Genomic DNA, 144,179 nt, shown 5'->3' with positions numbered 1-144,179 from the left:
GGGAGCTACATTTGAGTGCAGTGGTATATGCCAGTGACAGAAGACGGCCTGATCTGGGGCCACAGCAGCTGCAAGGTTTCTGGTTTTTGGCCTGCTTCCCTGTGGCTGCAGTTTCCCCTGGGCCTGTGCAATGCCGTGGCAACCAGCGCAGAGGGCCATGCCAGAGGCATGCAAGTGCACAGCTGAGGGGGGGCTAGCCCAGAGTGTGCACATGACAGTGAGGGTTCTAGGTGGCTTCTTACCCTGGTGCAGCCACAGAGGTCTGAGCTGGCTGCCAGGGTGGTTTCTGGGGCTCCCAAGGGGGCAGGGAAGAGGAAGTGGGCAGGGACTTAGGCGGCTGGCACCAGTGAATGTGCATACCTGTGGAGCAGGGGCTGGGCAAATCTGCAGGGTGGCTTGGCATCTGTGTGGCCCATGGCTCGTTCTTCAGTGGTGAGGCTGCTGTGTTTGTGTGTAGACCAGGTCACGGTGAACCACACTCCCACTGCGTGGCTTCTATTAATAGGCCCTGCTTTTTTTCTTCCTTGTTTCTAGCTCGCTTTACAAGTTTCAGCTGTGTTTTTGGTGTTTATTTTTTTCTGGTCTTAAAAGTAACACATTGGTGTTATTCATTCAAAATCCCATATATATAGGAACAAGGCATCCAGTGGTGACCATGACAGAAAAAAACTATTAGTCTCATATAACTTAACTTCTAGTGGAGAGCAAATAATAAACAAATAACATTTTAAATATATAATGTCAGATAATGATAGGAAGAAAAATAAAGCAAGACAACGTGATAGAGCAAGGATGCTATTTTACATTAGGAAGATCATGAAAAGGGTTCTTTGATGGAGCGGAGAGGTTATTAATGAAGTAATGAAGTTTTTTCAGAAACAGGTGAATACATAAGAAAGATAAGTGAGCAGGAGAAATGTCCTTGATACAGCTTTTACTTTTGTAGCTTCTTAGGGCTGTTGTGGACAAGCATACAACAAATAACCCTCCACCCCGCAAAACATAGATAAATACGATAGATGTTACATTATTTTGTTTAACATTAAAAATTAGATTTTATAAGAATAGGTCTGTGAGCCAAGTGTAATTATTTATATAGCCTTTCAATAGTCTCTAGTTTGCAGCATTTAGCCTCAGAAATATAATGCCCTCTCTGGTTAGACATTACTGCATTTTAAGATTTTCCCTCTTACCACCACCACACACACACACACACACACACACACACACACACAAACAAAAAACACACACAAAAAAAAACCCCATATGATTTACTATGATCAGTTATAATTCTCATTAAAAAAGTCATTTCTATGTTCTAAAATGGCGGTATATATTTGAATGCTCGATTCACCAAAAGAGGTACTTATTCATTCACAGGCAGTAATTCTAACTTACTTTTTAGTTATTGTATTCGAACAGCGTGAGTATCCTAGGACAAAATAACAGAGAAATCAGCAAACCAGAAAATAAACTCTTTCTAATACAGAGGGGAAAATAATAGACATTGTTGGACTTTTTCATTTAAGGTAGATTATAATTTGACTTCAGAGAGCCTCATTAATAAAATATTTTTGCAGACAAGTTGAAAAGGTGACTTTCTGTAAATCATTGGAGAGGAAAAAAAAAAAAAGAATGCTGTAAGTATAGCTCCCATCCATGCATTACATCATCTATATGCCTGGAGAAGCAAGAACTGATTAGGGCGCCTCCAAACGGGTCATTAGTTAAACAGAAGGCATGTGGCTAGGAAAGTCATTTACTATTTTTTCCAGTAGAATGTTTTCCTAATGCATGGTACAACCTAGGCGACACAATGAGAGCAATTTAGACTTTCATTTTATTTTATTTTTTTAAAAAGGTAAAAAGCAAGGCTTTAAGAGCTATCATTTAAAAAAAAATAAGCCCACGGTTATTCAGAAAGAGTCTTTACCATAATTATTAAATAGAAAGAAGAAATCTATTGGGTAACAAAGAGATGGACTAAATCCAAACTGATTGCAACACAACCACAATGTACCTTAAATCTCAAACAAACAAAGGCAGTTTTGTTAGGTGAAGTGTTCTTTCTCTCAGGACTACTTTTTTAATTGCTTCTGGTTTGACAAATAAATAGGGTAAAAAAACACATTGCTGGTTTTGTTTGCTAGACCTTTTGATAATTGCAAAGGAGTGATAAATGTTTGAAACTGAATCATATTCGCTGTATTAAAGTTCAGTGTACACCACTTACAGAAAAGTGTGTAGTAGGTTATCAGGGTATATATGTTTTTCCTAACTTTTAGGTAAAAATACTTTTAGCATAGTTCTAGTCAATTCAGTTCAAGCCAGAGCAATGAGCCTACATTAAGTACTTACTCTTTATAAAGCAGGTGCTCCGTGAAAGGTGGGATATGAAGATACTAAGATTTGACAGCTGGCCTCTAAGGGTTCGGAATTTAGTGTGGGAGAAAGAGGTTTAAAGCAATTAACCATAAAGTAAGACATAGTGTATTAAGTGCTGTAATATAGATACTACGTGACAGGAGAGTAGAGAAAACGGAAGAATTAGTTCTGACGAGGGAAGGAAAAAGATTCCTGAAAGTGGCTTTTGAGCTAATTCTGTTGGAAAACTTCAGATTTGGATAGGTATTTGACTTCCTTCCCTGTGTCTCTGACTATTCTTTTCACATATTTGCCCAATGAGTCCAATCAGTAATGTGCCAGGAATTATGTAAGAAGTGGGGAATGAAAAAGTCTGAAACGTAACTATTGCTTATATTAAATGTCTGTGTAATGATCATATTTCATGTCTTTATGCTAATTCTTAAATTATGTCTCTAGTCCAGATATTGCCTACATTGCATCACTGCATCTCCCACTTGCTTTCTAGCTGTCTCATCCTGGATGTTGTGCTCCACCACAAACTCCAGATTTCTAAATTAAAATTTACTTTTCCTCGAAATATACATCTCTAATTTTTACAAATATGAAGTGAGCATCTAACATACGTCTTGTTCCTGCAAAATCATTCATTTACTCATTTAAATTTGACTTCCCGAGTTATGTTTGCCTGTGACCTCTGATGCGATTCTCACCTGGGCTCTCCATGGTCCCACGTGCAGCACACGATTGTTGCCAATTAACGTTTCCTCGGGTTCTTTCAAAGGTAGCAAGATCCTCAGTTCAGGACTGCTTTCATATTTTCATTTTTTCATTTCTCACTCCACCACACATACACAGACAGCTAACCTGGCAGGATTGTTCTCTAGTCTGTAGGGTAGTGTGTGTGTGTGTGTGTGTTGTGTGTGTGTGTGTGTGTGTGTGTGTGTGTGTGTGTGTGTGTTGGGGCGGGGGGTCCTTTTATATCCTAATAGTAGCTGTCATGGTTATCATGAAGATTAAATAAGAAAAATGAATAGACAGCACTTATTAACTATATTATTATTCTAATGGTCTACAATTTCACCTTTGACATCTACTTAACAGTTGGCAGTTTGTCACAAAAAGAATCAGGCAAGAAATATAAATATTTAGGGGTAAATATCATTTATGAGTAGAGTTGCAGGAGGGTCATCCCCAAAATGCATCTCCTGCAGTATTATAAATATGACTCTCTTTGGGGCTGAGGGGCAGGTGATTCAGGGCAACAAGATGTTCTCTAGCAGTCCTGGAAGGCTGGTCAGATGTCTTGATTAATTGCTGCTTTTGAGGCAGAAGTAAGGGCACACAAAACCGTGAACAAACACCAGACTTCCAAATAAGCTAGCATCCAACACAGCTCCAAGCCAGCTGAGGTACTCAGCTATAAACTGGAGGTACTTACTTGTCTTAAAGTCATCAAAGAGCTTAGCCAGCCAGCAAATGATAACAATAAACAGCTAACCACCCATGAAACAAGAAATCAGAATTTGCTACTTGTATGCATGCTTAAGCTAGGAGAGATGCCAGTCAATGAGCTTAAAACAAGAAAAAAAGAGGGCGGGGGGAGGCTGAGGCAACTGCATGATGGCATTTAGAATCTCCATTAAGACCCAGGGAAATGTGCCCAGTGTGTACACAGCGGAGGGGAGCATAGCTCTTGGGGGCTCTGGGAAATGAGCTTCCTGCAATGAAGCAGGGCAATTAACCTAAAGCAGATTCTGGCTGCTAAGTGGGGTAGAAGTGCCTTTTTTTTTTGGTCAGGCAGAGACTTCCCTGGTGTGCTCCTGCTGGCATTGTTCCAACAAATTTGAGTTGCCTGGGTTCCACAGTCCCCAGCCCCCCTCTGCCCAACCTCCACTCCACCAAAGGATTCTAAAGGCCTCCTTTATGTCCTTATGAGGGGGAGACTGCATTGAGAGGACCTGAGAACTTAGGGGAGTGGCTTGGAGAAGAGGCAACTCGATCACTTGAAGAGGGCGGGTGGGGGTGTGGTTCTTGGCCCCCCCCAGATTCTGTGTTTAGCTCACAGTTCGATTATTTACTGAAAATGAGAAAGAGAATCGTGTGTTTTAGCCCTTGATTAAAGAGAAGGTAATGTTTTGTTAGGAAAGTCAGCTGCCGAGATTCAGTCTGAATGTGTCTGGGCTGCCGCTGAAAGGTTTTGATTTGGCTAATCACAGAGGTCTTTCTTGAATACTAACTAAGGAGTCCAAGCAGAACAAATTCATTCCTGATGAAGTCTTGCAGCCGACAACGTGGGATAATTTGAATCACAACCTGTAAAATTTGATCAGGATGGAATTAAACGACTCTCTCAAAGTGATTTGGCAAGTCTATTTTCACCGTCATTACAGCAAAAGTGGGCAGCCCATGAAGGGCCATGCTCATCTGCCATCTCACTCAGTCCTGCTGCCAACAGGGATTCTGAGGGTCATGCCATGGGAATGTTTGCTAGCCTGGAATCTTTGTTGTAAAGATATGGTACAACACTCACACCTTGGCTTCATTACTACTAGTCTACATCATTTTCAGAGGTGTTCAGACTATTTAGGGTCCATTAATGCTAGGACCACCTCTTGAAGGTGATGTTACTTTTACATTTATTGTCATCTATATGAAATATAATTTCTTCCTATTTCTTCTATACTTTACACCTCATACAGTTTAAAGAGTACAGTGTACATGGAGAAAAAATTGGAAATTAGCATAAAAACATCAACTCCAACCTTGAAGTACCCTGACCCCAAGGTAGAAATTTTTTTAAGTGGCCTTGATAAAAAAAACAACAAAAAAAAACATTGAATAATTCACTTCTGTTCTCAAAGCTTTCTGGTCAAGCAACATCAGCTTGGCTTTCTGAAGTTAGGGCAGGGGTTAGGGGATGGAGCCAAACAGGGGACAAAGACTTCTCAAATTCCAGTCTAGTAGCTGTGATTTCTGCTATTGAAGCAATTTGTATCCTGGTAATAAAAGTGTTTCTTTAACATTTGCAAGAATATGTTAAAAATCAGTATTAGAACTGAAACATCTGAAAAGATTTATTTTAATGTTATGGTCTGCAACTTTGTCTCTTGGATACAAAGCTAGATGTGGGAAGTTCTGACAATGTTGTGTAGGGCATAGCTAATCCAATTTTAGAGGACAAGTGTGATGGTAATGGGAGGGCTCAGAATGCAGTTGTTTGCAAAGGAAAGGAAGATGGAAAAGAAAAAAAGGAGTATGCAAGATACATACCATAAGAAAAACTACTGAGACTCAGAGAAATGGAGTGAATAGGAGATTTAAGAAGACTAGAGAGGAGGTGATCAAAGAAAATCCACTATAAAAATTACTGCATTTTGGCAACAAACATAATCCTATATAATAAAGAGGTTATATGCAAATTGACCATCACCCCAACACACAAGATGGCCACCCTCATGTGGACAAAAGATGGCCAACACAAGATGGCTGGCAGGGGAGGGCAGTTGTGGGCGATCAGGCTAGCAGGGGAGGGCAGTTGGGGGTGACCAGGCCAGCAGGGGAGGGCAGTTAGGGGTGACCAGGCTGGCAGGGGAGGGCAGTTAGGGGAAATTGGGATGGCAGGGGAGCAGTTAGGCATTGATCAGGTTGTCAGGGGAGTGGTTAGGGGGTGATCAGGCTGGCAGGCAGAAGCAGTTAGGGGCAATCAGGCAGGCAGGCGAGTGGTTGAGGCCAGCAGTCCTGGATTATGAAAGGGCTATCTGACTGCCTGTTTAGGCCCGATCCAATCGGGGGGTCCCAGATAAGAGAGGGTGCAGGCTGGGCTGAGAGACACACAACCCAACCTCCCGCACAAATTTTGTGTACTGGGCCTCTAGTACACAAAATTTATATATATATATATATATATATATATATATATATATATATATACACACACACACACACACACATATATATATATACACATATACATATATACACACACACATATATATATGTGTGTGTATATATATATATATATATATATATATATATATTTCTTTATTGATTAAGGTATTACATATGTGCCCTATATTTTATTGATTCATCTTAAAATTTGCTAAGTACCTGGTAACAAAGGAAATATTGCAAGAGCCAGGATTTAAGCTCTTGACTTCTCATATCATGGAACAGCCTCTCAATTTGAGTTAGTTCTCCAGCGGAATTGTTTCTGTGGGTTCGCTGAGGCATGAAGGGCATGCTAAGGAGAGGCCAAGGGAACTGAAGGCTGAAAGTTATATTTACTTACAAGTGCATATGACAATGGCCATGCTTACCGTTTAAAACATTCTCTAAATTTGAAGAGAATTATTTTTAAATTGGTCTTTGCTGTTCTAAAATACTGCAAAAATTCCCAGGATAGAATTTTTCCCCCCATTGGCAACATTCATTCAGAGATAAGGATAGAGATGATGCAACGGCCTAGGTAATGAAGTTCAGGCTTTTTCCTACCACCTACCCATAACTTAAACTATTTTTTTAAACTCATGCTTGAATGTTATTTTATATACACATATACATATAAATGTTTTGTATATGTACATACTAGTATATAAACAAACTATGCATATATTACCACTTATATTTGTGAAATATAAGACTTACACAAGAGATTCTGCAAGAAGACATGTTTATTCTGAGTCATGTAGTACTAGAACACAAAAGAACTTTGTCTCCTCTGTAGAATCCTATGTCAGCATTGATTTAATAGAGAAAGGATGAGTTTAATAAGTTTGAAAGCATTTTTTACATGTTGTTACACTTAACAAATCACAGTACTTATTTGCTACAATTTACTAATAAATTGTAGAAAAATGCACTGAAAATGAAAATCTTTTAGGCAAATTGGAGGGAATTCTAAGTGCTAGTCAGATAAAATGATAGGGCCATTTTGTCTTTGATTTACTGAGACAAATGCCATGTCACTTGCTATCTCCTTGGCCTTAGAATATTCAGCTGGAAATGGTGCTACTAGTTTTGAAGTAATTCAGAGATTGGTAACATCTATAACTAATACCATATATGGTTATGACATTTTCATTTATACATTGTAATGGCAACATTAAAATGAGAATATTTTTCCCTGGCTCGTTTGGCTCAGTAGATAGAGCATTGGTCTGCGGATTTAAGCATCCCGGGTTCGATTCTGGTCAAGGGCACATGCCAGGGTTGCAGGCTTGATCCCCAGTAGGGGGCATGCAGGAGGCAGCCAATCAATGATTCTCTCTCATCATTGATGTTTCTAACTCTCTCTACCTCTCTAAAATCAATAAAAAATATTTTAAAAAAAATTAAAAAAGAGAATATTTTGTTTTTTTCTGATATCCTCATGTTGAGCCCAGAGATAAAGAAATATTGAGTATGAGAAAGATTTTGGATCCTTTGGAAAACAGTCAGCAAATATTTTGAGAAGTATCTGCACACTTTGCAAATCCCTGGCAAATTCCTGCCTTCAGTTATGATAAAATTGCCTTTTCCATGGGGTATATCTCTTCCCTGTAGTTTCTCTGTGGTGCTTGTAACAGTTCACAGGCCCTTTCTTAAGATTCTTCCTTCAGTTCCTGTGAAGTTGCATTTAGTTTGTCTCCCACTGACATGCCTTCTTCATTTCCTGTTTCAGCTCCCTGTCCCTCTATTGCTATCTAAATGGGCCCTCTGCCAAGTGTCTATTCTCTTTCTGCGCTTTGTCCCTCACACTTTTCATATATTCCTATGGCTTCAAATATTATTGCTAAGTTGAAAATCTTTTAATCTATTCCTTTAGAAGCAAACCACAAGCTCTGCTACTGGACTGAAGGGTTCCATTTGCCTGGACTCATCAAAGTCCAATAAGTCATGAACATACGTAAGTTTGCAGCCAAAAAAGTAAGAATTTATTAAGGAGATGGCACCATGCCCAGCAACACAGTTGAGCTCATACTCAAAGACCTGGCTCCCCAATGGGTTCCAGAGGATGGGTTATAGAGGGGGAAAAATCATTAGTCATGGTGAATAATGGAATTTGGGTCCTGGTTTCTACTGAGTGGTTGGTGCTAGGGTAGTGGGTAATTGACCACCGCACTGCTCATGACTTCAACCATGGAGTTGCTCTGTCCAATTTTGCAAGGATTTGTTCTGTGGGATTGTTCTGATTTCCTGGGTCCAGAGCTAAAACATAGCTGAAACCACGATATTAGGTTTAACTCTGTCTCAGTAGTCAATATACACGGTATCTTGTTCCCAAGACTACTGGTCATTGTCCTGAGGGCTTAATGATTAATCAAGAGAGGAGGTGGGTGAGTCAGGGCACTAGGTGAGGCCCATTTGAGTCAAAGGAAACAAATCAAAATGAAAGGCCAGATTAAAAAAAATAAAGTTTCTGTGTGGTTATAGCTCCATATATGTATCCTATGTAATTTTCCTGACTTCTAGTTCTTTCTGATCATCTGGGCTTGAGCAATATCTCTTCCTTGATGCATTTGCTTCTAGATTCCTCTCTTTAATATAAATCACCTCTCTAATCGAAACCTTTAGGCTCCAGAAAAATACATTCAATATATTCAACTGACTCCTTAATAGCTCTATGTTAAAAAAAAAACAACAAAAAAAAACTATAGCAATTTAATTTATCCTACACACATTTCTTGATTTACCACTCTCCCTATCTGATTCTTTTCTGATGTTCTTTGCCTCAATGAATTGTATCACTCTCCATCTTGTTTCACAAACCAAAAACACGGGAGTTATCTTTGATTTACCCTCATATGCAATAAGCCTAACCACCACTGTTGTTTTAATAAAAGTTGCCATTGTCTTTCCCCATACTTCCTTCCACAATAAGCTCCTTATTATTTTCTCCACATAAGCACATTTTCTTCTCTACCCTGTTTTCTTTATTGAAACTAGAATCAAGCCTCACTTCCATTCTCTTTATTTGAAATTTTAGTCATTCTTAAAATCTCAGCTTAAAAATTCTTTCATGATTCCTACCAACCCTCAAATTTTTAGTTTTGAAGTGGCCATGTCAGGGTGAGCTATGTGCTTTGATAACACCTATTTCACAGATGTGGAATCTAAGGCTTAAAAAGAGTCACTTAAATAGTCACTAACAAAATAAGATTTTGAAACCGGGTTTATGTGACTTAAAATTTATCTTTGTCTGCAACGCTGCATTCCTCAGTGTTCAGTCTTTTCCCTAGCACATTAGTTACTAATATGACATTACTCTTGTGCTTTCACTCTTTCATATTCACATCTGGAGTAGAAAGTCCTTGAGAGAGGAACCATTGTTTCATTAACATATGCTTTTATTGACAACATGAGGACCTAGGAATACAGTGCTGACATGTCAGATTTACAAATAAATACCTGTCTCCAGCATTAAACATACTGTTTCAGAAGATCTTAATAATTAACAAACTATGAATATGTTCTATTTTTATTTTAACACTGTTAAAATTTATAAGATATAGGAATTTATGAGTCAAGTTATTGAAATCTTGGAAGAATAACTTACAGTTATCCATGATATAATTCAGGTTTTGGAAGATATAAACAAATTCCTTCAAGAAAGATACCCAAAACAATACCCAAAGTTTCAATTTATATACACCTTTAAAATATTACGTAGAGTTCAAAATAGGTGATTTATTTAAAGGTAGGCATTATAGAAATTCACAGACTGAGTTCAAAGTAAAAATATATTAATATTTGTGAGATAATAGGTATACCTTTCACTTGATTAACAGAAGTCAGGTAGTGGGTTCAGGGGCTCAAATATTCAATAAAAACCACAATTGTTAAACTTGGGGAAAATATGAAGGTCTGGTTTGGCCCGGCAGATATTCTGAATGACCTAAACTCCTCTTTCTTAACTTATTGCCATGGGCAGCTGGGCAGAACATATAGGGCCCATCTAGTTACTAGGCTCAAGTAGGAGAGTCTAAATTAGTCCACAGTAGTTGATATCTCTGGAACTGTAAATCAGTCTAGGAAGTTCAGCATATCTGCTATGGCCAAACAATCCATGCTTCAAAATGAGCAGTTATGACTATGCTGTCACTCTGTCATTAATGGGTGACCTGTCTAGAGTAAGCTATCTGTCTGGGCCATGTGCATGGATAATTGATGCATTTATGTTAATCAGTGTCTTTGGGAGATGTGTTTGCCTGGAGTTGTTACTAATTCTAGTTTGGCCAAGTTTTATCTTAAAAATAGTAAGGTTGTAATAGGTTTGTTATTTAAACCTTACTAAAAGATAAAGAATAAGTGAATACCTAAGAAAATCTTCCTTGTTTTTCTTTTGTTTTTAATTTTGGGGTGCTAGAGTGGTGGTAGAAAAAAATAGAAAAATAATTAATTCAAAATTTATGGAAAATGAACTTGTGTGAGACAGAAATGACCAGGTAAATAGGTCCCTTAGCCCTGAAATAAAATGTTAATCATTACCTTTTAGGCTATCCATATTTTAAAGATATTGATAGCATTATCCTAAGAGCAAATATTTATTTACTTGGAATCCAGTGCTTCCTTGCACACTAATTTTAATCATAATTCATATTAACTATATATAAACATTCTTTAAAAATTTTAAAAACAAAATAATATTTAAATGCTGCCAGGTTTATATGCCACCCCAGGAAGTGTGTGGCCTATCGATTATCCCATCAGATCACACCCTTCCCAGCGGGTTGTGTCCTTTCTGACCTTGCTCTCTACAGCAGAAGACCTCCTTCACAAAGGAGTCTATCTGTGGAGGAGTGTTCTCAGAGATGCGTCACCTATTGAGGGTAGGTTTTCTCACTGAATCACCAATTCGGGATTCCAGACTCTTGGGTGCATTGGAGGTGCAGCCTTGAAAGGGTAGGTGACATTCTGCCGCTTATGCAGCCCTTGGGCACGTCCCTTCACAGGAAGACTCAGTTGCCTTTTGCTGTCTTCCCAGAAGTGAACTAAGAAGAGTCAGATCTTGAATTATCTAACTTGATTGAACAATATGTCACCTGGCTGCAAAGCTACCATATGCTACACACTTTCCAATTGCCTTTAGACTTGCTAAATGCATTTATAGACTGAGAACAGTGGGGGAAATGTGGTAGATGAAATGAAGTCTTTTCCGCACTGCCCCTTTTATTATTGTGATATAAAGAAAAGGCTGAGGTAGATGTATCTTTTAATGAGAATCGCCAGGAGGTTTGAAGTCAAATATTCTTCTCAGGTCTCCAGTGCAGGACTCCCTTACCGTGCTGACCCTGCAGTATGGTCCTAGAGGGAGCTTCAATAGTCTTATGGACTGACTTCCTTCAGATGGGACTTTTAAAAGTGACAATGAAGCCAGCATGCCTCCTTTCAGGCTCCATTGTCCAAGGTTGTACATGTCAGCTTTTCTGGAAAGCAAAAGGCAGAAAAGTTCAGTGGCATTGCAGGAAGCTGGTCCCAGCCACTCGAATCCGTCTGTGGAGCTTACAAGCTTCAACACTCACCTGACTGCAGGTTGGAGGTGAGGTGGTTTTATACTTCTGGGTCCTTTCATACATCCCCACTGACGGGCACTGCCCAGAGCAGCTATGGAGTGAGGAACTGCCCCGGCTCCTCCCCACTCGGCAATGCAAATGCCTCTTCCTGCTGTCATAGCAGCCTCATGACACCTGAAATGGGCTCTCAGAAACCTGTTTAGTGTGACAGTGACTTTACCAATTGTTCCTTACCTTAGTTTTTCATCTTACATAAACCAGTGGGGAAATAATTTTACCCTTTGTTTTATTTTTAGTTCCTTTCTGCATGAATTTCAAAATCCATAACACAGAAGACATTGGTGCTGGGGGGAATGAAGGCAGAGGAAAGAAGAAAAAATAGGCAGGGGAATGGCATTTAAAGAGAAATTGTTGTCAGTCAGCATTTCAACAAATATCTGTAAAAAGATCACACTGGAGAAATACAGTAATGAGAATTTAATGTCAAAATAATTGTAATTTTATGCCTAACTACACTCAACATGACAAAGAATTCTCTTAATCTTAATTAGAAATAGGTGGGGGCATTTTAATTTTATTCCACAAACTGCATAGCTCCTGGAACTAACCGCCTCCCAGAGCAATAGATAATAGAAAAACATGACTGAATCAGATGTACCAGAGAACATCAATAGCATCACACTGATTTCTTAACTCCCTGCACTAGAGCTGCATCTCAGTCTAGCTGGTAGTAATTATAATGCCATATATCTATCTATTCGATGGGAAGGTTTGACATTTCACGTATGTTACTGTACAATCATCTTACTGTGAATGAATTCCATGTACAAATGGCAAAGGAAGTTTGAAGAACTGATGTGGATACTTTTTAATCTGTTACTCCTGAATGAATATCTCAAATAAATTGTGCGCGGTTTAACATTTTAAGGATTTTTGTAAACTGGCGAAACAAATATACCTTTATATATATATATTTTTAAAATATATTTTATTGATTTTTTACAGAGAGGAAGGGAGAGGGACAGAGAGCTAGAAACATCGATGAGAGAGAAACATCGACCAGCTGCCTCCTGCACACCCCCTATCGGGGATGTGCCTGCAACCAATGTACATGCCCTTGACCAGAATTAAACCTGGGACCTTTCAGTCCGCAGGCCGACGCTCTATCCACTGAGCCAAACCGGTTTCGGCTATACCTTTATATTGATATGTTTGTCTGACATTTACTTATTGTAGTAAAGTATCACCCGACCCTACTCCTGCTCTCCTTTTTAATGATCCACAGAGCCACTTATCATTCAGCCAAGGATAGCTGAACAAGCTTGGTTAAATTTTAACCCTTTTCCACTCACCTGAAACTGGCAACGCCTAGCCTCCTCCCCTCAAAACCTACTGGAGCCTTCCTGAAACTAAGCATTGTCCAAAGAAAATCAGGTTTCTTGAAAAAGATAAAAAATTACTTTTCCTCCTCATACTTTGTTTTCCCCTATTCTAAGACACACTCTAACTTAAATTCAATGGTGCCTTGAAAATTATGTTCATAGCTGGTTCTAGTTGAAAAAATTTACTTTTATCCATATTACTTAAAAATATATGATCTTTTCATGATGGAGACTTAAAATCTAGAATAATAAAATTAAAACTAGAAAAGAAACACACCCAGAATTTCCAGGGTGGGCACAGGTTTTCATTCATGTGTAAGTTGGTGTGAGATGCAGCATCCTCTCCCAGGTCTGGGAAGCCTGCCTATCTTCCACCCTGTAGGAGAAGGCCTATTGAAAAAGTGAGAAGACCCCATGTCTTAGATAGACTTATAGAAACACTAGAGGCTCGATGCACGAAAATTTGTGCAAGAGTAGGCCTTCCTTCCCCCTGGCACTGGCTTCTGTCCGGCACCCAGGCTTCCCTCCTCTGGCTGACCACAGGCACCCGGGACCCGGGCTTCCCTCCTCTGGCTGACCGCAGGCACCCGGGACCCGGGCTGGTTTCCCTCCAGCCCCGGCTTCATCAGGAAGGACGTCTGGAAGATGTCCTGTCTAATTAGCATATTACCCTTTTATTATTATAGATACCTGACATTATGAATGAAGAAAACATAGGCACTGCTAAGGTAAACTAATACCTTATTGTCTTATTTGCATAATGAAGTTTTATAACTAAGATCAGAAAGTCTAGATTTACTGATTGTTTTGTTTTAAAAGGTGACCCATGATATGCCAAATTGAGGTTGTTTACAATGTTTGACACAGAGGAGGCATTTTATAACCCATTTAAAAAGTGTAAACAGTGAATGAATGATTCCTCTGAAATTAATTTATGATTATGGTATGATAAATATATGAAAATATGAAAGGTGAGCTCCATGGTTTTAAATTTACAACTTTAGATTTTTTAAATCAATACTCAATGTTACACTGAATTCCAGTGTACAAAATTGAATTAAATATATGCTATTTCCCACTTTAATCTTTTAATTGGCAATCAAAATTACAGACTTTGAATATCATGGTTACTCCTAGGCTTCATATATTTTGAATGTTTCTTTCCCTCCAAACTATTTTTTGAGGACTATGAGCCTGACAGCTTTAAATGTTGAGAATAGAGGATTGAATAATGGAAGCAAGACTGTCTGCCTCCTCAAATCTAACTTTCTGGTAAAGGGAAATAGACAATGACTAGTTAAATATGTAGATATCAGGTAGTGATGAGTATTTAGGAGAAAAACAAAGCTGGAAAGACCCACTGAGAATGTGATATTTGGAAATAGAACAGAAGATGAAAAGAAAATGAGGCATGAAAATATGCAGAGGTGGAGGGAGCACAAGGAAGAGGTACCGCAGAGCAAAGGCCCTGAGCCATGCATGAATGATTAGCAAGGAGGCTAGTGTGGCTGGAGTGAAATGAAGGATGGGAATCGTCCTCTGAGAGTGGTTCCGTGTTGCAGATCATGGAGGGCCACCGTTAGGACTGACTTTATGTTTGAGTGAGATGAGAAGGTTAGTAGTTTCACACCCAAATTTTTCACTACTTGAATACATAAATTTTATTTTAGCATCAAGATTTATATGACAGTTACTCTTTTCAGTTCAAAACAAGGCCAATACCCATGACTTCAGCTTTCTCCCTGAGTCAGGAAAGAGGGTTGTATTGTATTTTGTCACATAACTATTCATACTGTCAAAACCTATAGGAGTATTAACATTCATGCTGTCAAAAACCTATAGAAGTATGAGCATTTGATGAAGGACACTGGAATTAAAGCAATGTAAATGAGGCCTAAATTGTATCCAGAAAATCTAGATATATTTCTCATCCTGAAAATCTCTATCTAGATAGGCCCCTTGGGGGAGTAGGCTGATCACAAGGGTGGGGTAAAGAAGTGGGTGGGAGCCTATGTTTCTGTGTCCAGGCCTTCTTCCCAGAACTGGAATCAGGGCTGTCCATCTGGTGTCTGATCCTTCAGGAAAGCCTGGGGACCAAGGGGAGGGAGCACGTGCTTGGCAGTGACAATTTAGAACAAGGAGACCAGCTTCCTACCTGCTGATCCCTGAAGGTCTGGACTTTAGAACAAGGCTCTGCCACGGGCCCTTGTGTCTTGGCACAACTATGAGGTCGATATGGAATCACTATTCTCTTCCAAATGAGCCCAAAGCACCTCCTCTTCAGATGAAATGCTACCCATTCTGCATCATTGGCACATAGTTTCTATTATTTTTACTCATAATTGCAAATAAAGGAGCTTAGATTTAAACACATGATGAAATATTTTCTGTCTTTCCACACAGAAAGGACACAATGTTTGTGAGTGTGGCCAATGCTAGATTACTCAATAGGAAGACAGACAGCCTGATGGAGTCACAATTTTTGTGTGTGTGTTTTTTTTTAAAGAATGGATCTTGAGGATATTATGCTAAGTGAAATAAATTAGACAGAAAAAAATATATAAACTGACTTTGGAGACTTATTTTACTTCTTACAATTATTTTACTACATAATAGTTATTTTTATTTTTTTCTATATGGAAAGACACTAAATTTTTAGGGTTAAGTTCTATAAGGAATTTACTTCTTGACTCACTAGAGTTAAACTATGTCCCTCTTTCAAGCTAAATAGATGTTTGTTGTGGATAGCATAATGATATTATCATATAATGCTTATCAATAATATGTTTTGAGTATCCTGCTGATCAAATTTTGGGTTGTAGCAATTTGTGGTATAAGAACAAGCTAATGTTGCATGAAAGAAATAGTTCAGCAACTTCTCTTGAGACTACAAATGTGACAGAAAATACCTAGTCAACACTAATTGATGGCTAATAATTAATTCATGTTCATGGTGATAGCATACTTACTATTTATTAAATGTCAAATCCTACAGTATGGAGATAATTTGAAACTTCAAGCATTTTCATCATAAATTACCATGTTTTTATAAAATCAAATGCATCCTCAAGTTATAAGGCTCAATTATTTTTGGTGAAATTAAAACCAAACAATCTATAAGCACCACAAATTTTAAACAGCAGTCTGACTTTAGAGATGTTAGAATATTAAAATATGTGTGCCTTTGGATCAATGAGATACCATAAAATTAAATAATACATTCAACTAAAAGTATCACTGATCTACAAGGTACTAGGTACTGTAAGAGGCACTGTAGTCTTAACGGATAGAACTAATACATATTAACTCTGTCCCTAAACTTTAAACAGTTTTTCAAAGTAGATAAAAATTAGATAAAAAGTTGCTAAGTGGTTAGAGCATCGACCTGCAGACCAAAGGGTCTCGGGTTCGATTTCAAGTCAAGGGCTTGTACCTGGGTTGCAGGTTTGATCCCTGGTTGGGGAGATGTGTCTTTCTCACATTGATGTTTCAAGTACATGCCTTAATAAAGAAAGTTGGACAGTGCTTTGATATGGAAAATATAGATTGATGTTTAAGTTGAAACCCAATTGATAAATAGATGCTAGCCAGATAGCGTCAGGAAAGGTGTGCTAGCTAAAAGGATTAGACCAGAGGGAAAAGAAATAGAGTGTTTCTGAAAAACTTTAACATGGCCAGAACATACTGTTTGGCCTATAAAGTTTAAGTGCCAATAAATGCAATTAAGGAGACAAAAAGATACAAGTTGCTGATGAGGGTTGATAAGAAAAAGTAATGAAAAACTACATTTAGATCTATAATAGCTATCATTTAGTACAATCAGAGTCCTAGTCACTCAGAGTGCCTCTGATTCTTGAGATAACCTGTTTCTTTTGCAGTGAATGGAATTAAATGCTGTGGTAAGGAAAATGTTTACCTGAATGATCAATCTGTAATTAACAGAACTTTTTGACTTGAGATACAGGTATGCACATGGAGCACATCTTGACACATGCAGAGGGCCTTCGGCTTTGCGTCTGGAATGCTGGAGGCCGGATGTTGTCTGAAATCATTCTTTCATCTGAGTATTCACACAGACATTATTTAAAAAATTTACATTTATACTACAGAATCCTAAATTGTAGGGAAAACGAATCAAGTAGTGCTACATGCATCAACATCAATATAGGGCATACATATACTAAGAGAAAAATCCAGTGGTAAAATGATACATAGATTATGAGTCTGCTTTTATTGAGCTTAAACCATGCATAATAAACTATATAGTATTTAATGATATAAACTTATGATGAAATTACCATGGAAAATCAAGGATTCTATATTCTAGTTAGTTAGGAATATATGTTAAGTTTTCTATCATTTATTTGTAACGAGAAACTGGTTCTTTTGCAACTTTTGTAATATCCTCAGTCCACGGTACATTACAAATTCTTCTCACTATTAAAATTATTTTTTTATCAATGATCACATCTTAGCATATCTAAATGTCAGGCTCTAAGAGGGTGTGATTCACTTCAGTTAACAGATCATTTAAAAATCAGAAATTTCACAGCAAATAAGTGAGGGAGCCAGTTCTAGACCAAGCCTTTTTGTCTACAGCCCTGGGCTCCTTCCTGAACAGACGTAATCTGATTATTGACTGTGAATGTCTTCCCATAATCTATCAAAGGAGGAATGTCTTGAGCTGCATTGTCCAAGTCAATAGTCATTAGCTTTATGTTGCTATTGAACACTTTAAAAGTAGTTTAGGACAATCTAGGAATTCAATATTTTGGGAGCTGACAACCCATGTGTACCTGATTTTTTTTTCTTCCCAACCAAGGCCCTGATTTTGATAAATTAAACTTTCTTGGTTGAGAGTTTCACCTTCTTTGAAGCTGAGCTATTCAGATTATGTTTTGGGTTGGTCCTCAGCCTGCTCTGCCTTCCCATTTCAGAGGAAGAATGTGTCTGTGAGAGCTCCCAAGGAGTTGTTGTTGTTTTGTTTTTATTTATCTTCCATATTGCTTTTCTTTTTGTAATTTAATTTTTAAAAAAATTACAATTGGCATTCAATATTATATTAGCTTCAGGTGTACAGCATAATGTTAGACATTTATATTACTTATGAAGTGATCCACCTGTAATTCTGGTACTCACTTGAACCATACGTGGTTTTTACAGTATTATTGACTCTATTCCCTATCCTGTACTTTATATCCCGATGACTGTTTTGTAGCTGCCGATTTGTACTTCTTAATCTCTTCACCTTTTCACCCATCCCCATAGCCCCCTCCCATCTGACAACCATCAGTTTGTTCTCTGTATCATATTGCTTTCCAATTGCCTATTAGTTAGTAATAGATATTCATTATATTTTCCTAGGACATCATTTATGGTGCTTAACAATAGCATTCAAACCAATTGTCCTTAAAATTACTTCTTGTATACATGTTATATGGCACCAGTATACCATCTGAATTCACTGGGTGACACTGGGACTAAGTCATTCTGGGGTGCATACATAGGTTACACAAATACAAGGCCCAAATTCCATGCCAATGACTTCTATTGGGCCACTGCTTATCCCCCAGTTCCCATCTATGTCCTTGTAGTGGGTTCCATAGCACCAAGTGACAGAGTGGGATAATTCAGGTCTGGTTCTCGAATGGGTCTCAAATGGTTACATTAATAAGTTGATGTAAAGCTGAAAAATGTTTACCTGCTGTACTTCAGCCCCATCTAGGTGTGATCCTATAGGACCAGGTGAGAGGAAATCCTCCCAGTGAGCAGAGTTGGGAGTAGTCTCTTTGGTCATTCACTTTGTATCAAAGTGGCAAGTGATTTGACTAGTTGAATTGGGGCCTAGACAAGTAAAGATTGGGAACTAGAGAAAAGGAAGTCTGGAGTATGATATGCAAACTGATTAAGGAGAAGGCACAAAGTTTATGGACTATTGTGCCTCACACTAAGGTCTGACAGAGACAAAAAGCCTCTATAATAGAAGAGAATTTTAAACACTTAAGGGGACAAGATGGCCCTTCCTGCTGCTGCCAGTCAGCTCGTTTCTCAGCCAGCACTGTGTTTGTACAGCAGGCTCCAGAACAGGCTGTCCATGGAGGCCAAGATGGAACTATCTGTAGGCCCAAAAGTGTGGGTTCCCTCTCCCTAAGGCTGGATTAGGAATTGCCAAGGCTGAATGTACAAGCTGTCAATGACAGCAATCCATGTAGGCCCTCGGTATGGTATGGATTCAAGGTGAACAATTTGGAAGCACATTGAAATGACACAAGGTGAAATTCCTGGACCTTTTAGAATTACACCCTTTCAATCCTGGAGGAGGCAACAATTTAACCTTATCAGAACTGACATAGTTCTGGATATGGATTTGATTTCCTATACATAATACTTCTGCCAACCTTACCATCAGGCTCTTACTAAATCCCTAATTCACTGGAACCGGCTCTTGCAAATTTCCTCAGACTAACAAAGCAATTTTATGGCAAACAAGGAGAGGCAATGGATGCATTACCATTACCATGGAATGAATCTACTTGTCTCACTACACATCTGATCACCATACTGGCTGAGTTTGTTATAGATTGGCATTAACAGGGGGCACTAACCTATGCAAATGGTGCACTAGCATTACATATTAAACACCTTGTGCACTACCTCTTTTTTTCTCTGCTTCACCTCTAATTCCACTCACTGACTCAGCAAACAATACTGCACAGACAGTTCCTCACGTCAGGCTGCGTTGCATCTCTTGCATACTGCTGGTTGCGTCTCTGGCATATGATTTGGGATAGCTGCGTGAGCTAGCTTAGAGTTTACATGTGTAATGCAGAAGTGCTAACCTAATATGATAAAGAAGTGACTTCTTAACTAATCAGTAAAATTACAGCTCAGAGCCAAGGCACAATGCAGATTTGGTATTCTGTCCTTTAAGATGTGTACTATGCATTAAAATAATAGTCAATACATGATGCTGTGTTCCTAATATCTAGAATGCTAGTCTCATAACCAGTTAATAAAAGTACCATTGGCTTCTCTTCCAATTTTTCCTGTAAACCTTTTGGAAATTTGTTTCCTATACTTATAATTTAGACTCTGTTAGGTTATAAATCCTGATAGAGTGTTTTTTCAAGGGGGACACAATAAAGATCTCACTGAACTTGAAGCTAAGATTCCTACCTTATCAAATGGGGCTGCTCATGTCAGTGAGCCAATAAGCAAGGACAGGAGTTATCATACTGCGAGGGGTAATTGAGTTAGAGTTGGTGATATACGATGAAGAAAGGGAAGAGCAATTCTGAGACCCAGAACATTCATTGAGTATCCCTTGGTGCTTCAGTGCCCAGAAGTAAATCTGAGTGAGCAATTTCAGCAAACAAGGTCCACCATAGACAAGTCAACTAAGTGCTCAGACTCCTTGAGAATTTGGGTCACTCTTAAGCAAGAAATCCACACTAGCTGAAGTGAGGCGACTCTAAGAATGGAGATGATGAATAACAATTTATGACTCACAATGATTCACAGTTGAGGGGACTGCAGTTGCAAAATAACCCTCAAATACAAACTCTTCTGTAAAGTTTATAGCCATCTAATAATTTGGAGAGTTTGTTGTAGATTGGCATTAACAGGGGACACTAACCTATGCAAATGGTGCACTAGCATTACATATTAAACACCTTGTGCACTACCTCTTTTTTCTCTGCCTCACCTCTAATTCTACTCACTGACTCAGCAAACAATACTGCACAGACAGTTCCTCACGTCAAGCTGCGTTGCATCTCTTGCATACTGCTGGTTGCGTCTGTGGCATATGATTTGGGATAGCTGCGTGAGCTAGCTTAGAATTTACATGTGTAACGCAGAAGTTCTAGAAATTTATGACTCATAGGAAAACTCTCAGCGAAAGAGAGTGTCTGATGGGTAATTGCTTCCTCTTTATATCTCTTGAATCCTAAGAGCCTTGGTATACATTTCCTCAAATAGTCCAAGTGGGATTCAGCACCAAGTATCCATAGAAGCAGTCAATTTGAAAAACATATCTTTATATAAGCTTTCTCTCCTTTCCTGTTATACTTTCCCTGAGTCTTAGTCCATTCAATCTGCTATAACAAAACATAATAGACTAGGTGGCTGATAAATAACTTTTGGAGGCTGTGAAGTCCAAAATCAAAGCACCTGCAGATTTGGTGTCTGGTGAGAGCCTGATTCTTGTTCAACTTCAGCCATCTTCCTGCTGTGGACTCACATGGTGTAGTAGAGGGTGAAGCAGCAACCTAAGGTTCTTCTATAAATGCACTAATCCTAGTCAGGAGGGCTCCATTCTCAGGACCTAATCAGCTCCCAAAAGGCCCTACCTCCAAATACTATCACATTAGGGATCAGGTTTCAACATATGAATTTTGGAGGGACACAGACATTCAGTCTACGTTTTTCTGGTTCTTTCCTTCTGCTTCCTGCAACCATTTGCCCAATAGACCATTTGCATTTAAGGGAATCTAAACTATAAAAGTAATGGGAATGTGCATATTCTTCTATGAATAAAGTCCTTAATTTTATTATTATCTCTGCCTATCCATACCTCTGCCAGTTTACAAAGCATCAGAATAGATAAGATCTCTAGAATTGTGGAGATAAAAGACTAGAGAAAATCCCACAGAAACACATTGTAGTTGTCATAAAAGAAGAAGCTGGCAGAAGAGAGAGAAGCTGTAGACATTGAATGAGAATAATAGAAGGCTCATATTCTATATCTTAGAAAGTTTGGGCAGGTAGATTTTCAAATTCTGGGGTCATCCCAAAACCAGACTTAAAAGTTATGATAATTTAGGAACATGTATTGAAGTGACAGAAATAAATCAGTTTTTAAAGCCATCACTTGGAAACAAGTACAAGACGTTTTCTTTTATGGTGCTTTCACTCAGCTGGAAGCACAAAGTAAATATTAAAACAGATATTTGGAAGTGGAGAGTCTTGTACAACAGATCATTCAATAGGTTTGCAGTTATGTGGTCTTGGTGGTAAGTGTTTGGTTTAGGCTGGACTTCAGTTTTATTTAAACTTGTAATTCAACAGTGATTCAAGGTCAGGAGCAGGGGTAGAAAGTGGTTTTTAGGATAATGGTTTCTCAAACCCTGCTGATTAGATTACTAAAGAAATTGTTCTTTGGGTCTTCTGTCGTAATGGAATATTTACCACCTGACTGCAAACCCTGTTCAATGCAGCCTGTGCCCTCTGCAAGAACACTAACCATTGCAACAATTACCATAGAAAATCAGAGACTCTACTTATTTTTCTTTTACCTTGAAGAGCTCAGCAAAAAAAGTCTTATAACGGCTCATGTTTAAAAAAAGAAAAATTTTGACTTAGTAGGAAGGCCTTCAGAGCATTTCTACATATATGCACATTGTAATATCCAACAATGGAGCCTGCATCTACCCTGCTATTGTTCTGTACCTGAGAGACAAATGATATATTTGAACACAATGACCTTCTGCCCAATCATGGAGATCAACTAACATAGAATCCAAAGCGGAACAACTCCAGTGGTAGCAATCTCTCCTGGAAAACATCTGCTACCAGCTGAGTGTGTTTACACTGTGGCAGCACAGGCAGATGTGCTCATAGACAGCCCATCTGTGTGGTGATGGGAGGCTGGAGGAAGCTGGGCTGGACGGACAGCAGGGAGAGAGCTTACGGTAATATACTGAGTTGCTCTAGAAATGCAAATTAGCACCTCATTGCATTTTTTCCCCTTCCTGTGCTATTAGTGTCTTAATGCTAACTAATTTGTGTGCATTACTTATAATGAGCAATAAAGTTTACCTTTGGGACTGCTCTTAGGAATTTAGCCATGATATGATTAATAGTTTAGAGAGAGTAATGGTTAATGTAAAAATTAATATAAAAAGTTTAGAGAATAAATGCCAGTTTAAATTATTTTTATATTTGAAAATATTATTAAGACAATATTTTTGGTCTATGGGAAAAGATAACACTGAATAAAGTCAGCATCGGCCTTTTTAAAACTGCAGCTCTTACCTGTTATCTTGTATTGTTATTTGCAAGTGCTAACCCAAGTATGGTTTGTAGAACATAATTTCATACTCTACAGAAGTGATGTATAAAGATATCTATGACTTTTTAAATAATAAAAAATCTTTATTATAAAATTTCTCCTATCTTTTTTTATGTTAGTGCATTTTCTGAATCTCCAAGGGAGAGATATACAGAATTGTCATTCACTGAGGCATTTTTGTAGAGCATGTCCTGGACTAGTATTCTCTTGTGTTTAGTTGAGAGATTCTACTTTGGCGATTGAATTAGAAATCAGCAATCTAGAAGCAAAAAAAAAGAGAGAGAGATTTATATTGGCATTCAATTATTTCACATAATTTGTTTATTGAGATTTCAGAACTTAAGCAATGAAGTGACCAAAATCTTTTTTAAATGGGTGGAACAATAATTTTATTCCTATATCTGAAAAATATTTTTTTAAACTTTCATGGGCTTGTGCACAATGAAGGTCGTATTTAGGGGGAATCATTAAGCAATCCCCCTAATTTGGAGATGAAGTTACTTTCATTTGAAGCAAGAGAGGGAAACTAGTTTTTACTTTTAATTAATATAAAATGGATGAACTTAGCTATCTGCACAAGTTCAACCTTAAGATATTTCTGGAAATAGTTGCTAATGGAGTTGAATCAAACACTCAAATTCAATCAAAATGTTTATAGAGGAACCTCACAATTAGACCTTAAAATTGCTATCATAAATACATTTTGTAATACATAAAGTCAGATTCTAAATAGGTGTAATCTACCTTGTATGAAAAAAATATATAAAAAGTTGGAACAAAAGTTGGCATTGTTTATGCAGCACTATCCAGGGGGAAAACCTCTGAACTAGAAGGCACACATCTTGTCATTAGAGATCATTCTTCTATGTAGGGCAGGGGCCATTTATTACACTATCCTAAAGCCTATGTCAGATATCGCTCCTATGTACACACCTATACTTTTGAGCTGTGCTCATTACAAAATAACTTACTTGCAAACTTAAGTTTCCCAGGGAACTTCTTGCCAGTTGAAAAGAGGCAGCATGGCCTGTGGGATGAAGGGTCAGGGGGAGGGGTGGAGGGGGTCACTGGGGGGAAAAAGGGGATATCTGTAATACTTTCAACAAGAAAAAATGTGATGGTTAAGACAGTGGACACTGAAGTCAGACTGACCACTTGGGTTCTAATACTGATTCTCTCACTTCTGAACTGCGTGAACTTTAAAACTCACACAACCTCTCATTTAATCTAAATACTAGGATATTTGCAATATCCATCTCATAGGTTTATGGTAAGATCTGATTATATCCCCAGAATAGAGAGGAATGACCCCATACTATATGGATCTTTGAAATTAAAAGGTCATTATGCAGATATAAATAAGATCAATATTCATTAACCATTGTAAATGATTCATGATTCACTGTTGGTCTCTAGCAAATGTTTCAAAATTGCAGAATGCTAAAAGTGACCACATGTAATAATTTCTGGAGAAAATAGTGCAGAGTCTGAAAACAAAGACTAGAGGATTTAAACATTTGGTTTTCCAGAATTGTCTCCTGGAAGTGAACTGCAAACTAGCCAATTTGAAATCACAGATCATAGGGAAACCTTGAGAATGTGCAGTGTGTGAGAAACCATTGACCTCTCTTGCCATAAAGCTGTAGTGACCAGCTGACAGCAGTTAGCAGGACTATAAATTGAAGAGAAATGACTGTAACTTGTGTAACAGTCTCTTCTTTCAACTACAAACACAACGAACCACACATAAAATTGTTAAGGATTTCCTGATGTCCATGGGCTTTGGATTTTGATCAGTCTCATGCATACTCGTTAAATAAATGCCAAATTGTCATTGGCTGCGGCTGAGAGGCAGGGAAGACAAAGGCATTAACTAAACTATGCCTTTATATTGATGTACAAAGTAAAACCAAGGGCTTGGGTATAAGAAATAAGAGAAAATTGGAAAAAAGGGATTTAATTTATTTTACAATATTACAAATGATAAAATAATAACATCCAATTGCTCTACATAAACAATAGGAAAACAGTGTTGGACAGAATGAATTTGACAGAATAAACCTCATCTTTCATTTCCACAAATTATATAAGAAATATTCAGTAGCAATTATTCTGTGCAGCAATGCTATCTTTGTAAACTTTTTTTTTCCAGCTATATACATTTGAACCACTTGTGCTTTTGCCTACTCAAAGAAACCATGTCTATTCAAAGGTGCTACTTAAATGGGAGACACAGAGCCTGAAACCACAATCTGAAAACTGCAATTCAAATACATTGCCAGCTTGAAGACTTTTTTTTTTTAAATTTTAAAGTTTTTTTTTTTTATTTAAGATTCAGACAGACTAGACCCTTATTGTAACTCTAGGTATGAGCAACAAAGAATTCATAAAGTAGATACCTCTTAAAGCAGGTTAGTAACTGAAGTCTCAAAAGGACTTCTTTATTCTACAGGGGTCTTATCTCCAGGGTGCTTCACAGTGAGGCCCCTGAAGATGTTAGCATAACACAAGTCTAGTGTGTGTATAGTCCAGACTCAGTGTGTATACACACAAACACACATATATAGCATTGTATATATGCATCACACATGTCTATTTGTACTATATAGATATATCTATAGCACATATATAATAAAATATCTATTTCTAGGTGGTCTTTATTTGGATTTTCTTTCATTAAATACAACCAATAACCTTCTCTCACTTAATCTTTAAAACACTGGTATATTGATAATGTCTGATGGGGAAATTTCACACCTGTAGAGGTAACAACTAATTCTATTTAACGCTTCCTACACCCCTTCCACAATTATAGCTACTTCCAACAATAACCACGTGAAAACAACTCTTTTATGAACCAAATACCACATTGTGTGCATTGTGACTGACTCGCTCAATCAGAAATAAATTATTTTGTTCACCTTTTTCCTGTGTAGTAGCTTAATAACTAGTTGGTATGTACACTACCTATAACGTATAGAAGGCAGCTATGCTCACCACTATACCACCAATGCAAGCATAGCGTCATTGAAATAAATTGCTTCTATAAGCATATATGTAGAAATTCCCATTAGCAATTGATACACACTTCATATGATACACAATACATAAATACATTTGAATGCCCAGCACCTTCTTTTATATAGAAAAACTTCCACAATAATTTCAGCAGTCCTGTGGGCTGAATAATTAATTAGAGTTGCCCAGAAAATCTGTTACTGATTCTTTTTTTTTATTTTTTTATTCCAGCAACTTAATATTAATAATAGAACAGGCTGGGTGATAATGATGAACAGGTTTCCATGGCCTACTCATGTCAACAGCACAGTAACAACTATGTTCTCTGAAGGACAGGAACCTTTCAAAATCAGCTGCCTGAGCATTGCCAGGTACTGGGTTAAATCATAACAAAGATATAAAAAACTAAAGCTGTGAACATATAATAGTACAAAAGAAAAAAAGCAGGTATTTCAAGTATGCATTTATAATTTGATTTTATCATGATCCCTTTTGCCTCCTTATTGGTTAAATCTCAATTATTTTCTTATTCTTGCTGCAGCTTTCGGTGACCTCCTTGCCCCATTAAGGCCACAGTAGTTCTTGAAGCGGGAGGCATGGATGGAAAGGTTTATGATAGGAAATGAAATGATCGTGTACAGTTTGTATTCTTTGAACACTTGATGCCTTAATTGAATTCATTCTTGAGTAGTGAAAGCTCCCTGAGATGAACAAAAGTAGTCTCAGTTGATACTGAAGCCCTTTTTTATATGCCGAACATTTTCAGAACTGGGCAACGTATTTAGAAAACAGAAAGCACAGGGTAACAAAGCAATGTGAAGCTAAAAAGGCACTACCCAATGCATCTATGAGATAAACTTCAATGCACAGAACAGTGAATGGCTGGGATGCTTTAGCTGTGGCCTTAAAATTGTTTAAATAAATTTGTCTAAAATGCAGTAAAAATGGCAAGGTACCTTGCTGATGCTTTTTAGGACATACTTTAAATAAGTTCTGAGATTAATTTTACATATAAGATTTACTTGTGACTTCAAAATTTCTATAGAATTCAATTAAAGGCTACTCAAACAGCTTATTCACAAATGGTCAAAATTAAGATTCTATAAATCACCTACCTATCTTTGATTTATTAAGTCCATCAGATTTTTCAACTTTACCTTCATAACATGTGCCTAATTCTTTTTAAATTTCCAAAAGATAAGAGATTAATGATAAAAGTACATATGTTCTATCCATTTGTAGCTAAGCATCTCCTTTATTCTATTTTGTTTTCTTAGAGACACATGCGTTCTCGGAAAATATAGTCTCCCATATCACACAGTTCTAACATATTTTTAAAAATAATACCATATATCATTAATATATTAAGAACTGTACTGAGAATATCCTTTTTCGTGATTTCATATACATTCTCCACTCTATTTATTCTTTTTTTTTTCCAGACTGTCTTCTCTAAAAAACAAAGCACACATACCCGGTGGGCTATTCCTCTTTCTCCAAACTGCCTTTGCCTGAAAAACAAGAAGTCAACTGAGTTGTTTCAGACCAAGAGTAGAAGTGGAAACAGCACTTCTGCTTTCAAAAGAGACAAGTGACCGTCAGAATCACCTACCAACGTAGCACGAGTTACCAGCAAACAGGCCTCCTGGTCAATTCTGTTGTACACTGCAACACCCCAACTCACTTTATTCGTAACTCCATGTGCTTCTTTGAAAACATATTAATATGATAACGTTGAATAAATTTAACCACAGGAAAAATTGTTGGTCAATTTAATTCATTCAAAGTGCAAAATACTGACATACAGTTTCATTGTTAAACCTATTAAAATGAATCATCTCTGTTATAGAAGCAAAACTCATTAGTTGTTTCTGCACTGAGAAAATGTATGCTATAAGGAGCATGCCAACCTTTCTATTTGAATAAGGGAGATATCAAATAACTGGAAGTCACATTTCAGCCCTATCAGGCAAACATTTACTCTTAAAGGGCAAAGTGCTTCCACAAAATTATTATGAAATGTAAACACCATGGAAGTCTTCCTTCAAATAAAAATAAAGTTTGAGTTTTGAAAATTTAAAATACCTAGAGAGAACTTTCACATTAATAGAATAACACATTAATATATTATTTTCATGAAAAGAAAATGGTTTGTTGTGTAGAAACATCAGTATAATCTTTGGTACCAAAAGTACATTTTTTTTTATGGTGGCTAATATTACCACCTCAGGTGACATAGAACATCTTTTCTTTAGAATGGTTCAAGATTATTTAATGGTACAGTTTTGCTGGTACCTTCTATATCACAGGAAAAAAATCTGGAGGTTTAGAGTTGTGCAAAATAAAACTGTTTTACAAAGTCATTGTGTGATTGCTCTTTAAAAATTTAAGAAGTTTAAAAATGATCACATGAAGGTTATTTATCTCATTCATATTTGTCTTAGAAATGATTTCTAAACACCCCAAACCAAAAGAGATTCCAGACAAATAACAACAGAAACATAAAACTCATGATCAGACTCAGAGTCCTGACTGAAGGCATTTCCTTGAGTTGTTTAATCGTGTGTATTTCGCTGCTCAGTTTCCATCTTCATATCTGCTGACAAGGATGGTTCATTTCCCCAAGGGCTGAGTTGTGTTCCCGCTGTTCCTCTTCTCATGTGCTTGGCATTGCAGAGGCAGCCCGACGGTGATGAACATCTCTGTTTCAGTAACTAATGACAAGTGCATTGTTGGATCTTGTAAACACTACTGATTATACATTCAAACTGTGTTCTTCGTGGAAGTGGCACTTACTAGGACCCTTGAAGTCAGCATATTTAAATTTTAGAGCACTTCGCAGGTATTTCATCAGCTGGTAGTGGATTTCTCATGAATGTCCTTGATCACCTTTCAGGTAATTGGTGGATGCTGAAACCCAGTCTTGTTTTGGATCCTATTTTCAGATCTTAGGAAGCATCTTCAGAAAAGAAGTGCATATTCAGTTTGTTTGTCTGTTTTCAAATGTGCTTTATTGCTTTACACACTTTCCTGTTGTCAGTTTCAGAGCGCCTCGATTGTGTAGCACATTTAATGTTTTGAATTCTAATGGCATTCTGTGAGGACTTGCATTAGAAAAGTACCTATATTTTAAGTCATCATAGTAATGATATTTGACGGCTTTTCCATTCAAATCCTTAGGGAAAGGCCAGAATCCATACAGGTGAATTTCATCACAGAATCTTGTGGCAAGTGTATACATGAGGAGACCTGTACTGGGTCTTTTGATAGGAACTTTGTTTGTCAGCCAGTAACTAGAAATAACAAGAGCACACACACAGAGAGAAAAGATAATTTAGAGAAACATACAACATAGCCTATATCAAATATACTATGAAGAATTGAAGTAAATGAAATTTGAAAAATATCTTTATAAATAATACACAAAAGATTACTGAAGAAATATATTTCTTAAGCATTTAGAATACTAATGCATTTATTTTATTATATTGCTAATTTTTGAGGTCATATAATTAGCCAGGGTACCTGAAATGTAGGTAAATATTGTTGTGTAATCTTGTATTAAAAGTAAATTAGTAGCAAACATTTATATACAGAATACATTTATATTCTCAGAAAGTGTCAAATATGTTGGGAAAGGCATAGTAAGTGGGCAGTGACTAAGTAATCTCCTGGGTAAAGAGAATTTGAAACTATGCTTATTGTTTTTCAAAACTTCATATTTAACTTAAAAACCCCAAACAAATAAATGCTTTACCTGCATTATACTAACTTATTTCTTCAACTTCAATTGTCCAAGTCATACTTTATTAAGGCTAATTAAAAACATTACCTCAACCCATAGAGGAACAACATAAGACATATATTTGCAACGAATTCACCACTTATGCAGTTTAACATTTTGTAAAATTGGTAAAATATATGTCAGTGCTAGTAAGTATTTTATACGATTCATTTTAAAAGGCATTAAAGTACCCCAAAATGTTATAACCCATCATTGTTGCCACACTTTGTTCATTTGAAAAGCATGCAAACTCAGAAGTTAATCAGCACCTCTGGTATGAAAGGGGGTTCCCAATAGTTCTTGATATATTTATTATCTTGTGTGGAACCTGCTGAAAGAATAAGGGTATAGATGTTCACCTATTTTAAAGTTGTCCAATAATAAATTGTCTGGTATTTTTAAAATTTTGTTTTAATTAAAAAAATGTTTTAATTAATATCTCCTATTTGAGGAAATATATTTCTGCCATCCAAATGTAAGGGGAAAGTTATTAGATTTTGGTCATAGTTGTATTTAAACACTTGGCTTAGATTTTATATATTATTATTTCAATTTTTAAAAAATAATTCATGATGCTTTTCAGCGGAGAGCAAATATATCTAGACTATTGAATATGAAAAAAAAAACACCAAAATTTCATTTTACTTTATTTGATAGAGAAATATTGGACTTTCAAACCTCACTCCAACATCTCAAATAGGAAAAAAATCACTTTGCCATTATCATTCCTTTTTTTTTTTTCCTTTGTATCCCTCTTTAAACCAGAAGTGACCTTTTACATTTTTATTTTTCTTGCGGTGAAGGCCACATGCTGACTGTGTTAAGCAATGTGAAATGCATCATTGACCTTTTGTTATTACAGGTGTTTTAAGAAAGCTTATCCTTCAGTAAAGAAGGTTCATAAGGAATTTTCAGAGAAGAACATCTAAACATTGTCTCACAGCCCAAAGGTAGCTGAATGAACAAAAACTATACAATGCATATTGGTAACATCATGAGGGAACCCAGATGTTGATTCCATGCCTACAGTTTGAATACATTGAAGAAGCTGGTTCAGCCTGCAGTTGGTGGTTGTACATATCTTTGAATACATTAAAAAATGTTGAACTGTACACTTAAAAAAATTATTTCCATCAGGGAGTGCCAATGATTTGGAATAGTTTGGCAGTATGAAGGTCATGCTAAATTATGTGTTTTAATCTTATTCTAAGATGAGAAAAAAATAACTACCAAGCAATAATATAATGTTATCTTATTTGTACTAGAGGCCCGATGCAGGAATTCGTGCTTGGGTGGGGTACGGTTGGCCCAGGCCCCAATCAGCAGATTGGGGCCAGGCCTGTTGGGAGGAAGAGACGGCGGGAGGTTGACCAGCCGGCCCACCCCGGCTGGGGGCAGGGGCTAAGGGCAATTGGCCGGCAGGCCCTACCTCCGATTGGGGTGGGGGGCCTACTGAGGGTGGGGCTGGCCATGGGGAGGGGCTATGGGCAGTGGGCCAGCTGTCCCTGTCCCCAAATGGAGTAAGGGCCCATTGGGGGCCAGCGGCCTATGGGAGGGGCCATGGGTGGTTGGCTGGCTGGCCCTGCCCCTGATCAAAGTCAGAGGGCCAATCAGGGGTGGAGCTGGCTGGGAGGAGGGGCCATGGGCCAATCGGGGTGGTGGAAGCCCATCAGGGGCAGGGCAGGCCAGGGAGAGGGGCTGCAGGAGGTTGGCCGGCTGGCCCCACCCCCTATTGGGGTAGGGGGGGGCAATCAGGGGTGGGGCCGGCTGGGGGGAGAGTCTGCGGGCCTATGGGGGTGGTAGGGGCACATCAGGGGTGGGGCTGTCTGGGGTAGGGGCTGCAGGAGCTTGGCCACCCGGCCCGACCTCCTGATTGGGCCAGTTTGCTGGCCGCAGTGGGTATCATAGCAACCAGTCTTTCCAGTGTTCCGATCGTTGGCTTTATAGATGATAGATAGATAGATAGATAGATAGATAGATAGATAGATAGATAGATAGATAGATGATAGATAGGAATGAAAGATCACATTAAATGTGACTCCATAGGCACATTATAAATAGATGCTTTTCATTTCTTAATTCTGGTGAGATATGCTGGAATCCACTTAAATATGGTTGGTCATAGACAAAATACCAAAGCAACTCCTATATATAATACAAATAAGCAACTCTAATGTTAGAAATGCTGAAGGCAAAATTATTGGCCTATTTAAAAATAATGTCAGAGGTGAACAATCACTCAACATTTTTAGATCCAGGCACCTTATAAGATAGCACAGAGTTAGTGAGGTTGTCCTCTTATCCTCATGTACCTGACATCTAAATGCAGAGCAGGCAAATGAGCATCATGGGAAGGTCAGCACATCCAGAGAAACATAATCCATATAATAAAAGCCTAAGTGACTGTTACAGTGGAACAACCAGAATGACCAGTCACTATGATGTGCACTGACCACCAGGGAGCAGATGCTCAATGCAGGAGCTGCCCCCTGGTGGTCAGTGTGCTCCCACAGGGGGAGCACCACTCAGCCAGAAGCCAGGTTCACAGCTGGTGAGCGCAGCAGTGGTGGCAGGAGCCTCTCCCACCTCCATGGCAGTGCCAAAGAGCAGCAAGCTGAGCAGTAAGGAGTGAGCAGGTGGGTGGTAAGGAGTGAGGGATCCTGGATTGTGAGGGATGTCCGCCGGGTGGTCCCAGACTGCAAGAGGGCACAGGCCGGGCTGAGGGACCGCCCCCCCCCCCTCGCCTCTTCAGTGCCTGAATTTGGTGCACTGGGCCTCTAGTCTATATATATAAAAGCCTAAGTGACTGGCCGACCAGCCAACCGTTCGACCAGCTGACCGGTAGCTATGACGCATACTGTCCACCAGAAGGTAAATGCTCAACACAGGGATTCTGTCCTACATATTTGTCAATATGTTGGTTCATTCTTTGGAGTAATCTATGTGTAGGGGTTATATAAAGTAAAACTTAAAGCAGTCATCCTGGGCCTGCTGAACTAGAACATCTCTGGTATTTTGCTTTCAACTGTTCAAATAGTCCTTTCATGCATTCCCAGTCTGCAGTATGCAACATAACATGAATTCATTTTTTTTAAAGTGCATAAAACTTAAATTTGTTTTAAAACTTTTGGTAAAGTTAGTGATACTTATTTGTAAAGATTATGAGATGATTTGTCTTGCCATAAAAGAAAGGTTGGTGATAATTTCTTTAAAAAAAATAGAACTTTCAGTACTGTACATCCTGAGAATAATTCAGTCCACCATGAATTAATTAATTCTTATATTATTCCAGAGAAGCAAAAAATGATCTTATATCTTCTTCTTGTGTGAGGAAACAAAAAGACAGAGAGGCATATTTTATGTGATTTGGCAAGCTAGGAGTACACCCAGGAGTAAAAAACACAAGCAATCTATTGAAAAGTAGCAAAGATAATAATTTACTGAGTATCCACAATGGGTCAGAGATAGTGTTAAGAGCTTTAGGTATGCTGTTGTTTTTTTCTTCACTTAATACTCACCACAAACCTATGAATAGATATTATTTCACATATGAGGAAACCAGGCTTGGGAAGATTATATAACCAGTTTAAGATCACGGAAATTGTAGGTAATAGAACCAAGATTTAAGCCCACATCTATCTGCCTATAATATTTTCAATTTTAACTAAAAAGGAATTGATTTCCTTAGTTTTCAAGATCATTCAGCTTGAAATAGCAAGTCCCAGGGTCTAGTTTCCACATTAAGTTCACATGGGGAAAAATGAAAGATCTGTCTCATGTTTTGGTGATTAACAGTCAGCTGTTGGTAATGCTTTTCACACAAAAGTTTTTGGGTTTTTTGTTTTATTCAAAGGTAAGAGCTGACCAATATACAGGAGCCACTTTTTCCAAGTACCCTCTCACAAGTATTTAAATCAGAAGAGGATTTTATAGTTTCAATATATAACTTACTTAACCACACTGCAAATGCCAAAGGCAGTGACACTGTATCAAAGGGTAGGGATTTCCATGCAGATTTAAAAAGTATTTTGAAGTGTCATGAAAATGAAAGCAGGAATGTGTAACCTCAAGAGGTCAATCTGTCAATATTTTTATCTGGGCGCCCTTTGTATACAGAGGTCTGTATTAAGTAGGTGATAAAAAGAAAACAGAAAATTCTTTCTGCAGAAGCCTTTGTAATCTACATACAGAAAATATTTATCCACCTTCCTAAGCCTAATTCATCAGAGGCACAGAGGAATTATGGCATGTGGAAAAAGAGTAGGAATAATACCTTAGTCCCAATAATCTCTATATTCTGTTTGGTACCTGTTTATGTTATTTGATGTCCACTATAGAAATCCAGACTTTGACCTTAGCTCTGAATTTCATTCTTTTTCTTTTTATCTGGCCAGTTCCCTAGTCAGTTTATGTGTAGATGCAGTGTTAAGAAATTCTCGATCTACCTAAACTATATTGGTTTTGCCAAGTGTCGCATATTTTATTAGTGAACATATAAGTCTAATGACTGAGATAGTCATTCTACTTGAAACTCAATTTCAAAGTACTTTCACATGAACCTTATAAAATTCTGTTATATATGATACTAGGAGTCCAGTGCACGAATTTGTGCACCTTGAAAGGAACTGTGGGCTGTGAGGCTGTGGAAGGCACAGGGGTGGGTCTTGGCCCATCCCGTCTGGACCCTCCTGCCACGCCCCTGGTCCCCCGTCTGCCGGCAGCCCCGCTCCCACTGCTGCAGCTCCCACGCGCTGACGGCACCGGCCCCGTTCGCACCCGCTGATGGCGCTGAGAGATCAGGACCGGCGCCGGGCCCCGGCAGCGGGTGCGAGTGCCAGGCTGGACTGTGGCTCGCGGGAGCAAAGAATTTTCAGTAACCACCAGAGGTTTGCTACAATGACAGCGACTGGTGCCCTGCCCTGGTCTGGCACCCCTGCTCACCTGCTCCACCATCCCACTGCAGACAATGCCCACCACGGTCCACACAATGCCCGCCATGGTGCCCCCTGGTGGTCAGCGCACGTCATAGCAACTGGTTGTTCAGTTGTTCTGGTTGTTCCACTGTTCCTTCTATTTGCATATTAGCCTTTTATTATATAGGATAGTATATATGAGCATTCCTACTTCACAGAAGGAGCAGTTAATAGCTTAAGAAGTAAAATAACGTGCCCAATTTTGCTCAACCAGTGCATTGTACATTGGTATGTTGGTAAATGTTTAATAGCAGACACTGATTAGGGGAGACCATTACAGATCTGCATTTGTCAATTTCCGTGGTGTAAATATTCCCATCACAGCTAATTTCAGGCTTCTAACCTGACATCAGTGAACACTGAGATGGGAAGAGATGACATAATCAGCTCTTGCAAGACAGCTCCAGTATACCACTGACTGCAGAAAAGACATAGAAAATATTCCTCCTGACCTGCAGTTCCATAAGATTTGTACAAGAAAATTCAAAGTTAGAGAAATGTGCCTCCGAGAAATTTCCAGGTAGTTGTTTATTTTTGCCCTGTTTGTAAAGAGAGAAGATAGGGGAATGACTTGCATATCTGTAAAGACAGCTTCACCACATATTAACACAGAAGTTTAACATTATTTATCTATTTAATAAAAGCCTAAGCACCCATTATGGTGGAATGACCAGAACAATTGGTCGCTATGATGCACACTGACCACCAGGGGGCAGACGCTCAATGCAGGAGCTACCCTGGTGGTCAGTGCGCTCCCACAGGGGGAGCGCCGCTCCCAGAAGCTGAGCTCACGGCTGGCAAGGGCAGTGGCAGTGGCGGAAGCCTCTCCTGCCTCCACGGCAGCGCTAAGGAGCAGGGAGCAGGGAGCAGGCGGGCGGTAAGGAGTGAGGGGTCCCGGACTGCAAGAGGGCACAGGCCAGGCTGAGGGACCTCCCCCTCCCCCAGTGCATGAATTTCATGCACCGGGCCTCTAGTTATGTAATAAAATAGAAAGATAAATCTATTTCATCTCATGGTATTTTAGCACAGTGCTGGATACAAAGTAAGTACTAATGATTGTTTAATTTCTTCTTGCTGGCATTTTGGAGATTTGTAGTGTTAAAAAAGTGGAGAACACACATGGCTTGGCAATCCCTGAGTGACAATATTTAATAGTGGGAAAGCACTGAAAAAGCGGCAGTCTTGGCTTGGCTGTGCCTTTAGCGAATTATGTGATCTTGGGCAAACCCCTTAAACTTATTCAGTGGCACATTATCAACCAATAAAATGAGATCCTTAATATGGTTTCTACCACATATAAAACTGTCATTTATAAAAGGTCATAGTAATCTGAATTTGGATTGAGGAACATGAAAGTTCATCCAGTTGTATTGGTAGTCACACTTCACGTTTTGCTTGTAGTTGTTCACTACTAATAATTTTATGATATGTGATCTGAAATAACATGCAGCATTTCCCTTCAATAACATTATAGAGCTGTTTGATAAAATCACCCCTGCTGAAAAGTTTAACATCATTTCCAATTCTCTATAATACCTTTAACTAGAGGTCATAAAATTGACTTACACATTCATAATAAATTGATTTTTAATTCTCTAAAAATTATAAAACTATTCACTATAATTTCAAAGATAAAACTAATGGGAGAGAATGATATCACATAGGAAAATGGAATTTTGTTGAGATGTGAGAAAATTAAAAAAAATAAATAAACAGAGGAATCCTTTAGACTTTATTTATCATATCAGAAACCTGAATCAATTTAAAAGGACTACACCAAAAGTACATCATAAGTTAGTTAGATTTTGGTGAAGGAGAATTTAAAGATAATTATAATGCATAAATGAATTCTAACTATTTTGAGACTTCTTAAAGATAATGCTTAAAAACTTGAACTGGATCATGGAGGTTATGGCAAAAATAAAGTGGATGTAAAGCCACAGGTTTTAATAAGCTTCTCTTTTAACCAAATTGAACTCTGAAAGATAACTGTAATTGATAATGTAAAATGTCAGAATGAGGAAGTGGTGACATCCAAAAGGTGAAATATAAGCAACAGCGAAGGGGTATGGTTTTGAAGCATGATGAAGGAGTGAAATGAGGTTAGTCCTTTTGTATTATCTTTCTTATGAGATTAGATTGCTTTTTGAAAATCAACAATTACGAAAAACCTTACATTTTTCTTATTAAAATTAAGAGGAAGCAGTAAAATCATTTATCACAAGACATGGAGTCCTATAGAAAAAGAAAGAATTAAAATCAACTGGGGTAGATAATCCCAAGACCTAGCAAAAAAATGAGTCATATATTGTAAGATGAAAACGATAGTGGTATTTTACCCATGCAAATGTTTCCTTTACATAAACATTTAGTCCAAGGAAGCACTTAGAGATTACATTTCCACATTCCCCAGCCAACATAAGAACAGTTTCCCAATAAAAGTCCATTTTACTATAATAACAAAATGTAAACAACTCTTCTAATGGTCTGATGATCTTATTTATGCTTTATTTGAGTTATTTTCATATAAATGTATATGTTTAGTTTACATTAACCTTCCTGATAGGAATTGTACTAAAATCTATTTCAGAAGGAATAAGGACCAAAAATGTGATCTCTAATCCATTCAGTAATTTAGAATGCTTGCTAGCAAAGTGTACAAGTACCAGCCAAAGATCAGAGTTCTTCTCAAAACCCAGTGAAGTAATAAAATAAAAAATAGCCATATGCAAGTTCAAAGTGTTTTTTAAAGCTTTCCCAGCAAGTATCAAAATAACAGCGTGTGGGGAGGTTAGTTAAATTTAGGTCATTATTCTCTCTTTTTATTCCTGCCATAGAGGATGTGATGCTGAAGCGACTTGATATTCAGACATTTGCCTTGTCTCTGGCATAATTTATCCCTCAGTAAAGGACATTCGGTAAGCATATAATGGGGATTCTAGCTTAAAAACAAACAAACAAACAACAAAAATGGGGGTATTGCTAAGGCAATGCCAGGGATGCAGGCTGTGGGATCTGCGTTATACTCCAAAGCTACCTATCACTAGAAATATAACTGCTCCACATGATTAATTAAGGGGTTAATTTAAATTTTTATATAAAGTTTGAAGGGCTATAAGGTTGATATATAATATTTTTCAGCAAGTCAAATGTCAATAAATACTTATTTTTCCCCTCCAGATGTCAATCTTTATTTGATCCAAGTCCAATCTCATGGAATCAATGCAATTTTCCTCCCCTTTCTCTGTTTTTAGCATAACTAATGCTGATCCCTTCAACATATTTTTAAGCAGAATCACTTAATATATAAAGCACATTTATAAAGTAGTTGCTGAATGGAAGACCATTAGTATTTATTTTTTAAAAGAATGCTCTTATACTTCTGAAGAAATAAAACAATCAGAAATATAGCTGTAAATACAATTACATTATGTAATATAATATTCTTTACAAAGGAAAAATATGGAAGTGAAAACAGTACTACACAACCAGACTATTGTTTAAAAACAAACAAGCTGCCCCTTGCAGTTATTTTAATATTCAGATAAAATTCAATGTTGAAAGAATGAAGTTGCACCCCTTCATCATACCCATTGCAAAAAATAACTCAAAGTGAATCAAAGACTATAGTTAAGAGCTAAAACTCTTAGAAGAAATAGAGGAATAATGTAATATGACCTTAGCCAAAGCCTCCTTAAATATGACACCAAAATCACAATTGATAAAAGAAAAATAAATTGGACTTCATCAAAATTAAAAATGTTTGTGTTTCAAAGAATACCATAAAAATGAAAGGGGGAAAAAAAAAACCCACCACAGAATAGGTGAAAATATTTGCAAATCACATAACTGATAAGAGGCTTGCATCTAAAATTCATAAATTTTATAGCTCAATAATAAATACACAAAAACACTTAATTTAAAAATGAGCAAAGGAATAGACATTTTTCCAAAGAAGATATAAATTGCCAATATGAACATGAAAAAAATGGTCAACATTAATAGCCATCAAGGAAATGTGAGTCAAATTCACAATGAGATGCTTTTTCATACCAATAAGAATGATTATAATAAAAAAAGATAAATAATATTAAGTGTTGGTGAGAATGTGATGCAACTGAAACCTTCATATATTGCTGGGCTTGTGATTGAGAGTAAAATGATGTAGCCCCTTTGGAACAAGGTCTGGAAGTTTCTCTAAAGGTTAAACCTACAGTTACCTTATGATGCAGCAATTGTACTCCTCGGTATAATATTCTCTCTTTACTTAGCTCCTTTGTACCCTCTTGTCAACTAGGCCACTCCTTTGGCCTTCTGTGTCTATCCTTGCTGAGTCGTTTTAGCAAGAATCCTGCCAAATTAATTTAGGAGGAATTACCCTACTTTTTATATCTGACCACCCTTGACATCTGATCAAACCCTCATCCCCTGCCTTTTTTTCCAGTTCATTGTGAATTTATATACATATGAAATTTAATATATTATGTTGATGCAGTCATATTAGGAATGGCCAGTCACATTACCTATGCACATGGCTACATAACAGTCAACTAGTGAATTCGAGTTTAGGTTAGTTTAGTTCTTGTTTTTGTTTAAAGAACTTGATGAAGTATTGCCTGCATTATAATACTAGGGCTTAAAAAATCACCTAGGAAAACAAAGCAAAACAAACAAACAAAAAAACCTATAGTTACTTATTTTAAACTTGTTACATTTTAATAGGCAGAGAGAAATAATCATTAGGTTTCCATCTAGAATGTGAACTATACAATTCAACTGAATACAGCAATAATGAAATTCACATAAATTTAGAGGCAGTTGGTCTAGGACAGCCATTTATTTCATACTATTTGTTTTCTTTTAGCTGTACTGGTATAACAGAAATTCAGGAATGAGAGTAACAACACTTTTTCCCCAGACACTTTGAATAAGAATGTAAGTTGATGGAGATAATTAGCTCAGACTTCATAACAAACTTAAGAAGAGGGTGAAACATAACTTTCTTTAAAATGAAAAGAAATTGAAATGGCTTTTTGTTGTTGTTGTTCAAGAAGAATATTTCCATAATAAAGCTTCTCAAATCACTGGTCTAATGATTGGTTCTACTTGGGGGGAAAAATATCTGAAAACAGGCAATCTGCGGGAGCTGGCTTACAAAGCATGTGTATGGTATTCTTGACCATCTGTTTTTCTTGTGTTAGTACACTCATGTACTATTGTTTTGTATGCTGACTCAAATTTCATTTGTAAACTTCTTGAATGCACAAAACATCCCTAGAGAGGAGAGAGCAAGAGATGAATCTGGGGAATATACAGGTTGAAAAAAGGAGTACACACTACTGAAGAATAAATTACATTTAAATTTTGGAATAAGAATATTTAGGTTAAAATATTAAGAAATTTCATACTGACTCTCAGATGGTCTTGCTTAACTAATAAGAACTACAATGTCTTATTCCTATAATGTCTCAGTTGCTATCTTAATATACATCCTTTCAAATAAAGAGAATAAGTGAAATGCAATACCAAAAAGGCTACAAATCATTACAATTCATGGGCACCCTGTAAGAACTGTCCAGAGGGTCCTTCATTTTGTATTGGCATGAAAACAAGACTTTTCGTCCATGGCCTAGCAATAGTGTATGAAAGCAAAAGCAGTAACTCAGGAACTGAGTTATATATCTGCAAAATGTTAACTTAGAGAATCTAAGAGACAAAAAGACACCAACGTAGGCCATTCTATAGCGCTCCGTAAGTAAATAAGAAAATATACCTATTAAGTTCCTCAAAGTGGCTGCCACATGACTTTGGTAAATCAGATCCTTAACCACCTTATTAGGACCAGTGATTATTCACTGAAGAAGGTAAAACAGGTGGCTTTCTGAAGTGGAGCACCAGTAGGAGCAACATAATAAATATTCTAATTGTTTTTGATGAGATTTAAGTCGTGCTATTTAATTTATTTTGACATTCCAAAGGAAGTATATGAAATTACGTGATTTTTCAAATAGAGCAGGTTTAAAAATTTCTGTGAGAATGGTCTATAAATTCTACCTATAATGTTTCATTTTACAATATTAACAGTAAACCCTCTTTGTCAATGGTGTTGAAAGGTAGTAATGAGCAGGGATAAGAAGTGCACTGAGGCTATCTTTGATAGTTCACATTTGGGTTATTAAATTCTGTCGTAGAATATAAAGTTCCCAAATTCTTAAGTGTTCAAGAATTCAGAGTTATCTAATCTAGACCAGTTGTCAATTAGTTTGGTCTTATAGGCCTTAATTTAAGGAAAACTAAAAATACTCACTATGATTATTCTTCCAACGGCAGAATTATCAGTTCAGAGACAGGATCTGGAAGTGCAGGGAGTGATTGAACTCTGGACATTAAGTGGCCTTTTAGGCCTGGCCACTGGTTATGATAAGGAAAATAAATTATATTGGATACAAATGGAATATCAATGCATCAGTAAATGTGCTTTTTATAACCATGGAATTAAATTTGTCTTAGGTAGACTTTAAAAATAATTTCTTTAAAAGAAAAGAGTATTTAATTTATAGTTGGAGAGAGCTTTCCCTGAAACTGAATTGCCAGTAAGGCTCAAGTTAAGTTGACTATATTAAGGTAAAAAAATAGAACTATAACTTACATAAAATTAACTTGGCAGAATAAACAAATCCTTGCCAGAAGAATAGGTGATTTCCTTCTCTCTTAACAGTTCATCAGCACTTTCTGCATTTCTAGAACTCTAGTTCTTCAAAGGGTATTCTGACCAGAGAGAAAGAAACATGGGCAATGTGATATATATACCAGTAAAAAACCCTCCTTTCAAAATGTGATTGAGGTCTGGTTGCTTTGACCTACAACAATTTCTGTATGTGGTTCTATATAGACTAAAGAAATTGGGAACTACATTGCAATGCTAAGTAATGATCTTCCTGTTTTTATTCTCACACATTCTGGCCAGTTGCCCTGTTCCCTGTCTCTTACCACATTTCAGAGCTGATTACATACACGTATTCCAATGTGGGAAAACACTGCTCCTTTTCAAACACAAGTTCTACATAAGTTTCCACTTCCAGTTGATTCATCAAAACAAAGCTGGTTCAGAAAGGGGAAAAATTACAAATTGCTTACATCTGTTCAACCTAAAACATTATTCACACTCTGCCAGTGATGACTGCTAAGCCATCTGGGGAATATGATAGGTGTTTGGGGAAAAATATTTGTCACAGTACAGTGAAGAAATGACATGTGTGAAAGCCTCAAGGTTATTTCAAAGTTCAGTGGTGGCTTTCAGGTATTTTGGGATAGACAAGTTCTGAATTAATATGCACACAAACTGGAAACACATATGTACTAAACAATTTACATAGTAAGCATGAACATAATTGCCAAATTAATGAATTATTGGAATCAAGAGATAAACAAGTGAAACAAATTATTATGTTCTAAGAAAGAGAACATTTCATTCTAATTAATAAAGTGAATATATAAGTATACTATTAAGTATGACTATATAATATACATAGTTATATGTCACATATTATGTTTACATATGCAATTATACATATGTAAATATATACCTCTAGTTTGCTATGAGAATATATATATATGCAAACAAATATCTCATAGGTATATAATAATTATCTAAATCTCAGAATATACAGTTGACAATATTGCTTTAAAATAAAAAATATTGGGGATAGCAAGACTTTTTAAAACTCTAATGTTAGCTGAATCAAAGTCTCCCTCATTTCCTTTATGCTATTAAAAGGAAGTCAGTTGGTTGACAATGCAGATTGGTATAATTCCTGACAAAACTCTACCTATGATGAGGCATTTTGTTATGAGACATATTTCCGCCAGTTGTATCAAGAATGTACCAAATTCAAACATGTTTCCTATTTTTCAGAAACTTTTAATAGTAACTTAAAAAAATAAATTTACTCTAAAATTGATTTACTGCCACCTATGTGAATACAGCTGAGAGGTCATACATGTTAATTCGCCATTAGGAAAATGCTTATATAATCACTAATCTTATTCACCAATGTTCTCTTGACATTCATGTCACAAGTTAGAAATTTTCAAATTCTAGTATAAATTTTGGCGTTAGTGCCATAGATAAAAATGTTGTCTAGAATAAGTTCAGTGTCAAGGAATAAAAATGAAATCCATCCTTTAAATCTGGATTGTGGAGCTGTCTGGTTTCCAAACTTTTCACTGAAATACCTTTGGGGATCTATTGCAATTTTGTTTCTATTGAAGAAACAGAAGGGGGAAAAATGCATCCAAATATTCTATGCCCCTCTCAACTACAGATCAAGAGAAATATTGAACCAGTTTGCTGCCAGAAAATGCTCAGCAAAGATGAGAAGAGGTATGGGATCACTCCCATTAATGTGCCTATTTAGTGTAGACCATCCTGCTGAAAAGCAATCACATTCAAATGTGACTGGAGCTGTGTATTTGTATTCACCCTACCATGGAAACAGTTTGAATGCCTTCCTCTGGAGGCTGATGGATCTCAATGACAGCTGCATTGCCACAATATGCTGAAGTGGCTCATCTTGACAGGTCATATCCTGGATTTCACATTCTGAATGGCAGCTGGGATGCCAGAGAGCTTTCTCACAGTGGGTGGGCTGAATTTAATCAGACCCTCCTTGGCTTCAGAGACAAGCTGCACGTGTGGCTGCAGGCCGCTCTAAGAAGTCCAAGATGTACCCTACATAGCAGTGACATGCACCGGCAGCAGTTTCTGTGGTTTGATTAGGACGCTGCAAAGTGCCTTGTAAGGGCACAGATTTCCTGGGCCCCTTGTGGCACTTTCCCCAGGTGCCACATGCAGCATCAGCACCGTGTGCACTTGGTGGACACTGGTTAAGTGATTCAAGGTTCGAACTGAAATCTCTATCTACATCCATGCACCTAAGAAGATACAGATGTACAGACTAAAGTAAAAATAAAACATTGAATTTGCAGTTCTGGGACATCTCACCAATTAGAGCGAATGTGTGACTTTAACAACAAAACATGAGTCCACTTCCATTCACTGGAAAGTGGATTACTTCTCCTAGGGGAGTCCTTGCTTCCTCCAGGGGTGAGTTTTTACTTCTCAAGTTCATTACCAACTGTGGCCTGCACAAACCAACCCCTGTGCAAAACCCGAATGAGCCGATGGATGGTATGTTCACAGGGGCTGGCGGGAGGAGTATTTCCCTCAGCCGTTCAGAGCTCCTTGCTTGGGCCAGGCAAGCAGCTTTCCAGGGCATTCACCAGAGCCCCCGAGAGAACAACTCCCTGCGACACCTTTTGCAAGCGGAAAGTGACATGCACCGGCAGCACCAGCATACACCTTTTGCACTTTTCACCCCCCCAACCCAGACCTCAAAAAGCAACCAATGCCTTTCTGAAAATGTAACTGAAAGCTGCTTGTAATGGAATAAAAAAAATTGTGTTAGATGAACACATCTTAGCCAAAAACAAACAAAGAAAAACCACAATAACTTCTTTCAGGCCAAAAGCCTAGATTGTGCCCTAGATTTTCTCACTTGTGGGACACCAGAGACATCTAGGGCCGTGTTTCATGATTAAACCCGCAGTTTGCCTGTTGAAAATCTAAGTGGAAAGCTCCAGAATTCTAAGGGGAGGATCAGCAGTTTGGATGGGGTGTGGGAGATCCTTAGTCCACAGGTGTCCATTCAAGTCAAAGAGCTAAAGGCCTTCCTCAGTTAATACTACTCCCTAATTGAGCAAGGGAAGAGCTCCGTTTTCTCCAAGGCCCAAATTTCTATGAAATGGTCCTCGCAAGCCTGAGACGGAGAGGGATTTTCATTAGCTAAATGATTCCAGTCAGGAAAAGAACAAAGCAGTGCCAGGTGACTTACTATGAAATGCCAATGAATTCTGATGCCGAGTCTGTGCCCCAAACACAAATCTTTACCTATGAACTGTGACTATCCTGCAGGTAGGAAGAGCAGTGTATGGCTCACACTCGCCCTACAGTCCTGCTCTGCCTTCTCATCCCAGGAAACAAGGGAGCCCGCGAGGTCTGGGAGCTGTGAACCTGGGACTCTCCCAGCACTGTCTCTCTCCCCCTCAGAGCACAGTCATCTTTAGGCCTGATGTCCACCCCCTTGTCCTTTTTCCCACTCACAGATTAGAAATTTAACCCTTTTCAAACATAGGTGTACATTCCTCTTTGATCCACTTCCTTTGACTCCTCCCAATTACTGCCCCGATGCTTCGATACATCTTTTCATTTACTTAAAGTTTTTTGGTTTTTGCCTGAATTCCACTTTAGAGTAATAAAGAAAAGGTTGAAATATAAAGGGTATGGACAGTGGTAGATCTATAATAGGGAAAGGGAGGACATAAGGTGAACACAAAATGGACATAATAAATGACTTGTGTCCTTAAGCTCTGAAATGCTTCAACAAATCCTTTAGAATTACCACAATGTTTCTAGCTAGTGACATAGGCTTCTTTGAGTAAAACTCATTTTTCTGAAGTACAATTGAAGAAGATAAAGAGACACAAAGTCTTATACAACTCTTCTCCAGTAAATCGTCTCTTCCCCATTCTGCTTTATCATATTCATCTTTCCTTCGTTCTTCACTACTTCTGCTCCACTACTTAACCTTCCCTTGGAGTTCAAGTCCAGTTCTTTGCCACATGACATATTCCTAAATAGTTTGACCTGATTATCTCTGAAGGAGCCCCAAACAAATAATTTTGTTTTTTTAAATTTTCCTCATCTGACTCTTGATCTAACGTTTTACAGTGTGTGTGTGGTTTTTTTTTTGTGTGTGTGTGTTGTTTTTTTTTAAGGTTGGATAGATGGGTGACATGTGAATTGAGACATGATAGGAATCTATATATGCCAGTGAATTGTATTTGAGTATGGTCTCAGAATCTAGAATCATAACTTTGTTTAAAATATTGATTTTGGAAAAGACTGAGAATTCATATCTGAATTCTCAACAGAATCTAGTATTATTTGAAAATCACACTATTTAACTTTGTCTAAATAGATACTGAATATCAATAACAAAGACTTCATAACTTGAGAAATTAAATACGTTCTATTCATTTATACTTAAAGAAAGGACTTTAATAAAATCAGTCCACAGTTTTATCCTTTAACACACACACACACACACACACACACACACACACACACACACACAAAATAACTCCACATGGATTAGTTTTTTCTCTGGGGACTATGTCTGGGCACCACAGTTTTTGCAATTAGACCTAAAATGTAATACTGTATATCTGGGACATACAACTGAGGGAAGGCTTCCCAGTTCTTAAAACATTGAGGATATTTCAGTATCACAGATGTTTAATTATTGAAGATATTTCGGTATCATAGATATTTCCTTTTCAAGCATGCTTTGGACCACAGCAACTATAATAGTAAGAATAAAGATTTGCTATTTCCATCAATGAAGTGAAGGAATTGTCCTTATTTTCAAAGTATGCCTCTCTCAGTTAGTGTAGGCTAGAGCATTAAAACCTATTGCAGCATTCTATAAATTCAATATACGCTTAGCTAACGTCCACATCTTTCTGTTTCCTTATCTTCTTGCTTTTATTGGTCTGCTTCAGACCATTGTTAATTTGAGCACACTTTAACAAATTAGCCTCTAAAACATTATTACAGGCTCCAGTTACCCAATACAAGGCTAATTTTATGAAAGTGTAGCTCTGATCGTGCCACTTCTTGCTCAAAAAACCTCTAAGAATTCTCTACTTTTGAAAGAATAAGGTTCCTTGTGCATCCTTCCAGGCTTTTTGGAATCTTATACTAGTCAAACTCTTTAGTATCACTTTATGTCCTTACTCAGTTATTTATTTATCTAATGTAATGCTTTTGTTCATCCTTTATATATTAAGCAAGATTCATTTATCCTGCTACTCTATGATCTTCCATTAGGGAAATCCAATTCACTCTTCAGGGCTCCAAAATACCTATTTTAATGAAATATCTCATGATTTACATTGATGAAAGCAATTTTTCCCTTTATAGTACATTGTTACATTCATTCATTTATTTCATACATAATGTGTTAGACATTGTGCTCTGAAATCAAAGGCAAATAAGGAAAACTCGCCCTTATATCAGGCAGGTGTCTGCTCAATTTGTCATAAGTTGTTTATCCTCTTATTGGTTGGTACATCAGTTCACAGACAAAATTGAGAACCTCAGAGCTTAAACTAATTGTTGTTTATGTCCCTGGGTCCTGGCAGGAAACTTTGCATGAAGAGAGAGAGAGAGACAATAAATCTTTGTTGAAGTGAAGTGAGTTCCTAGTCTATTGTGGACTATGATTCATTATAAATGGCACTCTGGCTTTTTGATGATTTATATGATTTGAGCTACTGTGAGCTGGTCTCCAAAATAAGTTTACTGGTTTTATTGGGCTCCAAAATGAATGCCTAGTGTAACTAAATTTTTACTTTGATACATTTCCATGGTGAAAGGCACTATGGAAGAGTACAGACTCAAGCTGCTTGTCTGGACTTGGGCTTCGCTTTTCACTGGTTGTATAAACTTGGCAAGTTCCTTCACTAGTTCCTTTGTCAGTTTCCTCATGTGAAAAATGAAAGTCACAGCAGAACTAGCTTACAGGGTTGTTTACATAGCATGAAAACAACTTGTAAAAAAGGCTGGCACATAGTAAGTTATATGAGTGTTAGCTGGAATTAAACAGTGAAACGATTGCAAAAAGTCACCTGTCTTGACACATGTCATTTTCTTTGCCTTAAACAGTCCCCCTTCTCCTAAATTAACTAGAATATCAATTTCTCCAGCAGGTCTTTTTCTTTTCATCAATCTCCCATTTTTATTTCTTTTAGAAGTGACTATCCCACAATGTCCTTTCCTCCCCAATCACAGCACTTGTTATACTGATATAATCATCCAAGTGAAGGTGAGAACTAAGTCTATTTAATCCAAATTTGCACCCCAGATCTACAAAGTACATGGCACACAGCTGATGTTTGATTTAAGGTGAATGCTAGATGAAGTTATTGAAGAAAATTGAAGTTTAGGAAATTCTCTTAATCAAATGAGTATAAGCATAATAATAAATAAGATTACTATAAAATGCAATTAAATATATGCATATATAATATTGAGGTCTATTTTTAATAGAAATAGAAGTAAAAATGAGAGAAAAATCAAATAAAATAAAACACGAAATTATATAATGACAAAAGGAGCAATTGTTAGTTTGTGGGGAATGAAAAGAGAGTAGGATTTAGCATTTCTTAAAACCTCACGTAGATATTAAATACAGAGACCTTATGGTTATCTATCTCACACACAGAAAAAAAAAATGTCCTTATTTGTTAAAATGCCTGTGATTTGACATCTACTGGCGACATTAAAACATAATTGCTGCAAGGAATTATTGCATAATATATTTTAATTTGATAGTTTTGAATTTCTAAATGCTTAAAAAGTATTTGTTTTACATTTAATATTTTTTCCTCATTCTCAAGTTGTCACTCTTGATGAAATTGACCCATCCTGGTTGGATTAATTTTTTAAAAGCTATAAAACAAGGAAGAAATGGAAATCTTCCAGTATATATTCTTACATGTATAGCTATTGAACTTTGCATCCCAGACATACTAACGTTACAACTTGCACACAAAGTTCTCAATCACAAATTCTAAAGAAACTCACAGGTTCAGATCTATTAACAAATGGTCCTTTTGGTCGTTGTCACTACTTCCTGGCACAGAGACCGTAAGACCCTGAGTGATGGCAGTGTCTTTGTTATTCATCAAAGGTCACTTTCCATTACCCTGGAGTTTATACTGAGTAGGTGACACAGGTGGAGACCCTAGATACCTCAGGCCTGGGGCTGGTGATAAGAAAGGCAAACCAGTAAGTGGGTGAGAACTTTCGGCCCCACCCCAGACCCCCAGAAAGGGGAGGGGACTGGGAACTTGGTTATAAAAACTCTTGAACAAGGAGATCCACAGAGCTTCCCAGTTAGTATACACACCAAGGTGCTGAAAACTCCTAGCCATCTCCCTTATCCCTCTGCCCCCAACACATCTTTGCCATATGTATCTCTTCCCTTTGGCATTTTCTGAGATTACAATCCTTATAATAAGCCAGTAATCCTCCTATCTAATAAAGGGGTAATATGCAAATTAACTGTCATTCCGTCACAAAGATGGCAGCACCCATAGCCACAAGATGGCGGTACCCAGTTCTCTCAGCCTCGCCAGAGTCCCCCAGTCCCAGGGAGGCAGCCACTGAGAGTGGGCAATGTGTGCGGCCTGGCGGAATGCTTGCTTCATTGCCATGCCCGGCTCGGGCCGGCCCCCTGGAGCCAGAGCAGACATGGACAGGGACAGGGGGGCTGGCCTGCAGCCTCCGCGGCCGAGCGCAGCCCTGGAGAGGAGACAGCGGGCCCCTCCCCTGCAGAAGCAGCACGGGTCCCTCCCTCCTCCTACGGAATCTGCATGAGCCCTGCCTGGCTCACGCAGAAACAGCGCAGCTCTTGGCGGTGCGCTGAGGTTTCCGCCGGCTCCTGCAGAAGTGGTGGGTGGCCTACTGCGCCCAATATCACGCGATGGGCTACTAGTAGTAAATAAATTGCTGTCCTGAGTTATGTGACTTGTTCTAGCAAATCACCGAACTCGAGAAAGAGGTTGTGCAAACCCTTGATTTACAGTCAGTCTGTCAGAAATACAGGTGGCCAGGGACTTGCATTCCATTTGTGAAGGAAAGGCATTTAGCATTAAGCTCTTTCACTTAAAATGTACCAGGCACTGTTCTATGCTTTACATACAACTCAAATGATTCTCTCAGCAGCCCTGTGAAGTAGATACTCTTAATAACATTATTTTACAATTCAGAACACTCAAGCATGATGAGAATAAAGAACTGGACCAAAGTCCTAAAGTTGATAATCTGTGAAACGTGGAATTAAAAAAAAAAAATCTCTCTCCAAGGTAAATGTCCTAAACATTAAGTGGAATCTTAGTAGTGCAATTAATTTGGCCATGTCATTTTAGTTGGCAGTACATTAATTTCAGAATCAACAATTAAATTACCAAAATGTAAAATATGACTAAGGGCCCAATACTTTATTTTATAACTTTCTTGGGTATAATTCTAGTCATTGGGTGTGTTGTATTAACTGCTAAAAGAAAACACAGAGAAGGAGAAACGCTTCTAAAATCTACTGTACAAAAGAAGGTTAACATTCTTTCCCCCCCCCCCCCCCCAGTCAACTATATGGCCCTCCTTACTAAGTGTAACCTGGAATTTAAAACCTTTTATTTTTCTACGGCAAATGTTAAATCCCATGTTGACTTCTTCAACCTGTCAAATCAAAGTTATTCCATTTCACTGAGGGAGACAATTATATTTTCAAACTGAAAAATAATTTAAAACAATCAACTTGAACTATATATAATTAGGAAAGTATTTTATCATCTCCAGATTCTGTTTTTACTTAAAGTTGGTAGAAATAATGCTGTTACTTGGAAAATAATAAAATCTATCAGAAAAAAATTGCTACTATTCCGTGCTGACATTAAAATGGAATACTTTGGAGACATGCTATCAAATTTCCGAGTAGTAATATTCCCATGTCAGTTATGATCACTATTGACTTTATTCATACGAGCTCTAAAGGAAGTCTAGGGAGTTTTCTCATTAGTGCTAAAACACACACACACACACACACACACACACACACACACACACACACACACCTCACAATACCTGAGGGAAATAAGAGACCATTCAGATTATTAGCTCTACTTTCCACTTGTAAAATCTGAGTCATCATAAGTGTAAGAGGTGCTTGGGGAATGAGTGTTGAATTGGTTTACAAAAAAAAAAGAAAGAAAGAAAGAAAGAAAAAGATAGATAGATGATAGGTAGGTAGGTAGGTAGGTAGGTAGGTAGGTAGATGATAGATAGATAGATGGATAGATAGATAGATTCCTACAGTCTTATTTTCCATACCACACTCTTTCTCAAAATATGGGGAAAACACATCAAGCAAAATAATAAGCCAATTTATACCTTAGAATTATGCACCCTTTTCTACCCCCAAATTCTGTCTACAGAGTAATTCTTGAATCCTAGAGGATAGCCTATTTTACTTTTCTTTTATATACTACTTACCCCAAATTCAAAGTACTGTCTCCAAACGAATGAGTGACAGAAATAATTTCCTTTATGAGTGAAGAACTATAAATAATAGAGGAAAGAATTCAACAACTATTCCAAGTGCTTCTCCCAGCACAACTCTCTCTCTCTCTCTCTCCCCGCCCCCCATTTTGCCACAGACAAAATAAAACAAATGGGGCATATAAGTCCTGTGAGCACCAGCAGCTACCTTTTACTAGTTTTTAAATATTCATATTCATCTAGATATCTTATCTTTCTTTGCTCTTTTAAATCAAATGTTAGATTTGCCTATTTTCTTATTGTTTCTTTTGGCCCCACAAAAAATAATGAAAACAAATGGTGAAGATTCACCATTTATAACATTTAATAATCCTATGGCACTGGGCAAGTCATTTTCCTGGAAGAGGGGTGAAATATTTTAGATGCAGTGGTTAGGATGGAACTGTATTCAACCTTGAGGATGAATATAAGAGGTTTTAGATGACAAAATCATTCTCTTCAGATAGAAGATTAAAACTGCTAGAAAATAGAGTAATGATGAACTATGATTGATCTCAAGTACTATTGTAAATGATTTGGTTCTAACACCTTTTACTGATGAGATGCCTTTCATTATAGAACGAAGAAGAAAAAATATTTCAGTTTCTTAGTCTAAAACACCTATCCTAGCCCTGACCAGTTTGGCTCACTGGATAGAGCGTCGGCCTGTGGACTCAAGGGTCCCGGGTTCGATTCTGGTCAAGGGCATGTACTTGGTTGTGGGCACATCCCCAGTGGGGGGTGTGCAGGAGGCAGCTGATTGATATTTCTCTCTCATCGATGTTTCTAACTCTCTCCCTCTCCCTTCCTCTCTGTAAAAAAAAATCAATCCTATCTAATAAAAGAGTAATATGCAAATTGACTGAACAGTGAAACGACCAGTCGCTATGACACACACTGACCACCAGGGGGCAGACACTAAATGCAGTAGCTGCCTCCTGGTGGTCAGTGTGCTCCCATAAGGGGAGTGCCGCTCAGCCACAAGCCGGGCTGACAGCTAGCGAACACAGTGGTGGCGATGGCAAGAGCCTCTCCTGCATCTGCAGCAGCTCTAAGGATGTCCGACTGCAGCTCCCCATGGGGAGCAGGCCTAAGCCATCAGTCAGACATCCCCCGACAGTTCCCAGACTGCTAAAGGGCACAGGCCAGACTGAGGGACCCCTGCCGTCCAGTGCACAAATGCTGTGCACCGGGCCTCTAGTAAAATATATTTGAAAATAAATAAATAAATAAATAAAACACCTACCCTATCTAATAAAAGAGTAATATGCAAATTGACTGTCATAACAAGACACAAGATGGATGCCCCCATGTAGTCAAAGATGGATGCCCCCATGTGGACACAAGATGGCCGCCACAAGATGGCCTACAGAGGAGGGCAGTTGTGGGAAGTTAAGGGTGACCAGGCCAGCAGAGGAGGGCAGTTGGGGGTGACCAGGCCAGCAGAGGAGGGCATTTGGGAGAGACCAGGCCAGCAAGGGAGGGCAGTTTGGGGGGACCCACACCTGTAGTGGAGGGCAGTTGGGGGGGACCAGGCCTGCAGGGGAGGGCAGTTGTGGGCAATCAGGCAAGCAGGGAGGGCAGTTAGGGGTGACTGGGCCGGCAGAGGAGGGCAGTTGGAGGAGACCAGGCCAGCAGAGGAGGGCAGTTGGTGGGGACCAGGCCTGCAGGGGAGGGCAGTTGGGAGCCAGTAGTCCTGGATTGTTAGAGGGATGTCCAACCACCCATTTAGGCCCGATCCCGGGATCGGGCCTAAATAAGCAGTCGGACATCCCTCAAGGGGTCCCAGATTGGAGAGGGTGCAGGCTGGGCTGAGGGACAACCCCCCCCCTCCCCCGTGCATGAATTTTGTGCACTGGGCCTCTAGTAAAATAGATAACTGGGTTAACATAAAACATTGCAGATGAAATAATTTTTTTTCTGAAAATCTGAACTACTTTATATATATACATCATTTTTTCTATTTGGAAATAAATCTTACTATGTATTAACAATAAAATCAATTAGTTCACTAAAATAATGCATTAAGAGTTCTGGAATGAGATACAGAATTGGGTGTACATTAAATGGAATGCACACATATGCACATATATAAAACATGTATATATATGTATATATATATTTGTTATAATATTTTAATCATGTATTATCAAGTATTAAAATTTACTTCTGTTTTCTGTATAAAATTTTATCAAAATTATTTTTATTTTTAAATATTTAGTTATGACTAAAGGAAATGACAATATTATTTTCTCAGATAAGTTATCATTTTACTAATATCATCTTAGTTTTTAGGTTAAGTAGTTAAAGAAATCATATTTTTCCAATTATGTAAGTGTGAGAATCAATGTCAAAATTACCAAGTTTCTAGATTAAAATAGAACATTTTTACTCATGTAAAAAGCTTTCAAGCATTTATAATAGAGAAATTGAGTCTTTTGATTAGATGATGTGCAGTCTTCTCCATTTCTCAGACTGTCTAAATCAATTACCATATGTTTATACCTCATTCTCCTTCTAAAAGGTAGAATAATAAAACTAATGGTTAAAATCTAGTGGTCAGAAATAAACGTATCAGGCTGAATGTCATGATGGAAAAGACAAAGGAAGTATGTGGATTGTGACAAACTGAATAACAATTCTTATACTATAGAAAAAAAAATCAGGTCTAGCTCACAGTTATCAAGAAGAGATAAAGTTCCAGCATCGCCAGATCTCCTGATTTTCTAAAGAATCAACAAAAATTGAGATATAATTTGAAAATTCATGATTTGTATATCTTGGGCACAAATTTTATTTATAAATATCTGTGTGGTTAAACAGGTCCGTAAACTGGCATCAAATTGTTACTCATGAGTTTGCTACCCCTATGCTACAACCAGAAAGAGGAACAGAAAAGGCAATAGGGTGTTTCTACAGGAGAAATGAAAGAAGTCAGGGATTTTAATGAAGACCAACATGATATTACTTATACTGCTATCAGATATGTGCCAAATAGATTATGAAAACAACATATTTTATAAGTCTCTCTTGAGTAAAAATAATATCTAAATTACATGTTTTTCTCATTCTAATCCAAATATTAGTAAATTATTATGTTTGAAACACTACAGGGAACACTAGAGGAGAAAACAACTTGTTAAATTAAATATTAAAAGTCACTCTACTACAGTCATTTACTTATCTATATATATAAAAGCCTAAGCGACCGTTACGACCAAGTGACCAGTACAACCAGAATGACCGGTTGACCAGTCGCTATGACACGCACTGACCACCAGGGGAAAGAAGCTCAAACAGAAGCTTCCCCCTGGTGGTCAGTGTGCTCCCAACCTCCCGCAGCCAGCCAACCTCCTGCAGTCCCTCTCCCTTCCCAACCCTCACCAGCCCCGATCGCAGGCCAGGTTGAGGGACCCCACCTGTGCAAGAATTCGTGCACCAGGCCTCTAGTTTATCTATAAGAGTGCAATTACCATTTTAATTCAAATTTAAAATAAAGACCTGAGTGAAGCAACTCAAGTGCAAGTCATAAATATTGTAGTTATTTAGAATAGAGTCCCTGGCACCTTTCTCAGGTATACCCTCAAGGATATTTGCTTTCTATAGAATAATAAAATGTGTACAATAGAAAACAAAATTGTCACTAGGTAATTTCTGAAAATTGTAAAACTGACATTCTGATTCTATTACTTGTCATCCACATTAAACTTCTCAGCAAACTTATTTGAATCATGTTGACAAAGCTTGAACTAAAAATATATTATTTTTTTTATTTCTATAACCTTTCATCAACTTAGAATGTGTAAGAATTGGTATTTTATTATGATATAAATTGCATGTCTTCTCTAGCTAAATATATACCTTGAAGTTCTGTATTATGTTTCAAATTTCATTTAAAATAAAATATTTCAAATTTACATGGCTTGAGCTTTACAAATAATATGGCACACAATCAATTCTCTAGAAGGGATCCTGCTTTTGCTCTACAGATATTGGCTGAAAGCCTGAGTAGCTCTAGGACTTGTGTTCTCTCTTTTAGAGTTGAATGAAAAAAAAAATGAGGAAGGAATTCTATTGTAGAATTATTTAACAACTAACTGTGTCTGAAGTTTGGAGTATAGTCCTTAACTATATAGACAGTTTGTTTAGTTGTTTCCTCTTCTTGTCTCTGGAAAATAATCTTCTTTTTCTCTCTGGGTAAGAAACATAAGTCAGAAAGAATTCAAGATCTGTGATGACATATAAACAGGAATGCATTCACTTTCTAAATATCATTTCAGAAAAGAGTGAAAAGCTATATAAATTAATAGGTTTTATTATATTGAAAAATAAACATCAAAAGGGAATGATGAAAAACACAAATATTGTCATACTAATATAAAACTACATCTTCTATAGAGATATTGGTGGAAACTTCCTGGAATCAGCAAGTTTGGCTCTGCCACTAAGTGTCCAGTCTTAGATGAAACTCTGGGCCTCAATCTCCTGCTCTGCAAAATGAGGGGTTCAACTAGATATGTCAAAGGGTCACTAAAGTCTCTGTGATATAAGCACATTAGCTATGCATAATATATTTATGATAATTATATCATTTTAACATTTTCACTATACCTAAAATTTTTAACTATTCTTCATCCTAAAGTCTTGTGATATATAAATCTTGTGTTTATCAGTGAGACAAAGCAAAATTATTTGATGTATGAAATAAGAATCTTCATTGTTTTTCAAATGAGTTTGGATTTTTCTAATCAATTATGAATTTCCACACTTTTTCCAAATTTTTTCACATATTTCAGGGAGGATTATAGTGATATTTTTAAAGAAATTCAAAGCAGAGAATGCAGTTGTTTAACGAACGTATAGAATACATTAGAGTTTCCTTTAAGGTGAAAGATTGGGGATTTTCAGAAACTATACAACCTATTTTCAGTGCATTACTATCATGAAATAAAGAGCACGCTATGAAAATGTTCCCTAATATTGTCAACCATCAGCTTGCTTAGAAAGTCCCCAATCAAACTTATGTGTTAAAAGGTCCAGAAGATTGAGGAGGGGGATGGCAAATTCCCCAAAGGGTTCATTTCACCATGAGTCACAATTCTTGTGCAATGGAGTCATTTCTTAATATACTAACTTCCAGAAAGAAAGTCACATGTCTCTGTCAGCGCCTGGCCAGTAGGGGCAGCACCCCATTTGAACAGTGCTCAGTTTGCCTTCATTCTTTTTCCCAGTTAGCCTACATATGCTCTTGTCACATGCCTGTCGCAGATTCCTTAAGGATATAAGAAAATCAATCTCCAAAAACCATTTATATAGATGCAAAAGAACAAAGAAAATGCAGATAGTAGTGTGTCCTTTTTCTTTTCTCCAATAAGTACCTGCCCTCCTTCTAATCTACTGAAGTCAGAGTGTGCCTCCTTATTCTCATATTCCGTGTCCCACAGACAGTGAGTAAGCCAAGGACTTAGTTCCTGTACACACTAAGTTAAATGAGAAAACCAGAATAAGGGAAATGTCAAATTCACCACATATCATGGTGGAAAAAGAAGAGAGATTCCTAAACCTGTTTGAATATAATTTGTTCTGTCACCTTGTGTTAGTTCTAAATGGGTAACTCATTTCAGCAGTTATATAAATGCTCCCTCTTATCACCTACCATACCTTTCTAGAATAAATTTTAGCTTTGTCAAGTCATCGTTTGGATCTCGAAGCTTTTTGTAAATTGGGAATCTGATTAATATTATTTTCTTTCTTTTTTAAATCAAATAATAAAGATTTGGAGCTATTACATTTGGTTCTCTGAAAAGAGGGCTATTATGCAGTATATAGCTATGAATAGGCACTACTGTAAATTTTGGTCTATACATTTAGCTGACCTTTAATCCTGCTTGGAAATTCTTCTGTTCATGTCTATGCAGTGACCCAGTTTATACATCCCACCAGAGGGATTCCAAACATTTGCCAAATCCCCTGGGCCTGCATTCTGAAATTACTTTGTCCCTTTTCTATGCAAATATCTGGTGGGGATTCCAGGACTTGAGGAAGCCAATCCTTTTGTTATGTGCTTTGCAACTTCATACCTAGCCTAATTCCTGGCACAGAATGCACACTATAAAGGTTGTTGAAGGGATGAATGTGAAGAAATTCTTCTATTCATATTTTCCAACTGTGTAATTACGTGATTTAAAGTATTTTGCTGCTTTAAAATAAACTTTTTAAATGAAAAATTCACTATTTTATTATTTACCCAGTCTGAGAAAAATGCCATCCTTTGTGCATTACTAAAATATGTGTATGAGCATATACTGTTTTAATTATTTTCCATAAAATAATCAGCTTACTGATTTTGAAACTAACAGCAATTCTGTTGTAGGCATCTGTTCTAGGGGGAAAAAAGAAAGAGAACATATTTGCCAGCTGAATAAACTACAAAATGCGCTTAGCAGCACTGATTCTTCCTGCTGATGGATTATTTGACCTTAACACATATGGATTCTACAAAGTATCAAGTTCTTTTTTTTTTTTTTAATAATGCCTAGTAACATGCAAAACACAGATGAGAGTTTTGGGAAAGTGCTCAGATCCTATCCAAACACTGCTTCTTTAATTCTGATTATTTTAAAATAGCTACTGTCAAACATTTATGATGACTATCTACTTTTCTACAGCAATACTGAGAAACAGGTATTTTAATGTAAGGTCAGTCAGTAATATTGTGAAAATTTCATATATGGCTATAAAATAATTTCTGTAGAAAGTTTACAGAATTCATATTTGACAAAGGAGGCAAGAGCATACAATGGAGTCAAGACCGTTTCTTCAATAAATGATGTTGGGAAAAGTGAACAGATACCTGCAAAAAAATGAAACTAGACCACCAACTTACACATACACAAATAAACTAAAAGTAGATAAAGGACTTGAACATAAGAAGGGAACCATAAAAATCTTAGCAGAATCCATAGGCAGCAAAATATCAGACATACATTGTAGCAATATCTTCATGAATACAACTCCTAGGACAATGGAAACTAAGGAGAAAATAAACAAATGGGACTATATCAAAATAAAAAGCTTCTGCACAGCAAAAGAAACCATCAACAAAACAACAAGAAAGCCCACTGCATGGGAGAACATATTTGTCAATGTTATCTCCGATAAGCGTTTAATCTCCAAAATTTACAGGGAATTCATACAACTTAAAAAAAGGAAGATAAACAATCCAATCAAAAAATGGGCAAAGGACCTAAATAAACACTTTTCCAAAGAGGACATACAAAAGGCCCAAAGATATATGAAAACATGCTCAAAGTCACTAATCATCCTAGAGATGCAAATCAAAACAACAATGAGATACCATTTCACACTTGTCAGAATGGCTATCATCAACAAATCAACAAATGACAAGTGCTGGCGAGGATGCAGAAAAAAGGGAACACTCATGCACTGCTGGTGGGAATGCAGACTGGTGCAGCCACTGTGGAGAACAGTATGGAGTTTCCTCAAAAAATTAAAAATGGAACTCCCATTTGACTCAGTGTTCTACTTCTAGGACTATATCCCAAGAAAACAGAAACAAAAACCAGAAAGGACATATGCACCCCTATGTTCATAGCAGCACAATTTACAATAGGTAAGATTTGGAAACAGCCCAAGTGCCCATCAGCAGATGAGTGGATTAGAAAACTGTGGTACATCTACACAATGGAATACTACGCTGCTGTAAAAAAGAAGGACTCCTACCATTTGCAACAGCATGGATGGACCTGGAGAGCATTATGCTAAGCAAAATAAGCCAGTCAGAGAAAGATAAATATCACATGATCTCACTCATTTGTGGAGTATAATGAACAACATAAACTGATAAACAAAAATAGATCCAGAGATAGAAGCATAAAACAGACCATCCAACCTAAGAGAGAAGGCAGGATGTGTGTGTGTGTGTGTGTGTGTGTGTGTGTGTGTGTGTGTGTAAGAGATCAACCAAAGAACTTGTATGCATGCATATGAGCATAACCAATGGACACAGACAGTAGGGGGGTGAGAGCATGTACTGGGGGGTGGAAGCGATGGGGGAGAGATCAATGGGGGGAAAGGAGATTTATGAAATACTTTAAACAATAAAGAATTTAAATAAAAAACAACAACACCTGGGTTGGTAATACAAGTTGGATTAGTTTACACAGGTAAAACACCTAGCATATGTCAAAATAATTTATTGAGATATTAATTGCTATTTTGTTATTAACTGCATTTGAAGTATTAAAATAAATTGCTATTTTCATTCTACAAAAGACATAAAAATAAATATAAATAAAAAAGACAGTTTACAGAATTCTACTGAGAGAAGTAAGATCATCCATCAATGGAATATAATCCAAAATGATAACTTTAGCTGTAGGTGATAATTTTACTTTAAGTAAAATCCACTGGAGCAAAGAAAAAGAAAAAAAAAATGTTTGTTCTTATTAGACTAAATTATCAAAAATATTAATAGTATAATATAGAATTCTTTGCATTTTAGACGTTACATGATTGTTTTAGCTATTTAATTTCAACTAAAATTTGACTAGCATAAGTATTGTTGGATATCTGAAACAAGGAAGCTATAATTCTGAACTCGGTTGGTTGGTGCTACAGCTTAATTAAATTCAGATAATTTCTCTGAAATTGTTATAAAGGCTAAGGAAATGTAGTCCATATAATTCATCAATGGAATCTATACAAACTAAGTACCTAAGATTTCCCAATTACTGTATAAAACTGTGTTTATTTTTTACAGAAGGTTAAATGGATTTTTTCACTGATTTTTACCATCTCTAGAGATACATCAAATGGCAATATTTTCTTCAAGAGTGTGCTTTAAATGAGGAATTAGAGAATGAGACAAAGCACTATGGACCATACTTTTGTTTGAAAACAATTGGGTGCCAACAATGAAAACGTATAATGCCTGAAACAAAATTTATTCCTGATAAGAGACTAATAATAAAATAGCTAACTGCCACCCCAATCTTCCCTGCTACACATTCCATTTGACCACCAAACATGGTCATTGGGTGATGGTTTGGAAGATAAAAGTGGAACAGGGTAGAATTGAATGTGACTGAGTACTTAATACACTAGCATTACAGTCATATTTTCTTCAGGAAAATTTAATCAAGGAATATAACTAAATACAGTAATATCATTGCTTAGGTAATGAGGTCTGTTACACAGACCTTTGAATATGCCAAAGTCTCTATCAGTGACTTCTTTCCTACATGAAAAGTCTAGTGGGCAAACCCCAAGTTTTTTGCTTTACTCTCTTCTAATATGTTATCTTGAGTTGGCATTTAAAATACCTACAGCCATAATTTGGAAGTTGTAGCCTGAGGCTATGATAATCTGATCAACCATATTAGAAGTTAGAGTTAACTGATTGCTTATAATCAATCATTTGAAAACACCTAATCTAAACTATTGCCTTCAAGCTAAACCAGAGCTAAATTATTCCAAGGAGATAAGAAATTGTAAGTTTTTAAAGATTTATGGGACACTTGATTCAATAAGCTTCTCAATATCTAGAGATATTCACTTCTTAAAAATCCATTAGGTTTGCTTTTTACTTTAAATTCACAACTAATTATTTTAATGTTTATAAGAAATCTCTGAATGTAGTAATTGCCCAGTCACTTGGACTTCAGTTAGAATAGCTTTATGCAGATTAATTCAATACATATTTTGCATATTGATCAGTGTTCCTCTTTTTTCCTGAAAGGTCAGAGAAACAGGGGAATTGCTAAGATTATGCATGTATTTTCTACTACCAGTCATTACAAGATTGGGTAAGGCAAAAAAAAAACCAAAAAAAAAAAACCAACAACAACAAAAAAAAGCCTCAACAAAACACACAAAAAAACCCAACCCAAATGCATGTAACAAATATAACATATAAAATAAATGCATGAATTTTTCCTATAGCTCTTAAATATAGCAGTATAAACCTTTATTCTGAATATAGTCTTGGAACTTAAAAAATGATGAAAATACATTTCTTTCCCTGGCTAAAGTGGGAATTGTTTAAAATAACAATTTTTCTTCTCAAGAGCAGCATAGTAAATTCTTTATAAAATATTCATAGATTTCCCTACCCCCCCTCTCTCTTTCACTCTAACATATATATCAGAATTTGAAAGATAATATTTAAAAGATAAAATTAAGGTATTAAATTATGAACCTATGGTAACTTTCTCAGCTGGCCAGGATGGATGTTCCCAAGTTTCACACTTCATTATTATGATCCACTTATTTGTTAATCAGAAGTTAATCTTATATTTTCATTCTAACAACACCTTAGGCAGGTAAAATTTAGTAAGCATTGATTTCACAATTTTGTGATTTTTGTGGATACTGGGCACAAGTTGGTTCTTAATATGTACGAGTTAATTAATTAACAAATTGCTGGGAAGACAAGCTATCCAGGTTCTATTCTCATTATCTGAGATTCAAACCTTCCTTATTGGCATGGTTTCCCTCTGCTTCAAACATAAGCTAATATGATTTCTGGTGGTAGCCAGAATGATTAAAAATGTTTTTCTTCCATTCTACTTGCTACCCTGCTTCTTTGATTGCTCTAAAGAAGTAACCCTAAACCAAAGTTCAACACAACTTTGTTCTTTTTCATGACTCTATTCTCTACCCCTCTGCACCTGTGCCTCAGCCCTCACCATAAGGAGTATGAGGTTTTCACACTTCTAAGACAAAGAGATAAATAAATAAATCTTTGCTCTCATATAATTTACAATATAAACAGAGAACAAAATGAATAATAATCATACATTTTGATGAATGTTTTATTAGAGATATGCGTTACTTATGAAGAAAATACAGAGAAAAGACACAAGAGTGAGGAATTGTGCCCTATTGGAATTTACCTTTCAATGGAGACTTGAAGAAGTAGAAGTTATCCAAGTGGAGAAGAGAGAAAAATGCGTACCCAGGAGAAAAACCAGGATATGCCTATGTCACTGAGTGCCACGAAGGCTTCCCCACTCGTCAAAAGACATTCTAGGTATTTGCAGAGCCTTTTAGTCTCAATGAGAGAACAAGAATGGAAAGCATGCTGGCCAAGGGTGACCAGAGTGACCAGATTATTATGATCTCTGAACGCATAATAATCTGGCCACTAAGTGTATGTATGTGTGTGTGTGTGTGTGTGTATGTATTGTGTGTATATATAGCATATGTATATACCATTTTTATTTTTCATATATGTAACATATACTAGTGGAGACATAATTTTCCATAATTTCCATTTATAAACAGAGTTATGATTTTTTAAAGTTTAATAATTGCAGAAATCCAAAGAAAGAATAAATTCAATAGCTCTGTTTCTCACAGGTTCCTGGTTAAGCCATACACCTGTGAATGACTTCTCAGATATAAGCTATTCATAGTTTCACATTCCAGGATGAAATTGAATAATTGGAACAGCTAGGAAATAATATTGTGACACAAGAATAAAAAGTTTAAGATATCAGCAAATGGGGCAATGCCAGAAGGGTGGATATCAGAGTCCCCAGTAAGGGAAGAAATACTCCATTATGAAAATATTCTGAGGCTTACAATACCCAAAATGCAGCATCTAACTGCTCAAAGGCATTAAAGAAGGATACATGTTTTAGAAAGAAATACTACAGCTGTGTTGCTCATTGGTCAAAATAGAAACCATATGAAAATGTGTGTGGCATAAGATTAAATTTAGAACAAATAAGCCATTTCCAGAAGGCATGTGGAGTGAATGTATCCATTTTCAAAGTTGTTTTATTAAATTGCTTTTACTTATGTGACTGAGTAGATTCAGTATTCCAACACAATCCATTTGAACAACAGCGATAAACTTAACTTTCCTGAAGTCTGCTAATGGTCTATTTCAGTCTGCTCTTTTAGTGGGGGCTCTTTTTGGAGCCTGGTCTGATTCATATTATTGGGCAAGCATATGCCATTCACATGAATTTACTAGTAGTCTGCAGAGGACCACCCTAATTTTACATAGCCTTTTTTGTATACTCATTTAAAACTGACAAATTTTCACATCTCAAAAATAAGTGCAGTAACTAAAGTCTGAGAAATAGTATTTTTTATTTATTTATTTTTTTGTAATCTTAAAACTAGGGGGAAAAAAGTTAATGCTGGAAGATGTGTGAAAATACAATCTGTTTATTTGTTAAGAGCCACATAAAAAACATACTTTAGCAACTAATGTATGCTTCTTTTAATAGATATACTGGACTAAAGAAATATTTTACAACAGAGTGACAGCTACATAAATAAGAGGTGAGCTAGAAATGTCACTTGATTTGATTTCTCTAAGGCTTGTTATTTCTGCTTACATTTACACCAACAAGCTAGGAATTATGACCTTGATCATTAATTGTGAATCAGCCAGTGTACTGGCTGCATGCCACAAGAAAACATCAATAACCCAGCAAAACCCTGGGAAATTTAGGAGGGTATATTAAGTGATACCCCATTACTCAACATAATTTTATTTAATGGCAAAAATGAAATAAGTATACTATTTGTGAAATATGCAGATTGATTAGAATCTTATCTTACATTCTAAATAAAATGAAATAACTAAAAAATTATGTAGTCACAGTAATAGTGTAAAAAAAATGCTTACCCTCCCAACACAAAACTAAATTACTAGGAATAAATTCAAGATAGCACAACAAATACCAACAATATAAATATAAAGTATGAGACTTTTGCTACATATTAAGTACAACAAAATCAATTTTAGAAAATCTCAAGTGATAACCAGTTGAATATAAATCAACAATATATCATAATTATAAGGAAAGTCAATGTATTATTGATACTGTGTCTAATGTGCAAAAGGTCTAGCAAAACAACTTGTGTGGAATGTATACACACTATTCATATTTTATATTTTCTATAAATATATATAACATTATATTGTATTATGTACTTCCTGAGTATATATGAATATTAATAGTATATTAAATATTACATATACACTGAGTGGCCAGATTATTATGATCTCTGAATGCATAATAATCTGGCCACTCAGTGTATACCCTATATAATAAAAGGCTAATAAGCAAATTGTCCCCTCGACCAGGAGTTCGACCAGCAGGCAGGCCAGGCAACCGCCCATGTCCCCTCCTCCTGGCCAGGCTGGCCGGACCCCACCCATGCACGAATTCATGCACCGGGCCTCTAATATATATATTTATACACACACACACACACACACACACACACACATACATACACTTAGTGGCCAGATTATTATGCGTTCAGAGATCATAATAATCTGGTCACTCAGTGTACATTTTGTGTATATATAGCATATGTATATACCATTTTTATTTTTCATATATGTAACATATACTAGTCAAGAAATAATTTTCCATCATTTCCATTTATAAACAGAGTTATGATTTTTTAAAGTTTAATAATTGCAGAAATCCAAAGAAAGAATAAATTCAATAGACTATGTAGCATCATAACAAACATATGTGCCTATATTTTCTCTCTATCTATTTATATACATTTGGTTTTGTGTATATCTTTTACTATCAACAGTAAACATTCAGATGAGAGTGGGTTAGTTAACTTATGGTATTGAAGAATATTAAGAATATTTAAGTTCCAAGAGATATTACTGTACTTGAACGTAGGAATATTTTAGTGAGCTACCTCTATTACTGTGATGCTCAAAAGTTAAATGAACTTTCTTTAGGTTATAGAGAAGATATTTTTGAAGATGTTTATGAAAATCAAGTACAAATGTTTATTGTGGTGGTTTGAATACGCACTTTAGTAAGAACAAAGTACAGAACCAGTGAAACTTGAAGCCCAAAGGAATCCAAATGATTATTTATGTCAATATCCACATTTTGAAAGATACGAATTTGAGACTCAAGATTGAAAATAGCCTTGTCTACAGTCAGAATAAGAGACATATTTTTTGTTTTGTTTTGTTTTATTTACCATCCTTGGAAATCAACCTCCTAAAAGATTATTGACACATTCTCTAAGCAAATGTTCTCAGTTTGGATCAAAGTAAAAACATGTTTTAAAGAGAATAAGGACATTTCCTCACACTCTGCAATATATGTCTGCAAACTCTAATTTGAGAAACACTGCTGTAGGTCATGAGAGGCATATCAAGCATTTCAAATGAAATTTCTTAATTCCAAGAAAATTTAAAGAAGTTATGTGGTCAATTTATCTCACACTTGCATATTTATTATAGTTGTTAAATTATCTTTCAAATAAAAAACATCTGGAATATTTGTCAAATATTAAAAAAAGGATAGCATATGTATTCTCCACTAAAAGATAAATAACAAATGTCACAACTAGAACTTGTACCAAAATTTTAAAAATCTATATTCACTCAATTTATTTTTTCCTTAAAATTCATTTTGTTGAAGATATTAGCATGTAAAATTGTTGGATAACTTTAGAATGACTATAATAATGACATCCCAGAACATATCTACCTTTAACAAACTCAATAATCACCAGTGAATTTTCAATCATGTTTGTCTTGATTAATACAAAGTATAAGCTTATTAATTTAATGAGAGTAGAGTCAGTTATATTAAAACAAATTATTAGTTAGAATGTGATGAGAAAATAGGACATATACATTATTTTTGTTACAGTAGAATTAAAATATTAAAACTAATGGGTCATATACATTAAAAATAATTGATTTATTTTAAATATTTTAATAATAGTCATAATAATTGCTGGAGGGCAAAGGATCCAAATATAAATATTCGGATATTTTTTCCAGGACTGATTGTAAACAAATCTAAAGTTTAAATCAATTAAGCTCTTAAAAATAAATATCTGAATAGAGATAAGAGCAGTATAATAAGAAATACAGGAATGAAGATGAGAACGATAAGAGCAAACTCCCTAAAGTGCAAACTTCAAAAAATTTTGCATAAGTTAAATGATTCTAATATACAACTAAGAATTTACATATATTTAGTTATGTAAACATAACTTTAAAATATACTCATTTATTTATCTCATGGGAGAATTTTTAAAAATTTAAATATGCTTTTTATTTATCTCAGAGAGAGAAGGGAGAGGGAGAGAGACAAAAGCATCAATAATGAGAATCACCTGCCTTCTGCACACCCTCTACTGGGGATCAAGCACACAACCCAGGCATAGGCCCTGACCAAGAATCAAACCATTACCTTCTGGTTCATAGGTTGTCACTCAACCACTGAGCCACATTGGCCAGGCTATCTCCTGGGAGAATTCTTAATTATCTATAGCAGTTGATAGTGGAACTGAGGATCTACTTTTTAAAATATTTGTGTTTCTTTTGTTTTTGCTACCATGTTAAAAGACAGGAAATTAAATATAACCATCCCTAAAAAAAAACAACAGTACCTAGTTATTATGAATCAAATTATATTAATTATAAAAATAGATATTTTTTTGCTTAACATATTTTAAAAAATATTTTGAATGTTTTACATAATAATTTAAAATTGTATATTATGAGTTAGATAATTTTACATATTATAATAATATTTTTAAAGTTTCAATGAGTCATTTTATAGTTTCAAAATCCCTTCTTTACTCTTAAAATCTTATGAAAATTTTTCCATTCTTTGCAAGAAATATATTTTTGAAAATAATAAAATAAGTATACATGTAGGGCTTCTGAAGAATACCAGTGAGAAGCTTGCAATCCCAAACCAGTTGATACATTTAAATTTGTAATTATATCTTTTATTTGTCCCTATTAAATTACCCTTTCCTTATGTTGATTGTTTTAAAACTTAGAAAATAGCTATAATTTTTCCCTCCTGCTTCACTTAATATGGCTTGGGAAGAATGACCATATATTAATATATCATGTAAGAATCTCTTTGAGTTTTAAGGTTGATAGTTATATTTTAGAGCTTTTCAAAAAACCCTGCAAATGGATGAATGTTTAAAATTAGTAAGCCATCATAATTTTCAGAGAGGAAAATGTTTAAATAATGAAGCTTGACAAATTGTAAACTACTTAGATGATTCCCATTCTGTTCAAGAAACTTTGCTTTCCAAGTAGCTTAAACTTTCTACTTGTAGCTGCAGTACTTGGAAAGGCCTTCACATTTTAACATGGTGATTACATGCACCCTAAAATGTATGTACAGAGTACTCTAAACCTTTCATGAGAGACAACAAACTCCGGTAATCAGCAGAGGATATGAAACTCTCTAAACTATTTTACTGCATTGTATTCACCACGCTGTTTCAGAGAGATGTTAAACAGATACATAAAGAACAGATCTTTGGAAACTTTGCTCTTGTTTTGTTATTATGTGACCTCTTGTTTCATCACTTCCTTATTTTCTTTAAGCATTTTTGTAGCTGCACAGACTACAAACATTATGACAAAATGCAACATTACATGCACTAATGTATTATTAATTCTATATGTGAAATTACCTTTCACATACACCATGTGCATGAATTTCCAAAATATTTGAAATGTGAAAGGCATCTCTACAGCTACTTTTTATATCCTGGGCTACAGTTTAGAACTCAATCACTTGACATTTCAGGGGGAATGTGTAATTAGATATATGACCAGGAAAGTAGCAAGATAGTTGTTTCTGGAGAATTCAAGATAAGTCTTGTCAAAAACACCTAAAGCACAATAATAAAAAGAAAGCATACCATTAACATCACCATAAGTAGTCAGAAGTTTGGTCTTGCTCTTTGAAATAAAATGCTTAGAAATTAGTGATGTAGTTTATACTTATAAAGATAGGGAAGGAAAGTGTACAAAAAGTAAAAGGGGCGTTCTGTTGAACTAATTATTAAAAGTTGTGCACTTTGTATGTTTAATATATCTGTAAAAAACCCATATGAATTCATTGTTGTTAATAATACATAATTCTACCTGGACTCTAATTAATTGAAAATGCCCTATTTGAATCATGCTTCTTATTTTGTGTTTTGTTATGGGTGGTAAACTAAGAAATATAAACTAATATCTAAAGAACAAAGTTACTAATCCCAAAGATTACACAAAAAGGCAAAAGACCCATAATAGTCAACACAGTATTGATGAATAAGAAAAAGTCAGCAGACACTACCTGACTTCAAGAATTACTATGAAGCGACAGTGATCAGGATTACTAGGTGTTGGTGAAAAATAGACAAACAGATCAACAAAACAGGTAAAGAGGCCAGAAACAGACCCACACAAATATGGTCAATTCATGCTTGACAAAGAAGCGAAGATAATACAATGGAGTAAAAACACCATTTTCAACAAAATAGCACAGGAATTCCAGGATATCGGCATACAAAAAAAAAAAAAAAGAATCTACACACAAAATGATTCTAATATACAACTAAGAAAATTAACTGAAAATAGATCACAGATATAAATGTAAAATGCAAAATTATAAAACTCTTAGAAGATAACTCACAGGAGAAAATCTGCATAACTTTGTGTTTGGCAATGACTTTTTAGATATAAAACCAAAAGTCATGACCTATAAAAGAAAAAAAATGATAAGCTGGATTTCATTAAAAATAATAAATAATATCCTGCAAAAGGCAATGTCATGAGAATGAGAAGACAAGTCACAGACCGGGGGGAAATATGTCCAAAATATATATCTGATAAAGAACAGTTATCCAAAATATATACAACTCAACAGGAAAACTAACAACCTGACTAAGAAATGGGTCAAAGACCTTAAAAGACATCTCAATAAAGAAAAGATACAGATGGCAAATAAGCACATTAACAGATGCTGTACATCATATGTCATCAGAGAAATGCAAATTAAAATAACTATAAAATATCACTACATACCTATTAGAATAGCCAAAATCCAGAACACTGGGAACACAAAATACTGGTGAGGATGTGGAGCTACAGGAATTCACATTCATTATTGGTGGGAATGTAAAAATGGTACAGACACTTTGCAAGACAGTTTGGAAATTTCTTACAAAACTAAACATACTCTTATCATAAGATCTAGCAATCATACCTTGCCATTTATCCAAATGACCTGAAAACTATGTCTACCCAAAAATCTGCACACAGATGCTTATAGAAGCTTTATTCATGATGGCCAAAACTTGGAATCAACAGATAAGTAAATATATAAATTGGTACATCAACACAATGGAATATTAATCCCCACTAAAAGGAAATGAGCTATCAAGCCATGCAAAGACGAGGAGAAATCTTTAAAGCATATTTTAAGTAAAAGAAGACAATATAAAAGGGCAACATACTATCTGATTCCAATATATAACATTCTAGAAAAGAATAAACTCTGGAGACAACAAAAAGATCAGTGCTTGCCATGTATTAATGGGGAAGGAGGGGTGAGTAGGCTGAGCAGAGAGGATTTTTAGGGCAGTTAAACTACTGTTTTGTGATACTCTATTGATGGCTACATGTCATTATACATCTGCCAAAGCCCACAGAATGTGCAAACTAAGAATGAACTGTAGTGTTAACTACGGATTTTGGGTGATAATAACGTATCAATGAAAATTCATCAATTTTAACAAATGTATGACTCTGTGAAAGATGTTGATAATGAGGGAAGCTATGTGTGTTTGGGGAGGCATGGATATATGGGAAATCTTTGTAACTTTCTCTTGCTATTGCTGTGAACCTAAAATTGCTATTAAAATAGTCTATTTAAAAAGTACTAATTCAGAGTAATAGATTTTCTAATTAGTTTCCTATACTCAGGAAGTACTTCAAAACATTTTTTTTTTAATCTTAATGAGCCGGGACTGTATGTGTCAGAGCGTGTGCGCGTGTAAAACAGCATATTTTTAAGTTTTTCTCTGAATCAAATGATACTTGACATTGACATCTCAAAGAATAGTATATATTCTTAACACAATGCATTATTAAGTGACTCTGTGTTAAGAACACATTAAATAAAAAGAACATTGTTTTTTCAAATTGTAATTAACAGAAATCTTTGTAACAAAAAAATACTTTTCCTCCAAATGGGCATATTTTTATCTCATTTTGTTGAAACTTTGTGTCAAACATCAGAAGAATGAATGTTGAATAAACATGATCCTATCTAATAAAGAGGGAATATGCTAATTGACCATCACACCCTCACAAAAGAAGGTGGCACCCACAGCCAATAAGGAGGAAATATGCTAATTGACTGCCACACCCTCAAAGATGGCAGCGCCCACAGACACAAGATGGTGGCGCCCAGTCCCCTCAGCCCGACTGGGGCGGCAGGTGTGCGGCACGGCTAGGCCCACCCCCAGGTGGGTCCGGCCACTCCGCGCGCCTGCCTCCAGAGTCCCCCAGTCCCCTCAGCCCCTCAGCCACCCAGGGCTGGCCCGAGGTACAGACAAGCCTCAGATGTAGGCTTCCCAGTCGACGCTCGAGGTGCAGGCAAGCCTCGGATGGCAGCTGCCCAGACGCTCAGGGCTGGCCCAAGGTGTAGGCAAGCCTCCCAGTGCCGCCCAAAGCTCAGGTAACCAGGGCCAGCCGAGGCTTGCGCTGTCTGCAGTGGCAGCAGCAGAGGTGTGATGGGGGCGTTGCCTTCCCCTGATTGCTACGTCTCCTCCCACCCCTGAGGGCTCTTGGACTGTGACAGGGGGCAGGCCAGGCTGAGGGACCCCCACCCACTCGAGTGCATGAATTTTCATGCACTGGGCCTCTAATATAAGAATGCAATTGTGCACATAATAGTACAATCCAAGAAACTATCTTTAGACAGAACAAGGAAATGGTAAATCTTTGAGGAGAGTATCTCAGTAATAAAACAAAATGAAAATACTAGCCCAGACCCAATTATAGTAGATGAAGGAAACTATTTTTAACTCTGGGGTTGTTGACCACTTTCTTTTAGGACTTCTATCCACTGTACTCAATTGGTCCCCTGAACTTGCCCTTCCTTTCCATCTCCACTGATTCTGCCCTACATTTTTATCAATTTATGAGTCAATTAGTCAAAAGCCTAATTGGTTTTCATTCTTCTAGCACCTCTTCTTGCCAATGCAGAGTCTGCAGTTACAAGATTTACTCTCTTAAATGCACACAGCTAACTGTGCTTAATGCAGGATAAAATTGATTCTCTTCCCAACCAGAACACAAGTAATTTTTCCAACTTTGTAGTACAATGCTCCACAATACTCCACAAGTGTACTGTGTACTTAATCATTTCCTGCCTCAGTTTGCTCTAATGATGCCATAGAATTTCTTTGTTTGGTTGTCTCTTTCTCTCTTCCGACAATTGTTATTCTATTTTTAAGGTCTAGTTCAAATGTCTGACTTTTAAGACTTCTTTGTTAATCTGAGGGACAAATTCTACGCTCTTGACAACATACCTCCTTAACATTTGTTTATGTCCTAGCCAACTGTGCATGCCTCTGTTTCCACCATAAGCCTATGCATTCCTTTAAAGCAGTGATAAGTTCTGTTTTATTTTTGTATCTACAGCACCTGACACTCAGTAAGAGTTCAATAAATACACATTATTGCTTATCTTTGTGTTATGTATATCTATCACACAAACACACATATACAAGACTGAATTTGACCTTTTGGTTATTTGCCACTTTTAAACAAGAGTCTGTTTCTTAGGTTTTTCTTCTGCTTTTGAGTTAATAAATAAAAGGGAAATGTTAACTTAATTCATAAAAATAGAATTGTAAATTTTGTGGGGAAACATTAAGGAATATTATTTCAGCCAACTTCTCTATCTCCAGTCAGCCTCTTAGCTACAGATGGGTCTTAACTGCTCCTTAAATACATTTAACATGTATGCTTCAACAATATCACCACTTGCCACTTAGCACTTCCATTGTTTTATTAACCAAGTTTTATCAATTTTACCAAGAATTCTCACTACTCTTTAACACATAAAAGTATAAAAATCAGTAGTTTGTTCATGAGCAGACATGTGTGAGTGCCAAGTTCAAATATTTGCCTTTTCAAGAAAAAGAATAAACTGAAATATGATAGCACATAAATAAAACTCAAGCTTGGTGCATAGAGTAGCCATTATCAAAATATGGAAACCTATACCCACTGGGAGAGTATATGGAGGCTCCTCCCTGCCTAGGGAAAATGTTTAGTTATGTGTTCCATTGTGCCAAGGACAGACTGGTCCTTTCCAGACACTTACCCTCTGACAGCATGAATAAGTCTCAATGATGGATAGGCAGTTCGCACTCTCAGCTTATTCTTAAGGATTAATGCATTAACCCACTCCACGTGCTTCTCTCCTCCTTTGACCATGAAAGCAGGGATCCAAAGGACACTGTCATTCAGCATGGAAAGTCTGTGCACAAATTTTTCTCTGTCACTCTCATTCCGAAAGCCTCCAAATGCTCTTTGCACAACTGATGGATTCATGGTAATAAAATCTGATTTAGTTCCCACATCTGCAGCAAACTCCACCACAGGGGCTAGATTACACCTGAAGAGGAAAAAAATTAATGGAAAAGTAAGAAATAAATATGAAACATTTACTCCTAAAATAGTATGCACGAAGAGAAGAATGAGAAACGAGCATAGTTTTTATTTTAACCAGGTAAAAAAATAATAATCCGGTAAAATTACATTTTCAATAAATCACCACGCATCAGGAATTTTCTTCAATAAAGATGTGCACTCCTAGGGTAGGGCTCAAATTGTCACTTACATTAATTCAGCCTGCTGTCTAAGAATACCCTTTGCTGTAATTGTCATAAAATCATACAATATGAATTCCTAATAGATGAATTTATGACGTTAAGTTTGGCTGTCGCCATGCAGATCGGAAACCTAACCACATGGTGTTCTATAAGTAAAACCTGATATCCCAATCTGCACCACTTCTCAAGCTTAAGTCATTTCAACAACTTTATAAACATAAGTAAGTGACGATGGCTTTTCTGTATTCTGAGGTTAACGGAAAACTATATTCCTTATAGCATTTTTCATAAACATATCTATAATTGTCTTCTAGGGGCCTAAATGGGAAATAAAAGTAAGAAAAATGGAGTTCTAATATTTAATATGCATTTTTGAGATGTTAAATAATGCAGAAAAGCCCTGCTATAGAGACAAATATCTTTCTGTTTCTCTGAGGACATACTCAAAATGCTTGTTTTCCCTGTTAATAGGAGACTTTCCCTATGTGGGGGAGGACAGAATTGGCTGACCTGTTCTCACATCTGAAGTTCTAGGATATTGCAAAGTGTCTGGGCCTGGTTCTGTTCTTGGGTGTTGATTTCACTCTTGTATTACAAACTTAGGAAAGTACCTTGAACTTGGTCTTCAACCAATTTGTGATGTTATTTTGATTCTGTGACATAGATCTTTGACTACTTGAAAATAGTCTTTTATTTTAAAGTACTTTAACTTTCTAGGAAAGATAAATTTTAATTAGTTGATTAGTGAAAAATTAGATTTTTAGCAAAGAAGATTTTGCTAATTTGGAAAAAAAATAATTTGAATCTATTCAATGTACACCTTCATGAAAACACACACAAGCATACACACACACACACATAGACACAGACACACAGAATTCTCCTTATTTTCTTTTTCTCTCCTCATATCAGCCTTTCAAGGGAAGGAAAAATAGAATGATTTCCTCTTTCTGCATTTTACAGATTTGACTGCATTATGAAAATTTCTCACATTTCTCTTCCTTATGCATTTAGCCAAGTTCATTAAATTCTTAAGCCAGATAAATTTAATTGAAAAGTAAAGTGTGTGCTCTTCTATTAAAAATACTGGCGTATGTATCCTTTCTTATCTCTTTTAATTAATATGCATTATTACTTCTTAGATCTCTAAAAACATTTAGCTATCACAACAAATATCTTTCATCTTACACAATTAAGCAGAGTCTGTTATCAAAGATGAGCTACTGAGATAAAACAAATAAAAATTGATACATCATATTATTTAGAAACTAGAGGCCCGGTGCACGAAATTTGTGCATGGGGGTTGGGGTGGGGAGGTTCCCCTCAGCCCAGCCTGCACCTTCTCCAATCTGGGACTGCTGGCTCTTAACTGCTCCCCTGCCTGCCTGCCTGATTTTCCCCAACTGTGCACTCCTGCTGGCCTGGTCACCCCAAACTGCCCCCCTGACCTGGTCACCCATAACTGCCCCCCCGCTGGCCTGGTTGCCCCTTACTGCCCCCCCAGCCAGCCTGGTCGCCCCCAACTGCCCCCTTCTGCTGGCCTCGTTGCCCCTAACTGTCCCACCACCGTCCTGGTTGCTCCCAACTGCCCCCCCTGCTGGCCTGGTTGTCCCATGTAGGCTGCTGTTCAGTGGTTTGGTCATCCCTCACTAACCCCCCTGCCAGCCTTGTCGCCCCATGCAGCCTGTGTTTGGTAGTCCGTCCGGTTATTTCGGTTGTGATGGCCCCTGGCTCTTTATATATTAGGATAATATTTTCAAGTTATGCATATTTAAATACACCCACTATAATATGAGAGGGTATTTTTGTCTCTATCCATGATCCACGCACTATTTGATATTAGACACTATTCATTCCCACCACAGTCAGAATATTATGGATGGGATTGCCCTGGAAAAGAACAGCTACACATGAACAGAAACCAAAGTGAGCATATTACAATGGAACTCATGGAAGACTGAGGACATAGTGAATTTTGAGGTCCTAAAATGTACTCCAAACCAGCTTTAAGAATAATCTAAAATTCTAAGCAACCATATTTAAGATGAATTTAGATACTGTGGGGGAAAATGTGTTCTTATTATCTTTATTACAGATACTTCTACTTCCATATATAAAAAATAGGCAATGCTTGTTAATATTACAGTTAACATGTTCCTGTCAGGAGAGATAGCATCAAATATTCTTTCTGCTATAACAATTCCTCAGCAATTCTTTTCAGAGGATTACCACTATAGAAAAACAATAGCTACACTTCACTTTCTCTACACATATAAAAATTATCCAAGCCAACCCAGTTAAAGAGAACAAAAATAACATTCAACTGAATTATCTTCTCAGGGAAAAAAATCACTTAATTACTTTATGCTTTTCTTTACTTTTCCTTATCACATATTTAAAAGCTATTCCACCCCCAAGTTTCCTAACACCCACTTTTTAAGGATTGACTCAGCATGTTTCTAAAATATGATTATCTGGCCATGTATAATTTCAGAGCTAGAAAGACATTCATCCATAAAGTTGGATATTGAAAAAGAGGTACTTTCCACCTTGGAAGTAAAAGGATATTAACAGAAGAAGAACATTTCTGGAGAATAGGGTTGATCCAGTAGACAAAACAACATAGTTGATGCAATCAAGGAATGCTAAATGACTGTGGTGCTAACTAAAGGGAACAAAGAGATCAAAAAAGTAATTAATCCACATGAGTTTTATTGTAAAGTTTTTATGACTTAAGTACAGCCCAACCAGGCTTTGCGAGGGATGGAAATAGCATGACAGAAGGACACATAGTAAAATACTATCTATGCTGGCTCCAGGAGTTCAGCTGGTTCATTTTCCTTGGGGTGACTATGTCTAATTTTTCATTGGAATGAAAGATTAACATCATGCTCACATGTGGCCAGTAAATTAACTACTCTGTGGTTGAGTCAGATATTTAGTCATATATTTAGCTGAACGCTACATAATCAGGGCAAGCATTAAGCAAGCCAGAATAAGCAACCAGCTGTGTTGTACTCCAGCAATTCAGTAGACTTGTTGCAAACCACATAGCGATACTAGTAGCAATACTGCTGATTGAGCAAGATTATGAATAGATTTCCAATCACATGTACTTCATCTTCCTTTCTTTAAATTTTCTTAGGGATCACAATATTCAAAAGTACCCAGAATGTGTAGCAAGCATTTATGAAGTAACACATTATTTTAAATGTTATTCTTAATCTCATAAAATTGAAGAGTGGACAACTTATAAATGATGGATTTTGTGAGTCAAAATTACTAAGTGCATAAGAATATTTAATATATTTAAGCTCTATTTCTTTAGTCAAATTAAGTTTTAACTGTCCAACTAGTTTTGTGATATTAAAAACCTGAAGATATATACATATTATCCAAACTCCCTGTTTACTCTAAGCTGCCTAATTTTCTATTTATTTGGGTTTATTTACCATCATAGCTGAAAATGCTAAAGAAATGCAGCTAGGTCCTCTTGTTCTCTAGACCTCTGAAATTTCTTCTATAATCTCACACTAGATGTGATTGCCTTTTAACATTCCTTCTATGCAGAATTGAAGGTACTTGTGTTTATTTCAAGGCTATGTAATTTTTAATGTTCATTTTAATATTCATTTAATTTTTAAGGAAAGAAATGCTTATTTCATGTATAATACCTCAAGATCACAGAATTCCCTAGGAAGACATATCTCTTAGATTTGTTGATATTCCCTGCATTCTCCTTATGTTATAGTTCAACAGTCTAAGCAACTGAGAAGTTCTTCTCTCAATAGCTCAACAGTTCTCTTGAGAATTCATTCTGAAAATACTACACCATATGTTCAGAACTCTTCCAGCAATCTATTTAATAGTATTTTTTACAATGATATAACCTGCCCGAAATACAATATTTTTGGTTATTATTAGTAATAACAGTAAGATAATGCTCATTGAATTAGCCACATCTTTAATCATTCTATGGTGCATCTTATACATTTGTGCTACCTGCAGGACTAGTCATCCACAATACGGAGGTAAAACAGCATGCACTGTGATATAGAAGGGTGTTAGTTACTTCTTTACACATATAACATAGATTAAGTGAGAAGAAAACAAAACTGAGTGTATTGCAGAATAAATTCTATTCTTCCTCACTACTAGTTAATGTATAGACAAGTTCCAAACACATGATTAGCATCCTTTTTCTCCTTTGACCAACTCCACTGTGTGTGTCTCTGTACTAGCATTAAAATCCCTTAGCCCAAACCACTGTTACCAATGGAACCACATTTTGTCAACCAACCATGAAAAAGGAGCTAGCCTCTTCTCTTTTCTGCTCCCAGAGGAAGCTTATGGTTCCTATCTACTCTCATCTTACTTTGAGCTTGAAGAACCAAGAGAATAAATACTCTCTGCTACCTGGGTGTTTTAGGTTTTGTGGTTACCCTCTCAAAATTGCTAGAACATGCAATCTATCAGTCTTTCTGACTTTCTTAAGGTGAGGGTATTAGGCCCCCAATTGACTTGAAACCAATCCTTTTTGCAACACTTTGAGGTAAGTAGTATTAACTCCACTTTGAAGATAAGAAACTAAGGTCAAAGTGGTTAAGAAATATGTCCTAGCCAGTGGTCGGCAAACTCATTAGTCAACAGAGCCAAATATCAACAGTACAACGATTGAAATTTCTTTTGAGAGCCAAATTTTTTAAACTTAAACTTCTTCTAATGCCACTTCTTCAAAATAGACTCGCCCAGGCCGTGGTATTTTGTGGAAGAGCCACACTCAAGGGGCCAAAGAGCCACATGTGGCTCGCGAGCCGCAGTTGGCCGATCACGGTCCTAGGCCATAGTACATATAAAAGAAAAAGCACAACTAATTTAGAATCACTCCAGGACAGAAGTTCTAAATTACATAATTTACACATGTGATTTCTTCCAGAGTCAGAGGAAATGTTTATATGTTCATCATTCACCCCAATTTCCTGTAGGAGAAAGAGTACTTTACCATTTAGTTTCAGATTCCAGTCTCAGACTCCCAGGACTTAAGCATATTATATAAAGCAACTCAGCCATAAACACTCCCCAAATCCTGAGCAGTTATTAAACAAGGGGCTTTAAGTATATTAAATATGAAAATAATATTCATACTTCAGATCTCTTGAGGAAAAATTTTCAAAATGCTGATAAAAGGATTAACTATCTAATTTAGGTCATTTTGAAATAAGAAGGGAAACTGGAATGCTATTGGAGGAAAAAGTAAACAGTGTGTAAGAACTAGAGATGAAATATTATGTTGAAGATTTGCATTTTCAGTATGGTGGGGGAACACAAAAATGTGCACATCACACTTTATGTTTGATGGTAAAATATTAATAAAATCCTAAGTTTGACAGAAATAAATACTAATGACACATATCATGAAAACAACTGACTAAACAGAAAAGGAACTTTTTCACAAATCCAGATTTTTTTACATTACTGGCAAGGTTGGGAAGAACAGTGTCATATTATTTCTAGGGAAATCACAGAATGAAAAAAAAATCAAGCTTATTCTAAAATATAAAGATCTGAATACTCAGAAGTATGTTAGACTATGCCACTCCCACATTTCAGTGGGAACCAAAACCAAAATGGAATCACTGGGCAAATCTGCTACAACTGCACACATATTATTTAATAACAGTTTTTTGGAGGGCTGAAGGGGAAGGGATGCCAAGAAATGGGTATATTATGATATAGTATGCTTAATCAAATAAAATGTTAAATATGCATTTAAAAATATCCAACTTTGGCTTACTTTAAGGAATAAAAGGTATTTAGCTTAGTTTCTGCCCTCAGCCATCTTTTAATTAGTAGCTATATGGGCATTGGTCTTCACATTCTAATCTATGTGACCTCACATATATTATATAACCTCTCTGAGATCCAACTTTTTCTATAATTGAGCCTATTAACACTAATTGAAATGATAATGGGGGGGAAAGGAACAAAATATCTAAATATCCTCAGAATTGATTGCTTAGAGTTGGTAATAAATATTAGCTAATGTTTATCATCTTTACATGCTCTTTCCTCTTACAGCCTATTGTGAGAGTCAAAAGAAAAGCATACAAACAATTTAAATTGAGCATTTCAAATAGGAAGAACTTACTGAGCAACAGTGTGGAAAGAAAGATTTATTTACAGGTCATTTAATAAACCATTTTGTTTGGAATTTAGGCACCCCTGAAACTAATTGGGGTTAGAATGGTTGATTTTATGGTTGATTGCATACATCTTGAATATTAGACAGAATAAATCTGATATAATAGGCAATGTGAAAACTTTAGAAGCTTATAAATCTGGCCTATATACTTAAGAAGAATGACTTGGTGTGGTGCACACACAATACAGTGTACAGATGATGTGTTGTAGAATTGTGTACCTGTATAATTTTGTTAATCAGTATCACCCCAATAAAAGAAGACTATGACATAAGTGTGTTAGGGAATTAGGCTCTACAATTAGAACTTTGAAATAGTTTATATATAAGGTAGCAAAGATCTTTTATTATGATATTAAGAATAAAAACTAGGTTTTATTGAACACTTATTATGTGCCAGAAACTGTTTTATTTTCTTTGTATGTGATATTATATGCAACTCTCATAATGATCCCATGAGACAGAAACTGAGTTGTGGTATATTGCACAAATTGACATAGCTTGTAAGTAGTAGAGATAGGTTTTAAACTCTTAAATATTGTGCACCCGTTAATCCCTGTGAATGAAAAGTAAGAATTAGACCACAGAACAAATTTAGAGAATTCAGTCACAAATTCAGTTACATTTGAATGTGATACTAGTATAGCTATGGCTTTTACCATTCATGATTTCATTGATTCACAAGTCTGGCCTGAAAGTCTAGTTGGCTAAGATAGAGGTTCAATCCTTCCTCGTCTCTCCTGTAATCACTCATGAATTCAAATCAAAATTCTACAGCAAAATTACTAGACTATATTCTCTTCCCTAAAAGAAGGAAATTGTTTTAGGTGAGAATAAGAAGTAAAGTCTACTGGTTGAGCTTAACTTAGAAATAAAAACATTTTTATTTTTCTTATCTTTTCTCTGTTTTTGGAGATTTATTTCTTATAAAAAGTGCCCATTATGAAAAAATACATATGAACAAGTGGTATTGCTGAAAGGACAAATATTCTTTAGCATTGGAACTCAGATGTTAACATAATGAGAGGATACTGAAACTATCTCAAAATACTAAGAGAGTACTGGAGGGCTATTAGTGACTTCAATGAATTTAAATGTGATATAAAATACAAGCATCTCCTCTGATATAATGGATTAAAAATAAGGCCTAAAAGTGCAGAATTATTTCAAGACTTCAGCTAAAAATACAAATTTGACTCCATAGGCTTCTGCCTTAGACTCTCATGACTACCTCTAGTATATAAAAAGGCAAGAGTCAGGGAAATCAGGGAAGGTGGTTATAGTCAGTTTCCCACTATGAGTCCACTTTTGTTAATATTTACTCGAGGATATTTTTCCATTGATTTTTAGAGAGTGTGGAAGGGGGAGAGACAGAGAGAGAAACATCGATGGGAGAGAGACATATTGATTGATTGATTTGAGAGAGACACATCGGTTGCCTCCTGCATGAGCCCTTGACCTGTGCCAGGAATGGAGTCTGCAAGCGAGTTACATATCCTTGACCAGAATTGAACTCCAGACCTTTCAATCTGAGGGCTGACGTTCTATTCACCGAGCCAAACTAGCTAGGGTATGAGTCCACATTTTTAATCAAGCTCAAACTTAGCATTTATTATCCTTCACCTTTGATCCCAATTAATTTAAAGTGGTGTGACTACTTATAAGTCATCACCTATTTTTCAAGAAAATAAAAAATAGAGGAGGGGTAAAAGGAATAACAGGAGAAGCAAAAGAGGAAAAAGTAAGACATCAGAAGGATAACAATTTGAAAATATATTTTTCTCCATTAAAAATAAGGTCTTATAGCCTCTGAATATCAGTGTGTGGTTGTGGGCACTAAGTGATTTTTAAGGTAAAAGCTTTAACTGCTGTTCTCTATCTGGGACTTCACAATATATTTATAAAAGTTCATAAACTTCATGAGCATTGTGAAAAACATATCGTTATACTACATGGATTTTCAAAGTAATTTAAATATAAGCTATTCATTTTATCCTTTATTATAATTAAGAAGCTGCATGTGATTATTCTTCAAAAAAGTAAATTATGAATTATTATAAATGTCATGTTCCTTGAAATAGCATATTGAATGAATACTAAACATACCCTCTTAATCCTTTCTTTATAATTAAACTAGAGGCCCGACGCATGAAATTCGTGCACGGGTACGGTCCCTAGGCCTGGCCTGTGATCAGGGCCATCTTCCCCAGCTTCCCGCAGCCAGCCCTGCCCCCCACCGCCACCCACCCCCAGGTTCCCCGTTCACCATTGGGTGATCAGTGCCTGATGGCCAGGGGAAGGGACCGAGAAGTCAGCTGTTCCTGCCTGCTCGCCAGCCCTGCCCCTGCCACAGGTGACCATCAGGCCATCAGAGCCTGCCAGCTGGGGAAAGGAACCAAGAGGTGGTCAGTGAGCCTCACAGTAACTGGTCCAGCGATTGTTCTGGTTTTTCTGCCATTAGGGTCAATTTGCATATTACCCTTTCATTATATAGGACAGAGGCCGGGTGCACGGGAGGGGACCAGCTGGCCTGCCCTGAAGGGGACCCTGGATCGGGGTGGGGGTCCCCACTGGGGGGTGAGGCCAGCCTGGGTGAGGGGCTGCGGGCAGTTTGCAGACCGGCCACACCCCCGGCTTTGTCAGGAAGTACATCCGGAAGGACTTCCACAATGACATACGGAATACATCCAGTCTATCTAGCATATTACCCTTTTATTAGTATAGATAAGTAGGATAATTTTAATTTTTCTGAAGGGTGTGAAGCGTAATTTCTGACAATTGTTGAGGAATTTCTTATTGTCTTGGCAAAAATCCATGACTGGGATATTTAAGCCAAGATGGTAGGAAACCAAGCAAGAATTTTTAGAATGTATTTTTTAGGCTCTCTTATCATAATCAGGGAACTGGACTACTCCATTGATCAGTGGTTTCTGGGTAGTTACTGAGTAGTTAGTGGTTACTGTTTTATAGAGGGAAAAACTGAACCAGCATGGGTTCATGTTCTTAAAAATTGATGTGCATTAAAAAGAAGAAAACAAAATTCCTGAAATATTATGGCTGATACTTTAATCATCCATGCCAGAAGACCATGGCAGAGGAATCATAACTTTTTCTCTTTGCCAATTTATGGAGTTAATAAACTATGTACAACGGGGTCATTACACTGTTTGCAGGAAACATCTGAGTTTTCTAACTTTTAGTGATTACCCATAAAATAGGTCACAGTACCATTGCCTTGACATTTAATTTTCTTGTCAAATTATATTTCTTTTTACTTTTTTAAAAGTACTAAGGTAGAGAAATGACTTATAACTTAGTACATATGATTTATTTGACACTTGGTCCTGGAAAGACAGTAAGTTTAATGCCCAGAAGACTTAGGCATTCTGATACCAATCAAGCATTCAGAAAAGTATTGTGTCATGAGTTGATAAAATAAATGTTTTATTTTTTGTTATCATAAGGTAGGCCAAAGCAACTTCACATTCATTACATCATATTTATTCTAAGTGGATCTTTCTCATGCCATCTTTTAGTAGAAAGCCACATTTTGGACTTGGCTGAAAGGTCTTGATCTCTATAATTCTTTAATCTTCCATATCGGATTTATTACAAAGTGCTAAAAATTCCTCTTAGAATATTTACCCTGAATATATTCTTTATTTCTATTGATATTTTCTCAGTTTAGGCACCACCATATTTCTTTGAACTATCATTATAATAATTTCTTAATTGTTTTTCAAACTATTAGCTAAACCCATTGGTGGCATTAATTAAAGTTGGGGTCATTTATCAGCAATTTTTAACAAATGATAAAGAATAGAATGGATTATAATAGAAAATGAAAGATTTTCTTGCACATAATTTTCTTGCACATAATCTTACTATGCATCTTTATTATACATATTGGAAAATATTGCGTTAACCAGTTCTTTAATACAAGGACTCCAACATTTTCATTCTCTGTTTCAAAGATGGTATCATCTTATTAAAATGGACATTTGATCATGTTACCATCCAAAAAAAAAAAAACCTTCAGTGATATCAGTCCAGGGCTTCATAACTTGTCCCTACCCTTACTTTCCAGAATTTTCCCTAAACAACCCCCTTTGCTTATGTTACGTATGAATGACATCAGACTACCCCATGTACTTATCTGTGTCCCGTTATTTATGACTAGAGGCCCAGTGCACAAATTCATGCACCAGTGGGGTCCCTCTGCCTGGCCTGCAGGATTGGGCCAAAACCAACTCCATGACATCCCCTGAGGGGTCCCGGATTGTGAGAGGGCACAGGCCAAGGGACCCCACTGGTGCACAATCAAGGCCAGGGAGAGATACAGGACTTTGGCCAGCCAGGGGGGAACTGTGGGAGGGCTCCAGGGTGTGTCCGGCCCATCTTGCTCAGTCCTGATTGACCGAACCCCAGCAGCAAGCTAACCTACTGGTCGAAGTGTCTGCCCCCTGGTGATTAGTGCAGGTCATAGCAACTGGTCGACCGGTAGACTGTCTGCCCCCTGATGGTCAGTGCACGTCATAGTGAGTGGTTGAGCAACCTTAGTATATCATTAGCATACTACACTTTGATTGGTTGAACAGCCAACCAGTCGACAGGACACTTAGCATATTAAGCTTTTATTATATAGGACTAGAGGCCCAATGCATGAAATTTGTGCAAGAGTAGGCCTTTGCAGCCCAGCTGCCTCAGCCCTCGCAGCCCCGGCTTCGTCCCAAAGGTTATCCGGAAGGTCATCCGGAGTTGATTTGCATGTTACACTTTTATTATTATAGATGATATATTTGCCTGAAATGACCTCCCTCAAGACACTCTAGTCTCTTAACTGAAAAAAATGTCATAACTATTGTTAAAACTCCAAGGTTAATATCTATTGCAATGATTTCTTTGCTAATTGCTTCCATTGTAGTGTTCAAAATAGTTATTCTACTATTTATTAAATTCTGTTATATTTAGTTGCTTCTAGAGAGTTGATATAGTTAATGAAATTAATAGAGGTATCCATAATAATATCAACAAGAGTTTCTCTGTGTATGTGAAATGAGAACTATTTACAATGGAATTTGATCTCTCTAGTCTTCTCAGAGTACTGCTGATGCTCTAAAGCAGGTCTGAAAACATGCAGGCCCTTGGACCAGAGATTAATGTAACTCTGGAAAATGGGTAATTTAGCTTATATATTTCCCTATTTAAAGGGGGCAGCCTCTCATGGGACAGTGATGATAAATGCCAGACAACAACAACAACAAAATCTACTAAATGGATTGAGCCCCAGGCTGTCAGTTTGTGAGCTCTGCACTAAATCTTCTGATTCCTTGGACAGTCACGTCAATCTTTATTTTTAAATGTTAGTTCTATTCAATATGTTAAAGATGTTCCATTAGAAAGTTGATATAGTGTGTGTTTTGAGAGTTGAAACAAACATGATGTATTAAGCTGCATTTTAACCACAGGTGCTAACTAAAATAGACCAAAAATCATTTTTTAAATTACCCTTTCAAGTTGGAATTATTTAAAATTAAACAGGAAATACAAACTATTTTACTGATATACCTGTTTTAGGTGACTATTGTTTTTTGAAAGCAGAATCATCATCATTCAGAACAAATTAGGAAACTAGAGAAGTTCTAAAAGCTGATTTTTAAAAGCATCCTGATTTTTTAAAACACTCAAAAGTCAAAATTTACCCATTAGGAAAGATGGTAGATAAGGATAGCAAGTGGGTGGGAAAACCCTACAGTGTTTAGCATTCTTCAATTCTTCCTCCTTTTATTTTATTAAAGTATTACAGATTCAGTTTTTGGTTTGTAAAAATGAAACTTCCAGTTCTAGCTAAATCCAGATAATGTTCTGCTTTTTGTTGAACATCACATAAAATATTAAAATATGCCTAAAAGTATACTATACATTAGAAATTAAAGAATATCTTGGATAATTAAAGAATAGATAAAATATTTTAATATAAAATGCACAAAATTAAGCTTCTCAGATATTAATAGTTTCCTTAAATACATATAGAAGATCATGCCTGGAGAATTTGAAAAATTAAAATGAAGGGAAAGGCATGTTAAGAAATTGGGTAGGATTTTTATTAATGATCTCAATCATTGAGGCTAAAGAGCATCATGAAAAACACATCCACACAATACATTGCTAAGATGATAAGTACAAAGAATAAAGGCAAGAATGTGCATAAAAATATGACAGTTCTCAAAAGGAAATTATTTTTCCTCTCCCAAAAGGAACTGCCTTAAAACTTAAATTCTTTCATTTTATAATTAATTTCTTCTGTCTCCCTGGTGGCAATACTTTGTTCCTAGCTTTATTATTACTGCTATTGTACTATTTTCTTATTTCTTTCTACATGTCTGTCTGCTCCATCAGACTGAAAATTCCAAGAAAGATAGACCACATAATTTATCTTTGTATTCCTAAAACCTCCTGAGGTCCTTCAGAACTTGGCATCTAGTGGCTGCTTGCTCATTGTTTGTTTAAGAAAGAAATATCTGTTGAATAATGCAACAACCAGATTAATGAAACTACCGCTTCCATTATTAAACTTCAAATAAATATTTTTTTGATTTTTTTTAACAATCATATTTAGGTGCCATACACTTAATGTCAAAGGTCAAAGTAGTACTCAAAAATAATTATGGGATTCTAATTTTGAACATCTTTCCTAAACAGTTTATGAATCTTAGCAGAAATATTACTCCCAATTCTTCATAGGATCACCATGCTTTTGACTCAAGGCTGTGTTGTTCAGTCTAATATAATTTGCTAACCATTATGAGAGCTAACAGTTACTACCTATCTTATGCCAAATAGTACACATATTTAAGTTATTCAAACCTAAAGAATAGCCATACAATTGAGTATCAGTAATCATATTTTACAAATGAAGTGGGAAAATGCTTCAGATTACAAATCTTCAGAGCTGGGAGTTAAACCCAACTTTAAATTTGAAACATTAAAAATCCAAAATTTATTGTACAATATTTCAGAATCAAGTGATTTTGATTATCCAAAATACAAAGTCTCTCTTTCTCTCTCTCTCTCTCTCTCTCTCTCTCTCTCTCTCTCTCTCTCTCTCTCTCTTATACACACACACACACACACACACACACACACACACACATACACACACACACCACAAACAAGACACCTGACATTAAAGAGAGAATATTCAAAACTACAGGTTACAAAACTCTATAAGGTGAATTTTTATAAAAACATATATCATTCTTAAGATCACTCAGGTAGTGTCAGAATTGAAATATGAGTCCAATTCTCCTAACTCATAGTACAGCATCTTACTCATCCATACTCCGGATTTTAACATAATTTTTAAAATTACTTTCATTCCCAATTTAAAAGCATTATTTGTGTTCACTGCATGAGAAAATACACACACACATAAACATCGGTACCAAAAACAGAAATTAAACTAATTTTCAAACAGAAAGCACTTGCAAGTTTCCCTCTAAAAGACAATCACTGTTAATATTTGATAACATACTGACTGCTATTATTTTAAAAAAAAAAGTTTCCAATAATGGCATGAGTCAAACTATATACTGAAAATATTCTTTTCTGTGGTTCCAAGAATTTCAGTGATTGCCAGTGAAGTAGATATGGGAAGTGGGAGGTCTTATCTTCCAGAGAAATGTCAACAACATATTGAATGATGCTGATGTGAAATAACTTCTCTATCCTTGTGATAACACTTGTATTTACTGATTCTTTACATATTTTGAACGTACCGTGACTTTCCACGTTCCTGACCTTTCAATAATCTCTATGAATCATTAAAAATTACCCTTATTTTTCTTTGGCTAAGAAGTGATCCTTTCCTGATTTTAAGACTTACCATTTGTATGCATACATCATGAGAAAAGGCAATACTCCTGGACCCAAGGAAACAAACAGCCAGATCAGATGATGCAGTATGAAGTGGAAATATTATTTCTACAAGTTGACTGATGAGGAGGAAATATATTTATAAAGCATGGCAACCAGAAGGAAAAAAATCTAAACAACAATGCAAGCTGACAGGACTTATTCCAAAGGTATCTATTGAATCATAGGAAAATAGAGTCATGGAGTTTCAGATACCGAAAGGAATTTATGACTCCATCTAGTTCAACTGCCGCATTTGGCATATCTGGAAATTGAAACCCAAAATGGTTTACCTTCTTGTTCAAAGTCACATAGCTATATTTAGCAGCAATGCCAGCAGGGGATCCAGGTTTCTGAACTCTCAAATAAGTATCATTTTAATTATACTTCATGGGAGAATACGCACTGCTTAGTAACAACGGCCATTTAACTGCAAATATTTACATTTTCTGTGTACCCAGGTCACAGATACAATTTTCCTAGCATGAATATTAATCCTATGCCATCAGAAGAAGAAAACTTTACATTTCTTTAATAACTAATTTATACTTGGGTTTATAGGAGACTCTTTCACATGTATTATCTCATTTTATTTCTAAAATTAAAGGTAGAGATTATTTTCTTCATATTAAATATGAAGAATCTGGGGTTTAGAGAAGCAAACAAATCACTTAAGATTTAATATAATATAATATACATATATATAATGAAAAATCTGAAACTTGAAATCACATCTACCTGATTGGTTGAGGTGAATTTTTATAAAAACATATATCATTCTTAAGATCACTCAGGTAGTGTCAGAATTGAAATATGAGTCCAATTCTCCTAACTCATAGTACAGCATCTTACTCATCCATACTCCGGATTTTAACATAATTTTTAAAATTACTTTCATTCCCAATTTAAAAGCATTATTTGTGTTCACTGCATGAGAAAATACACACACACATAGGGTTAGCTCCCTAGAGAGAAAAGGTCTTGAGTCTCCTGCACACTTAGCTATCATTAGAATACTTTGACATTCTTTTGACACACAATAAGTACGTGATAAAAGAAAGAAGTTCTCACAGATGGGCCATAGACCACATCTGGAGAAACTGCTCAACACTAAAAAGTCAGCTTGCTTTTTTATTTTTTATTTCTTTGATTTTTTAAAATTGCTTTTTTCCCCCAGCTTTAGTGTGATATAGTGGACAAATAATATTGTGTAAGTTTAAAGTGTACAACATGATGTTTCGGTATACGAATATATACTGTGAAATGATTGCCAGAACAAGGTTAACACATTCATCACCTAAGATAGTTGTGATATTTTTGTGTGTGTGGTTTTATTTGTTGTTCAATTGGTTTTGTTAGCCTAGCCATTCTTTTTCTGTCTTTCGTGGTAAGTCCTCAAAATTTGAAATGTCCCCTAATTGAGACAATATCTCACTGGTCTTCATGTTTCAGAGCAAACATGCAACTAAAAATCTATAGATCTAGTATAACATTGACTGTTATTTCTAATTGAAAAAGATAAGTATTTTGAATCTTAATTTGAAAATAAAGTGTTGGACTTTGAGTGGGTGAGGAAAACAAAAAGCTCTGCTTCTTTCTCCAACTTATTGTGTACACTCAGGAAAGTCACTCAAAACTCTCTATGGAAAAATTGAGTTTGTTAGCCTAATCCTAAGTACATCAGGTGAAACCTTTGCATTTGGCTTTGGAGTACATATTTTAGGCCTATGTTCACTTACAGATGAGTTTGATAGATGAAAGATAACAAATACCTTAAACCCAAATAATGGAATATTATTTGGAGTCTTCATTTTCTGTCGTCCCCCAAAAAAGTTATATTTTAAAGTGAAGCATACTCATATTCATTATCATTTCCACTCTTCATTTGTTTTACTATTCATATATCATTTGTTGGTTTTCCTAATTTGCTTCCAAGTGACCCCCACTGTCACTGTCTTACTTTATCATTCATTATTTTTACTTTTAAACTCACTGTGTTTGTCTTCCACTAATTTATTTATCACCTAGATGTATTTCAAAATTTAAATGTGGTCAAGCCATTCCTCAACTGAGTGTCTTCACAGACCTTATGCAAAATTAAGCCCAACCCTCTTAGGAAGGAATGACCTATCTCCCAGCTTTCCTCTCTAACCCAGCCTGCTTCCATATGTCCACACAACCCTTTATTCCAGCATGCTGACACTACTTCTGGCCCTGGGAAAGCCACTTGTCCGCAGGCCCAGGTCCCTTTGCACACCACAGATCCAGTGTGGACTAGGTCGCACGCTCTTTCCTTTCCTTTATATACTTGCCTCCTCAGCCTTCATGACCCAACTCAAGTGCTGTCTCTCTCAGGAAATCATCCTTGGCCATCTCCTTATGTCTTCTCTGTGCCTTGTTACCAGTGCCTACTTCTCTGCATACCTCTAATAAAGCAATCGGCGCATTATTACTTCATTATTTTATCTCCTTCACTAGACTGTGATCATCTCAATGTACAGACTGTTCTCCATTTCTGTATCTCTACTTCCTAAAATAGGCAAATAAAAGAGTGAAGGAGTTCATCAATAAATTATAAGGAAAATCAAAGCAATGCTATCTATGACTTGAAACAATAGATACTGAAACCTTTGCATTTGGCTTTGGAGTACATACTTTGGGCCTATGCTCACTTACAGATGAGTTTGATAGATGAAAGATAACAAATACCTTAAACCCGAAACTGAAGCCACACTTTGAAATCTATAGAAGGACTGATCAATGCCCATTTACCAATGCTCATTTGATGTCGGAAAGGATGATCTCTACAATATTTTACATTAATACCAATCATACTATATAAGCTTGGTTTATCATCTTACTCTGTCCTATGACTTGGATTTTATCATATTTTGCCTCTTCTAGTAGTTTCCTTATTGATTGCTCTTTCTTATCTTTGATTATTTATTGCATGATCCTTCCATCTGCAAACATGCTCATGCTTCTGTACCTCTAAATCCGTTCCTCTCTGGCTTATAGCAACAGCAACAAAACCTCAACAAAAACAAGCCAAAAAACCTAAAAACTCTAAGGTTCTTTCTTGGACTACAGGATACCATGTAAATCCTTAACATGGTGCAATACAGCTTCATCATTTAAGCCCCAATCCCTCGCCATTTCCCCTTTCACACGGTTGCTCATTATGAATGTGATAACAGAATCGTCACAAACTCTGCTTTATCCAAAGACCACGGAAAGCATTTGTCTTTGTGCTTACTGGTCCCTGTGCCTTAGATTCCTCTTTTCCATGTGTTGAATGACTAATCATCCAGGTGTATGATGATTTACTTGTCCTTTCTTGTCAGGCACTATAAAATGCCTTTCCACTTAAACAGTTACACACATTTGCATAGGTTCTTGGAACTGGAAATACTGAGTAGAGAAACATACTATTTTTAAGACTTGTTAGAAATTATCAACTTGATTTTTAGAAAAGTTTTATCAATTTACATTTTTTAAAGTGTTTTACAGGGGTTCCAATATCACTGCAACTTTGTACTGAATATGCAGGACTTTAAAGTTCTTGCTGGATTGATAGATGAGTAACTGTATCTGTTTATAATACTCTAGTTTTAGAAAGAAGAATAAGCATTTTAAGAAAATGTTTCAAAACTTAAAATAGTTTATCAGTCATAGTCATTTCCATTTTAAAAATTATCTACTGTAAATAAAATCTCTTTATCCAAGGAGTGACATGGTTGGAAGAAAAAAGTTAGAGCCTTACCTCACATTGCAAGAAATAAGAAATTCCATATTTAGTTTGAAGATGACTTTTTAAATTTTATTTTGTTATATTTTTCCATAAGCTTTTATACCCTCTATGTTCTCTACCACCTCCATCCATCCCCTTCTACCCCCATAATCACCACACTGTTAAATTTTTAAAATCATAAATAAGAATAAAATAAAAATTCTGATTTCTACCTACATGTTATAATTAAAATTAATATATATCACAAAGATAATTAGCTTAAGAAATGTTAAAATGTCACTGATCAAAAATATCAATAATACATTAAGTAAAAATAAAGTAGAACATATATGCAACAATATCACATAACCAATGTTGTTATCCCTAAAATATAAATTATCTTTTCTAATCAATAAGAATTTTTAAAAATCTTTATAATTCCCTGGACCTGGATCCCTACCAGAAAATTAGCTGTTTTCATTTAAAACATTTGAGTTAAAAACAAACATATTCTGAGAGTGCCTGAAAAAGCCATTTTGTGAACACACAGAAAAGCAGACTTTTTTTTTTCTCTCCTAGAAAAGAGTCTATTTTGCTATAAGAGAGTAGGCATTCATAGAATATCAAGAGGATGATTTAAAGTTTGCTGCAAATTATCCACTAGTGGAGAATGAAATTTAATTGAAATATAAAACCACATTGTATCAGTCAAGGCAAGTCAATAGCTCCATCTTTTTCTTTAGTGAAACATATCATCCCTTCTCTTAGGAAGCTACATCATCATAAAGTAAAACCTGTTTATCTTATTTCTTTAGTTTCCTGAAGAAATACATACATTCACTACAACTTATTCCCAATTTTACGTATTCAGATTTTATAGATACTCCTATCTGTTTGAGCAGTGTTTCTGTGTCTGCATTTCATATTATTCAGCAGCAACTATACACATATCTGATAAATATGGGGAAAGTTTGTCCTTTGTTTATATCAGACAATGAGAATTTCTATTTCTAGTCCATGAACATTGCTATTAGGAAATGCAGTGACAAATTTAATTTTCAACAACAACATTTAATTCAAACAAGATGTGCTTTAGTATCAATCATTATTAACTTTACAGTTTATGCATTTCTTTACTATATTTTTCCATCTGAATCTTAGAAAAAACTCCTTGAAATAATAGGTCTATTGTTATTAATACCACCGGAGAGTGGAAGTAATGATGTTTAGCAACTTAAGATATTTGTCCAATATTATGTTTCTAGTAATTGTCAGGAACCCAATTTTCTGATCCTTAATATCTAGGACATTTCATTAAACTACTCTTCATATTCCTATATTTTCTTTTTCATTGTAAGGGTTTAAATGAACTTTACTTAGATGTTAAATTTGGAATTCTTTGTTGTCGAAATCTAAGACAACAATACATGAGCAAGAACCAAAATTTTCTCAAATCCTACATTAATTCTTTAATTTAATAAATAAATAATATATACCTCGTACCAATTATGGTACTAGATCATTAAGACACAGGGCTAATAAATCAGATATGTTGGAGATGTCAGCTAGAGCATTGTCCAGGCATATTGAGCTGTTCAGTACCTCCCAAACCTTAATGCACATAAAAATCACCTGAGCACTCTGCTCAATGCTCATTCAGACGCAGCAGCTCCAGCACAAGTTCAGAGATTCTGTGTTTCTAACAAGCTTCCAGGTGATGTAGATGCTGGTAGTTGAGAACTGTGATTTGAGCAGCAAAAATTTACTTATATGAATGTGGATATATTTAAATGGATATTTTAACTATCTCTCATTGCTGTTCTTACATTTTTAGGGGGGAAAAATGAACCAAGAGGAAATTAGGAGGGAATTGGTCAAGCATGGCAGGAACTGAGAAACAAAAGAAAAAGGGGGACACTTAGAAGAAAGTGGTCTCTAGGCTAAAGGGAGGGTGGGAACAACAGAGAATGGGAAAATGGGAGGCACAATAAAGGCATATTCAAGACTTCAGTTTATTTGTCAACATGGCAAGTCAGCATACTTTTTATCTATCATTATATTGCTCTGTTACACATTTCAGTATACATATTTCATTTATTCAGTGAATTTCCTAAAAAAATAAACATGCAAAAAATTTCTGTTCAGATATATAAACTGGGAATTATAAATTACTAATATTTATGATACCATCACAATCCCATGTCTTCAGTTGTGTTTTCTTCATTTAATTTCAAGTTAACCAAGCACATGATTCATCAAATATCTGTTTACCATCAATGACAAACCAACAGGTGTGTTTAATTGTGTGTGAAAACTCAAAAATTAAAATCTACTAACAAACACAAATACCATATAAAAGAATAATGAAGACAATTTGGCCTAATATATCAAATATAAACTTGTTAAATTATGTCCTTGAAATCTGCTAAATAATTATCAGTATAAAGTAAAATTAACTTACATCTATTACATCACTGCATATTAATATTCATGTTTGTAAATAAATAAAGTAATATAATGTAGTTCCTTTAAAGAGAATTATGAATATAACTAAGTGAATTAATTCATTCACACATATTATTAACTTTTCATACTCATGAATTATTTAATATTAAATTAATAAATATGAAGAATAAATATTAATAAAAAGTTTTCCTATATAGTATCAAATCTAATAAAATTGTCATTTGATGAAAAAAATGCTGTTATGAATCTTCTTTCAATGATATAATAATTTTATATTTCAGGGTAAATGTAAATTTGGATGCGACACAGAAAAAGATATCGTAGATAAATATTTGTTTGAGCTTTCAATAATCCTTAATATTAATGTTAGGTTTAAACATTTCTGCCAGTTTTGTACTTCTACATTAAACTTCTTTGAAGAAATTACAATCTTTAGGAAAAAAAGAAAGCTCACCTTATTACAAAATTGTGACTGTCAATCTCCTTTCCACATTCACTATCCAGCAGAATGCCCGAGTTTCCCACAACTGCACAGGTCTTAAACCTGCGGTTCTTCATCGGTGACACTTCAGGGAGCAGGCTATGCAGATCCTGAGAAATATTTAGTGTCCGGCGCCTGTCAAGCACATAGTGGATGACATCACCAGGCTTAAAACTGCTCTTGACCACAGAGACATCTCGTTCTGCATCTAGGAAACGAAGAATGTTCTTCCTATATTTGAAATACAAAGTTTTCTGTTAATGACAACATACCAAAGAACTGGTGATATAATTTACAAAGTGCCATATAATGAAATGTAAATTGGTAAATTACTAATCTTAAATTGTGAGTAGGTAATTATAGCAACCAATTAGTTAAACAGATTCTATAGGAAATAGAATATATGTTTTAAAAATCATTTGCCCATAGTTTCTCAATGATTTTCTAAATAAACACAGTATCTACACCCATTTGTGGAATGGCAAAAGCCCTTCATCTACATAAAATATACAGAAAAATTAGTTTAATAAATAAAATGCAATTGTCATGACTTGATTTTGCATAATTAACATTCTACTAGCGTTAATTAATGTTCTATAGTTACCTATTTTGTTTAATATTGTCTCAAGGTGAATAGAAATAACATGAAATTGTTTGAAATTACACCTTAATAAACTCTATTAAAATAATTGAACCCTCCAATGAACTTATATACATTTACCCAAATTATGTGAATATTATAATTATTTGAAGAAGAATTAAAACTATAGCACTATCATACTAATAAAAGGCCAAGAGGTTTCATGACCAAAACGACCAAAGGACCGGTCACCAGGAAGTGCATGGAGCAGCTCTTGGCCTGGTGCCCTGTGGGGCTCCTCCTCGCGCAATTTCGCATGCTGGGCCGCTGGTGTGTATATAAAAGCTTTCTTCTGAGTGCAATGATCCAGGAAGTAATATGGGTACATTTGATGAAAAGATAGATAAAACACTGGACTCATGCATGGCAACAATAGCTAATTGTTCCTTAGTGTTCTTTCTCCCCTGCTTCCTTTTAGTATTTGAATCCTCTAAGTTTTAATTGAGCACATGGATGGTCAACTAGAACATTTCCAAGTTTTCAAATCCAAGTGCAGCTGGGTTTGGTCATGTAGTCTGTTTTCTTAAATGGTATATGAGTGAATCATGAAAGTAACTATTGGAAAGAAAAATAAATTTTCAACTTGTTTAATCCACTATATTTTAAGGTCTTTTGAAAGAAAGTTTAGCCTATCTCATAACTAATGAAGAAATTGATAAAAGATGTGAGATGCCACATCAATATATATACATGTTAAGTTTGATGATGGAAAATGAAAAATATAGATACAGTAGGCTAGAAAGGTAGTGATCCTTGGCATGATACAGCAAAGCTCCTAATAAAAACTGTTATCCGCAATAATTTGGGAGTCATAGTCTGTACCTAAAACCCTGTCATTCTTGAAGGATTGGTTTTAAAGTGTAAGTTGCTTGTTCCTTTGAGCAAGGCACTAAAAGTTAGGCATGAAATAGCCAAATTGCAAGCTGAGATGGAAAGGATAATTTCTGGTAATGATCTATAATCTAAACCATGTGAAAATCTAGTAATTGGGACCTCCCCAATGCTTCTAATACCCCAGTGAGCAAGAGAGGCAACCATAAATCAGAGCCATCCTAGCAGCAAGAGGGATATCGCCTTCCCATCTAAGTGTAGTCATTCAAATGTTGTAAGAGTAGCTGCCATTCAATTGAGGGAGCAAAAACACTAAAGAGTCCTGTTCAGAAGATATTTTGGGGTGGATTTAATTATACCAGGCACTAACTACAAAGAAGTAGCCCAGGAGTGTAATAAATTTTTGAGGGAATTATATTGCCAAAGACACTATGCACTTTGGTCTACAAAGTCTGGGATTGCTTATCCTTAAACTACCAAACATATACCAGCTAGAAGCAATTTGAGAAAGCTCTTTTCTAGATTGAGAATTGGGTATTACTTACTAAAGTGTACTCTTGCAGCTGGTATACAATGCCATTATTACAGCATTCAAGTTATGACAGACATATTTTTTCCTCTAGTGCTGTTACTATTTAAGCTGCCTCACAATCTATATACTTTGTTACAAAATATGGCTGTCCTCCCATCAATCCACCAGAAAGGCAATTCATCAAATCATACAAAAGCCAGAATCATGACTAGCAAAGAGGGAAGAAAATAAGTCCCAATTTAATGTGTTGTATAATTAGAAAGCCAGTTGATTAAAAACTTAATTTCGCCAGATTTTTATAAGGGATATATATATATATATATATATATATATATATATATCATCTCTCTGAAAAATAAAATGATTTTTTGAAAAAATTTCTCAAACATTTGGAATATTAGGTTCATAAAGAGTGGAATTTGTATAGGAAAATCTGTATAAATGCACTACAGTGAAATTTTAAAATTAATAGAAGTATTATCAGACACTATACTAATTTATCTTAACAAAGTACAAATTATATGAGAAGAAAACAACCAATGAATTTAGCAACTATAGGGCATAAGAATTGCAGAAAATTGAGAAGTCTTTTATTTCATTAAGTATATATGATTCTTAACAAAAGTTAACAACTAGCACCAACAGCTGCAATCCATATAAACTTTTATACAGACTTATTAACTACAATTTATTTAAGAAAAAAAAGTAATGCTTGACACTTGTATTTTAACAAAAAAAAATGTTCATTTCCTGTGAAAACGACAAGGCTGGCTCTAAAATAAAGACTGCACGGATGTGGTCAGATCACCTCAGATCACCAAAGGAGATGATATTATCATTTTCCTTTGAACATAATTCGAAGGAGTTGCAGTAGATATCTGAAGATGTACTCACAAGTATGCAAGTAGAAGTGAATAGATTTCAGGTCCAGATTTGAAAGAAGAATCTTTAGAGCCTGGAAATCCCTTTCCTCATGAAAAAAAAATTAACACTTAAATGCTTGACAGCTGATTGCAAGAGGGTGCGAGAGGGACTTTCACATAACAGAACCTTTGTCATGTGATCAAAAGCAGTAAAAATATTTTCAAGCATTAAGTCTTATAAGTTCCTGAGTATCAATGGACATCTTTAATTTATTTATTCAGAGAAAAGTTCATATAATAAAGTGGATTATTAGAGTTCAGAAATGTCTTGAAAAACAACATAATGTCCTACTCTTGGAAGAAAAGAATGCTTAATGAGATACATAATTATTAAGTACAGATGATACAATTGTGTGTGTTCCTCCAATACTGTTATAGCCTCAACAGTTGTGTGTGTGTTTTTTATTGGCAGCAGTAAAAATAGTAAAAGTACTTTCCAAGACAGAATAAAAATACCAATTCACATAGGCTAATCAAAATATATAAAAATATGTTTGTAGGCAAAACTCAGAATGATTGTGTAGTATTTGTTTTTAAAACTGAAGGGGAAGGGAAAAAATCTTGAGGGTTTCTAGTTTGTTCTTGTTCTTATATTGAACCAAACTGTTAGTTAGACTTTTTATCTGAGCTAAGATTCCTGATGTAGGATGCAAGTAAGACTGAAAATAATTACTTAGCGAATAATATTTTGATTTTGATGTTTATTTTTGAAAACAAAGAGAAAATGTTAGTTCTTTCTTTTTCTCCTTAGCAGGTTATAGGCATTTTGTTGTTGTTGTTGTTGTTAATACTCACCCAAGGATATTTTTCCACTGATTTTCAGAGAGAGTAGAAGGGAGGGGGAGAGACAGAGAGAAACATTGATGTGAGAGAGACACATCGATTGGCTGCCTCCTGCAAGAGTCCTGACTGGGGCCAGAGCTTGACCCGGCAACCAAGGTACATGCCCTTGACTGGAACTGAACCCAGGACCCTTCAGTCCTTGGGCCGACCCTCTATCTACTGAGACGAACCAGCTAGGGCTATTTTTTAGATTCTAGATGTGACAGACTATATAATGTTCTGTGGATTTGCTAAGTCTAGTTGTTGTTTGGACTGTAGATAAAAAGAAAGAAGGAAACTAGAGCTTAAGTACAATTAACTAAATGTCCTTGGAAGCATGAAAAACTAGTGAACTTACTTGAAGCTGAAACAACCCTTTAAATATCATCAAGGATAACTGACATATTTTGCTCAGGAGATAATTGATATGAATGAAAAGATCAGGTTAAACAAACTTCAGAATGAGAGCGATGGAAAGAAAACTCAGTTTAACTTCTGGGCTCTAAAGAAGCATGAACCAACAAAAGCTATTTATTAATATGCAGGCTGAACCAGTACTGTAAGTCCTCATTTAACATAGTGGGTAGGTTCTTCGAAACAGTGACTTCAAGAGAAAGAAGACATATAACAAAACCAATTTTGCCATAGTCTAACTGATATATATGAGTGAAGCTCCTACGAGACATTTCTGGTCACAAAAGCATCATCATACTTCTAAGTAAAAACCCAAAACATTTCAAATATTAAAACACTGAAATAAATGTGAACTGTATACACATTTAAGGAAGATGAATTAAAACAAGAGAATTCTTTCCCATCACGCTTATTCCAGTTCAGGGTCACAGGCAGCTGGAGCCTATCCCAGCAGCTCAGAGTGCAAGGCGGGCACCCACCCTGGAGAGTCCACCCTTCCCGCTCAGGGCCACTCACATCCATACCCACACCCACTCAGACTGGGAAAGTGTAGACATGCCAGCTCACCTAACATGCATGTATCTGCGGTGGGAGGAAACCATAGGACCCAGAGAAAGCCCGCCCAGACGTGGGGAGAACATGCAAACGCCACACAAACAGTGGCCCCAACCAGGAAATGATTATTTTTCTCATCAATGTATAATGGAATGACGTTGAATGAAACCACGTTATTCAAGGACCTGCTGTACAAGTTTTCCTATAAGTAGTCAAGTTATTACCAGATATTTAAAGCAGGGGGTTGTGCTTTCTGTGTGTGACTTAACAGAACAACAACAAAAAAGACTTTTTATGTCTTTGCCATTTTGTGAACATAAAGTAACTTTTGAAACCCCATTAGATAAGTACACGCCTAAACTCAGCAACTGTTTTAATGATAACTGAAAAAACCCAAAAATACTTGTTTCACTTTCAGTGAGACTAAACTCTTAGTCAGAAAGGTCATTTTTTGTTAGGCAACGCTGGCTTAAACTGAAAAGTTGGGGTAGACAGTTAAACTGACAGAAATAGATTCTACACAGAAACTTTTCAACTGAATTTTCAACTAGAACTTCCCTTTCAACAACAGCCATCACTTGAAATAGCAGCTGCAGAGTCTCAGAGAATTAGTTTACTAAACATTGTTTTCACTTGTGAAATGTGAACTAGGGCTAACCTATCACCAGGTGCCACTCTTTCTTCTCTGCAGCTTACTTGTCAACAACAAACACATGTGCTATGGCAATGAAAATTTAATCCAAATGACACTGTTGACTCCATCAGCAAGTATTGTGAGACAGATCTTACAGTTGGAATGCATCACAAGTTGAGAAGCAAATTAGGTTATGACACATACAAACTTTTGACTCCAGACAAGAATTGCTAAATCAGTTTTTATGGTTTACGAAAAAGAAAATAATAATTTAAGAAGTGCCAAGTGTTTCATTATGCCTAGGTAAAGCAGAGAGAACACACAAACGTTTTTAACTCAAAAGGTTATTTCCATGAGCACGTTGCCTCAGAGTTCTGAATGAACATAACCTATAGGTTGTTCAGGCTTCTGAGCTTGGTTAGGGTCCTCTATGGTATAAAATAAAATCCTAAATCAAACAAATAAAAAGGCAGAGTTGTTTCTAACTGCTTAAAGAAAAGCATTTCTTGGTTTAATTTACCACTCAGATGGCCATTTCCTATTTGACCCAGCATTTGGTAATATTGGATTCATATTATCTTCTATGTATTTTATTATTTTGGTACATAAAAACTATTGTATACTTCATAAAGATACATGTAATAATATACATTTTAGTACTATAATATTGTTTTCCAATTAGACTGGTTTTAAAGCTTGACTCTGCCATTATGAAGCTGTGAGACTCAAGATGTGTTCTACTGGTAACTTACTGAACAAAATATATGGGGACCCTTTTCTAAAGTAAATTGGTGAAGGCAACAGAAAATTCGTTCTTTACAGATAAGCACATATAAATTTGCAGTTATGTTTGGTTGCTCTGCTAGCCTTTTCTGTTTGAGAACTTTGATATATGGTAATACTGAGAGTTGAAAGTATTTTTTCTGACTAATTATGACATGCTCAATCTGTCCTGAAGAGTAGCTGAGCTCATACATTTCTGTGCATCTATATTTGGCATTATAATTCTTTAGGTTTCTATTCAACATATGAAAAATAAGTAAAAAAAGAAAGACAAGAAACAACTTAAAGATGGAAAAAGCAAAGTCAAGTCACAAGTGTTGGACATGACCAAATGATATCTCAGTACAATGTTCACAGATTTACTCACATCTTAAGTGTGCCATTTCTTAGCTTACAATAATGAAGAACAAACCAGAACTAATAAAATCAAGCCTTAAACCAAGCAAATTATTTTAATTATAAAGTTAGCTGTAGGGTGAATAACTCCCCTAAACCATGATGAATCTTCAAAATACAATGAACCAATACAGGAAACCATCTCTCTTTTGTAACTCCCCAGAGGTACAGTTGTTTGATGAATATATACGAGTGCATTCTTGATATGTTTGTGAAAGTAGCAGAGTACAGATGGGGCTGAAAGAATTAGTAATAAAAAGAAAATCATGTCTATAAATGTAAGGAAAAATGTGTTTTCAGTGGCTGTTTTAATGTAAATAGATAATTTACTAGGAATGTCACAAGAGCATTTTAAGTTTAATGAGATTTTTTTAAATGAGAAAGGTTTGTAAGCATGGCTCAATCACATAAGATAAAAAATTATTAGTTGTAATTTCTTAGTAACTTGAAAGAAGAATTTTGAAAATACTTATGAAATATGCCCATACCCACTCACAGACACAAAGTAATATCTACATAAACGCTGTAGATATGGGAGAAAAATAGAAAACTTAATTCAAAACACTGTACAATTAGTTTCCAGTGAGACTTAAAAAAAAGGTAAGTGAACAACAATAAGGCATTTTTGTATTCTAAATTTTTTATTACAAGTTTCATACTGATTAATAATCACTAGTCACTACTGCTATAGGCAATTATAATTTTAATGAATTGTTTGCATGTTGTGCAATAATGGTTTTAGAAATTATTATTTCCTTGTAAAGAAATAATAGTATTCCACTGTATATGTGGAATAGTATTCCCTAATAATAGTATTCCATGGCATTCCACTGAGTAGTATTTCACTATATGTGACAACTTTGTATGCATTAGTTAATATTTGCTCATTGTATTATTGCTTATTTATTTATCTGTTAAGAAGAAACATATGAAAAGAATACTAATATTTTACATATATTATCAGATGTTATAATTAAAAATAAACTATTACCCTAAAAGATATGAATACAACCCTTATTAATTTGTAAAATTACTATAATGAACTGCTTGGGTCAGTTTATGTTTAATACATTTAGTTTAAATATCTTAATAATAGCAAAATATAACTCTGTAGCCTCACGCACAACTGTATTTTCATTTTTCTGCAGATGCTAGGAAGGCATGGCCAATTACATTAATTGAACTATTGCCAATTTGTTATTTTACTTTGCTTTCTTCCATTACCTTCCTTTCCCTGACCTTTCCCTTATCTAATTGTCTCCCTTCTTTTCAAATCCTTCCATTTTAAAGTTCTCTTTGGAGACATCCTTATAGATCAAATATATCCTTTTTATTTATGTATTTATTATTAAATGTGTTGGGGTGACACTGGTTAATAAAATTATATAGGTTTAAGTGTACAATTCTATTGCATTGCATGTTTACCACCCAAAGTCAAATTGCCTTCCATCAGCCACCATATATTTGACCCCCTTTACCCTTTACTACCTTCCCCACCCCTCTTCCTCTCTGGTAACCACCATACTGTTGTCTGTGTCTATCAGGTTTCATTGGTTTGTTTGTTTGTCTTATTTGTTCATTTGTTGCTTTCAGTTTTATATTCCACATGAGTGAAATCATATGGTTCTTGATTTTTATTGCCTGACTTAGTATTTCGCTAAGCATGAAAGATTGATCCATGTTTTTGCAAGTATTTCATCTTTTCTTATGGCTGAGTAGTATTCCACTGTTTACTAGTATATGTACCATGTCTTCTTTACCCAATCACCTATTGAGGGATACTTTAGTTTCCAAGTTTTGGCCACCATGAATAATGCTACAAATATTTCCTTTTATAATGACCCATATTTCTCTCTTTCCAATCTACCTCGAAGAAATATGAATCCTTATTCTGTTCTAAACTCAACCACATTTGAGTCCCACATCCGGTAGCTGTTTTTTCTCATAATTATCTCATCATGTATAGGGTTTCTAAATTCAAATGTGGGTATAAAGGTCTGGGATAATGAGGAAGATAGTAGGTAGGTGTCATGAGAAAAGGATGCTCCATGGGTAACACTGTCAAACTGGAGAGATTAAACAAATAACTTACATGCATATATTTGCCTAGTGTTGTCTCAGGCAAATAGTGCTTAGGTGGAACCCAGAGTTGTCAATGTTTATTTTCAAGAGTAATGAAAATCTTTACTTTTATAAGGAATCTCCTAATTTTTAATATTGGCTTTAAGTTTTTTTTTTCTATCTGGTTGAAATAAATCTTGTTTGCTGACAACATTTTACCCAAAAGACACCAATTTATAATCTGTCATCACACTATACTTATCTTCACTTTCCTGTACTCCACCTACAAATAGATAATGTTCTCACTAAACTAAAACCAACCAAACATAACACCACTTGACATTGCTGTGAGTTGATTCCAGTTTCCCTTTCCAGTCACTGCCAAAGCTTCAAAACAAAGTATTCTAACATTTCCTACATTTGCCTGACCCATCTCTTTAATTTACAGACACTCTGTCAAGTGTATTTCAATATGGAGTGAGTGCCTTTGCCGTCATTAATTCTATGAATTGCTATGCATACTCTAAAGATAAGTATAAAAATTATTTCTTTAATTTGCTTATAATCTACAATATACAGCATGTGGATATGATCCAAGAAGTGAGTACGTAGAAACCCAAACAAATCAGCAGCTTACCCTTTTAAGTGCACTAACTTGCACTTTAAAAATCTGCGTTAATATCCAATAAATGAATAATTAGCATTTTGTCAATACTAGAAATATTCAATGATTTTATTATGTAAAGGATGGTCATTCAGAATGGCAACCTACCATCAATAAATCAACAAACAACAAGTGCTGGTGGGAATGTGGAGAAAAAGGAACCCTAGCACACTGCTGGTGGGAATGTAGACTGGTACACCCACTATGGAAAACAGTGTGGAGTTTCCTCAAAATATTAAAAATGGGCCTGGTTAGGGCATAAGCCCGCAGACCAAAGGGTTTTGGGTTCCTCAGTCAAAGGCATGTACCTGGTTTGCAGGTTCAATCCCCTGCCCTGGTTAGCGTGCCTGTGGGAGGTGACCAATCAATGTGTCTCTTTCACACTGATGTTTCTTTCCCTCCCTCCCTCCCTCCCTCCCTCCCTCCCTCCCTCCCTCCCCCATTCTCTCTCTTCTTCCCTTCCACTCTAAAAATCAGTGAAAATATATCCTTAGGCAGTGATTAATAGCAAATAAATTAAAATGGAACTGTCATTTGACCCAGTGATCCTACTTCTAGGAATACATTCTAAGAATCCCAAAACACCAATCAGAAAGAATATTTGCACCCCTATGTTCATAGCAGCATTAGTTACAATTAGAGGCCCAATGCATGAAATTTGTGCAAGAGTAGGCCTTCCTTCCCCTGGCTGCTGGTACTGGCTTTCCTCTGGCACTCGGGACCTGGGCTTCCCTCTGGCCGCCAGCAGGCACCTGGGACCCAGGCTTCCCTCTCAGCCCTGGCTTCACTTGTTTGGAAGGACGTCTGACCTAATTAGCATATTACGCTTTTATTATTATAGATAGCCAAGATCTGGAAACAGCCCAAGTGCCAAGAGTAGAAGAATAGACAAAAAAATCACCTGTGGTATCTTTCCACAATGGAGTACTATCTATACTAATAAAAGGGTAGTATGCTAATTAGACTGGGAGACCTTCTGGATGTTCTTCCAGACAAACCCATGGAGGCAGAGGCAGTTAGAGGCAATCAGGCCAGAAGGGGAGGCCAGTTGGGGGCGATCAGGCTGGCGGGGGGGCCAGTTGGGGGCAAGCAGGCTGGCAGGGTGGGGGCCATTGGGGGCGATCAGGCCGGCGGGGGGGGGAAGTTGGGGGTGAGCAGTCTGACAGGGGGGGCAGTTGGGGGCAATCATGCCAGCATGGGAGCAGTTGGGGGAGAGCAGGCCAACAAGTGGGGGCAGTTGGGACCAAGAAGGCCGGCGGGGGGGGGGGGGGGTGAAGTTGGGGGCAAGCAGGCCAGCAGGCAGAGTGGTTAAGGGCAATCAGGCAGGCAGGCAAGTGAGTGGTTAGGAGCCAACAGTCCTGGATTGTGGGAGGGATGTCTGACTGCCGGTTTAGGCCTAATCCCTGCAGGATATCCGCCGAAGGATCCCAGACTGGGAGAGAGTGCAGGCCAGGTGGAGGGACACCCCATCCCCATGCATGAATTTTGTGCACTGGGCCACTAGTCTATACTAATAATAGAGGATTATGCAAATTGGCCAGGACACCATCACATAACAACCAATCAGGACAGGGGCGGGGGTGCGGTGGAGAGCTCTCAGTATGCCTGCACCAGGTGTCCAAAGGGCACAGAGAGGAAGGGAGAGCAGATAGGCAGCTAGGGGAATCAGGCCAGGAGGGGAGTGGAGATAGGCAGTTAGGGGGATCAGGCCAGGAGGGGAGAGCAGATAGGCAGTTAGGGGGATCAGGCCAGCAGGAGAGGGCAGTTAGGGGGATCAGGCCGGCAAAGGGAAGCAGTGAGACAGTTAGGGTGAGCAGACCAGGAGGGGAGAGCAGTTAGGGGGATCAGGCCAGGAGGGGAGAGGCTGGCAGGGGAGAGAAGTTAGGGCCATCAGGCCAGCAGGCAGGTGAGCAGTTAGGAGCCAGGGGTTCCAGATTGCGAGAGGGATCCTGGATTGGAGAGGGTGCAGGCCGGGCTGAGGGACCCCCAATTCATGCATGGGCCTCTAGTCTCTCTCTCTCTCTATGTATAAAAGCCTAATATGCAAATAGACCAAGCAGTAGAACAACCGAACAACCAGTTGCTATAACAGGCGCTGACCACCAGGGGGCACACGCAAAACATGGTGGGCATCGGCAGCAGGCGGCAGAGCCTGGAACATGGCGGGCGTCAGCCTCAGCGGGATGGTGGAGCAGGTGAGCGGGGGCGCCAGACCAAGGCGGGGTGCCGGTCGCTGTCATAGGGGCAAGCCTCTGGTGGTTACTGAAAATTCTTTGCTCCCATGCACCACAGTCCAGCTGGGCACTTGCACCTGCTGCCAGCGCCGGCCCTGCTTGCACCCACTGCTGGCACCGGCCCCAATCGCTCCATGCCAGCAGTGGGTATGAGCGGGGCTGGCACTGTCAGCACGTGGGAGTGGCAGCGGCGGGAGTGGGGCTGCTGGCAGACAGGGGACCGGGGGCCGCAGTGGAAGGGGCCGGGCAGGGGTGCAGAGGATGGGCCAAGACCCGCCCCTGTGCCTTCCACATCATCACGGCCCACGGTTCCTTTCAAGATGCATGAATTAGTGCACTGGGTCCCTAGTGCAGCTATAAAAAAAAAGGATCCATTAACCTTTGAGATAGCATGGAGGGACCTAGAGATGGTTATGATAAGTGAAATAAGCCAATCAGAGAAAGACAAATATCACACGATCTCACTTATATGTGGAATCTAATGAACACAATAAACTGATGAGTAAAATAGAACTAGAGGCATAGAGACATGGAACAGACTGATGAATCCCAGAGGGAAGAGGAGGTGGGAAGAGATTAAACAAAGAATTTATATTCATATATGCGTTGCCCATGAACACAGATAATAGGGTGGTGAAGGCCTGGGGTGGAGTGGGAACCAGGTGGTGGGAAGCAAGGGGGAAAAAAGCTAGGGAGGATCTGTATTACTCTCAACAATAAAGCTCAATCAATCAATCAATCAATACACTAGTTCTGATTTACTAAAATGCTCTTTTTAAAACCTGCTGACCAATACAGTAATGTAACTATAGAGAAAAAATATGTTTGCTTCCCTCATAATTAGGAAAGTCTGACCCTATCTTTCTTATTAGTAATCCTATATAATAAAAGGCTAATATGCAAATAAACTGAATGGCAAAATGACCGGTCGCTATAACATGCACTGACCACCAGGGGGCAGATGCTCAATGTAGGAGCTGCTCCCTGGTGGTCAGTACGCTCCCACAGGGGGAGCATCGCTCAGCCAGAAGCTGGGCTCAAAGCTGGTGAGCACAGTGGCAGTGGTGGGAGCCTCCCCCACCTCTGCAGCAGCGCTAAGATATGTCCTGCAGTTGGACATCCCTCAAGGGCTCCCAGACTGTGAGAGGGCGAAGGCTGGGCTGAGGACACGCCCCCCCCAAGTGCATGAATTTCGGGCACCGGGCCTCTAGTAGGATTATAATTAAAGAAAATAAGATATAGTGGATATATGTAGGCACCAAGTTTGTTTTCAAGAGCTTGTTTCACCTAAAATATTCCAAAGAATAAATCAGTATTCTAGAAGAATTATTTTCTGATTTTTGCCTATTTTAGGATATAATTGCTGAGACTTTTATTACAGAAGCTCATATAGAAATACCCAGTGATAGAATGTCAGTTTTATTTATAATTGTCAGCAAAATAGGAGTTGAATAAGTTCTATTTTCATCTAGTGTGAGAAAACTCTCAAAATCAGTATGAAGACTTAACAGGGAAGTTAAAGATAATTCACAAAAATATGGCTATCCTGAGTAATTGAGTGAAGAAAAGTATGTTAAACATTAGTACTCACTTAAATATCTTATTCCATTACTATAAAGACAGTATATTCAAACTCACATATTCATCCTTAAATTTCTGACTGTATAATGATTTCAGTTTTATGGCCTCATATTCTTCAGTGAGTAACATTTAGTAGAACTGGTTCAGTTCACTCTTATATTAAAGTATTCATACTTAAACCATAAATTAAATATTCAATATAAGTTTGCCAAGCCCAACATATCCAAGAACATGATGTGAAATGTATTATGCCTAATTAAAGAAACTCACCTTATCTCCAGGACCAAAGAGGAATTGATTTTCCAGCCTTCTACAGAGTGCTGGAAGATTGAAGAGCCAGCCTTTCGAATGATTTTATCAGAACTATTGACAAGGGATCGACTCAAATACAGTTCACCATCTCTGAAACAAAATAAAAATGCCAACTTGGTGAAAATCAGAAGCATTTGTCTAAGTAGCATAATACATAATTTGATTTAGATAACTAGTGACAAATTGTAGATAGAACTTTTTCTACAAGTTAGAAGAGTTAAATAACCATGATAAAAAGTATTATAAAAATTAAGTGAATATGATTTTATTAGGACAATCATTTACACTTATTCTTTTTGAAATAGAGCCTATTTCATAAAGAAAAAGCCTTTGACAATAAAGGAAACCATTAACAAAACGAAAAGGCAACTTACTGAATGGGAAAACATTTTCAAATTATACAAATGTTAATATCCAAAATATATAAAGAACTCATTCAATCCAACAACAAAAAAACAAGCAACCCAATAAAAAGTGGGCAGAGCATCTGAATAGACATTTTCCAAAGAAGATATTCAGATGGTCAACAACATATCAAAAAACATTGAACATTACTAATTTTTAGGGAAACGAAAATCATGGCTACAGTAAGATATCATCTCACACCTGTAAAAATGGCTATTGTAAAAAATGCAAAAAATAAGTGTTGGAAAAGATGCTGTGAAAAGGGACCCCTTGTATAGTGTTTGTGGGACTGTAAATTAGCGTAGCCACTATGAAAAAACAGTATGAAGACGTCTCAAAAATTAAAAATAGAAATAGCATATGATCCAGCTATTCCACTTATAGTTATTTATCCAAAGAATATAAAAATATGAATTAAAAAGATATGTGCACCCCTATGTTCATAGTAGCATTATTTAAAATACAGAAGATATGAAAACAGCCTAAGTGTCTATCCACAGGTGAATAGATAAAGAAAATGTGATTGAGACACACACACACACACACACACACACACACACACACACACACTGGAATACTACTTAGCCATTAAAAAGATGAAATCTTGACATTCAAGACAACATGGATGGATCCTGAAAGTATAATGCTAAGTGAAATAAGTCAGATTGAGAAAGAAAAATAGCATGTGATTTTACTCATATGTGGAAAGAAGAAAATTAAAACAAAACAAAGTAAAAACAAACTCATTGGTGGTTAGTAGAATGGAAGGGGTGATGGGAGAGTGAAATGTGTAAAAGTGGTCAATTGTATGGTGACAAATGGAAATTAGACCTTTGGTAGTGAGCATGCTGTAGTGTACACATATGTTAAATTATAATGTTGAACACCTGAAACTAACATGATATTATATACCAACATAAACCTTGTTAACCAATAAAAACCAATGTTATCTAGATTTTAAAAAAAAAGAATACTGAAAAAAAATGTAAAGGTCTTTCTGATATTTAAAGAAAAAAATAAATTCTCATCAAAGCCCTGTTCCAGTTTAGCCCATCCTTCCCCACTGTTTTAGACAATAGAGACAGGATGTTTTGCCAATTCTTCTGCATCTTTATTCTTGTGACTCCCAAGACTGTAATTTTATTTTCACAGAAGGCATATACGCATAATGGAAAGAGCTTTTATTTTGTAGTAAGAAGACCTTGGGATATCAGGTGATCTGGATATGTTGGTGATTCTATCACTTGCTAGCCTGTACGACCTTGGACAATATTTTCTTTCTAGGCCACTAAATCCTTATCTTAACTTGTGAAACTGCAACAAAATTATCTAATTTGCAATGACTTTGTGAGGATTGTATGGGACTCTGAATGTGAAAGTAATTTATAAAGCACTATTAACGTGCTACTTGCTAAGATTACTTTGAGTCATCTCAACAAGAGACACTTTCCTGATAGTTGATGGTGGTAAGGAGACAGAGACTGTAGTGGGGAGAAAACTCAATGAGTAGTCATTATTACTGGTATTTTCTTGTACATTAAAGAAATTAACTGTGCTACTCCCTTCAATCGGTAGTGTCAATCAAGTATCCCATGTGTCAAGGTAGTAGCAGGGGTGCTGGAAATAATGATGACAGTGACAGATATCTCTGATTACATTTATGCCATTGGAACATTAATAGCTGACTAGATCATTGTTTAAACAATGTTCTTGGTACTTTATAGATGTAAAGCCAGACTCAGAGAATCTGAAAGCCACCTGTTTATGGCATAGCCTTTTCAACATCTGCATTTATTTCTTTATATATTACCTTTTAATTTTTAGACTCTCAAAAGTATAATTTAAAAATAGCATAACTATTTGCTCAATCAGAAAGCCTAAATCTGTTTATTACGTAGGCAATCCTCTCCTACTATCAGTGGGAACACTGCTTGTGTAACAGCTGTTGGACGAATTCTGTAATTGGAGGTTTATAGTTTGGTATTTTGGTCTGCATTCATTTTCAAACATGTACTTCCAACTTGAAGCAACTCAAGGCATCACATGCAACTACTCACTGTAAAATTTAGAACTTTGTAAAAATTAATACTGTAAAATTTAGAACTTTGTAAAAAATAATATTTAAACTATCTTACTGATGAAAATGATACATTGGCATGCCTGTATATGGCTAATAGTGATCGTTTTATAGAGGTCATTTAGGATGCAAGAAAACATAGGGAGAAATTTACTACTCCGTGGCCCAGAAGTCCGTTTTTACATTATATATCTAATGATAACAACTACATATGAACGAAAATGTGGATATACACAGAAGTTAATTTTCACACTTTTGTAGGTATGCCTTTAAGAGCATGGCACAAACTTTGATCATTTCCAGGGGTAGGAATCTTTCCAATCTACATCTTGTTAATAACTGGCCTGACAATATCATATTTTTCTAACCATAGATTGCTATGATTATGATAATTATTTTTCACCAATAAACTTGTATGGGAGAAGTAAAAATATGCACAGGCTGACATTTTAAAATATCCATGGAAGATTACTATTGATATATTTTTACATGGCGGAATGATTGTTATGATGTACCTAGCTGTGTGGAGCCTTTTCAGAACCTCTCAGATTTTTAAAAAGGGGGGTTTTAAAGTTTAAATCAAATTTATATTAATGAAATGCTACTACGTTACTCTTCCATTTGAATTATTTTCATTTGAACTGGTGATAAGCCACATTTCAGGTTTTTATCATTGGAAAGGACTTTGAATGCAAACAGCTGCAACTAGTTAACTTCTTGAAGTCAATGAAATTCCTGTGTGAGAGGGCCTGGCTTAGTGCAATCGGAGGTTCTGAAGCAAATTTCTTTGTATAAAGTTAAATGGGTCCCAAGGGGTTTTTCACTTGTGACTTGGTAGCATTCTATCTTAGAAAAGGCTTTTCCTTCCCGTGCATGCAAGGATATTACCACCCCCTCTACTAGCTTCTCATTCCGTATCAGACATGATTGCTGAACAGCTGCACTGAAAACATTTGCATAGGGCTATATAGAGTAAGAGTCAATATGTACCTCCACAGGGAAAACTACAAGACACACCAAGGAAATAATGTAGCATAAAGCAATATATATCAAGTTTCCCTGCTTGTATGAAGCTAAGAGAAACCCTCTTAGACGGTCATCTATGCAATGCTAGTGACAGAAACGAATCAATAGTTAGGTTACTAATACTTACAAATATTTTTCTATTTGAAATATGAGTTGTCAGGCATCCCTACAATTTATTAATTCACATAACACATATTAATTTTGTTTCATGAAATTAGATCCCAATAGCCCTGAATTCACCCCCACTGAAAAATTCTTCGTGATTTGTTTTTGGAATGAATGTGTTTCCTTTGGATTAGGTTAAATCTCCTGGTTAATATAAAATTTTGAAAATCATTTAAAAGAAAAGAACTTGCACCCAACTAAGCCTGAACACAAACAGCAGTCAGTTTTCTGTTTTCATTACCTTAGTGTCAAACAACGAGAAATACTAGCAAACTGAGAAATGTACTACCTTAACTCACTACTTGATGGTTGTTAGCAGAGCTCCAACGGGAACACGTGAAGGGACGTGCAGACCCTGGATTTCCTGATTTACAAGAGGACACTCTGGAAGGAACTTTGCTGACAATGGTCGTAGTCGAAGTAGGAATGCTTATTTGCACAGTCAATTCAGTTAAAAAGTTTCAGAACTAATACTAGTAAGGCAACACAAGGTACACGGTCAAATTAAAAAGATCTCTAGATGATAAGAAATGTCAGTTACAGTCTCATTTCTGGTCCACCAGGAAAATGGCATGTGGCCAATTTTAAAGAATCACAATCAAAACAAATATTTGAATGATATTCAAGTCTCTGCCATACTCTCAAATACGTTGTCCCATTAAATAAGCATACCCACATACATTGTTACCCGCAGGACACTTTAAGTTAACACGTTTCCAATTACACGTTTCACTGACACTCACAGGGTCAGTGAAATCCTGGGCCAGTTGCGAGGCAAGTGTCGTTTTTCCCATTAAAGAAAAAAAAAAATGTTCATCAAGAATAGACCACTTCATACCCTTTGAGTTCAACTTTATTAATAGGTTTGCATAGAAGGGAATTTCCGTTTTAAATGCCCAATGATTCCTTGATCTGTTTTCAAACAGCCCCTTAGAAAAACCACGCTGCTGGTGTTCCCGTGGACAGATGAAAAGGTGGATGGTTGGTAGGAAAACTGTGCTGGTGTTCTCTCTCCTTCTACGCGGAGGGACTGCTCAGCCTGGTGTAATGAGAGGAGCGCGGCACTGATTCTAGATGGGACTCGCAGTTCTGAAAGGCAGAAGTCCAGCAGACAAAGAAACTGCCTGCCCATGGAGAAATGGTAGCAAGTAAGCCAAATAGGAAGCTAGGGGGCCGTCCTAAGAGATGAGGAGTATGGAATGCCCTGCATTGAATCCTCTTAGCCTACTCGGAAGGCGCGCAGTGCCCCCCAAAGGTCAGACACGGCCTCCCGTACCCCCCTTTGGAATGCTGGTCTGGGCGCTAGGGCCAAGCCTCCACTCTCGTTCACTCGCCTGGAAACTCGCCCCTCCACGTGGCGTGGGAAGAGGATCAAGGAAATGATCTTTGGATGAGTCAACCCCTGCACCTGAAGCCCTATTTGCGAGTTGAAAACGCAGTCATTGACTAGCATCACGAGCTTTTCTGTTGGACACTTGATCCTGAAGAAAAAGGGGGAGCGCTGACAGGTCCTGGCTGCCCAGCTCCCGGGTCTCGGGAGAGCCCGCGGCTGCGGAGACACAGAAGCGCCGCGCCCACAGCGGCTCTCTGCGCGCCCCGCACACCTGTAATTGCGGGTGTTAATGAAGGAGGAGGAGCAGGTGGCGGGGGAGCAAGAAAGTGATGTTCTTTTAAAGGGACCGGATTCCTGCCAAAGGTTTCCCCTGTCTTCTCATCCTCCCACCCTCGCGGCCAGCTCTGAGGAGGAGCGGGGAGGAACCTAGCAGACACCTCGCTTCCCAGTGATGAACTCCAGCGCCGGTCCCAGGCTTTCTCGGGGGAGCAGGGAAGAAACCGCAGCTCACCCCGAAAAGGGTGCGGTGTGAAACCCAGCCCAGCCACCTAGCCGCCGCGCCCGGCCGGCCCACCCCCACGTCCCAGCGTCCTGGGCAGCGCCCACCGGCCCGCGCGGTCCCGGGAGGGCCACGGGAGCGACAGCGCCCCGGAGATGGGGGGCGTCCTAGGTCTGCTATCCCCCCCCCCCCCCATTGGGACTGGACCCGGGGTGCGCGCCTCCTCCCCGCCCGAGGCCCGGAGCGGGCGTGTCGGCAGCGCGTGGCGCCTCCCCTCGCCTCGCCCGTCCCGCCCACTCCTGCTCCCCGGGGTCGCCGGCGGGGGGCCCGCACTCCCGGAGTCCCGGCGAGGCTTGGCCGCTTTGTCTGGGTTCGGGCTGGTCTTCGGAGCCCAGCAGCCCGGAAGGGAACAAAGAGCCTCCCCCACACCCCAGCATCCGCCTCTCCCCCACGCGCTGGTTCACCACCTTCCGAAAGCCCCCTTTGTCTGCCTGGGAAGCCCAGGTCGGCCGGCCGGCGAAGCCCTCCAACCCGGCCCCAGGTCCTCCGTCCCTGACCACTGAGCTAGCTCTCACTTGCCGCCCACCCACGCCCTGTGTGAACGAACTCATCCCACAGTTCAGCGTTGCCCGCGCCCCCCCTCCCCAAGAAGAGACCCACTTATGGATTTGTTGATGCATCACGACCATCCAGGCCATTCCTTATCAGCTTTTTCATCACCTTCCAGTTCCATTCGACTGTACTCTGGCTACCTTAGTTTTCTATGAAACAGCAATTACTTCCCTCAGGGGAAGCCTGAGTCTTGTTCACTTAAATGATCATTTCCTAGGGAGAAGGAATAGGAACAAATGGAGTGCATGAAGTTCGCGTGCCTGTGCACGTTTTAGCACTCCTATGCCAGAGAGGAGAGAGAGAGAGAGAGAGAGAGAGAGAGAGAGAGAGAGAGAGAGAGAGAGAGAGAGAGAGAGAGAGAGAGAGAGAGGATTCTATCTTCGTTTTAATAAATGCCGAGGAAAATAAAAACCATAAAAACCGAGCGGGCCAAGCGGGCATCTCTGCCAGTGTGTAGTTTCCCATAGCGGACGCCTCCGGATGAGGGAGGATCTCCGAAAACAGGACTTGGAACGCAGTCCTTTGACCACCAGGTTCCTATCCTCAGAAAACGCTTCCAAGCCTTGTCAGCAACACAAAGTTGCAGCCACCCCGCTGGGTAAACTTCAAAGAGACAGAGGCCAGGGGCTAGGAGGAAGGAAGTGTGATATTTAGAGAACTTACTGGGGTGGAGGAAGATTTTGAACTCAAACTAGACAAACTTAAAGAAGAAGAAGGAAAAAAAAAAGGCAGAAATATAGTCTGTTTGAAGCTACAGGACCCAGGACGCCCATGTGTTTTACAAACAGAAGAGCGAGTCAGAAAGTATCCTTGGCTGTCCTGGAGTTTCTCATTCAAACTGAGACACACAGACCCACCCCACGCCAGAGGAGAGTAAAGAGAGAGTGCAGGCACATTCCCTGCTTCCCGGGCTCGAACTCCAGCCCTTCGGAAAGCCAGCCTTCCCCGGCATCTCCACAGCGATCGGACACAGGAGGAAGGGTAACCAGAGGGTGAACCAAGACGTCTCCCCGGAGTCCCGCCCGCGGATTCAAAGGACAAGGGCACACGTTCTTTGTTGACACTTCTGCAGTGACTTCCCCTTCGGCGTGCGAGCCCCGGAGCCCACACCGCTGCCGCCGCCACCGCGCAGCAAGTTGAACTCTCGCTGGGAACGCGCACAGAGAAGCACGCACACCTCGGCAACTGCCTTTGTTACTTCATTCCCGAGACTAACACACACACACACACACACACACACACACACGCTCATAGGGACACACAGAGGACCCCAGCCTTCACTCTATTGTCTATACCCACACCTCCTCTCTGGCTTGACTTTCCCAAAAACCATATCCTGAAATGAAGCTTTGCATTTACCCGATGAGTTGCGTCTCCTGGTGCTCCTCAGTTCTTGCTATTTCTTTTGTCTTATAAAAGATGAGGAGCAGACTTATCGTGCAGATCGTCCACCTCTTCCTAACGGACCGCATCTTGGGTGCCCGGGACAGGCGTGGTTGCCCCAGTTCCTGCACCTTCTCTGGATCTGAAAGCTCCGTTTTGGGAGATTTAGTCGCCGGAGGAGGTGGGGGGCGGGGGGGGCGGCGTTATATCTGTAAAAGGCGAGGAGAGCGTGGAGCCGGGACCTCCGGCGCAGGTCGCGGGGGTCCGCCGCGGGCCCCGCTCGCACCGGTGGCGGAGCGCAGCCCTGCGCTCTCCCCCGCGGTCCGCGCCAGCCCCGCCGGGTCGCTCCGCGCCGCCTCCCGGGGGCTCAGATTTCTTTCAAGACTAGACACCTTGTGCTGGGGAGGAGGCGGCCGCTGCTGCGGCGGGGCCGGGGGCGTCGCTGGCCCTTCCCTTTTCCTAGCAGGGAAATGATGAGCAAAACCAGCCAATCACCGGCGGGGGAGGCGGAGGCTGCTGCTGCCGCCTCGCGCTGCCGCCGGCGGCTCGGGGAGTAGCGTAGCCGGCGCTGCCTGCGCGGAGCCGGGAGAGGAAGCCTCCCCGCGCCTAGGCGTCCCTGCACCCGCACACACACTCACACTCACGGGAGCCAGCCCGCCGTCTCTGCGGGGAGAGCGAGGCAGGCGGGCGGGCGGGCGGGCAGGCGGGCGGCTCTCCCGGAACCCCGAACCAAGCTCGCAGGACTGGGACGCGCTGAGGTGGCCTGTCCGTAGCTGCGTGCAGGAGGGCACTTCTGCGGTGGGCAGAGGAGAGAGGCTTCTTGGTGGCGAAATCCTACAGATAACGAAGGGGTGTGTTGCAAGAAGGGTTCTCACGTTCCAAGCTTTTGAAAACACACACATGCGCGCACATAGGCATCCGCATGCCTCTCAAATAGAGTGACTTGGGGGCGGGGGAGGTAGGGGATGGAAGAGTAGAAAGAGGGCGTTTTCTAAACTGTGCACAGCTCAATCTGGGAAGTGTAAATACACCCCTGCACCGATTAGCCTATCACCCCTCAGGGTGGTGGTGGATGACCCCCCACTCAGGATCCTGTAGGAAACAAGTGATGACATGAGGCACTTGATGGATATTTACGTGACTCTCTTTCATTGTCATTCGGAAACTCCTCACATAAGTCCAGGAAACTTCAACCCCTCTTAAATTTCATTGAGGAGAAACAGGATTCTGAGAAAAATCAATCACCAAGGAACTTAAAAAAAAAAAAAAAATACAAGTACACCCGCACACGTGAAGGAAAACGGGAAAGAAGTTAGGAAGGGAAGCAAGGAAAGAAGGAAAAGGAAGAAGGAAGGAAGGAAGGAAGGAAGGAAGGAAGGAAGGAAGGAAGGAAGGAAGGAAGGAAGGAAGGAAGGAAGGGTCTTCTTCAAAAGTCTCAATAAGTATTTATCCTCTGATTTTCACCCTCTCCTCCCTCCAACTGTTTCCTCACTTCTAAGGCAGGGGCATTTTTCCAGTCCTCGGTTCCAGACTGTCCTTTGGGCCGCGGCCTCACCCAGAGAGAAGTTTGCTGCTGACCTTCTCACACCCTGGTTGGCTCTTCAGCATCGGGCAGGTGGTGTGGAACGGAGGCACCCCTGGCAGGAGACAGTGCCTGGAGCCCAGGATTCTCACCAATGTACAGGCAAGGGTCCCAAGTTCTTCTCCCCCTCCCCGCACCCCTAACTTGTCAGTTGAAATTTTTGCTCCTTCAGGTTGAGCAGTGGCTCTTTTGTAGGTGGCAGGAAGGGTACCAGGTGTCTGACCTGTGGGGATCAGACCAAACCTGGGTTTAGCAACCTCCGGCCTTGGGTTCTGGCTAGGAAAGGATTCAGAGCAAGACCCAAACTGTAAGAGCACATTTGTTTAGTAAATTACAGAGGTAGAAGAAGTGATTCTTAGGAGAAGCGGGGGCTTAGGATACATGTTATGAAGGTAAAGGAGGGGCCCTTGGAACTTGGGAGTGAGGAAGCTGATGGTAATGTGCCTGGGCAAAGAGCAGGAGAGGAGGGCATGGGCATGCTCCCTGGAGGGCGAGCACACTGGGTCCTCCATCCTAAGGGTTGTAGAGGTAGAGATTTTAGGGGAGGTCCCAGGGAAAGATCTTAATAGAATATCCTTCCAGGTGGGTCTCTTCAGGGTGGTGGTCTCCACTGATGGATTGGCTGGCACCAGGGCAGGGGGTCATTATTCCATGCAGCTGGTCCTCATGTCAGCAGTGGCTGGTTTTGTTGTTTATCTGGGCCTGGAGCTGAAATACAACCCAGGCTTAGATGTTATCTCTACGGGGAAAGGTCAGGGGCTCCAAACGCAAGACCAGCAGCAATAGGCTAGGGGAGGCAAGGTCACCCGGGGTGAGGTCCCACCCTCCATTTTGTCCTTTGCCAGCCACCTGGGGCTTTCCACCCTGGTGACCTTTTGTACCTGGCCTGCAGCAGCTCTAGCAGTCATTGCCTCTTGCCCCTGGGGTTTACACCGCTGCAAACCAGAAATGGTGAGGCCCACCACCCGTCCCATGCTGGAGGAGAGCAAGAAAAGGAGTTATGAGTTACCAGTCTCAGGGCGCTTAAAAGAACGATAACATCTAAATGCTTTTCGTAATAGGAAACCAGGTCCTCACCAATGTCTGACATACTTGGCCTAAGGTTTGGGAAGTTAAGAACCAGCCTCTCTTCACAGCAGAACAAACTAGGGAACTAGGGGGCTGGGTCTAAAATGCTCAAAGGAGCAAGTAATTATGAGCCTTTATTGACACTCCAAGTGGTCTGCTGGGAGCCTTTCCAGTTTATTGACGTCCAGGCAAATCTCCCTTGCGTTAATGCATCTCTATCACACTGACTTCTTAACTCGGAGAAACTGCAGTAAAGAAAAAGCTTATTTAAGTGAAAAGGGAAACTTAGAAGGGGAGGACATGGGCAATGCCTGGCGAGGATGCTAAATTCTCCAGGTGAACTCTAGATTTTGAAACAGTGAACAGATAAAGTTTGGATTTTAAATAAAACGCCACCCACTGATGGTGCTAGTGTAATGTGCATCACTTAAATTTAGCCAACGTATCTTGAGCAATTGCTGAAAGCCAGGCAATATGGAAGACATCTGAACATACAGGTGATTAAAATATAGCATCTAACCAGACGTGAAGTTCCCTCACTCAGAGGGCGGGGGAGCAGATTATAAAACAAGTAAGTTGCAATAGGGCACCATGACTAACAGCAGCGTTTGAAGCATGTGCGTGGTATCTAGGTAAGCTACTGAGTAGAAGCAGAGGTAGTGTTGAAGTTTTGGGCAGCGAGGAAGGTGAGCTTCCTGAGGGAGGGCACAGGTAAACTGGGGTTTGCAAAGCTAAGGAGTAAGCCAGACAGAGGGAGGCTAGGACATAACAAGCAGAGAAAAGAGCGTGTGCGTTGGGGAACTTGGGAGTAGTTCAGTACTGTGGGAATAGGAAGTGGAAAGGAAGCGTAGTGGGACAAAGGCTTCAGGATGATCATCATATTCTGCAGCTCCACAACGTCAATCAAGCTGTCTCCTCTAATGGGAGAGTTGCAACAAGAAAATCTGCCAGAGGAAAGTGGGTTTAAATCCTGTATTAAGCTTTAAGTTAAATTAGGGGGAACTGTTCATCTGGCCCTAACAGAACAAAACAAACACACCAACAGCAGAAGAAAAGCACACCAAGTACTAGTTATAGGAACACAGAAAACGTATTTTAAACATCTAGAAGAGGCCTTCACCAGTTTGGCTCAGTGGATAGAGCGTCAGCCTAGGGACTGAAGGGTCCCAGGTTCGATTCTGGTCAAGGGCATGTACCTTGGTTGCGGGCACATCCCCAGTAGGGGGTGTGCAGGAGGCAGCTGATCATGTTTCTCTCTCATCGATGTTTCTAACTCTCTATCTCTCTCCCTTCCTCTCTGTAAAAAATCAATAAAATATATTAAAAATAAAATATAAATAAATAAATAAATAAACATCTAGAAGAGGGGGGAAAATGAATGCCTGAATTGTATAATGCTGCTATTTCTAAATTCCTTAAGCATGGCACCTTTTATATTGAGGTAAACACTTCTGAATGATTGATAATGGATCAGCGAGACTCAAGAGCTTCCACTTCCCATAGTTGAACACTTTAGTGTTTAGAGTGTAATATTTTAGTGTCATTTGTCTAATATTATTAGATTCATGAAATATGCATCTATATTTGCCAAGTTAATAAAAAGCATACAGGCCAACACTTGGTCCAAATCGAGGACAGTCTGGTTCTTCTCAATATGCAACTAGGCATAAGAACCATAAATATAAATGTTGTGTAAGAAAACATACCCACACAAGAGTCTTTTGGATTCACTTCTTCCCATTAGAATGCCTGTTTTGATGATCCTGAAAAATTCAAGTTGTTCCTAAATCTCCATTCTATCTTTGTACTGTAAGTTCTTCAATAAAGAGAACACATTTGTCTTTATTCAGCACAATTCTGCAATTACACAGTACTCTATGAATAAATAATGAAAATAATGGCAGCTGCTTTTAAAATGCTGCTTTATCTTTCGACTTAATGTAAATCATGTTTTAATTGCGGCCTGTGCCCTCAGCTTTAGCTAGAAATAAGTGAGTAGACAGTTGGAGTGTCATAGTGGGGTTTTTAATGGCCCATGACAGTTTTTCTTAATAAACTATTTTTAGAACAGTCTTTGATTTACAGCATATTGAGCAGAAAGTACAGAGACTTACCATATACCCTCACCTCCAAACATACACAGCCTCCCCCACTATCAACATCCCATACCAGAGCAGTACATTTGTTAAAATCAATGAAGCTACATTGACATATCATTGTCACCCACAGTCCATAGTTTATTTTAGGGTTCACTCTTGGTATTGTACTTCACTCTATGGACTTTGCTAGATGTGTAATAACTTAAAAGTATTATACAGAGTAGTTTCACTGTTCTAAATACCCTCTGTGCTCTGCCCTCCTTCCCCACTAACTCTTAGCAAACACTGATCTTTTTACTGTCCCCATAGTTTTGCCTTTTCCAGAAGTCATATAGTTGTAATTATACAGTATGTAACCCCTTTATATTGGCTTCTTTTACTTAATAATATGCTTTTAAAATTCCTCCATATTTTTTTCATGGCATAAGTGCTCACTTTTTTTTCCCAATGCTGAATAATATTCTATATTATGGATATACTGCAGTATTTATCCAAATACCTACTGAAGGAACTCTTGGTTACTTCTGCGTTTTGGCAATCACAAAGCTGCTTTAAACATCCATGTGAAGTTGTTTTGTGTTGACATAAGTTATCAACTCATTTGGGTAAATACCAAATGAGTGTAATAGCTGGTAAGATTGATGGTAAGACTATGGTTAGCTTTGTAAGAAACCTGAATTGTCTTCCAAGTGGCTGTACTATTTTCCATCCCACCAGCAATGAATGAGAGTTCTTGTTGCTCTACATCCTCCCCAGCATTTGGTATTTTCAGTATTTTGAATGTTGACCATTAAATAGGTGTTCAGTGGTATCTCACTGTTGTTTTAATTTGCATTTTCCTGAGGACAAGTGGTATGAAACATCTTTTCATATGCTTATTTGCCATCTGTATATCTTCTTTGGTGAGAAGCCTACTGAGATCTTTTGCCTAATTTAAATTGGGTTTTTCATTTTGTTACTGCTGAATTGAAGAGTTCTTTGTATATTTTTGGATAAAGTCCTTTATCACATATGTTTTGCAAATATTTTCTTCCAGCCTATGGTTTGTCTTCTCATTGTTTTGACAGCATCTTTCACAGAGCAGACATTTCAAATTTGATTAACTCTTCTAGTTTATCTATCATTCTTGCCTTTGATGAATCTAAAAAGTCATTGTCAACCCAAGGTCATCTAGATTTTTTCACCTGTTATCTTCTGGGAGTTTTATAATTTCCCATTTTATATTATGTCTACCATGTATTTTGATTTAATTTTTGTGAAGAGTGTAAGTTATATGTCTAAGTTTTTGTTTGTTTTTGCATGTGGCTATCTAGTTGTTTATGGGACCATTTGTTGAAAAGACAGTGTTATCTGCATTGTGCTGTCTTTGTTCTTTTCTCAAAGATCAGATGAATACACTAGAATGGGTTTATTTCTGGGACTTTATCTGTTCCACTGATTTATCTGTGTATTCTTTCACAAATAATCACATTGTCTTTATTACTTTAACTTTATAATAAGAGTTAAAATCTGGTAGTTTCAGTGCTCCAACTTCGTTCTCCTTCCATATTATGTAGGCTATTTTGTATCTTTTGTCTCAGTATAAGTTTTAAAATCAGTTTGTCAATATCTTCAAAATAACTTGGAATTGTTGAATCTGTAGATCAAGTTGAAAAAAAGTGACATCTTGACAATATTGCCTTCCTATCACAAACATGCATAATCTCTTCATTTATTTAGTTATTCTTTGATCAAACATTTCATCAAACTTTGTCAGTATTCATCATATAGATCTTGTATATGTTTAGTTAGATTTACACCTAAGTATTTCATTTTTTGAGTGCTAACATAAATGTGTTTTATTTTAATTTCAAGTTCCAATTGTTCCTTGTTAGTACCCATGGCATTTTAACAATGGAAATGTTGATGTATTAGTCCAGAACCTCCAGAGAAACAGAACCATAAGATGTGTGTAAATACAGAGAAGAGAAAGATTTATTTTAAGGAACTGATCATGTAATTGTGGAGGTTGGCATTTCCCAGTTGTAGGATAAGGTGGTAGGCTGGAAGAAGGAAGAGTTAATGTTGTAGCTTAACTCTGAGGACATCTGGAGGCAGACATCTCTCTTCTTTAGGGAACCTCAGTCTATTATTTTCTTAAGGCCTTCAGTTTACTGGGTGAGGCCCATCTACATTATGAAGGATAATCTGCTTTACTCAAAAATTTTGAATTTAAAAGTTACTCTGTACTAAAAAACACCTTCACAGCAACATCTAGACTGCATTTAACTAAATATTTGGGTACTATGGACTAATCAAGTTGGCACATAAAATCATCACAGATGCAGATGGGCTGGTTAAAATTCTTGTTAATGATCTTACAATATACTGAGAATTATTCATGAAAGCCTTTTACCTATGAGTCAATGATCAGAAAAAACAAGAGACATGTTAATGAAAAGTTAGCTATTCGCCACTAGGCAACTCAGTCTCTTTTAATTTTTTTCTGGACAAAATATCTCATTTTAAAAGTTTATTCTAAATTAATTCATTTTGCTCATATTACTATGCATAAATCTTCACTGATTTTTGTTCAGTATGTATATTCATTGTCCTTCTGTTACTTTGTGTTTTGTTTTTCATCCATAATAAGCAAATGTAATAATAACAGAGGGGTGATCTTGACTATAGGTACAATATACAATTATAAATATAATTTCTGGAACAACAGGAAAAATCCCATCATTGCCATTCTCAGTTCTTCCCCACTATCTAACCCCACCACTTACAGTTTTGTTTGCATTTATTATTTGAGCTCTATTTAAATATAAATGTCTTTAGAAAAGACAGTTCTTACACACTGTTAGTCAAATATTCTTCACTTTATAATATCCATTTGAAATGTTCTCTGAGATATCTTTTAACAACTGCTCGTCCAATATATTCCAATTTGGAATGGGACTTCAATTGCTCATAGTCCACATTTTAATTGTTGTTAAACCCTTATCTCATTTGGTTTATAGTCCTAACTCTTGCTGTTTTATTCCCTACTGCAAAGACCCCTCAAACAGACACACTATTCCTCACATGTTTTGGGAAGTCCTCAAGGTCCAACCTTATTACCTAGTGATATATTTTCTGTGTTCTACTTTTCCTGTGTTGCCATGCTCAGTGGTGATGGGAGGAACTGTCTGGTAGAAATAGAGTAACTATCAGGCTGAATATTACCTACCCTAAACTGTTCTCCTATTGAATGGTGGTCACTTCCAAAGCAATTCTCTCTGTCACTATCTAGAGAGTTTATTGTTTTGGGTCATAATTTTTAAAAAATATATTTTTATTGATTTTTTTATAGAGAGGAAGGGGGAGGGATAGAGCGTTAGAAACATCAATGAGAGAGAAACATTGATCAGCTGCTTCCTGCACACCTCCTACTGGGGATGTGCCCGCAACCAAATTGAACCTGGGACCCTTCAGTCCGCAGGTCAACGCTCTATCCACAAACCGGTTAGGGCTGGGTCATAATTTTTTAATCTTAGGTTACTTTCTAAGTCTCTTATATCTGTATTAGCCAATTTCTTTCTGCTCTCTCATCTTTCTTTTCTCGTGTTGCCCAATCCAACCATCCACTTAATTTCTTTTTTAACTTAACCAACCTTCTTTTTGTATTATTTTCAATTGATCATAAAGGAAGCAAAGGGAAATAGTATTATACATTTTTCAAGGCTAAAACAATTATTTGTGTAGGTCTATCTCTTTTTATCTACGCAATCACTTTTATAGTTATAATAGTATATAATAAGTATCTCTGGAAAATATTGTTTTGATGCATATATTATAACATTGAACAGTTGTGTGTAAAGTGAACTTTGTGAAGCAGACATTTTAAATGGTTTATTGTTTATCACTTAAATATTTAAAGAAAAATAACACTGAGGTCATTATTAGCTGGTACACTAGTGATGATATAACTTCTAGAAGACTTTTGTTTTCCAACAAAATGGAATAAAATTAAATACACACACACACACACAATTAAGTGCCAGTAATACAAATTTATTTTCAATATCATAAGACTTGTTAATACCACACTCACCTACTCTGATAGTAATGATTAGGAGGCATTAAATAACAATTGTTTCATCTCGCTTCACAATTTGTGTTTATTCCAAAAATTTCAATTCATTTATTTTATCTACTTGGTCCCTGCATGTACATGAATTTACAATCTTTCAATTAAATAATTCTGTTAAATGATACACAATTATTTCATGACTTACCTGTTCAATGGATTGAAACTTTGATAACCTGGGCTCTTGTTAAATGAATAGTTGAGCAAATAACTTAAGTCCTTATGAACTAAACTTTTGAAAGCTAAGTGCAGAGATGCCTAATCTGTCAGAAGGAGAAAGCTGCTGTGGGAGAATGAATAAATAGATACTTATTGGAGGGAGCCTGTGGAAATAAAGGAAAAATAATGAGTCTAATTCAGTGGTTCTCAACCTTTCTAATGCCGCGACCCTTTAATACAGTTCCTCATGTTGTGGTGACCCCCAACCATAAAATTATTTTCGTTGCTACTTCATAACTGTAATTTTGCTACTGTTATGAATTGTAATGTAAATATCTGTGTTTTCCGATGGTCTTAGGCGACCCTGCTAGCGGTTCTAAACCTGTGGGTCGTGACCCACAGGTTGAGAACCGCTGCTGTAGAGCCTAACTAAGACCATCGGAAAACACAGATATTTACATTACGATTCATAACAGTAGCAAAATTACAGTTATGAAGTAGCAACAAAAATAATTTTATGGTTGGGGGTCACCACAACATGAGGAACTGTATTAAAGGGTCGCGGCATTAGAAAGGTTGAGAACCACTTGTCTAATTCACATCTGACCTGTGCCTCATCATTGAATAATCGATCTGTATTCTGCATAAACACAATCATATTTACCTACATTTCACCAGAAAACTTCACTATGCAAATACCTAAAGTTAAGATAGGTATTATGATTAAACATATGCTCAGATATTCACAACTCATGCAAATTGTCATAGTTTATATTGGTTACAATTGTGTTTCTATTATTAGAAAAATAAAGAAATACATTTTAAAATCCTTTGGGGAAGATCCAAATTATTTGGCCATTATAACCTCTCTTGTGAAACCTAAATGTAAAACTAGCTACCTTTTGACCATATGTGTTAAATGGAGATATGAAAAATAAAGTAGATTGGATTTAACCACTTATAATCTTTTTGACAGAGGAATAAATTTACATGGAATTCTCAAAAGTGAATGGATTATTATAATTTTTATGATGAGGAGAATTCCTGTGGAGACGAACTTAGAACCATGGTGATCTGAATGTGTGTCCTTAGTATCACAGGCACCTGTCATATCTGTTAAGATGAACAGAGGTGTCTGGCAGTTGATTCTTGTACATGGATACTGATATCCCTGTAAAGATGAAGTCACCTATAGAAAGCATCAAAACTATACTTATATCATCAGCTCTCTGAAGATAAATGGTAGAACAAGTGCAAAAGACACTTCAAAGTTCAAGTTGATTCAAGTACCCAATTTATCTTATGGTACAATTATTCACAACCTAGTCAAGAAGTTAAAGATGGGACTAAAATCCCACAAGACACTTTGGAAACCTTGTACTATCACCTTTTCACTCTACAGATTTAAAAAAAAATGAATAAAAACCCTGGTCGGTTTGGCTCAGTGGATAGAGCATCGGCCTGCGGACTGAAGTGTCCTGGGTTCGATTCTGGCTAGGAACACGTGCCCAGGTTGCAGGCTCCATCTCCCCCAGTGGGGGACGTGCAGGAGGCAGCCAATTGGTGATTCTCTCTCATCATTGATGTTTCTATCTCTCTAGCTCTCTCCCTTCCTCTCTGAAATCAATAAAAATATTTTTAAAAATGAATAAAAGTGTTATCTAGTGATTTACATATGGTATTAATTAGTAAATAATATTTCTTGAGTACATACTCTTAGACATTATATTGGAATTGAAGATACAGCACAGTACAAAGTAGACAAATATCATCCTGTTGAGGAGTTTGGTTTCTAGATGTAGATGTAGATAGATATAATAAAAGGAAAACCTGGAGGTAATTGCATGTTGTGATAAGTGCCGTGAAGGCCTCAACAGGGTAGTGTAACTAAGGGTAGTGAACTTCTTTGAATAAGATGGTCAGGGAAGGACCCTTGGAGGAGGTGACATTTGAAGAGAGACTTGCAGAATAAGAGGGAGCTAGCAATGCACAGAACTGAACAAGAGCATTATAGGCTGAGAGGATAGTAAATGCAAATGCAAGGAAGTAAAAGATTGGCTAGGCAAAAATGTCAGAAAATAAAGAACACAATGGAAGCCATTATATTGTGCATAACCAATTAAGCAAACTATGAGACTATGTAAGAAGATATTTGTTGAAAGGGAGTATCTGAAATATTTTTACCAAAGCCTGGGAAATCAAAATCATTTCGGACATGTAGTATTATTTTGGAGAAGTGCTATTTACTTGTCTATTTAAGGCTAGAGCTCATGAATTAAAACAGGTATTTGTCAGTATGGCTACATGAGTACTTCTAGTTGAGTTGAGTTATACAGGTTGTATACACAGAATGTGTATCTTGCATTCAACCAGAGTTGAGGTTTTGCCAGTTAAGTATGGGAAAGGGAGAGAAATCAAGAGTTTAAACTGCTTTAAAAAATCATGCAAATAATGATGAGCCACCTAACCTAAGATGGTAAAAAGTAAAAAGAGGAGTGGAAACAGAAGAGGACAGATGCATAAAGTCTACAACCCAATAGGATGAAATCTCAATATAATGAAGTAATTTTAGTGGCTACTAGAGAAGTAAGTTGAAAAGGTGATAGGTACACAGAGAGTGAGAAACTTGCAACTTGGATTTCAGAGGGGGAGAAAACCCTAATGCTGGTGCAAGATACAGAATTACTATGGGAATTAGAGACTAATGGAAGATTAAATTGAGGTGAAACCAAATTTTGCTAGGTCTCAAAAAGACAAGAATTGAAGAGAGACGAGTTTTGGATCATCCATATGATTATGATTATGATTATTTGAAGTCACTAAACATCATGGAGAGAAATAAGTAAAGGTTATATGAGTTGAGTAGGCCTTTAATTACTGGCAGGTGATTAAGTGGTCTGTAGATGACAGCATGAGGGAGACAGATGGCATAAGCTCCAATGGGAACCAAAAGAATAGTCTTCCTGTTCCTGGCCATGACTTACATGTCCTCTCAAGAAAAATCAGCTTTCACATGCAAAGCCTTGCTGAAGAAGGAGAGATCTCTCCTCAAATGGTCAGGAGTGATCATCAAGTGATGAGATTAGTTAACTTAATCTTAGATTATTATAACCAAAAAACAAATAAATTATGTTTTTCAGTAATTCTGGATTTTAAAAAATTACTTTTGTATTAATATGAATTTTAAATAACTTTCATCTTATTTTTACTTTTGTTTAAACATTGTATTTTTCATTCATTCTAAAGTGGATGTAAATTTGTAATTCAAATTTGCCATTAAGGTATTTATTTTTATTATTTCCTAACCCAGCACATTAATTTCATTAGCTTTATTAACTAAAAAAAAGACCACCAAAATCAGAGTGGCTTATAACACACACATTCATTTCTTATTCCTGATACTTGTCAGTGGCTGTGGGACAACTTCCTTGTGTCTGTTCCATATGTCTTCTCATTCCAGAGTCTAACCTCAAGGAGCTGGCCTTACTTGATGCCTTCTAAAGTTTCTTCTCAGTTCTGTAATTATTATTCCGCACATTTCTTTGGCTAATTTGTGTATTGTGACCAAGCCCCAAATCAATGAGACTGGAATGTAGCACCTCCTTCAGGAGGGCTCTGCATGTCAAGTGTCCATGAATGAGGCTGGGTAAAGCTTTCAGTAGAAAGAGAAGAAAGCAAAGATTTAGGAAAAAAACAAACAAACAAAAAACTAGCAGCAAAAATAAGGTATACCACTGGAAAGTAGCTCTGATACCTCACACAAGATAAAAGGCTATAATGGATAGATGAGTAAGAGACTAATATTCAGGAGATAAATACACACTGGGTTGATAGACATGTATCTGCCATGGATAGAAATCCAAATGCTAACAGTCTGCAGGGTCCAAAAGGATAGATTTAAAGACAGAATAATGTCAAGAATATTTTTGTAAAAATTATAGAAAATTAAAATAGACAAAGCAATGAGTACAGTACTGTTAGAAAATAAAAGTTAGCTAGTCCACATCCCTAAAACCTTCACAAAGTGGCAATTCTTATACGATAAATTTTTCATGATCCAATGTCTGGCTACCAAATTTACTGACTCAGATATATGATTTTATCATTACTCTACAAGTGCTCCATGTGTCAGAGGGCAGACACGTTATTCAGCGCTGGAAGCTAATAGCTTGTTTTATTCATCTCAGCATAAGAAAGGTTTAGCCAGTGGGCTAAATGTATTTAAGGGCTGATTGCCAAAGCTCTCTTTCCATAGGACTGTGCTTGACTAGAAGTTGACAAAACTTGTATCTTCACGTTTCTTTCCTGTAGAACTGATACTGGAACCAGTGATCAGGAATTCTTCCCGGGGTCGTGTCTCACGGAATTGAAGAATGAAGCCGGACTCGAAGAATGAAGCCACAGACCAGAGGAGTTCAACAAGGCAGGAGTTTATTGCAAACAGACACAAGATCCCTGCTTCGGAGGGGATTCAAATAGGTTGTCCCCCTGAAGCATTCTGCTGTTCCCCTTCTATCTGCTGAAGGCCCGCTATTTGTCTATCTGTGCCACTCTCTGATTGGTTCCTGGCCTTTTTGCAACATTTTGTTTTACACTTGCAAGAAAAACATCCTTGTTTAAAAACACCCCGTTTTTCAGCTATCCATCCTGTTCTTCTGCTATCCTGTTTTTCTGCAAAACATTTTTTGTTTGTTTGTTTCAGCTAGCTCCATGATTCCTCCTTCTTCCACCCCTTTCCCTGTTTACCTAATTCTGCTTTAACTTCCTTTCAGTACTTGGTTCAATCTTTACCCTTTCTGATTGACACATTTATTCTTTAGCATTTTTATCCATGCAGTCAGGTTACATTTATGTATTCATGGCTATGTAGCAATCCCGTTTCCTTCATATAGCATTGTATCTTCACTCTTCCCTTTTAAAATTTCCCTCTCAGGATGCAACCTTTACCCCATGCCATTCTAAAAGTGTAGAGGGTTTACCTCATTGTAATCCCAGAAAACCAACATGATATACATATTCCTGAATCAATCTTAGAGGAAGTTTCCCCTTAATTATTCACCTCAATAAATTAATGTTTATTTCAAAGATAGGCTTCAAAACTCTGGGATATCAAACCAAACATTTATTTGATCAAGACAGAATGACTTAATTAAGTAAAGGATCAATTAGTTATGAGACAAGAGATATTCACAAAGGTATAACAATGGGTTTAGCTATTTTGCTCATTATCCACTACAGACTTTAATAAGACTACTTTTTATTTTATTAATATAATAATTTACATTCAGTGAAAATGATACTATGTAATTAACCTAGCTATTAATAACAGTTGAAAGGAGCAAAGGGAAGTCCAAATATTATAGGTATGTCATTTAGACAGCTTCACCAGGAAGCTACAGCTTTACACTCCCCAGGGAGCCACCAGTCTATTCCCGGCAGATCTCTGGGGGAAGGGACTAGACAGGGAAGACAGACACATGCCCAGTAAAGCTGGGGTGATGCGGGAAAGGTACTTGTCTGTCAGTCACACCCGGAACAGATCATTGGCCAGAGTTGTCATGGCCACTGCAAGGGCATGAAATTTGAAATGTTTAGTCTCTTAAACAAAGGAGTTGGCTTTCTTTATTAACTCCGGTGTTGTGGGGCTCTTGTTCCTGCTTCCTGGCATTCTCCGGTGTGGCCCTCCGCCATGTGTGCTCCCACACACAATGGACTAATGAACTGTAAATAGCCTGATGCTGAACTGGACCTGGCGGCAACATGGAACGGAAACTCCGGACGCTGGCTTTGTTTTTAGCTCTATCGAATCCCCAGCTACTCTTCTTTCAGGACTTGGTTAAGGGAAATGGGAGTTTGGTAACGCAGAGATATAATTCCACGCAAATAAAAATCATTCATTCTTCCGTGCTAGTCTCAGAAAATTCTGTTTCTCGAGATATTGTAAGAATTCCACCCCCCGCACTAAGTGGGGAAAGGGATGCCTCAACTTCCCCATAACAACATGTACTGTTCTTTGATGAATTTGGTAAACTGTATAAGCAATAACCAGTACTCAGATCAGAGCATGGAACATTTCCATCATCCTAGAAATACCCTTTTTCCTTTTCTCCAGTCATTCTCCATCTATAATTTTCAATGATTCTTTATTTATCTCACCATAGCTTATTTTCTCTTGCTCTTGAGCTCCATAGGGATGAACTTATGAATACATGCTCTTTAGTGACCTGGTCTTTGAGAGTTTTCAATGTTATGTTTATTGGTAATTTGCATATTATACTCTTTTTCTTCTTAAAAATACTTTTTTTTTTAAATTGATTTCAGAGAGGAAGGGAGAGGGAGAGATAGAAACGTCAATGATGAGAGAGAATCATTGAGTGGCTGCCTTCTGTATGCCCCTGGGGATCGAGCCTGCAACCGGGGCATGTGCCCTGACTGGGGATCAAACCATGACCTCCTGGTTCATAGGTCGTTGCTCAACCAATGAGGCATGCTGGCCGGGCACAGCGATAAACTTTTATAGTTTCCTGGGAAGAACTGAAGTTGGGATGGCCCTTTAGAGTTGTTTTGCCTTGAGACAAGGGAACCATAACTTTACACTCCAGTGTTTACGATGGGTAGGTTCCCACTTGGGTTGGGACATGACCTGAGTATAGAAGCTCTCTCAGTAAAGTAAATTTCTAGAGAGGAACTCAGCTGCTGAAATTCCCAAAAGGGGAAAAGGGAATGAGTGTCTTAGTCCTATCTGGGGAGTCTGGTGGCACATCATCTTATCCACAATAGAAAGTGATTGAGAATGACATTGTGTTGGTTGGTCACACCTTGATTTTGCATGGATACTGATTTTAGGGGCTTACTCCCTTCCTGTTTCTGCCATAGTTTCTGAGAGTATGAAGTAAGTTAGCTTCAGTTTTACTAAGTTTATTCTGTATTGTCATCAATGTTGATGCATATGATGGCTACTTTAAGCAAAACAGGTTGGAAAGTTTTTTTTAACATTTTGATGAGAATTACACTATGTGGTGTTTTTTTTTTTCAAGAAACTCAGGGTTTTATAGCAAAAATAACACATATTTCTGACACCTCTTACAAAGGCTGACTTCAGCAGTTCAATATCTCTGTAGGCTTTAGAAAAAATGGGCTATTTAATTAATTATTCTGCCTCCTACTTGAAAGAAAATAAAAAAGAAGGGAAGAAAAAAATAATCTCTATAGTTTTGTTTGTTAATCTTGTGGTTTAAAGCAGCCCATTGCTAATTTTGGAAATCCTTCAGTGTTTAACCTTCAGATCACCTTTAATGCCACCGAGATTTATTGTCTAATTGTAACAATCAAAATAAAAGACAGTCATATAAGTGGCAAGGACCTCACTTCGACTTTTTCTTTGTAGTGAGATAATAAAGATCAGGTCCATTGATCCAGGCACCACTGTATAGGAGCACCTCATGGCTCACAGCACAAAATCCCAAAGATGATGTGTGCAGAATGATACTCTAATATATTAAAAACCCATAGTAAGACACTGTATAACATTATAGTTTGAAGAAAAGAATATTTTTGTGAGAGGTTTTACATCCAAAGATATTGAATGCTCAATGTAGCATTTATTTGGATGGGCAATGAAAGATTCATATAAACATCCATGAATAATCACCCAGTTGTACATAATGTTCAGTAGCACTTACCTAAATGTTTCATATTGCCATGGGATAGATTCTTATACAAAGCCTGAAAGTGCACAGCTGAATGGATGATTACTGAAAACAGATCTAGTTGATATTATACTAGCATCATCGACTCACTAATGTTTATATAGGTCTTTGTTTTTCCCCCAAATATAAAACTATGAGAGCTATACACATATTTTACAGTTTATTCTGAAAGAATTAAAAATATTTTTCAGAATAAAAAACATTTTATTATTTTTTCATAGATTAAAGATAAACTTTTAAAATAAAGTGTCAAACCTTGTGAAAATGGAGGTGGCTCAATTACCTTTGAGTACTTGGAAAAGTGATGTTTTTGACATAAAAGGCACAATATTCTGTTTCTTTATTCTCTGTTTCACCCAGTGTGACTATATAACTGAACCAAATATTTCTAGTCACTGGAGAAAGCATTTAGTTTTGAGGGTGGGGATAAGAATTAAGGGAGAATAGTAATTTTACATATTCTAAGTATTCTGCGAGAAGAAAAAGAAAGAAAATAAGTTAGCTGGCAAGAATTCTTCACAAAAAAGTCAGAAACACTAGTTATTTGGCTTTTGCTTTAGGACCAGTAAGAGAGGTTCAAAAAAAGGCTCCCCCTCACACACACACACAAAAAAATCAATTTGATTCTTGTGGATTGGGAGGCAGAACCAGGAATCCTTTAACAAAGTTGAGTTATTTCGTTATTGTTGTGAATAATATTGCTTACTCTTTAGGAATGTTTATACCAAAGCTAAGGTTGAAAAATCTCTTATCCCTTGTGTGATTAAAACTGCTAATTAATTATCACACTAATTGTGGGTTTTTCACATATGATCCTTTAAGTATCTGCAATCATTAGTACTCAGGAATCATCATAGATATCCTTATGTGCCATTTGTATGTAAAACCTTTGGGACAATAATAGATTCTCTAGACATTTAATAATAGGACACAAAAAAATATATATACCATGTTTTTCTTTATCTCAACTTTTTGAGTGTTTCATATTCTAATGCATTTTCTACAACCTCTACCTCCTCCTCCTCATAATACCTCTACTCCATTACATTATATAAAAGCAGCATGTCTTTTTTAGTTTATTAAGCATATTCATTGTAAGTTGTTTATCTTCTTGTCAGTATTTTAATAAGGTTTACAGGATTAATATAAACGCTATAATGATGCTTAATTTTTAGGTGTCAATACATAGGGTGTTTGGGGATGAGATTAACATTTAAGTTGATGAGCGATGCGTGAATCAGATTGCCCTCTATAATGTAGGTGGGTTTCATATATATACACACTAGAGACCTGGTGCACAAAAATTCGTGCACTGGGTTGGGGGGGGGGGTCCCTCAGGCCGGCCTGCCCCCTCTCACAGTCCGGGAGCCCTCAGGATGTCCTATTGATGGCTTAGGCCAACTCCCCCTGGGCCCTCCCTCTGTGGGAAGCTACCAGGCCGATCAGGGGAGGGCACTGCCCCCATCACCCCGCTGCTTCTCCACTGTCAGCCGTGGTAGCTGTGAGGCCTGAGCCCTGGGCCTTGCAACCGCCAGAGCACATAGCTGCCTGAGTCCAAGGCTGTCATGGACCCATGGCTGCCATGAGCCCATGCTGACTGAGCCCCAGGTCTTGCAGCTGCTATGACTTCGTCCAGATCAGGGGTCCTCAAACTTTTTAAACAGGGGGCCAGTTCACTGTCCCTCAGACCGCTGGAGGGCTGGACTATAGTTTTAAAAAACTATGAACAAATTCTTATGTGCACTGCACATATCTTATTTTGAAGTAAAAAAACAAAATGGCAAAAACACCCGCATGTGGCCCGCGGGCTGTAGTTTGAGGACGCCTGGTCCAGATGGACGTCCAGAAGACGTCTGCCCTAATTAGCATATTACCCTTTTATTAGTATACTAGAGGCCCAGTGCATGATTGAATCATGCACGTGTAGGGTCCCCTACACGCTTTCGCTTTTCGCGGTGGAGCTGGGTGCCTGTCCGCTGGTGCACCAGGCCTTTCAGAAGCCTCCGGCTCGGCGGAGGCTTCTGAAAGGCCTGGTGCCGGAGCAGACAGGCACCCAGCTCCCCCACTTTTGATGGTCCGCGGCCGCTGAGGGGGGCTACCCTGCTGTTCAGAGGTGCAGGGGGCGGGACTCCCGCCCCCTGTGCCTCTCAACGGCCGCTGAGGGGGGCTGCCGTGGACACCTGGCTACCCTGCCGTTGAGAGGCGCAGCTGGGTGTCCGCAGCAGGCCCCCTCAGCGGCCGCGGATCTGGCCGTTGAGAGGCACAGGGGGTGGGAGTCCCGCCCCCTGCACCTCTCAACAGCAGGGTAGCCCCCCTCAGTGGCAGCGGATCTGTGCCTCTCAATGGCCGGATAGGCCACCCTGTGTCCTGCCTCCCAGCCTCCCGCCACCCAATCGTGGGCGTAGCGGAGTGATGGTAATTTACATGTTACTCTATTATTAGATAGGATACACACACACACACACACACACACACACACACTGCTGACTGGCCAGATTATTATGATCTCTGAATGCATAATAATCTGGCCACTCAGTGTGTGTGTGTGTGTGTGTGTGTGTGTGTGTGTGTGTGTGTGTATGGTGCATGAATTCGTGCATGGGTGGGGTCCGGCCAGCCTGGCCAGGGAGAGGGGACATGGGCAGTTGGCTGGCCTGCCTGCTGGTCGAACTCCTGGTCGAGGGGACAATTTGCATATTAGCCTTTTATTATACAAGATATACACTGAGTGGCCAGATTATTATGCGTTCAGAGATCATAATAATCTGGCCACTCACACATCTATATCTCTATATCTATATGTACCAGTATATATCTTATTGGATCTGTTTCTCTGGAGAACTCTGACTAAAAACAACTTTCATATAAAATTTGGATACTCAAATTAAGTAAAAGTGTATTTTATAAATTTAACCATGATCACATTGTTAGTATCTCTCCATGGTCATATCTAGGGTCTTACACGCTCTTGCTTGGACAGCAGAGCTTGCTTAGTGGAGAGGTTATATCAATAATGGCACTGCCAGGGCAGGTTTATGATTCCTTTCAAGCTATCACTCTCAAGAAAGTGACAATGAAAGCTGTTTATTAAATATTTGAGATGCCTACATACAACAATATGAAATGGAAAAGGAAAGAACAAATTTAAAATAACTAAAAATATTAATACCATCTGTTTTAGGGGGGAAATGACAACATACAGGTATAGAATAGACAGATAAGTAAAAACAAACAAAACAACAACAACAAAAAACTCCTAAAGTCATTGTTAAAATGTGACTTTTCTTTTAAGTTTTCCTGCTTAACACCTTTCTACCTGGGAGAATCAGTCAAAATATACAATAAAATTTTAAACATAAAATAATTTTTAATTAATAGTGTTTTTAATTCTCCAAAGAAGCAAATTACAAACGTAATGTATAAGAACATTTGGGACTATAGCAACTATTCTTAAGGTAACTTCAAAAGTAGGACTCTACCATCCTAAAATACTGAGAAACTTCTATAGCCCCGTAACTTCTTGTAGATTGTAGGGAAGAACAGTAATCTGTCTGTTCTGTAATTTATTTATTTATTGATCTATTTATTTATTTATTTATAGAAGTGAAATAGAGTAGCTGGCAAAATGGCTATAACTAGTAAAGGTTACACGGACTGTCACAGAGATAAGATGAACCCCCAATGGATTTAGAGCTTAGAACTGGCAGAAGACCAGCTTGATCCAATGTGGTGACTAATTTCACCTTGTAGTAACCTCTAGCCTTATTAAATGCAAATTGTAAGACGAACCAACACACCCTGAGCTGCCAAGATAAGAAATGAAAAAACCCATATAAGGACACAAAATGGCACAGGTGCTCTCCTAGAAGTATTCACCCTTTCCAAGAAAAACCCTGAACATTTCTTCTCTTTATTGAATGCCCTATCCCTTGATTAAATGAGCCCCAACTTAAAAAAAAAGTCAGTCTCACTATGGAAGAGCTGCTCTGTCTGTGGAGCAGCCTTCTCTCTGTCCCACTGCTTCACCAATAAACTATCTTTCTCTTTAAACTCCATGTTGGCTCCAATTTGAATTCTTTCCTGTGCAAAGCCAAGAACGCACAGTAAGACACCTGCATCAGAAGTGGCCAAAAGTGTTCCTCAGGAAAAAAAAAATGTCTTGGTAGCGAGTTTTTTATTAAAAGAGCTTCATAAAAAATACGTAGAAAACTTGTGCTTCTCAGTAAGGTCTTATTTACCTCTAGAAACAACTAGAAAATTAGACAAAACAAATGTTTTTGGATACCGAACAACAGTCAACACAAGACCATTAGATAAGAGAAACAAAAAAGGTCAATGTTCTCAGTCACTCTGGCTTTTTGCTTACTGGTGATTTCTAAATCCTGGAGCAGGGAGACCCAACTCAAAAGACCCATGGTGCACCTTTTGTTTGAGGAGTTGAGTTTGGAGTATCACTCCACATTACGTGTTGAGGTGACTAGAATAATTGAAGCTGATAAGCAGTGAGAATGAGCTCTGGAGTGTATGGTGGAATACCAATCTGTGTGGATAGGGGGAAACTCTGAGAGCAAACAAAGAATGTTCAGAGGAAAGAATAATTGCCAGGTATTTGTAAACCAAACAATTGTTGTACCAAACAGGGTCATGAATCCTTCCAAATCCAGCAACCAAACTGAAGAAATACCATTAAATATATGGAGAATTTAGTAGAGATATAAGAAAAGTCATGCTGTAGTAATTGGGCTGAACTACTCTTATAAAACCGATGACACTAGACCAGGGTTCAGAATCTCATCCACTGCCTGATTCAGTAAATAAGGTTTTGTTGGAACACAGCTCTTCTTGTTCATGTACTTACCCATGGAGGTTTTTGTGCTACAACCTCAAAGTTGATGAGTTGACATAGAGGCCACATAGCTTGCAAAGCTTAAGAGAGATAAGGGCTGGCCTTTTACAGAAAGTTTGCTGATTTCTCCTCTAGACTGATCAAAAGGATATTCATGCAAATCAACAGTCTATTAGAACAAAGTTCAAAATTGTTGAAGGTCAGACCACGAAATTCAGTAACGAACAATTTAAAATTCACAATGCCTGCCATCAAATTAAAAATAAAAGTTTATGTTTCAACCAAGATAGCAATATAGTTAAGCTCCTGAATTCCTTCATCCCAGGGACACACCGGTGAATGAAAAAATACTCACATAAAAATGGATTAGGAAAGACTGAGCCACACTCTTGCCATTAACCCTGCCCCAGGCTGAGTGCCATCTAGTTAGGAAGAAACTCCCAACTTCCAGCCTCAGGAGACTTGCAACATAAGACATACCAGACTACAGCAAACAAAAGAGCAGTTGTTAATAAGCACACTGGCTCTCCCCTTGGCTCTGGCTAAGCCCCTCAGGGCTCAGACTAGAGAGAGCAGACAAAATTGAGAAGGTTAACTTGAAACACAGGCAGATAGGGCAGGGCTCTAGTGGAAAACAATGGCAGGTGAAACATAGGCAGGGGCAGACACGGCAGTTTGAGCCAGCCTAACCACAGGAACCAACCAAGCAGAAATAATCAAATGTTTCTGGACTCAAAGTGGGAGGCATGGGAAACCAAGGGAGGGCCTGCAGTAAACAAGCTGTACGAACGCATAGAAACGGATAAAGTTCACCATAGGGACAGAGGAAGAGCACATAGAGACAGGGAAAGTTTAGGTCCGTTGCTGGGCAAGAACAATTGAGGGAATCAATCAGCTGAGGACACAGGTAGACACAGAGCAGGCTGGTAGCAAATATATACCCCTGGGCTATTAGGCTTTAATGGGCAGCCCATTATTGGGTCCCCCGCCCTTTTGGGGAGTTTGAATCTGCCTGTAATAAATTTTCCACACTTTGCTTCTGGTCTGCAGAGCTCATTCTTCAGTGTTGTGAGACACAACCTGGGAAAACACCTCCGCTCACCATGCCGGTTATCACTTCAAAGTGTGAAGAATAAACTTGCGGACTAAAAGCTATTAAATAAAAAATGTGGAAGTTTATTGTAAGCACATACAAACTCTCTCTGGGAGGGAGCCCCAAAGGGGAACCCCTTGGGAACGGGTCCCAAAATAAGAAAAAACTGCTCTCTTTCTTTCTCTCTCTCTCTCTCTAATGAGAAAAAAAAATCTAAAAATCTGTCTTGTGTCCCATTGTCTCTGGTTTACAGGTGTACCGGTTAATAATGGTGGATATTGTAATCAAAGAAAACACGATAATTTCAAGAGAAACATCAAGAGTGCTTTATTCAAAGTAATGTCCATCGCTAGCTACACATTTCCCCATCTTTCAGGTATTTGTGGATACCGTCCCAGTAGAACTTTTCTTGTTTTGAGGCAAACCATTCAGAGACCCAATTTTCCACTTCTTCGTACGTTTTGAAGTGCTGCTCAGAAAGTGCATGTGCCATGGATCGGAACAAGTGGTAACGTGAAGGAGCAAGGTCTGGTGAATACAGCAGTGGGTTAATAATTCCCAGACAAGATCTTTTAACGTGTCTCACTGGTTTTGAAGTGTGTGATGGTGCGTCATCATGAAGCAAAATTACTTTGCCGTGTCTTCTGGCACATTCTGGTCATTTCACAATCAAAGCGTTGTTCAAATTGATTATTGGTTGTCCGTAGCATCCAGTATTAATGGTTTCGCCTGGTTTTAGAAGCTCATAACACACCACACCTTCCTGATCCCACCAATTGCAGAACATTGTCTTCTTTCTGAAGCGATTTGGCCTTGCAGTGGATGTTGATGGTTGACCTGGATTAACCCAATGATTTTGTGCATTTGGGATTCTCAAAATAAATCTACTTTTCATTGCCGGTCACAATTCGATGCAAAAAAGACTTTCTTTTGTGCCACTGAAGCAACATTTTACTAATGACTTTTTGGTTTTCCGTTTCTTTCGTTCAGTTGATGTGGCACCCATTTTCCTTCCTTTAAAATCTTTCCCATTGCTTGTAAACAATTGGAAATTGTTTTCTGAGTGACATTTAATCTTTCTGCAAGTTGTTTTTGAGTTTGACATGCATCTTCATCCAATAATGCTTGTAATTGTTGGTCTTCAAACTTTTTTGGTTGACCTGGACGTTCTTTGTCTTTCACACCGAAATAATCACTTTTAAAGCGTTTAAACCAGCGTTCGCAAATATCTTGAGATGGAGCATATTCACCATAAGCTTCCCAAAGTATTCAGCAGCACTCTTCTTCAAAATAAAGTAATGAATTAAAACTTCCCGCAAATGCTCTTTTTTTGGCATGAAATTTGACATTTTTAAGCATAAAAATATCTATGATGTTAACACCTTCAGAAAATTTGACATATGAAGTTTTGAAGCTTGTTGTCAACACAACAAAATAGCATACATATCAAATCACATATATATCAACATATGTGTAACTCCATCTATTGAAAAAAATCTGCATTATTAACCAGTACACCTAGTGAAGGCTGTAGCTCCTTGTCTGAACATGACCTCTTCTAATTGGACCCTTCCTTAATTTAGGACCTCAGTGCTTTCCTCATTGGTCATTCTGCTACATAGTATCAGTTTCAAAGGTCAAAACCCATCTGGTGCCCCCCCCCCCCACTCCCTTATCTTGCAACATTCCTCTGTCCTCTGTGAAAATATGTTTCCCTCTTCCCGATATCTTGTGACTTTTCCCTATCCTCGTGAGAGTACGATAAGCATTTGGTGGCTTGGAGCTATTTCTGCCCTTCACATATGCTTTCCTTTCCCATGGACCCTCCTTATTCCCTAGAACTGCCTGTCCCGTCTTTAAAATTCCTTTCAGTAGTTTTAATGAAATTTTGGAGATAGAGATTGATATACACTTAGTAACCTGTTTAATTGTTGACAGATTTACTATATGTAGTTTTGACAATTGTACTGGAGTAATCATTGTTTTAAGTTTAATGGTGACAGTGCTATATTCATTCTGTAAAGAGCTATTCTCAAGTTCATTAATAAAGCCCATTGCATAGACCATTCCTTTAAGATTTCCTCCCATCTGCCCATGGTATGTTGGAAGGATAATTTATATGTTTTGGTTGAATATTATTAAAATTTTACCTTTATATAGTTTAATAAATTACATGATTAATTGTATTGAGCTTTTATTTTAATTAGCATATAGCCTTCTAATTTTTACAGCATTACATGGTTCAGGTACTTTTACCTGAAAATTATCCATACACACACACACACACACACACTGGAGGCCCAGTGCACAAAATTCGTGCACTCAGCCCAGCCTGCACCCTCTCCAATCTGGGACCCCTAGAGAGATGTCCTGGTAGGATCGGGCCTAAAGGGGCAGTTGGACATCCCTCTCACAATCCAGGACTGCTGGCTCCCAACTGCTCGCCTGCATGCCTTTCTGATTGCCCCTAACCGCTTCTACCTGCCAGCCTGATCACCCCCTAACCACTCCCTGCCAGCCTGATTGATGCCTAACTGCTCCCTTGACAGCCTGTTTGCCCCTAACTGCCCTCCCCTGCAGGCCTGGTCACCCCTAACTGCCCTCCCCTGAAGGCCTGGTCACCCCTAACTGCCCTCCCCAGAAGGCTTGGTTTCCCCCCCCCCCCAACTGCTCTCCCCTGCAGGACTGGGTCCCCCCCAACTGGCCTTACCTGCAGGCCCGGTCACCCCCAACTTCCCTCCTCTGCCGGCCTGGTCACCCTTAACTGCCCTCCCCTGCAAGCTTAATCGCCCCCAACTGCTCTCCTTTGCAGGCCTGGTCCCTCCCAACTGCCCTCCCCTGCTGGCCATCTTGTGGTAGCCATCTTGTGTCCACATGGGAGCAGCCATCTTGTGTGTTGGAGTGATGGTCAATTTGCATATTACTCTTTTATTAGATAGGATAGAGGCCTGGTGCATGGGTGGGGGCCAGCTGGTTTGCCCTGAAGGGTGTCCCGGATCAGGGTGGGGGTTCCCTTGGGGCGTAGGGCGGCCTGGGCGAGGGGCCTGTGGTGATTTGCAGGCCGGCCACTCCCCCTGGCGACCCAAGTGGAGGCCCTGGTATCTGGGATTTATTTACCTTCTATAATTGAAACTTTGTAGTCTTGAGTGGAGCCAAGCCTCCTGCTTGCTCTGTGGCCACAGCCATTTTTGTTGGGATTTATTTATCTCCTATAATTGAAACTTTGTAGCCTTGAGTGGAGGCCTAGGCCGGCCAGGGTGTGCAGAAAGCTTGACTTCCTCCATTACCGGCGAAACCCAAGCCTCCTGCTCTCTCCATGGCTGCAACCATCTTGGTTGGGTTAATTTGCACACTCGCTCCTGATTGGCTGGTGGGCGTGGCTTGTGGGTATAGTGGAGTGATAGTTAATTTGCATATTACTATTTTATTAGATAGGATACACACACACACACACACACACACACACACACACACACACACACGCACACACACATTAGAGGCCTGGTGCATGAGATTCGTGCACTGTGGGTGGGGTGGGGGATGTCCTTCAGCCCAGCCCGCACCCTCTTGCAGTTCAGGACTGGGACACCTCAGGGGGATCAGGCCTAAGCTGGCAGGCAGACATTCCTTTCGCAATCCAGGGCTCTCATAGTCAGGGACCCCTCACTCCTTACTGCCCAACATGCAGCTCAGGCAGGAGTGGCTCCCGCCACCACCACTGCACTCGTCAGCTGTGAGCCTGGCTTCTGGCTGAGTGGCACTCCCCCTGTGGGAGCGCACTGACCACCAGGAGGCAGCTCCTGCGTTGAGCGTCTGCCCCCAGTGGTCAGTGCACATCATAGCGATTGGTCTTTCTGCCCTCTGGTCAATTTGCATATTACTCTTTTATTATATAGGATATATTTATAGATAGATATAAATATAGATATAGATATAGATATAGATATAGACATAGACATAGACATAGACATAGAGATATATAGATATATAGATATATAGATATATAGATATATAGATATATAGATATAGATAGATATATGATACTTTGGCCATAATTTTGTCAACCTGAGTTACCTTTAAGATGTTCATAGCACCTAGACCCCGGTATGAAATACATTTTTGAATCAAGTGCTAGCATTTTTCTTGAGCTATAACAACACAAATTATAACATTGCACTACAGCTCTTAGACTTACTAAAAAAATAAGAGGCATAACTCTAATTGTGCCAGGTGGTGCATTTCATTTGTAATGACAAAGCTTATTACTACACAAAATGAGTTTACTGTAAAAGAATGTTAAGAATCTATCTAATGCATCACCAATTTATTTAATTACCCCCTGTTATGGTGCCTTCAATAGCAATACATGTGCTGACAAGTTACCCAGAATTAAATATTTAAAGATTGTGCATTTATTATTAAATGAAGGATTTAAATAAAGCAAAAGGAACATTATATCCAATAATTCTCAGTTATGTGAAGGAAGATTTTAAGTACTATTCTCTCTTAGGGAACTTGGTAATAATTGCTGAGTTTCTTTAATAATGAAAAATTGGATTCAACCAAATATGAAATACAAATAATCATGTTTAAGTGGTTCAACATTTTAATGTGTTAATTACCTTCAAAGATATATTCTGCCTCAAAGCCTCCTAACATGCTGAGGAACATATTGAGAAATTATAAACATGTCATGTAAAATATGTTGTCATATATTCTGCAGTAACTTGATTTCAGGAAAAGTTGCCCAAGGCTTAAGAAAAAATACAAGTTTAAAGTGTTATCTATCTATATCAAAAGCAGTAGTTTCAGGAAAACCTGCCCAAGGCTTAAGAAAAAAACAAAAGGGTTTATAGTGTTATCTGTCTATATCAAAAGCAGTAGTTCATCAGTTAAATGAATTATGATAATCTTGTGGAACATAGAAATTAAGATGCATCTATGTAATACAATGATGTGTAACCAATAGAATCGTATTTTATCAGAATATTTGAAGTAATTAAAATGTACATGATGTAGTAAATAAAATGACAAAAAATATATGACATGATAAAAATAGTGTGGGTGAATGCCCTATGTGTATATACACTGAGTGGCCAGGTTATTATGATCTCTGAACGCATAATAATCTGGCCACTCGGTGTATATGTACTAGTATATATAGTGCTTGTAAAAAAGAGAGACAGACAGACAGTCACTGCTAGTTAGCATCCTGAAAGAGTTATGACCAATGGTAACAAGCATCATCTGGGTAGTGGGGTTATGTGTTCTTATTTTCCTTATTGTTTTTTTAATATTTAAATGTTTTCATTTTGACTATAATAATTATAAAGCAATGATAATTTCAAGTGAAGTATTCACTAATGACTGTGAAGAAAAATATATTTATTTGTTTCAAACATATCATACTAATAATCCCTTATTTCAACAGAAAAGAACTTTACTTTTTTCTAAGATCACACACAAATATTAACTAATTATTTCTATGTCCTAAATCAAATAATAAGATATTATGGTATCTTATACTTGTTGCAACTTCTCGATCTATCTGTTCCATTTTATACCCATTCTTTTATTTACCACTGAGAAAGGAATCCTGTTCTTGTACCTCTAATTTCTTTCTATTTTTTTCCTTCTTTTGTTAATTCCATAAATAAGTATGAAGTTTGTGGTGGATGTTGGGTGTGCACCCGTCACACTTGCACCATTAGAAGCCAGGAGTGTTGGGTGATGACAACTGGTAGAAATGCCTTTGACTAAAGGAGTTGAGTCACCCAATATATGGAAGTGGCCATGGGGAGTGGCCATTGTTCAAGATGACTAATGTGGGACTGCAGGTGGCCAGCCCTGTGCCTCGATTCAGGACTTCTCTGAAGGGCCCTCCTCATCTCAGATCTTCTCTGGGGAGGTCTGAAGCTCCTGTTCCTACTATACCCAGTTCCTCTCGCCTCTCCTCCCAATCCTGCTTCAGGTGTTCCTCACAGACACCATTCCTGACAACATGGCCCGATACCTCTGGGTCATAGAATAATGTCTAACAGTAAAATAGTACTTTGAAAGAATATTTGAATTTATTAAAATGTTCATAATCCTCTCTAATAAAATGGCAATATGCAAATTAACCATCACTCCGCTACATAAGCCACGCCCACCAGCCAAGCCACGCCCACCAGCCAATCAGGGTGAGTATGCAAATTAACCCCAATCCAAGATGGCTACAGCCACAGAGAGCAAGGTTTCCCAGGTAACAGAGCAAGCCAAGCTTTCCATAGCCATTGCAGGCCTAAGCCTCCACTCAAGCTACAAAGTTTCAGTTATAGAAGGTAAACAAATTGAAACAAATGGTGGCAGAATGGAGCTTGAGAGAGCAGGCCAGGGTTGCTGGCGGCAACAGGGGAAGCAAAGCTTTCCGCACACCCTGGCCGGGCCCACCTGCTTAAGGCTACAAAGTTTCAATTGTAGAAGGTGAATTAACTGCCACAGAAATGGCTGCCACCCCGGAGGGAGCAGCAGGCTTGGCTCCGCTCCAGGCTACAAAGTTTCAATTGTAGAAGGAAAATAAATTCCAGATACCAGGGCTTCCGCTTGGGTCACCAGGGGGCGTGGCCGGCCTGCAAACCACCACAGGCCCCTCGCTCAGGCCGCCCCATGCCCCAAGGGAACCCCACCCTGATCCGGGACACCCTTCAGGGCAAACCAGCTGGCCCCCACCCGTGCACCAGGCCTCTATCCTATCTAATAAAGGAGTAATATACAGATTGATCATCACTGCAACACACAATATAGCTGCCCCCATGTGGTAAAAGATCCTGCCCTCATGTGGACACAAGATGGCCAG

At 37.7% G+C, this 144,179-nt stretch overlaps 1 protein-coding gene across 1 annotated transcript; it reads right to left on the bottom strand.

Moving 5' to 3' along the window:
• Positions 1-25,321: 25,321 nt before the first annotated feature.
• ST8SIA4 (ST8 alpha-N-acetyl-neuraminide alpha-2,8-sialyltransferase 4) lies at positions 25,322-115,070 on the bottom strand. Its single transcript, XM_079795819.1, has 5 exons — positions 114,651-115,070; positions 107,133-107,264; positions 93,766-94,023; positions 72,492-72,785; positions 25,322-29,623 (listed from the first exon to the last, which is right to left on the bottom strand). Exons 1-5 carry the CDS (start codon positions 114,761-114,763, stop codon positions 29,341-29,343), a joined length of 1,080 nt encoding a protein of 359 aa, XP_079651945.1. The 5' UTR covers positions 114,764-115,070; the 3' UTR covers positions 25,322-29,340.
• Positions 115,071-144,179: the final 29,109 nt, after the last annotated feature.

This window comes from Cnephaeus nilssonii, assembly GCF_951640355.1.
Source record: "Cnephaeus nilssonii genome assembly, chromosome: 2".
In the NCBI taxonomy this organism is placed as follows: Eukaryota; Metazoa; Chordata; class Mammalia; order Chiroptera; family Vespertilionidae; genus Cnephaeus; species Cnephaeus nilssonii.
Note: the sequence above shows the minus strand (reverse complement) of the source record. Positions and strands in the feature narration are given on the sequence as shown.

Coding starts and splice junctions, on each gene's coding strand:
- ST8SIA4 (XM_079795819.1), bottom strand. CDS start 114,763: ATGCGGTCCGTTAGGAAGAGGTGGACGATCTGCACGATAAGTCTGCTC. Junction 94,024..107,132: donor TCTTTGGTCCTGGAGATAAG/GTGAGTTTCTTT, acceptor TTTCAAATATAG/GAAGAACATTCTTCGTTTCC. Junction 29,624..72,491: donor CTTATTCATGCTGTCAGAGG/GTAAGTGTCTGG, acceptor TGTTATTTCTAG/TTACTGGCTGACAAACAAAG.